Below are 144,179 nucleotides of genomic sequence, written 5' to 3'. Positions count from 1 at the left end.
CAGCTAGATCTACTGTCTCTATTATATTATGACAGACCAGCTAGATCTACTGTCTCTATTATATTATGACAGACCAGCTAGATCTACTGTCTCTATTTATTATGACAGACCAGCTAGATCTACTGTCTCTATTATATTATGACAGACCAGCTAGATCTACTGTCTCTATTATATTATGACAGACCAGAGATCTACTGTCTCTATTATATTATGACAGACCAGCTAGATCTACTGTCTCTATTTATTTATGACAGACCAGCTAGATCTACTGTCTCTATTATATTATGACAGACCAGCTAGATCTACTGTCTCTATTATATATGACAGACCAGCTAGATCTACTGTCTCTATCTATTATATTTGACAGACCAGCTAGATCTACTGTCTCTATTATATTATGACAGACCAGCTAGATCTACTGTCTCTATTATATTATGACAGACCAGCTAGATCTACTGTCTCTATTATATTATGACAGACCAGCTAGATCTACTGTCTCTATTATATTATGACAGACCAGCTAGATCTACTGTCTCTATATATTATGACAGACCAGCTAGATCTACTGTCTCTATTATATGACAGACCAGCTAGATCTACTGTCTATTATATTATGACAGACCAGCTAGATCTACTGTCTCTATTATATTATGACAGACCAGCTAGATCTACTGTCTCTATTATATTATGACAGACCAGCTAGATCTACTGTCTCTATATATTATGACAGACCAGCTAGATCTACTGTCTCTATTATATTATGACAGACCAGCTAGATCTACTGTCTCTATTATATTATGACAGACCAGCTAGATCTACTGTCTATTATATTATGACAGACCAGCTAGATCTACTGTCTCTATTATATATGACAGACCAGCTAGATCTACTGTCTCTATTATATTATGACAGACCAGCTAGATCTACTGTCTCTATTATATTATGACAGACCAGCTAGATCTACTTCTCTGTCTCTATTATATTATGACAGACCAGCTAGATCTACTGTCTCTATTATATTATGACAGACCAGCTAGATCTACTGTCTATATATTTATGACAGACCAGCTAGATCTACTGTCTCTATATATTATGACAGACCCATCTACTCTCTCTATTATATTATGAAAGCTAGATCTACTGTCTATTTATTATGACAGACCAGCTAGATCTACTGTCTCTATTATATTATGACAGACCAGCTAGATCTACTGTCTCTATTATTATGATATGAAGACCAGCTAGATAGACACTGTCTCTATTATATTATGACAGACAGCTAGATCTACTGTCTCTATTATATTATGACAGACCAGCTAGATCTACTGTCTCTATTATTATTATGACAGACCAGCTAGATCTACTGTCTCTATTATATATGACAGACCAGCTAGATCTACTGTCTCTATATATTATGACAGACCAGCTAGATCTACTGTCTCTATTATATTTGACAGACCAGCTAGATCTACTGTCTCTATTATATATGACAGACCAGCTAGATCTACTGTCTCTATTATATGACAGACCAGCTAGATCTACTGTCTATTATATTATGACAGACCAGCTAGATCTACTGTCTCTATTATATTATGACAGACCAGCTAGATCTACTGTCTCTATTATTATGACAGACCAGCTAGATCTACTGTCTCTATTATATTATGACAGACCAGCTAGATCTACTGTCTCTATTATATTATGACAGACCAGCTAGATCTACTGTCTCTATTATATTATGACAGACCAGCTAGATCTACTGTCTCTATTATATTATGACAGACCAGCTAGATCTACTGTCTATTATATTATGACAGACCAGCTAGATCTACTGTCTCTATTATATTATGACAGACCAGCTAGATCTACTGTCTCTATTATATTTGACAGACCAGCTAGATCTACTGTCTCTATTATATTATGACAGACCAGCTAGATCTACTGTCTCTATTAATTATGACAGACCAGCTAGATCTACTGTCTCTATATATTATGACAGACCAGCTAGATCTACTGTCTCTATTATATTATGACAGACCAGCTAGATCTACTGTCTCTATTATATTATGACAGACCAGCTAGATCTACTGTCTCTATTATATTATGACAGACCAGCTAGATCTACTGTCTCTATTATATTATGACAGACCAGCTAGATCTACTGTCTCTATTATAATATGACAGACCAGCTAGATCTACTGTCTCTATTATATTATGACAGACCAGCTAGATCTACTGTCTCTATTATATTATGACAGACCAGCTAGATCTACTGTCTCTATTCTTATTATATAACTCTGACTAGCTATATAGCTACCACTAGATCTATTCTCTTATATTATGACAGACCAGCTAGATCTACTGTCTCTATTATATTATGACAGACCAGCTAGATCTACTGTCTCTATTATATTATGACAGACCAGCTAGATCTACTGTCTCTATAATTATGACAGACCAGCTAGATCTACTGTCTCTATTATATTATGACAGACCAGCTAGATCTACTGTCTCTATTATATTATGACAGACCAGCTAGATCTACTGTCTCTATTATATTATGACAGACCAGCTAGATCTACTGTCTCTATTATTATGACAGACCAGCTAGATCTACTGTCTCTATTATATATTATGACAGACCAGCTAGATCTACTGTCTCTAATATATATGACAGACCAGCTAGATCTACTGTCTCTATTATATTATGACAGACCAGCTAGATCTACTGTCTCTATTATATTATGACAGACCAGCTAGATCTACTGTCTCTATTATATTATGACAGACCAGCTAGATCTACTGTCTCTATTATATTATGACAGACCAGCTAGATCTACTGTCTCTATTATATTATGACAGACCAGCTAGATCTAGTCTCTATTATATATGACAGACCAGCTAGATCTACTGTCTCTATTATATGACAGACCAGCTAGATCTACTGTCTCTATTATATTATGACAGACCAGCTAGATCTACTGTCTCTATTATATTATGACAGACCAGCTAGATCTACTGTCTCTATTATATTATGACAGACCAGCTAGATCTACTGTCTCTATTATATTATGACAGACCAGCTAGATCTACTGTCTCTATTATATTATGACAGACCAGCTAGATCTACTGTCTCTATTATATTATGACAGACCAGCTAGATCTACTGTCTCTATTATATTATGACAGACCAGCTAGATCTACTGTCTCTATTATATTATGACAGACCAGCTAGATCTACTGTCTCTATTTATTATGACAGACCAGCTAGATCTACTGTCTCTATTATATTATGACAGACCAGCTAGATCTACTGTCTCTATTATATTATGACAGACCAGCTAGATCTACTGTCTCTATTATATTTGACAGACCAGCTAGATCTACTGTCTCTATTATATTATGACAGACCAGCTAGATCTACTGTCTCTATTATATTATGACAGACCAGCTAGATCTACTGTCTCTATTATATTATGACAGACCAGCTAGATCTACTGTCTATTATATTATGACAGACCAGCTAGATCTACTGTCTCTATTATATTATGACAGACCAGCTAGATCTACTGTCTCTATTATATTATGACAGACCAGCTAGATCTACTGTCTCTATTATATTATGACAGACCAGCTAGCTAGATCTACTGTCTCTATTATATTATGACAGACCAGCTAGATCTACTGTCTCTATTATATTGACAGACCAGCTAGATCTACTGTCTCTATTATATTATGACAGACCAGCTAGATCTACTGTCTATTAATTATGACAGACCAGCTAGATCTACTGTCTCTATTATATTATGACAGACCAGCTAGATCTACTGTCTCTTATTATATTATGACAGACCAGCTAGATCTACTGTCTCTATTATATTATGACAGACCAGCTAGATCTACTGTCTCTATTATATTATGACAGACCAGCTAGATCCTGTCTCTTATACACATCTAGATGTTTATGACAGACCAGCTAGATCTACTGTCTCTATTATATTATGACAGACCAGCTAGATCTACTGTCTCTATTATATATGACAGACCAGCTAGATCTACTGTCTCTATTATATTATGACAGACCAGCTAGATCTACTGTCTCTACTATTATTATGACAGACCAGCTAGATCTACTGTCTCTATTATATTATGACAGACCAGCTAGATCTACTGTCTCTATTATATATGACAGACCAGCTAGATCTACTGTCTCTATTATATTATGACAGACCAGCTAGATCTACTGTCTCTATTATTATGACAGACAGCTAGATCTACTGTCTCTATTATATTATGACAGACCAGCTAGATCTACTGTCTCTATTATATTACAGACCAGCTAGATCTACTGTCTCTATTATATTATGACAGACCAGCTAGATCTACTGTCTCTATTATATTATGACAGACCAGCTAGATCTACTGTCTCTATTATATTATGACAGACCAGCTAGATCTACTGTCTCTATTATATATGACAGACCAGCTAGATCTACTGTCTCTATTATATTATGACAGACCAGCTAGATCTACTGTCTCTATTATATATGACAGACCAGCTAGATCTACTGTCTCTATTATATTATGACAGACCAGCTAGATCTACTGTCTCTATTATATTATGACAGACCAGCTAGATCTACTGTCTCTATTATATTATGACAGACCAGCTAGATCTACTGTCTCTATTATATTATGACAGACCAGCTAGATCTACTGTCTCTATTATATTAATGCAGACCAGCTAGATCTACTGTCTCTATTATATTATGACAGACCAGCTAGATCTACTGTCTCTATTATATTATGACAGACCAGCTAGATCTACTGTCTCTATTATATTATGACAGACCAGCTAGATCTACTGTCTCTATTATATTATGACAGACCAGCTAGATCTACTGTCTCTATTATATTATGACAGACCAGCTAGATCTACTGTCTCTATTATATTATGACAGACCAGCTAGATCTACTGTCTCTATTATATTATGACAGACCAGCTAGATCTACTGTCTCTATTTTATGACAGACCAGCTAGATCTACTGTCTCTATTATATTATGACAGACCAGCTAGATCTACTGTCTCTATTATATTATGACAGACCAGCTAGATCTACTGTCTCTATTATATTATGACAGACCAGCTAGATCTACTGTCTCTATTATATTATGACAGACCAGCTAGATCTACTGTCTCTATATATTATGACAGACCAGCTAGATCTACTGTCTCTATTATATTATGACAGACCAGCTAGATCTACTGTCTCTATTATATTATGACAGACCAGCTAGATCTACTGTCTCTATTATATTATGACAGACCAGCTAGATCTACTGTCTCTATTATATTATGACAGACCAGCTAGATCTACTGTCTCTATTATATATGACAGACCAGCTAGATCTACTGTCTCTATTATATTATGACAGACCAGCTAGATCTACTGTCTCTATTATATTATGACAGACCAGCTAGATCTACTGTCTCTATTATATTATGACAGACCAGCTAGATCTACTGTCTCTATTATATTATGACAGACCAGCTAGATCTACTGTCTCTATTATATTATGACAGACCAGCTAGATCTACTGTCTCTATTATATTATGACAGACCAGCTAGATCTACTGTCTCTATTATATTATGACAGACCAGCTAGATCTACTGTCTCTATTATATATGACAGACCAGCTAGATCTACGTCTCTATTATATATGACAGACCAGCTAGATCTACTGTCTCTATTATATTATGACAGACCAGCTAGATCTACTGTCTCTATTATATTATGACAGACCAGCTAGATCTACTGTCTCTATTATATTATGACAGACCAGCTAGATCTACTGTCTCTATTATATTATGACAGACCAGCTAGATCTACTGTCTCTATTATATTATGACAGACCAGCTAGATCTACTGTCTCTATTATATTATGACAGACCAGCTAGATCTACTGTCTCTATTATATTATGACAGACCAGCTAGATCTACTGTCTCTATTATAATGACAGACCAGCTAGATCTACTGTCTCTATTATTATGACAGACCAGCTAGATCTACTGTCTCTATTATATTATGACAGACCAGCTAGATCTACTGTCTCTATTATATGACAGACCAGCTAGCTAGATCTACTGTCTCTATTATATATGACAGACCAGCTAGATCTACTGTCTCTATTATATTATGACAGACCAGCTAGATCTACTGTCTCTATTATATTATGACAGACCAGCTAGATCTACTGTCTCTATTATATTATGACAGACCAGCTAGATCTACTGTCTCTAATATATATGACAGACCAGCTAGATCTACTGTCTCTAATATATATGACAGACCAGCTAGATCTACTGTCTCTAATATATATGACAGACCAGCTAGATCTACTGTCTCTATATATTATGACAGACCAGCTAGATCTACTGTCTCTAATATAAATGACAGACCAGCTAGATCTACTGTCTCTAATATATATGACAGACCAGCTAGATCTACTGTCTCTATTATATGACAGACCAGCTAGATCTACTGTCTCTATTATATTATGACAGACCAGCTAGATCTACTGTCTCTATTATATTATGACAGACCAGCTAGATCTACTGTCTCTATTATATTATGACAGACCAGCTAGATCTACTGTCTCTATTATATTATGACAGACCAGCTAGATCTACTGTCTCTATTATATTATGACAGACCAGCTAGATCTACTGTCTCTATTATATTATGACAGACCAGCTAGATCTACTGTCTCTATTATATATGACAGACCAGCTAGATCTACTGTCTCTATTATATATGACAGACCAGCTAGATCTACTGTCTCTATTATATTATGACAGACCAGCTAGATCTACTGTCTCTATTATATATCATGACAGACCAGCTAGATCTACTGTCTCTATTATATTATGACAGACCAGCTAGATCTACTGTCTCTATTATATTATGACAGACCAGCTAGATCTACTGTCTCTATTATATTATGACAGACCAGCTAGATCTACTGTCTCTATTATATTATGACAGACCAGCTAGATCTACTGTCTCTATTATATTATGACAGACCAGCTAGATCTACTGTCTCTTTATATTATGACAGACCAGCTAGATCTACTGTCTCTATTATATTATGACAGACCAGCTAGATCTACTGTCTCTATTATATTATGACAGACCAGCTAGATCTACTGTCTCTATTATATTATGACAGACCAGCTAGATCTACTGTCTCTATTATATTATGACAGACCAGCTAGATCTACTGTCTCTATTATATTATGACAGACCAGCTAGATCTACTGTCTCTAATATAATGACAGACCAGCTAGATCTACTGTCTCTATTATATTATGACAGACCAGCTAGATCTACTGTCTCTATTATATATGACAGACCAGTCTAGATCTACTGTCTCTATTATATATATGACAGACCCTAGATCTACGTCTTATTGACAGACGCAGCTGGATCTACTGTCTCTATTATATTATGACAGACCAGCTAGATCTACTGTCTATATTATATTATGACAGACCAGCTAGATCTACTGTCTCTAATGTATATGACAGACCAGCTAGATCTACTGTCTCTATTATATATGACAGACCAACTAGATCTACTCTCCTCTTATGATTATGACAGACCAGCTAGATCTACTGTCTCGTACTTATATTATGACCAGACCAGCTAGATCTACGGTCTCTATTATATTATGACAGACCAGCTAGAATCTTACGGTGTCCTCTATATTATAGGACAGACCAGCTAGAGATCTACTGTCTCTAATTATATATGACAGACCCAGCTAGATCTACTGTCTCTAACCTATATATATGACAGACCAGCTAGATCTACTGTCTCTCAATATAAATGACCAGACCAGGTAGATCTACTGTCTCTAATATATATGAAGACCTGCTGAGATCTACTGTCCTCCTATTGTATCATGACAGACCAGCTAGATCTACTGTCTCTTTATATTATGACAGACCAGCTAGATCTACTGTCTCTATTATAATATGTCAGACCAGGTAGATCTACTGTCCTCTAATATATATGACAGACCTGCTAGATCTACTGTCTCTATTGTATTATGACAGACCAGCTAGATCTACTGTCTCTATTATATTATGACAGACCAGCTAGATCTACTGTCTCTATTATAATATGTCAGACTAGCTATATCTACTGTCTCTATTATATCATGACAGCCCAGCTAGATATGCTGTCTCTATTATATTATCATAGACCAGCTAGATCTACTGTCCTCTATTATATTACGACAGACCAGGGCATATTTTGGACCTTTTTCTACTGGCTCTATTATATTACGAAAGACCGGCTGATCTATTGTCTCTATTATATTATGACAGACCAGCTAGATCTACTGTCTCTAATATATTATGACAGACCAGCTAGATCTACTGTCTCTAATATATGATGACAGACCAGATAGATCTACTGTCTCTAATATATATGACAGACCATCTAGATCTACTGTCTCTATTATATTATGACAGACCAGCTCGATTTACTGTCTCTAATAAATTATGACAGACCAGGTGTCACGCCCTGACCTTAAGAGCCTTTTCATGTCTCATTTTGGTTTGGGTCAGGGTCTGATTTGGGAGGCTATTAAACAGCTAGAGAGTACAGCCTCTCTCTGCTGTGTTTCAGCATCTCAGTTAGAATAAAAAGCATTGTCTCCAGATCTCAGGATAGTATCCTCCCCTCATCACCAGGTTAAACAGCTAGAGAATAGCCTTGTCTCAGGATAGTATCCTCCCTTCATCCTCCCCTCATCACCAGGTTAAACAGCTAGAGAATAGCCTCTCTGCTGTGTTTCAGCATCTCTGTTAGAATATAAAGCCTTGTCTCAGGATAGTATCCTCCCCTCATCACGAGGTTAAACAGCTAGAGAATAGCCTCTCTGCTGTGTTTCAGTATCTCTGTTAGAATGTAAAGCCTTGTCTCCAGATCTCAGGATAGTATCCTCCCCTCATCACGAGGTTAAACAGCTAGAGAATAGACTCTCTCTGCTGTGTTTCACTATCTCTGTTAGAATGTAAAGCCTTGTCTCCAGATCTCAGGATAGTATCCTACCTTCATCACCAGGTTAAACAGCCAGAGAATAGCCTCTCTGCTGTGTTTCACTATCTCTGTTAGAATATAAAGCCTTGTCTCCAGATCTCAGGATAGTATCCTACCTTCATCACCAGGTTAAACAGATAGAGAATAGCCTCTCTGTTAGAATATTTTATAATTTACTTCGACAATGCAACTTCCTCTCTCTCTCTCTCTCTCTCTCTCTCCCTCTCTCTCTCTATCTCTCTTTCTCTCTTTCTCAGATTTCTCTCTTCCAGCCTCTCTGATTGTCAGCCCTGACAGATCTCAGTTCTTTGAATATGAGTCTGTCTCTCTGAGCTGTGAGGTTCAGGGGAACTCTGCTGGATGGAGAGTGGTGAGGAACACATTGAGAGGATATCTTTCAGAGTGTAATACTGACTGGGGAAAACAACAAGGGTCTTCATGCATCGTGTATCTAATACCATCAGACAGTGGAGTGTACTGGTGTGAGTCTGGATCTGGAGAACACAGCAATGCTGTCAAGATCACAGTACATGGTATGTCCACAAACACCATCTACTGACATTATAGTGTTTAGTGGTTCATCTAGTTTCAGATAGCTGATCTTATGTTTATAAAGTGGGGAGAACAAGTATTTGACACACTGCTGATTTTTCAGGTTTTCCTACTTACAAAGCATGTAGAGGTCTCTAATTTTTAATCATAGGTACACTTCAACTGTGAGAGACGAAATCTACAACAAAAATCCATAAATCACATTGTATGATTTTTAAGTAATTAAGGAGCTTAATTAAGGATTAATTAAGATTAATTAAGGAGCTGTGATCCTGGAGAGACCTGTTTGTATATGATGTTTATATATTATATACAGCTGGTGCTGTGATCCTGGAGAGACCTGTTTATATATTATACACATCCTGGGGATCCATAATCTGAATCTGGTGTAGGCTGGTAGAACAAATCAAATTTTAACTCAGACTGTAATATATTACAAGAGAACAGATATCAGACTGACCCTCTCATGTATCTCTCTCTCTCTCTCTCTCTCTCTCTCTCTCCCCCCCCCTCTCTCTCTCTCCCTCTTTTTCTCAATTATATTTAATCCAGCATTTCTGAGTGTCAGTCCTGACAGATCTCAGTTCTTTAAATATGAGTCTGTCTCTCTGAGCTGTGAGGTTCAGGGGAACTCTGCTGGATGGATACTGAAGAGATACACAGTCTCTGGGGAGCGTTCAGATTGTGGAGGAAACTGGGGAAAGCAACAAGGGTCTTCATGCAACGTGTCACTAACACCATCACACAGTGGAAAGTACTGGTGTGAGTCTGGGTCTGGAGAACACAGCAATGCTGTCAACATCACAGTACATGGTATGTCCACAAACACCATCTACTAACATTATAGTGTTTAGTGGTTCATCTGGTTTCAGAGAGCTGATGTTATGTTTATATATGATGTTTATATATTATATACAGCTGGAGCTGTGATCCTGGAGAGACCTGTTTATATATTATATACAGCTGGAGCTGTGATCCTGGAGAGCCCTGCCCTTCCTGTCACTGAGGGAGATTCTGTGACTCTGCGCTGCAGACATCAGGGAACTCCCTCTGACCTCACAGCTGTTTTCTACAAAGATGGATCCCTCATCAGGGCTGAGTCTTCAGGAGAGATGACCATCCCTGCAGTATCCAAGTCAGATGAAGGATTCTACAAGTGTTCCAGCTCGAAAGGAGAATCACCAGAGAGCTGGATGACTGTGACAGGTGAGAATATGACAAACCATAAGAAAAGCCCTTAGCCATGGTGTATTTGCCATATACCACACCCCCTGAGAATATGACAAACCATAAGAAAATACCTTAGCCGTGGTATATTGTCCATATACCACACCCCCTCAGGGTTATTACTTAGATGGTTACTGACGTGGTAGTTACTTGTATTTACAATGTAGTTGCTGTAACTAACCATGAAAATATCAAATCAAATTGTATTAGTCACATGCGCTGAATACAACAGGTGTTGACCTTTCAGTGAAATGCTGACTTACAAGCCCCTAACCAACATTTTCAAAAAATGTGGATAAGAATAAGAGATAAAAGTAACAAGTAATTAAAGAGCAGAAGTCAAAAATAACAATATATATACACAGGGGGGTGCCGGTACAGAGTCAATGTTGAGGTAGTATGTACCTGTAGGTAGAGTTAACTAAAGTGACTATGTATAGATAACAACAGAGAGTGGCAGTGGTGTGGAGAGGGGAGGGGGGTCAATGTGAAAAGTCTGGGGAGCCATTTGACTAGATGTTCAGGAGTCTTATGGCTTGGGGGTAAAAACTGTTGAGAAGCCTTTTTGTCCTAGACTTGGCACTCCGGTACCGCTTGCCATGCGGTAGTAGAGAGAACAGTCTATGACTGGAGTGGCTGGAGTCTTTGACAATTTTTAGGGCCTTCCTCTGACACCGCCTGGTATAGAGGTCCTGGATGGCAGGAAGCTTGGTCCCAGCAATGTACTGGGCCATACGTACTACCCTCTGTAGTGTCTTGCGGTCGGAGGCCGTGCAGTTGTCATACCAGGCAGTGATGCAATGTTGAACCTTTGAGGATTTGAGGACCCATGCCAAATCTTTTCAGTCTCCATTATAAATATACTGCACATTTACATTTATGAACATAATTATCAATCTGTGTGTGTTGTGTGTATGTGTGTGTGTATATTTGTGTGTTTCTGTGTATATGGGTGTGTATTTGCATGTCTCTAACCAGCACCATCTCCAGTGTTGTCCATGTCTCTCTCCAGCACCATCTCCAGTGTTGTCCATGTCTCTCTCCATCACCATCTCCAGTGTTGTCCATGTCTCTACCCAGCACCATCTCCAGTGTTGTCCATGTCTCTACCCAGCACCATCTCCAGTGTTGTCCATGTCTCTCTCCAGCACCATCTCCAGTGTTGTCCATGTCTCTACCCATCACCATCTCCAGTGATGTCCATGTCTCTCTCCAGCACCATCTCCAGTGTTGTCCATGTCTCTACCCAGGTTGCTGTGTAGTTTCCTGGTGGGGTCTCCTGGTGGGGTCTCCCTACCTACTGGTGGGGTCTCCCTACCTACTGGTGGGGTCTCCCTACCTACTGGTGGGGTCTCCCTGCCTACTGGTGGGGTCTCTCTACCTACTGGTGGGGTCTCTCTACCTACTGGTGGGGTCTCTCTACCTACTGGTGGGGTCTCCCTACCTACTGGTGGGGTCTCCCTACCTACTGGTGGGGTCTCTCTACCTACTGGTGGGGTCTCCTTACCTACTGGTGGGGTCTCTCTACCTACTGGTGGGGTCTCCTTACCTACTGGTGGGGTCTCTCTACCTACTGGTGGGGTCTCCCTACCTACTGGTGGGGTCTCCCTACCTACTGGTGGGGTCTCTCTATCTACTGGTGGGGTCTCCCTACCTACTGGTGGGGTCTCTCTACCTACTGGTGGGGTCTCCCTACCTACTGGTGGGGTCTCCTTACCTACTGGTGGGGTCTCCTTACCTACTGGTGGGGTCTCTCTATCTACTGGTGGGGTCTCCTTACCTACTGGTGGGGTCTCTCTATCTACTGGTGGGGTCTCCTTACCTACTGGTGGGGTCTCTCTACCTACTGGTGGGGTCTCCTTACCTACTGGTGGGGTCTCCTTACCTACTGGTGGGGTCTCCTTACCTACTGGTGGGGTCTCTCTATCTACTGGTGGGGTCTCCTTACCTACTGGTGGGGTCTCCTTACCTACTGGTGGGGTCTCCTTACCTACTGGTGGGGTCTCTCTACCTACTGGTGGGGTCTCCTTACCTACTGGTGGGGTCTCCTTACCTACTGGTGGGGTCTCCTTACCTACTGGTGGGGTCTCTCTATCTACTGGTGGGGTCTCCTTACCTACTGGTGGGGTCTCTCTACCTACTGGTGGGGTCTCTCTACCTACTGGTGGGTCTCTCTACCTACTGGTGGGGTCTCTCTACCTACTGGTGGGGTCTCTCTACCTACTGGTGGGGTCTCTACCGACTGGTGGGGTCTCCCTACCTACTGGTGGGGTCTCCCTACCTACTGGTGGGGTCTCTCTACCTACTGGTGGGGTCTCTCTACCTACTGGTGGGGTCTCTCTACCTACTGGTGGGGTCTCCCTACCTACTGGTGGGGTCTCCCTACCCATAAATGTGTTGATAATACAGGTCTCATTCTTTCTCCAGATGCAGGTCCATCTCCCATTCCATCTCCAGTAGTCCCAGTGTTGTCCATGTCTCTACCCAGGCTGCTGTGTAGTCTACTGGTGGGGTCTCCTTACCTACTGGTGGGGTCTCCCTATCTACTGGTGGGGTCTCCTTACCTACTGGTGGGGTCTCTCTATCTACTGGTGGGGTCTCCTTACCTACTGGTGGGGTCTCTCTATCTACTGGTGGGGTCTCCTTACCTACTGGTGGGGTCTCCTTACCTACTGGTGGGGTCTCCTTACCTACTGGTGGGGTCTCCTTACCTACTGGTGGGGTCTCTCTATCTACTGGTGGGGTCTCCCTATCTACTGGTGGGGTCTCCTTACCTACTGGTGGGGTCTCCTTACCTACTGGTGGGGTCTCTCTATCTACTGGTGGGGTCTCCTTACCTACTGGTGGGGTCTCTCTATCTACTGGTGGGGTCTCCTTACCTACTGGTGGGTTCTCTCTACCTACTGGTGGGGTCTCCTTACCTACTGGTGGGGTCTCTCTACCTACTGGTGGGGTCTCTCTAACCTACTGGTGGGGTCTCTCTACCTACTGGTGGGGTCTCTCTACCTACTGGTGGGGTCTCTCTACCTACTGGTGGGGTCTCCCTATCTACTGGTGGGATCTCCCTACCTACTGGTGGGGTCTCTCTACCTACTGGTGGGGTCTCTCTACCTACTGGTGGGGTCTCTCTACCTACTGGTGGGGTCTCCCTATCTACTGGTGGGGTCTCCCTACCTACTGGTGGGGTCTCTCTACCTACTGGTGGGGTCTCTCTACCTACTGGTGGGGTCTCTCTATCTACTGGTGGGGTCTCCTTACCTACTGGTGGGGTCTCTCTATCTACTGGTGGGGTCTCCTTACCTACTGGTGGGTTCTCTCTACCTACTGGTGGGGTCTCCTTACCTACTGGTGGGGTCTCTCTACCTACTGGTGGGGTCTCTCTACCTACTGGTGGGGTCTCTCTACCTACTGGTGGGGTCTCTCTACCTACTGGTGGGGTCTCTCTACCTACTGGTGGGGTCTCTCTACCTACTGGTGGGGTCTCCCTATCTACTGGTGGGATCTCCCTACCTACTGGTGGGGTCTCTCTACCTACTGGTGGGGTCTCTCTACCTACTGGTGGGGTCTCTCTACCTACTGGTGGGGTCTCCCTATCTACTGGTGGGGTCTCCCTACCTACTGGTGGGGTCTCTACCTACTGGTGGGGTCTCTCTACCTACTGGTGGGGTCTCTCTACCTACTGGTGGGGTCTCTCTACCTACTGGTGGGGTCTCTCTACCTACTGGTGGGGTCTCCCTACCTACTGGTGGGGTCTCCCTACCTACTGGTGGGGTCTCTACCTACTGGTGGGGTCTCTCTACCTACTGGTGGGGTCTCTCTACCTACTGGTGGGGTCTCTCTACCTACTGGTGGGGTCTCCCTACCTACTGGTGGGGTCTCTCTACCTACTGGTGGGGTCTCCTTACCTACTGGTGGGGTCTCTCTATCTACTGGTGGGGTCTCCTTACCTACTGGTGGGGTCTCCTTACCTACTGGTGGGGTCTCCTTACCTACTGGTGGGGTCTCCTTACCTACTGGTGGGGTCTCTCTATCTACTGGTGGGGTCTCCCTATCTACTGGTGGGGTCTCCTTACCTACTGGTGGGGTCTCTCTATCTACTGGTGGAGTCTCCTTACCTACTGGTGGGGTCTCTCTATCTACTGGTGGGGTCTCTCTATCTACTGGTGGGGTCTCCTTACCTACTGGTGGGGTCTCTCTACCTACTGGTGGGGTCTCTCTACCTACTGGTGGGGTCTCTCTACCTACTGGTGGGGTCTCTCTACCTACTGGTGGGGTCTCTCTACCTACTGGTGGGGTCTCCCTATCTACTGGTGGGGTCTCTCTACCTACTGGTGGGGTCTCTCTACCTACTGGTGGGGTCTCTCTACCTACTGGTGGGGTCTCCCTATCTACTGGTGGGGTCTCCCTACCTACTGGTGGGGTCTCTCTACCTACTGGTGGGGTCTCTCTACCTACTGGTGGGGTCTCTCTACCTACTGGTGGGGTCTCTCTACCTACTGGTGGGGTCTCCCTACCTACTGGTGGGGTCTCCCTACCTACTGGTGGGGTCTCTACCTACTGGTGGGGTCTCTCTACCTACTGGTGGGGTCTCCCTACCTACTGGTGGGGTCTCTCTACCTACTGGTGGGGTCTCCCTACCTACTGGTGGGGTCTCTACCTACTGGTGGGGTCTCTCTACCTACTGGTGGGGTCTCTCTACCTACTGGTGGGGTCTCTACCTACTGGTGGGGTCTCTCTACCTACTGGTGGGGTCTCCCTACCTACTGGTGGGGTCTCTCTACCTACTGGTGGGGTCTCTCTACCTACTGGTGGGGTCTCTCTACCTACTGGTGGGGTCTCTCTACCTACTGGTGGGGTCTCTCTACCTACTGGTGGGGTCTCCCTACCTACTGGTGGGGTCTCTCTACCTACTGGTGGGGTCTCTCTACCTACTGGTGGGGTCTCTCTACCTACTGGTGGGGTCTCTCTACCTACTGGTGGGGTCTCTCTACCTACTGGTGGGGTCTCTCTACCTACTGGTGGGGTCTCCCTACCTACTGGTGGGGTCTCTCTACCTACTGGTGGGGTCTCTCTCTACCTACTGGTGGGGTCTCTCTACCTACTGGTGGGGTCTCTCTACCTACTGGTGGGGTCTCTCTACCTACTGGTGGGGTCTCTCTACCTACTGGTGGGGTCTCCCTACCCATAAATGTGTTGATAATACAGGTCTCATTCTTTCTCCAGATGCAGGTCCATCTCCCATTCCATCTCCATCAGTCCCAGTGTTGTCCATGTCTCTACCCAGGCTGCTGTGTAGTCTACTGGTGGGGTCTCCCTACCTGCTGGTGACCATCATACTGCTGGTGAAAGGCTGCAGGAGCAGGACTCAAGGTGAGAACCTGAGTTTATACAGGATTGTCTCATTCCAACAGAATACCTGTTGTAAATCAGAATAATATAAAAATGACTCACAATTCTGCATTAGTTCTGACTGAGTTATGTTGTAAAGTGCTGATAACTATCTCTGACTGAGTCAGGTTGTAAAGTGTTGATAACTAGCTCTAATTGAACCATGTTTTAACTTCCACAGGGATGGTTGATCTAACATGCGCTAATGTGATTAGCATGACGTTTTAAGTAATTGCAACAATTTCCAGGACATAGACATGTCTTTTATGGGCTACTTTGTGCAATTTCTGACTGAAGACAAAGTTTCAGAATGATAACTTCCAAAATGAGTGTGCTACATGACATTTATCATGAAGTCACCCAGGTGTCCCACACAAGTAGCCCAAATGTACCCAAGTGGCAAATTGATGAAGGTATAAATTTTGAAAGAAATAACTATATACAATATAGGAGAATGGTATTCTAACACCCCCCCCCCCCAAACAAACAAAAAATTTAGAAAAAAATGGGGGGAAAAAATAGAAAAAATAATTATTATTAATTAAAAAATATATTTATATACATTCACAAAATAACATGGGTAACTATTTACACACTTTCAATATTTGGAAGACCCTCAGTCCTCTATCAAATAATATCTATTTAAGCAATGCAGGTTTAGAAGCACGGTGGCTAGGAAAAACTCCCTAGAAAGGCAAAACCTAGGAAGAAACCTAGAGAGGAACCAGGCTATGAGGGGTAGCCAGTCTTCTGGCTGTGCCAGGTGGAGATCACAGTGGTTGTAATGGGTACAACAGGACAGCACCTCAAGAGTAAAAATGAACAGTTTAGGGTTCCATAGCCGCAGGCAGAACAGTTGAAACTGGAACAGCGGCAAGGCCAGGTGGACTGGGGACAGCAAGGAGTCATCATGACAGGTAGTCCTGACGCATGGTCCTAGGGCTCAGGTCCTCCTCTGAGAGAAAGAGAGAATTAGAGAGAGCATACTTAAATTCACACAGGACACCGGATAAGACTTCCATTCAGAGTCAGTGTCACTGTGAAAGAAAATGTTCAGTTAGAATAGTTTCACATATGAGCCCTGTTACGAATCCCTTTTGTCCCGACAGTCTAGGGGGATGGTAATGAGACCCGTAACATATCTCATGCAAATTATTATTGTGACAAAGTAAAAGTGTGAACGAAATAACCACGACAAAAGAAATCTACCGTAAACACACGGTAATGGGGGGGGGGGGGGGAGCAGGAAAAGAAACAATAAATATACACAAACACCCCTAAGCTAGACTAGCCTACTTTAACAACAGCTAACTAACTAACCAAAAATACAGTGGGTGGTCCACCCAGTTCTAACTAGTGTATTTAACAAAGTTCACCTACGGGTAGTGTATGCCCATGGGTGACTTGTCTTGGTTTCCCCCTTTTCCCACCAGCAACAAACAAACACCATAACCAAAACAATACTCACAGGTGATGACAAAGTGCTATGGAGGTGCTCAAACAAAAGAGAGGTTTAAGACAAAGAGAGAGTGAAACACAGAGATTACATACATGGCATTTACAGAGAGATTGAGCTAGCTCTAAAGCAAACAAATGATGGGGTTTTTAAACCATGGGGAAGGAACTGTGATAGGGTAGGAAATAAGAGGAGGTGTGTCTTCTGATTGATGATTGATTGTTGACTGATTGGGGAGTGATGATTTTCACCTGTGAGGGGAGAAGGAGAGAAAAGAAACACACACACAGGATACACACACACAGGATAACTGTATCCGTAACAGCCCTATATCAACAGGTATAATAAACAGATATACAGTGGGGCAAAAAAGTATTTAGTCAGCCACCAATTGTGCAAGTTCTCCCACTTAAAAAGATGAGGGAGGCCTGTAATTTTCATCATAGGTACACTTCAACTATGACAGACAAAATGAGAAAAAAAATCCAGAAAATCACATTGTAGGATTTTTAAAGAATTTATTTGCAAATTATGGTGGAAAATAAGTATTTGGTCACCTACAAACAAGCAATATTTCTGTCTCTCACAGACCTGTAACTTCTTGTTTAAGAGGCTCCTCTGTCCTCCACTCGTTACCTGTATTAATGGTAACTGTTTGAACTTGCTATCAGTATAAAAGACACCTGTCCACAAACTCAAACAGTCACACTCCAAACTCCACTATGGCCAAGACCAAAGAGCTGTCAAAGGACACCAGAAACAAAATTGTAGACATCAGTGGTCATTGGTTTAAAAGACAGTCAATCATTGAAACAGCGGGTAAATCATTGGTGCACAATGATGTCATGACTTGCTGTCTTCAAATCGATTTCTTTCAGTCAATACGTCCCACGAAATGGCCCAACATGTTTGATTGTGTTACAAACAAACCAGTTGATTGTAGTGAAACCAAACATGACTGGAAAAATCACGATCTGTGTGGGTTATTTACCTGGAATGTGTCGTCGAAAATGGAATGAGACGGAATTCACGACAATGCACTGCATTGTTTGGTAAACGCACAGATTCAGCTGTATGGCTGAATCAATCAGCTGTATGGCTGAAAATAATCAGCTGTATCAATCACTATGGCGACTAAGTCAGTGAAAGCTAAATCTAAGTCTAGATATACAGATGTACACACCATTTTAGAATAAATTGATTTGGAAAGTGAAACAGATTGTTGTAGGATGATTCATTTAGCGATTGTGGAGGGATATTTTTTGAACGGGAGAGGACATAGTTTTGGACTGGTAAGTTCTTATCATGCTAATGCCCTTGTTTGAAATTAATAATATAAAATATTATTTGTGATTTTTATTTTATTTTAGAAGCAATATATAAACATGTAATGTCATGAAATGTGAGATGCGTGTGTCTGCCGCCCAACCCCACCCCCAAATGAAATAGCCTATTTGAGGGTGTTGAGGGGAGGGCAGGCCCACAACAATGGCCAAAGTGAAATGGAGACAGTAGATACAGCTGGTCTGTTGTAATATAATAAAAACAGTTGATCTAGCTTATCTGTATATACTGTATATATATATAGAGAGTACAGGGAACATAAAGTTTAATATATTATTATGACCTGCTAGATCTACTGTCTCTTTTATATTATGACATTTCAGCTAGATCTACTGTCTCTATTATATTATGACAGGCCAGCTAGATATACTGTCTCTCTTATGTTATGACAGACAAGCTAGATCTACTGTCTCTATTATATTATGACAGACCAGCTAGATCTACTGTCTCTTTTATATTATGACAGACCAGCTAGATCAACTGTCTCTATTATATTATGACAGACCAGCTAGATCAACTGTCTCTATTATATTATGACAGACCAGCTAGATCTACTGTCTCTATTATATTATGACAGACCAGCTAGATCTACTGTCTCTATTATATTATGACAGACCAGCTAGATCTACTGTCTCTATTATATTATGACAAACCTGCTAGATCTACTGTCTCTATTATATTATGACAGACCAGCTAGATCTACTGTCTCTATTATATTATGACAAACCTGCTAGATCTACTGTCTCTATTATATTATGACAGACCAGCTAGATCTACTGTCTCTATTATATTATGACAAACCTGCTAGATCTACTGTCTCTATTATATTATGACAGACCAGCTAGATCTACTGTCTCTATTATATTATGACAAACCTGCTAGATCTACTGTCTCTATTATATTATGACAGACCAGCTAGATCTACTGTCTCTATTATATTATGACAGACCAGCTACATCTACTGTCTCTATTATAATATGACAGACCAGCTAGATCTACTGTCTCTATTATATTATGAGAGACCAGCTAGATCAACTGTCTCTATTATATTATGACAGACCAGCTAGATCAACTGTCTCTATTATATTATGACAGACCAGCTAGATCAACTGTCTCTATTATATTATGACAGACCAGCTAGATCAACTGTCTCTATTATATTATGACAGACCAGCTAGATCTACTGTCTCTATTATATTATGACAGACCAGCTAGATCAACTGTCTCTATTATATTATGACAGACCAGCTAGATCAACTGTCTCTATTATATTATGACAGACCAGCTAGATCTACTGTCTCTATTATATTATGACAGACCAGCTAGATCAACTGTCTCTATTATATTATGACAGACCAGCTAGATCAACTGTCTCTATTATATTATGACAGACCAGCTAGATCTACTGTCTCTATTATATTATGACAGACCAGCTAGATCAACTGTCTCTATTATATTATGACAGACCAGCTAGATCTACTGTCTCTATTATATTATGACAGACCAGCTAGATCAACTGTCTCTATTATATTATGACAGACCAGCTAGATCTACTGTCTCTATTATATTATGACAGACCAGCTAGATCAACTGTCTCTATTATATTATGACAGACCAGCTAGATCTACTGTCTCTATTATATTATGACAGACCAGCTAGATCAACTGTCTCTATTATATTATGACAGACCAGCTAGATCTACTGTCTCTATTATATTATGACAGACCAGCTAGATCAACTGTCTCTATTATATTATGACAGACCAGCTAGATCTACTGTCTCTATTATATTATGACAGACCAGCTAGATCAACTGTCTCTATTATATTATGACAGACCAGCTAGATCAACTGTCTCTATTATATTATGACAGACCAGCTAGATCTACTGTCTCTATTATATTATGACAGACCAGCTAGATCAACTGTCTCTATTATATTATGACAGACCAGCTAGATCTACTGTCTCTATTATATTATGACAGACCAGCTAGATCAACTGTCTCTATTATATTATGACAGACCAGCTAGATCTACTGTCTCTATTATATTATGACAGACCAGCTAGATCAACTGTCTCTATTATATTATGACAGACCAGCTAGAGCTACTGTCTCTATTATATTATGACAGACCAGCTAGAGCTACTGTCTCTATTATATTATGACAGACCAGATAGATCAACTGTCTCTATTATATTATGACAGACCAGCTAGATCTACTGTCTCTATTATATTATGACAGACCAGCTAGAGCTACTGTCTCTATTATATTATGACAGACCAGCTAGAGCTACTGTCTCTATTATATTATGACAGACCAGCTAGATCTACTGTCTCTATTATATTATGACAGACCAGCTAGATCAACTGATCAATACCATTTTATATATATATATATATATGTGTTTATTATACCTGTTGATACAGGGCTCATATGTGAAACTATTCTAAGTGAACATTTTCTTTCACAGTGACACTGACACTTGGAGCCCCTAGGGCCAAGGTCTCCATCCCCCACTGAAGCTGGTTCATCCAGCTCCTGCCACAAGTGGTGTTCATCTGCCCAAATTGATTTATGCAGAAATGGATGTGCCTCAGGGCCAAAAGGGCACAGCATGGAGGCATCACTGTGTTCTTTGCAAAATGAAGTCCCCCATCAACTGCGCCACATGCTTGGTGACCCTCTGCTTTACAGCAGAAAGAGACTGCTATGGCACCTGGCATCAGCAGCACAATATTGTGTAGGGCTTTGGCAAAGTAGGTGGGGTTATATCCTTTCTGTTTGGCCCTGTCCAGGGCTCTCATCGGATGGGGCCACAGTGTCTCCTGACCCCTCCTGTCTCAGCCTCCAGTATTTATGCTGCAGTAGTTTATGTGTCGGGGGGCTAGGGTCAGTTTGTTATATCTGGAGTACTTCTCCTGTCTTATCCGGTGTCCTGTGTGAATGTAAGCAAACTCTCTCTAATTCTCTCTTTCTCTCTCTCGGAGGACCTGAGCCCTAGGACCATGCGTCAGGACTACCTGGCATGATGACACCTTGCTGTCCCCAGTCCACCTGGCCTTGCTGCTGTTCCAGTTTCAACTGTTCTGCCTGCGGTTATGGAACCCTAAACTGTTCATATTTACTCTTGAGGTGCTGTCCTGTTGTACCCATTACAACCACTGTGATTATTATTATTTGATTATTATGAACGTCTGAAAATCTCGGCCATGTTCTGTTATAATCTCCACCCGGCACAGCCAGAAGAGGACTGGCCACTCCTCATAGCCTGGTTCCTCTCTACGTTTCTTTCTAGGTACTGGCCTTTCTAGGGAGTTTTTCCTAGCCAACGTGCTTCTACACCTGCATTGCTTTCTGTTTGGGGTTTTAGGCTGAGTTTCTGTACAGCACTTTGAGATATTAGCTGATGTACTAAGAGCTATATAAATACATTTGATTTTATTTGATTTATACAGTATTACAGTACATTTGATTTGATAGAGGACTGAGGGTCTTCCAAATATTGAAAGTGTCTAAATAGTTACCCATGTTATTTTGTAAATGTACATATTTTTTTCTCCATTTTTGGGGGGGGATGTGTTAGAATGCCATTTTCCTATATTGTATATAGTTATTTGTTTCAAAATGTATACCTTCACCGATTAGGCCACTTGGGTACATTTGGGCTACTTGTGTGGGACACCTGGGTGACTTCATGATAAATATCATGTAGCACACTCATTTTGGAAGTTATCATTCGGAAAACACGAACTTCAGTGTTTTCTTTCAAATGGTACCACGAATATCTATATATATAATATATATATTTCCTTGGTTCTGTGCCTGAGCTACAGGCTGTTAGATTTGGGTATGTCTTCAGGCGGAAATTGAAAAAAGTTTTAAAGTCCTGCCCAGAAGCTGTCCTGTCCTTTTCCGTTATTCATCTGATTGAACCATGTTGTAAAGTGTTGATAACTGTATCTCTGATTGAACCATGTTGTAATGTGCTGATAACTGTATCTCTGATTGAACCATGTTTAAAGTGTTGATAACTGTATCTCTGATTGAACCATGTTGTAAAGTGTTGATAACTGTATCTCTGATTGAACCATGTTGTAAAGTGTTGATAACTGTAGCTCTGATTGAACCATGTTGTAAAGTGTTGATAACTGTATCTCTGATTGAACCATGTTGTAAAGTGTTGATAACTGTAGCTCTGATTGAACCATGTTGTAATGTGTTGATAACTGTATCTCTGATTGAACCATGTTGTAAAGTGTTGATAACTGTATCTCTGATTGAACCATGTTGTAAAGTGTTGATAACTGTATCTCTGATTGAACCATGTTTAAAGTGTTGATAACTGTAGCTCTGATTGAACCATGTTGTAAAGTGTTGATAACTGTAGCTCTGATTGAACCATGTTGTAAAGTGTTGAACTGTCTGTTTAGGGTAAACCAGAGTACCCAGGAAGACACACCAAGACCAATTAGGTGAGTTTCTACCTTACAACACAACAGCTGCAGGGTCACAATATGGTATTCTGTCCACAGTGTGTACTATATTATGTTACCTCTTAGTAGAAGTAGAAAGTAGGATGGATTAGAGTCAACTACCACAATATGGTATTCTGAACACAGTGTGAACTATATTATATTACCTCTTAGTAGAAGGTAGGATGGTTTAGAGTCAACTACCACAATATGGTATTCTGAACACAGTGTGAACTATATTATATTACCTCTTAGTAGAAGTAGAAAGTAGGATGGATTAGAGTCAACTACCACCATATGGTATTCTGAACACAGTGTGAACTATATTATATTACCTCTTAGTAGAAGTAGAAAGTAGGATGGATTAGAGTCAACTACCACCATATGGTATTCTGAAAACAGGGTGTATTGTATTATGTTACCTCTTTGTAGAAGTAAGAGGAGAAAATAGCCCAGGTATTGCTAAGTAGTAAATATCCTGGGTATTGATAAGGAGTAAATAGACCTGGTATTGATAAATAGCAAATAGCCTGGGTATTGATAAGGAGTAGATATCCCTGGTATTGATAAATAGTAAATAACCCTGGTATTGATAAGGAGTAAATATCCCAGGAATTGATGAGGAGTCAATATCCTGGATATTTATGAGGATTAAATATCCCAGGTATTGATAAGGAGTAAATATCCTGTGTATTGATGAGGAGTAAATATCCTGGATATTGATGAGCAGTAAATAGCCCAGGTATTGATAATTAGCAAATATTGGTGGTACTGGTACTGTAGCCCAGGTACTGATATTTCGTAAATAGACCTGGTATTGATAAATGGTAAATAACCCTGGTATTGGTAAGGAGTAAATAGCCCTGGTATTGATAAGGGAGAGCTGGACATAAACTGGAGCATCATTGGAAATCATTTGATATGATTCTAAGTAGCACAGTACTGACTAGTAAATCATCTGATATGATTTACATTTCTAAGTGGTTCTATATTGGATAAGTAAATACATGGCCACACTGATGAACTACTTCTGTGTTGAACAGGTGATCGTGTTGAAGAAGAGTGAGGATGAGAACACCTGATCACCATAACAACCATCAGAATGGAACTCATGGAATTCTAATATAGAACTGTGAGTCACAATGCTGTATGTTGTTACATTGTAGCTCCACCTGCTGGAACAATAGTGGCATTTGATCAAATGTGATCTATTAACTGATACATGTATTATTCTGATTGGAATGTGTTTTAATATAATGTGTGTTGTATTATTCATTCAGCAGCTGTCCTTTAACATCAGTCATATACTGGTCATATACTGTATAGCATTATGGTTGATACATTGTAAATGCCTTCACTTTTCATGTCTATACAGATCAACTGTGAGGCTTAGTGAGGCTTTATTAGTCAGCCGGCCCGCCTGGTTCTTTGTGCGGGATTATTGTAACCCTGGTGTTTGCTATAGATGTACGTGTTCGTGTATGCTAGACTGTTTTCATTCCCTGTGTCTGGGGCATTTGGTTTAAGAACCCGAAAGTGGGGTGGTGTGTGTGCATTAAAGGAGCACTTTATTGAACTCTCTGCTTTCACCCTCACGACACCCAGGACCTTACACTTGTTTTGTGCAAAACCATTATTTTAAAATTAATGATCTAGGTAAGATTTTGCTTTTGTCTTCGTAGAATTATGTAGAATTATGTATGTATGTAGAATTAAATAAATTACTTTCCTCAATCATGTATCCTGTTTTTGAATTTGTTCTGAATACTCCATTCCAGGTTCCCCCTACAGCCTCCAGGGCCTTGAGTATCTTCTAAATGATCCATTCCAGGTTCCCCTACAGCCTCCAGGGCCTTGAGTACCTTCTAAATGATCCATTCCAGGTTCCCCCTACACCCCCCAGGGCCTTGAGTATCTTCTAAATGCTCCTTTCCAGGTTCCCCCTACATCCCCCAGGGCCTTGAGTATCTTCTAAATGTTCCATTCCAGGTTCCCCCTACAGCCCCTAGGGCCTTGAGCATCTTCTAAATGCTCCATTTCAGGTTCCCTCTACTACTTTTATGTTGCTGCATGATACTGATCAAAAGATTCAGGAATAATTCAATAGTGCCTAATCCTTATTGTGGCTTCCTCTACAACACATAACCCGGTCCGGTCGAGCTTCATGAAGCTAGCTGGCTGCTTATAACGTTAGCTTTGGACAACAGGCTTATTTAGCTGGCTAGCAATTTATTTTCATTAACTGAAGTTCATTTCCAAACGGCGAACAACAAGTGGCTACCTAGCTAATACTCACGAGGATTAGGATTAGGGTGAGGCACATGTCAAATTGTGTTATTTGACGTGTATGAAGGAGAAAGGGACCAAATTATTAGGGTGAGGCACATGGGCTACTAGACAACATACCCTTAGTATTACTTTCTTAGCTACAGCTACATATCTACCTGGCATATTACATCATTATGCAGCAGCATACAATACATTTTTGGAGGTGGCGCGGCGGTTCTTGTTCTTGTTTCTTCTTCTCTGGATTTACGGTGCTTTCTAGGAACTAAGAAAAATCCTGATTAAATAGAAACGTCGTTTTACTTGTTTGTACGAAGTTTAGCGGTAGCGTTTTGGATTCCTTTGTCTGCATGTTGAACGAGTGGATTACTGAAATCGATGGCACCAACTAAACTGACTTTTTTGGATATAAAGAAGGATTTTATCTAACAAATAGCTGGGACCCAGTGTTCATAGCTGGGACCCAGTGTTCATAGCTGGAACCCAGTGTTCATAGCTGGGACCCTAGCAGCTGTCTATCGTTGTCTCTGATTGAGAACCATACTTAGGAAGCCTATTCCCACCTGTGTTTTGTGAATAATTATTTTCCGTGTGTGTTTGTGTGCACCTCTGCTGTTTACCTGTTTGTTTCTTGGTAGTTTTGGTTTCACTTTCATTAAAAGATGTGGAACTACATGCACGCCTTGGTCGATGTGTGACAGGGAGTTTGAGGATAGCGAGCGTGAGAGATGTGGGGCGCTGTCCTCAGACAATCATGGTATGCTTTTGCTGTAAAGCCTACTGTAAATCTGACAACACAATTAGATTAACAAGAATTTAAGCTTTTAAATGATATAAGATACTTGTATGTTCATGAATGTTTAATATTACGATTATTCATTTGAATTGTTCGCCCTCCAATTTCACCGGATATTGTCAACTTTGATCTCACTAGCGGGACACCTAGCCTTAATTAACAACTTCTTATGGACGAGGTCCCTGTGGCGGGATCAAATCAGCGGAAATTTTAGAGCGCCACCGAAAGTTTTCGATAAAACTCAAACTTTCATTAAAACACACATACAAGGTACTGAATTAAAGCTACACTCTTTGTGAATCTAGCCACCAAGTCAGATTTGTAAAATGCTTTTCGGCGAAAGCATGAGAAGCTATTATCTGATAGCATGCAACACCCCGAACACCAGACCGTCAACAAAACAACAGATTTTGTGGTAGCCGGCGCTACCCAAAACGCAGAAATAAAATATAAAACATTCATTACCTTTGACGAGCTTCTTTCTTGGCACTCCTATATGTCACATAAACATCACAATTGGGTCTTTTTCCCGATTAAATCCATCATTGTATACCCAAAATGTGATTTGCTGAAGACCGGTCTGATCCAGAAAAATGCCCCTTTACAAGACGCAACGTCACTTTTTAAAATTACAAAAGTTGCCTATATACTTTTACAAATCACTTCAAATTACTTTTCTAAACCATCTTTAGGTATTAATAAACGTTAATAATCTATTACATTGATCACGGGGCGATCTGTATTCGATAGCAGCAAGTCTTGAAATCATACTCCATGTTTTCACTTTCATAACATCCTGTGGTGAGCCCCAAGAAAGGAAGTGCCTACACGTCACCAAACCAAGGATAAAGCAGCCCCAAAATGCCAGCACTGGCGATATCGTGTGGAAGCTGTAGGCGTTTACAGGGGATCCCCATGTATTTTCTTCAGCCTTAGACAATACATTGACTGGCGGATGGATATTATTATTAACAGTTTTTCGAAGGATTTTGACTCCTAAACACGTTATGTTATAGCCACAGACACGATTTAACCAGTTTTAGAGACTTCAGAGTGTTTTCTATACACACACACTTATCATATGCATATACTATATTCCTGGCATGAGTAGCAGGACGCTGAAATGTTGCGCGATTTTTAACAAAAAGCTGCGAAAATTCGCAGCCTCTTTAAGAGGTTTTAAGAAGTTTTAATTAATGAATTAATTATTATTCAGTGTCGTCTGAACGCTGTAAAATTCTTGGTTATCTTCACGAACCCTGGCTAACAAGTTGATTCAGCATTGCAAAGATTGGCTTAATTATTTATTTACTAAATACCAAAATAATGACACAGAATTACATATACACAGGATGGATCATACATCGATTACTAATCATTTCATAAAAGAAAAAGTCCCTAGCGGACGAAAGGGGGTTTGAATGAAAGAGCGGGAAGACTGAAGGACAAAGGAATTGGGTCTCTATCGGACCTTAAGAAGCTATGCTATCATAAATACAGAATCTTATGCATTATAATACCTGCCCATTCGGAAAAGGAAAATGCAAGATATATATTTACACTGAGTTGCACTTCGATAGATAGGTCGAAGACTGAAGACTGGTTTGCCCAGTAGAGATCGCCCTGTACTTTGAAGAATATTTATGGCCGTTGTAGGGCGAATACGTTGTACCCTTTTGTTCTGAAGAGATTGTCTTTCCTCTCCTAGGCCACGGATGTTTACAGCTGCAGCTGATATCTAGACTTCTAGGATGTATCACTTCGTCTTAAGTGAATAAGAGTTCAAAGTTCATACCATTTTGCCATAATCAACTAGCGCTGAATTCTGGCTGGTCTAGTAGAAATTCATCCTTCCTGCGTGGTGATCATCACCTCCACATTGAAATTAGCCCTTTTAAACGTATGGACACCAGTCCTCACGTCGTCGGGAACGGAGGTTGACTTCCGGCAACAGGCTTTTGTACTGGGGGAAAGAAGAGCATGTTTCATAGTTCTCAACCAATGTCTATTCACTTGGGCGTGGCCACTGAGTGAGCACTGAGTTTACTTATGAAAACAAATCTCTCATTTAGAAGCTAAAATTACATTTAATCTTTTCACAAATAGTTTCATATTTAAATATTTAAATTGCACAACAATTCCATGTGAATCTGACATCAAATTATTTTAGTACCGACGGATACGTTCAACTGGTTGTATTGCAGAAATATTGTACCTGTCCCCAACCTTTTGATGTTACCATACTCTCTCTATGTTATCAAAGGGATTTCCATGAGTCCATTCTGTAGAGTGTAGAGAAAAGGGGGAAAGGTATTTATTGGGGGTCATAAACCTCAACGTCATGACAGACCCTTTGCCTTGATGACAGCTTTGCACATTCTTGGCATTCTTTCAACCAGCTTCATGAGGTAGTCACCTGAAATGCATTTAAATTAACAGGTGTGCCTTGTTAAAAGTTAATTTGTGGAATTTATTTGCTTATTAATGCGTTTTAGCGAATCAGTTGAGTTGTGACAATGTAGGGGTGGAATACAGAATATGGCCCTATTTGGTAAAATACCAAGTCCATACTATCCTCTACGGTGTCGGCGTCCCCCCAACGGGCAGTTGAGCTAATGTGCGCTAATATGATTAGCATGAGGTAACAAGAACATTATCCAGGACAAAGACAACTGCACTGTCCAATTTACAGTAGCTATTGCAGTGAAAACATACAATGCTATTGAGAGTGCACAGTTATGTACTTGGAAATGTATATATTGAGTAATTAGGCACATTTGGGCAGACTTGAAACAAAATTTTGAACGTAAATGCAACGGTTCATTTGATCAGTCTTAAACGTTGCACATACACTGCTGCCATCTAGTGGCCAAAACCTGAATTGTTTCTTTAGTCCTAAGTCATATAATGGCCTTTATCTTGCCATTATGAAACTAAAAAAACAGATCTAATGTGTTATTTTCTCCTTCACATTTCCACAAACTTCAAAGGGTTTCCTTTCAAATGGTATCAATAATATGCATGTCCTTGCTTCAGGGCCTGAGATACAGGCAGTAAGATTTGGGTATGTCATTTTAGGAGAAATTGAAAAAATAAAGTCCAAGGCAGCTCAAATAAGCAAAGAGAAAGTAAGATATGAAGGTCCGTCAATCTGTACAATTTCAAGAAATTGGCTCTCTACAGCTGAAGAGGACACATTAATTAGAGTCAACTGCACCTCAGATTGCGGCCCAAATAAATGCTTCACAGAGTTCAAATAACAGACACATCTGAACATCAACCTTTCAGAGGAGATTGTGTGAATCAGGCCTCATGATCGCATTGCTGCATTATAACATGCCCATAAATTACCTGGTCTAACCTGTACTACTGTTTATTATCTATGCATAGTCACTTTACCCCTACCTACAGTATAAATTACCTGGTCTAACCTGTACTACTGTTTATTATCTATATATCATAGTCTCTTTATCCCTACCTACAGTATAAATGACCTGGTCTAACCTGTACTACTGTTTACTATCTATACATCATAGTCTCTTTACCCCTACCTACAGTATAAATGACCTGGTCTAACCTGTACTACTGTTTATTATCTATATATCATAGTCTCTTTATCCCTACCTACAGTATAAATGACCTGGTCTAACCTGTATCCCCACACATTGACTTGGTACCGGCACCCACTTATATAGCCTCCTTATTGTTATGTCATTTTTTGTTTTAAATTTTATATATTTTTTTACTTTAGTTTATTTAATAAATATTACCGCTGGACTATAAGCTGCTATTTTATTCTTTGAACCTCGCGGTTTATACAATGACGCGGCTAATTTATGGATTTTTCCCACTTTCACAAGATTCATGCCGCCAAAAAACTGAGCACCGTCACATAATGTAAAATGACGTAAAATCTAGCGCGCTCAAACTTCCCATCATTCTGATTACGGTAGTAATTTTGTCACCCTCATCATGGCAAAGACACAGAGAAATGCATATGATGCAGCTTTCAAGTTGAAGGCGATCGATCTGGCTGTTGGAAAAGGAAAGCGAGCTGCTGCACAGGTGCTTGGCCTTAATGAGTCGATGATAAGACGTTGGAAACAGCAGCGTGAGGAACTGACTCAGTGCAAAAAGACAACAAAAGCTTTCAGAGGGAAGAAAAGCAGTTGGCCCAAAGTATTTGCAGCCACTCGACATCAGTGTAAATCGTGCATTTAAGGTGGAGCTCCTTGTTCAGTGGGAGGCTTGGATGACAAGTGGGGAGAAATCCTTCACTAAAAAGGGCTGCATGCGAAGAGCAACTTATGGTCAAGTCCGCCAGTGGGTCCTGACAGCGTGGAGCATTGTCAAAAAATCCACCATCATCAACGGGTTTCGAAAGGCTGGACTGCTGCGTGTTGAAGGGGTATTTGCCTCTGGATGAAAGTGACGAGAGCGACAATGGAAACGATCCTACATCGGATGAAGCAATTCTGAGGCTATTCATCTCCGACACCGAAGGAGATGATTTCAGTGGTTTCAGTGCACAGGAGGAGGAAGATAGTGACCAAGTTAATTTGTTTCAATGTACCGGTGGCTTATAGACATGTGCGGCGTATTTATGTACAAAGATATCTTTTTTAATAATTCAGTGGGTTTATATTCAGGTGCGCTTAATAGTCCAGCAATTACGGTATCTCAACATTGTTGGTTAGGGGCTTGTAAGTAAGCATTTCACGGTAAAGGTCTACACCTGTTTTAATCGGCACATATGACCAATACAATTTGATTTGATAGCCTGGCGTCAGATTGTTGGTAGAGTAATCTGATCCTAGATCTGTGGTTAGGGACAACTTCTATTTAAATTATCATCCATGTCTGCAGCCAGGGAATGTAATAGATGTATCACAGTGTTCAGCATTACACCATTACATTACAACACATGGAGCACTACCATCTAGTGGACGGATCAGGATACAAATCATGGAGCACTGCCATCTAATGGACAAACTAGGATACAACACATGGAGTACTGCCATCTAGTGGACATATGGAGCACTGCCATCTAGTGGACAAACCAGGATACAACACATGGAGCACTGCCATCTAGTGAACAGGTCAGGATACAACACGTATAACCACGAGGTCCAGGAAGCTTTATTCGGTATGTTGGCAACCATACACTGGTGTTGCTCAAGATAAAAACACACAATTACATTACAGAAATATCCAATTGGACATAAACAATTACAATATAAAACACATTGAAGCCTTTACATCATTCATCATGGACAAAACACTACAACTTTCCTTCCTAGTAGTAATGAACCTTTACAACTGATACTGTCAGCTGGTTCCAGTCAGTGGTGTCTGTATGTTCTCATGATAAACTAACTCTTGTTGTTGATTGTTCCAGTTAGTGGTTTATGTATGTTCTCATGATAAACTAACTCTAACTCTGTTGATGGAGGTCAAGGCTGCAGCGTCTAAAGAGAAGTACATGATAAACTGACTAACTGTGTTGTGTAAACTTCACACCTCTCTGTTGCTGATGCTGTTGATGGAGGTCAACGCTGCAGAGTCTAAAGATAAGTCCGTTGGTGAGAAAAGGGGAGGATTAAGAGAGAAGATAAGAGAAAGGAGAAGTAAAGAGATGGACTGACAGGGTTGTGGTTATTCACCGCTGCTGAAGAAAGTATCTTTTTCTATCCACCATGACGTTCTGATGAACAGGGTCACTAGGTAAAGAGAGAGGAGAGAGAGATGAGTGAGGGACAGAGGAGTTGATCCAGTCTAATACAGTGAAGACCTCCAACACCACAGGAACAGTTATAGACCCCTACAGGTCTCAGTGTTTAATGTGTAGTTAGATACAGTTATACACCCCAACAGGTCTCAGTGTTTAACCTCTTCCGACTCTAGGGGCACTATTTTCATTTTTGGGAAAAAAATGTTCCCGTTTTAAACGGGATATTTTGTCAGGACAAGATGCTAGATATGCATATAATTGACAGCTTTGGATAGAAAACACTCCAACGTTTCCAAAGCTGTAAAGATATTGTCTGTGAGTATAACAGAACTGATGTTGCAGGCGAAAGCCTGAGAAAAATCCATTCCGGAAGTGCCCCATATTTTAAAAGCGCTGCGTGCCATGAGTCCCTATAGAGCTGTGAATCTGCTACGAACAAGCTTACGCTTTCTACGTATTCCCCAAGGTGTCTACAGCATTGTGACATAGTTTTATGCATTTATGTTGAAGAATAGCCGTAGTGGGCTACATTGCGCAAGTGGTCACATGATGCTCCCGGAGAAAATCTTGTGTAAAGTACAGAGGTAGCCATTATTCCAATCGCTTCTACTGAGAAACCAATTGTCCCAGTGGATATATTATCGAATAGATATTTGAAAAACACCTTGAGGGCTGATTCGAAACAACGTTTGCCGTGTTTCTGTCGATATTATGGTGCTAATTTGGAGAGAAAAAAATCAGCGTTGTCGTGACCGCAATTTCCGGTCGATTTCTCAGCCAAACGTGAAGAACAAACGGAGCTATTTCGCCTACAAAAATGATCTTTTGGGAAAAAACTTTAGCTATCTACGTGGGAGTCTCGTGAGTGAAAACATCCGAAGTTCATCAAAGGTAAACGATTGAATTTGATTGCTTTTCTGATTTTCGTGACAAGGTTGCCTGCTGCTGCCAGGGTCATAATGCTATGCTAGGCATTGATAAACTTACACAAATGCTTGTCTATCTTTGGCTGTAAAGCATATTTTGAAAATCTGAGAAGACAGGGTGATTAACAAAAGGCTAAGCTGTGTCTCAATATATTTCATTTGTGATTTTCATGAATAGGAATATTTTCTAGGGATATTTATGTCCGATACGTTATGCTAATTAGTGTCAGGCGATGATTACGCTCCCGCATGCGGGGTGGGGAGTCAGTTGAGGTTAATGTGTAGTTAGATACATTTATACACCCCAACAGGTCTCAGTGTTTAATGTGTAGTTCGATACATTTATACACCCCAACAGGTCTCAGTGTTTAATGTTTTAGATACATTTATACACCCCAACAGGTCTCAGTTTTTAATGTGTAATTAGATACATGTATGCACCCCAACAGGTATCAGTGTTTAATGTGTAGCTAGATACATTTATACACGCCAACAGGTCTCAGTGTTTAATGTGTAGTTAGATACATTATACAGCCCAACATACAGTCCAATTATAATGACTGATTCAACCATGTGTTTGACTGGTGTTTTAAGTGTTTAGAACTCTGAATGCACATCAATCAGAATGTGTAGGTTCCCATGGAGACTAAAATAGACCCTGTTGCTGCAGCAACATAGAGGAGGAGGGGGAGGCAGACGGACAGAACAGGAAGGTACATGTGCATCTTTTTGTGTTTGTGTGTGTCTGTGTGTCTGTGTGGGTGTCTGTGGGTCTGTGTGGGTCTCTGTGTGTGTGTTTGTGTGTGTTTTTGTTTCTCTGCATGTGTGTCTGTGTGTGTGGCTCAGTTTGTGTGTCTGTGTCCTCTGTGGCTCAGTTGGTGCTTGGAAAAATACAAAAATATAGCCGCTCTCGACTGTAAGTCTCACTGGACTAGAGAGTCTGTTAAATGACTCACAACTTCTAGAGAAGAGAGTCTGTTAAATGACTCACTACTATAAGAGAAGAGTCTGTTAAATGACTCTCTACTGTAAGAGAAGAGTCTGTTAAATGACTCCCTACTGTAAGAGAAGAGTCTGTTAAATGACTCCCTACTGTAAGATAAGAGAGTCTGTTAAATGACTCACTACTGTAAGAGAATAGTCTGTTTAATGACTCTCTACTGTAAGTCTCTCTGGACTAGAGAGTCTGTTAAATGACTCCCTACTGTAAGAGAAGAGAGTCTGCTACATGACTCACTACTGTAAGAGAAGAGTCTGTTAAATGACTCCCTACTGTAAGAGAAGAGAGTCTGTTAAATGACTCACTACTGTAAGAGAAGAGTCTGTTAAATGACTCTCTACTGTAAGAGAAGAGAGTCTGTTAAATGACTCTCTACTGTAAGAGAAGAGTCTGTTAAATTTCTCTCTACTGTAAGTCTCTCTGGATTAGAGAGTCTGTTAAATGACTCACTACTTCAAGAGAAGAGAGTCTGCTGCAAATGTATTTGGATAAGGTATATGTAAACTTCCGACTTCAACTGTACCTCTCTCTCTATCTCTCTTATGCAGACATGTAACACACAATACAACATCACAATGCTAAATGCTACCAGCTAGGCCTCTGGGTGTAGTGGCTTGTGTGTTTGACTCTCAGATACACATCCTCTGGGTGTGAAAGTGAGACAGACAGACAAGTTCAGAAGAGATGGTACAACATGCTACATTATTAACAAACACAACATGCTACATCATTCATAACACAACATGCTACATTCTTCATAACACAACATGCTACATCATTAACAAACACAACATGCTACATCATTCATAACAAACACAACATGCTACATCATTCATAACACAACATGCTACATCATTCATAACAAACACAACATGCTACATCATTCATAACACAACATGCTACATCATTCATAACAAACACAACATGCTACATCATTCATAACAAACACAACATGCTACATCATTCATAACACAACATGCTACATCATTCATAACACAAATGATACATCATTCATAACAAACACAAATGATACATCATTCATAACACAACATGCTACATCATTCATAACACAACATGCTACATCATTCATAACACAACATGCTACATCATTCATAACACAACATGCTACATCATTCATAACAAACACAAATGATACATCATTCATAACACAACACGCTACATCATTCATAACAAAAACAACATGATACATATTAAACACTTCATTTTGAAGTTAAGGTTGAAGTTGGGGTTAGATTTGAAGTTGGGGTTAGATTTGAAGTTGGGGTTAGATCTGAAGTTACGGTTAGGGTTGAAGTTACGGTTAGGGTTGAAGTTACGGTTAGGGTTGAAGTTAGGTAGTAATACAGTGATCGGGACCTACCTCAGTCTGTACATTAGGGTTAGTGATACAGTGATCTGGACCTACCTCAGTCTTTACATTAGGGTTAGTGATACAGTGATCTGGACCTACCTCAGTCTTTACATTAGGGTTAGTGATACAGTGATCTGGACCTACCTCAGTCTGTACGTTACGTCCCTGTATCCAGATACAGCTCTACCTAAAGTTCACACAGATTACATTTGTTAAACCAGTTATGCATTAGGGGGCGCTATTACATTTTTGGGATGAAAAACGTTCCCGTTTTAAACAAGATATTTTGTCACGAAAAGATGCTTGACTATGCATATAATTGACAGCTTTGGAAAGAAAACACTCTTAGGTTTCCAAAACTGCAACGATATTGTCTGTGAGTGCCACAGAACTGATGCTACAGGCAAAACCAAGATGAAATTTCAAACAGGAAATGCCCCAGATTTTGGAGGCGCTTTGTTCCAATTCCTCCAATGCGCAAGGAATGGGCCTACACTTTCTGTCGTTTCCCCAAGGTGTCTGCAGCATTGTGACGTATTTGTAGGCATATCATTGGAAGATTGACCATAAGAGACTACATTTACCAGGTGTCTGCTTGGTGTCCTCCTTCGAAATTATTGCGTAATCTCCAGCTGCATGCATTTTCCCATGTGGTTTAGAGGAGAAACCAAACTGCCATGAATGACTTATCATCGAATAGATATGTGAAAAACACCTTGAGGATTGATTCTAAACAACATTTGCCATGTTTCTGTCGATATTATGGAGTTAATTTGGAAAAAAGTTTGGCGTTTTGATGACTGAATTTTCGTTTTTTTTTCTCAGCCAAACGTGATGAACAAAACGGAGCAATTTCTCCTACACAAATAATCTTTTGGAAAAACTGAACATTTGCTATCTAACTGAGAGTCCCCTCATTGAAAACATCCGAAGTTCTTCAAAGGTAAATGATTTTATTTGAATGCTTTTCTTGTTTTTGTGAAAATGTTGCCTGCTGAATGCTAGGCTTAATGCTATGCTAGCTATCAATACTCTTACACAAATGCTTGTGTAGCTTTGGTTAAAGCATATTTTGAAAATCTGAGATGACAGTGTTGTTAACAAAAGGCTAAGCTTGAGAGCCAATATATTTATTTCATTTCATTTGCGATTTTCATGAATAGTTAACGTTGCGTTATGCTAATGAGCTTGAGGCTATACTTAAGATCCCGGATACGGGATTGCTCGTTGCAACAGGTTAAACTGGCAATATGTAACTTTTTGAGCGACCCAACAAAATCCACATAGAAATGTGTTATAGATCTGTCATACTACTTTAAAGCAAATTTAAGTCGCGGTAGATCTGTTCTTTGTGAGCTATTTCTATGTTTCCCGTTCTTAAGTTTTATTTTTGCGTATTTAGAGCTAAAACAACTATATTTTTGGTTCTAGAAAACACAGCTGTTTATATGATACAATGATTATCTACACTATACACAGTGCTTCATTTGTAAATTCAGACCAACAAGTAAGGTACACATGCACACAAAAAAGTAGACATGGTCTGGAACGTCCTTCTGACCTGTATCTCTGTCTGTCTGTCTTCACTGCTGAGTAGACAGGGTCTGGAACAACGTTCTCTGAAAGAAACACATAAACAGGACACAACTATTGTTAAAAACACAGTAAATACATATGATTTACTTCAGAAAGATGAGGGGAGTGTTGTTGGTCTCTCCCTTCTTCCTACCTCTCCTCCTGTTGTGTTGTCTCTTCTCTGTGTGGTTGATGTCAGCATAGGTCACATCACCTGGACCAGATCCACCTGGAACAAAACACAGGAGAGAGAGAGGATATTAACACAGACTGGACCAGATCTACCTGGAACTAAACACAGGAGAGAGAGAGGATATTAATACAGACTGGACCAGATCCACCTGGTACTAAAGACAGGAGAGAGAGAGGGTATTAACACTGACTTGACCAGATCCACCTGGAACTAAACACAGGAGAGAGAGAGGATATTAACACAGACTGGACCAGATCCACCTGGAACTAAACACAGGAGAGAGAGAGGATATTAACACAGACTGGACCAGATCCACCTGGAACAAAACACAGGAGAGAGAGAGGATATTAACACAGACTGGACCAGATCCACCTGGAACTAAACACAGGAGAGAGAGAGGAAATTAACACAGACTGGACCAGATCCACCTGGAACTAAACACAGGAGAGAGAGAGAGGATATTAACACAGACTGGACCAGATCCACCTGGAACTAAACACAGGAGAGAGAGAGGAAATTAACACAGACTGGACCAGATCCACCTGGAACTAAACACAGGAGAGAGAGAGAGGATATTAACACAGACTGGACCAGATCCACCTGGAACTAAACACAGGAGAGAGAGAGGAAATTAACACAGACTGGACCAGATCCACCTGGAACTAAACACAGGAGAGACAGAGGATATTAACAGACTGGACCAGCTGTATGTTGGAGTGTTATACAGTATTACAAGTACCTGTGGTGTTATAGTGTTACACAGTATTACAGTACCTGTGGTGTTATGGTGCTGTACAGTATTACAGTACCTGTGGTGTTATACAGTATTACAGTACCTGTGGTGTTATAGAGTTTACAGTATTACAGTACCTGTGTTGTTATAGTGTTATACAGTATTACAGTGCCTGTGGTGTTATAGTGTTATACAGTATTACAGTACCTGTGATGTTATAGTGTTATACAGTACTAAAGTACCTGTGGTGTTATACAGTATTACAGTACCTGTGGTGTTATACAGTATTACAGTACCTGTGGTGTTTTACAGTATTACAGTACCTGTGGTGTTATAGTGTTATACAGTATTACAGTACCTGTGGTGTTATAGTGTTATACAGTACTACAGTACCTGTGGTGTTATACAGTATTACAGTACCTGTGGTGTTATACAGTATTACAGTACCTGTGGTGTTATAGTGTTATGCAGTATTACAGTACCTGTGGTGTTATAGTGTTATACAGTACTACAGTACCTGTGGTGTTATACAGTATTACAGTACCTGTGGTGTTATACAGTATTACAGTACCTGTGGTGTTATAGTGTTATGCAGTATTACAGTAACTTTGGTGTTATAGTGTTATACAGTATTACAGTACCTGTGGTGTTATAGTGTTATTCAGTATTACAGTACCTGTGGTTTTATACAGTATTACAGTACCTTTGGTGTTATAGTGTTATACAGTATTACAGTACCTGTGGTGTTATAGTGTTATTCAGTATTACAGTACCTGTGGTGTTATAGTGTTATACAGTAATACAGTACCTGTGGTATTGTACGGTAGTACAGTACCTGTGGTGTTATACAGTATTACAGTACCTTTGGTGTTATAGTGTTATACAGTATTACAGTACCTTTGGTGTTATAGTGTTATTCAGTATTACAGTACCTGTGGTGTTATAGTGTTATACAGTAATACAGTACCTGTGGTATTGTACGGTATTACAGTACCTGTGGTGTTATATTGTTATTCAGTACTACAGTACCTGTGGTGTTATAGTGTTATACAGTACTACAGTACCTGTGGTGTTATAGTGTTATACAGTATTACAGTACCTGTGGTGTTATAGTGTTATTCAGTACTACAATACCTGTGGTGTTATAATGTTATACAGTACTACAGTACCTGTGGTGGTATAGTGTTATACAGTATTACAGTACCTGTGGTGTTGTACGGTATTACAGTACCTGTGGCGTTATAGTTTTATACAGTACTACAGTACCTGTGGTTTTATACAGTATTACAGTACCTGTGGTGTTATAGTGTTATACAGTACTACAGTACCTGTGGTTTTATACAGTATTACAGTACCTGTGGTGTTATACAGTATTACAGTACCTGTGGTGGTATAGTGGTATACAGTATTACAGTACCTGTGGTGTTATAATGTTGTACGGTATTACAGTACCTGTGGTGTTATAGTGTTATACAGTACTACAGTACCTGTGGTGTTATACAGTATTACAGTACCTGTGGTGTTATACAGTATTACAGTACCTGTGGTGTTATAGTGTTATACAGTACTACAGTACCTGTGGTGTTATACAGTATTACAGTACCTGTGGTGTTATACAGATTTACAGTACCTTTGGTGTTATAGTGTTATACAGTATTACAGTACCTGTGGTGTTATAGTGTTATTCAGTATTACAGTACCTGTGGTGTTATACAGTATTACAGTACCTTTGGTGTTATAGTGTTATACAGTATTACAGTACCTGTGGTGTTATAGTGTTATTCAGTATTACAGTACCTGTGGTGTTATAGTGTTATACAGTAATACAGTACCTGTGGTATTGTACGGTATTACAGTACCTGTGGTGTTATACAGTATTACAGTACCTTTGGTGTTATAGTGTTATACAGTATTACAGTACCTGTGGTGTTATAGTGTTATTCAGTATTACAGTACCTGTGGTGTTATAGTGTTATACAGTAATACAGTACCTGTGGTATTGTACGGTATTACAGTACCTGTGGTGTTATAGTGTTATACAGTACTACAGTACCTGTGGTGTTATAGTGTTATACAGTATTACAGTACCTGTGGTGTTATAGTGTTATTCAGTACTACAATACCTGTGGTGTTATAATGTTATAAAGTACTACAGTACCTGTGGTGGTATAGTGTTATACAGTATTACAGTACCTGTGGTGTTGTACGGTATTACAGTACCTGTGGTGTTATAGTTTTATACAGTACTACAGTACCTGTGGTTTTATACAGTATTACAGTACCTGTGGTGTTATAGTGTTATACAGTACTACAGTACCTGTGGTTTTATACAGTATTACAGTACCTGTGGTGTTATAGTGTTATACAGTATTACAGTACCTGTGGTGTTATAGTGTTGTACGGTATTACAGTACCTGTGGTGTTATAGTGTTATACAGTTCTACAGTACCTGTGGTTTTATACAGTATTACAGTACCTGTGGTGTTATAGTGTTATTAAGTACTACAGTACCTGTGGTGTTATAGTGTTATACAGTACTACAGTACATGTGGTGTTATACAGTATTACAGTACCTGTGGTGGTATAGTGTTATACAGTATTACAGTACCTGTGGTGTTATAGTGTTGTACGGTATTACAGTACCTGTGGTGTTATAGTGTTATACAGTACTACAGTACCTGTGGTTTTATACAGTATTACAGTACCTGTGGTGTTAGTGTTATTAAGTACTACAGTACCTGTGGTGTTATAGTGTTATACAGTACTACAGTAACTGTGGTTTTATAGTGTTATACAGTACTACAGTACCTGTGGTTTTATACAGTATTACAGTACCTGTGGTATTATAGTGTTATACAGCATTACAGTACCTGTGGTTTTATACAGTACTACAGTACCTGTGGTGTTATACAGTACTACAGTACCTGTGGTGTTATAGTGTTATACAGTATTACAGTGCCTGTGGTGTTATAGTGTTATACAGTATTATAGTACCTGTGGTGTTATAGTGTTATACAGTATTACAGTACCTGTGGTGTTATAATGTTATACAGTATTACAGTACCTGTGGTGTTATAGTGTTATACAGTACTACAGTACTTGTGGTGTTATAGTGTTATACAGTATTACAGTACCTGTGGTGTTATAATGTTATACAGTATTACAGTACCTGTGGTGTTATAGTGTTATACAGTACTACAGTACCTGTGGTTTTATACAGTATTACAGTACCTGTGGTATTATAGTGTTATACAGCATTACAGTACCTGTGGTGTTATACAGTTCTACAGTACCTGTGGTTTTATAGTGTTATACAGTATTACAGTACCTGTGGTGTTATAGTGTTATACAGTATTACAGTGCCTGTGGTGTTATAGTGTTATACAGTATTACAGTACCTGTGGTGTTATAGTGTTATACAGTACGACAGTACCTGTGGTGTTGGAGGTCTTCACTGCAGAGTAGACTGCATCAGCTCCTGGAGACTTCTCTGGAGGAGACAATGGGTTAAAGACATGAAGACATTGTACTGTGTGTGTGTGTGCATGTGTGTGTTTGTGTGTGTGTGTGTGCATGTGTGTGTGTGTGTGTGTGTGTGTGTGTGTGTGTGTGTGTGTGTGTGTGTGTGTGTGTGTGTGTGTGTGTGTGTGTGTGTGTGTGTGTGTGTGTGTGTGTGTGTGTGTGTGTGTGTGTGTGTACCTCTCCTTCTCCTGGGTTCTGGGTCCTGTATGATTCTAACGTCAGCATACGTAACATCTCTGGGTTCAGCTGCTACATCTTTGTTCCTCTTGCAGAACAGGACCAGTAGAATGATCAGAGAGATGGAGAGAGCAGCCACCAACCCAGAGACAGACAGAGAGAGGAGGAGAGAGGGGGGGGGGGGAGGAGGAGGGAGGAGAGGAGGAGGGAGGGGAGGAGGATGGGGTAGAGCCCCTAGCTTGAAAAACACAATAGAAAACAACATAGTAAATAGTTATAAACAAGCTGTTTAAAAGAACAAGAGACAATTATTATAATTATATTATAATATAATTATAATATATAATATAATATATTATATAATATGTAATAATATGCCATATTGTAATTATATTATCTTAGACATTATTATATTGTATTACTTCTAGAGATTACAATGTCTCACCTGTCACAGTCATCAAGCTCTCTGGTGATTCTCCTTCAGAGTTGGTACACTTGTAGAGTCCTTCATCTGACTTGGATACTGCAGGGATGGTCATCTCTCCTGTAGTCACAGCCCTGATGAGGGATCCATCTTTGTAGAAAACAGCTGTGAGGTCAGAGGGAGTTCCCTGATATCTGCAGCGCAGAGTCACAGAATCTCCCTCAGTCACAGGAAGGGCAGGGCTCTCCAGGATCACAGCACCAGCTGTATATAATATATAAACATCATATATAAACAGGTCTTTCCAGGATCACAAGGAGTCTCCGCCACGGCACAACCCAAGGGGGGGCGCCAACCCAGACAGGATGACCACATGAGTGACTCAACCCACTCAGGTGACGCACCCCCTCCCAGGGACGGTATGAGAGAGCCCCAGTAAGCCAGTGACTCAGCCCCTGTAATAGGGTTAGAGGCAGAGAATCCCAGTGGAAAGAGGGGAACCAGCCAGGCAGAGACAGCAAGGGTGGTTCGTTGCTCCAGAGCCTTTCCGTTCACCCTCCCACTCCTGGGCCAGACTACACTCAATCATATGACCCACATCATATGACCCACTGAAGAGATGAGTCTTCAGTAAAGACTTAAAGGTTGAGACCGAGTTTGCGTCTCTGACATGGGTAGGCAGACCGTTCCATAAAAATGGAGCTCTATAGGAGAAAGCCCTGCCTCCAGCTGTTTGCTTAGAAATTCTAGGGACAATTAGGAGGCCTGCGTCTTGTGACCGTAGCGTACGTGTAGGTATGTACGGCAGGACCAAATCAGAGAGATAGGTAGGAGCAAGCCCATGTAATGCTTTGTAGGTTAGCAGTAAAACCTTGAAATCAGCCCTTACATAGGGGTTTAACCTAGAGTCTAAATAGGGGTTTAACCTAGAGTCTACATAGGGGTTTAACCTAAAATGTTTAGGATAAAACCTAGTCTACGTAGGGGTTTACTGCCCTAAATGAGACAGGAGGGGTCAGGAGACACTGTGGCCCCATCCGATGATACCCCTGGACAGGGCCAAACAGGCAGGATATAACCCCACCCACTTTGCCAAAGCACAGCCCCCACACCACTGGAGGGATATCTTCAATCACCAACTTACCATCCTGAGAAAAGACAGAGTATAGCCCACAAAGATCTCTGCCATGGCACAACCCAAGGGGGGCGCCAACCCAGACAGGAAGACCACGGCAGGGACAATTAGGAGGCCTGCGTCCTGTGACCGTAGCGTACGTGTAGGTATGTACAGCAGGACCAAATCGGAAAGATGGGTAGGAGCAAGCCCATGTAATGCTTTGTAGGTTAGCATTAAAACCTTGAAATCAGCCCTTGCCTTGACAGGAAGCCAGTGTAGGGAGGCTAGCACTGGAGTAATATGATCAAATTTTTTGGTTCTAGTCAAGATTCTAGCAGCCGTGTTTAGCACTAACTGAAGTTTATTTAGTGCTTTATATGGGTAGCCGGAAAGTAGAGCATTGCAGTAGTCTAACCTAGACGTGACAAAAGCATGGATGAATTTTTCTGCATCATTTTTGGACAGAAAGTTTCTGATTTTTGCAATGTTACGTAGATGGAAAAAAGCTGTCCTTGAAATGGTCTTGATATGTTCTTCAAAAGAGAGATCAGGGTCCAGAGTAACGCCGAGGTCCTTCACGGTTTTATTTGAGACGACTGTACAACCATTAAGATTAATTGTCAGATTCAACAGAAGATCTCTTTGTTTCTTGGGACCTAGAACAAGCATCTCTGTTTTGTCCGAGTTTAAAAGTAGAAAGTTTGCAGCCATCCACTTCCTTATGTCTGAAATACATGCTTCTAGCGAGGGCAATTTTGGGGCTTCACCATGTTTCATTGAAATGTACAGCTGTGTGTCATCCGCATAGCAGTGAAAGTTAACATTATGTTTTCGAATGACATCCCCAAGAGGTAAAATATATAGTGAAAACAATAATGGGCCTGAAACGGAACCTTGAGGAACACCGAAATTTACAGTTGATTTGTCAGAGGACAAACCATTCACAGAGACAAACTGATATCTTTCCGACAGATAAGATCTAAACCAGGCCAGAACTTGTCCTTGTAGACCAATTTGGGTTTCCAATCTCTCCAAAAGAATGTGGTGATCAATGGAATCAAAAGCAGCACTAAGGTCTAGGAGCACAAGGACAGATGCAGAGCCTCGGTCTGATGCCATTAAAAGGTCATTTACCACCTTCACAAGTGCAGTCTCAGTGCTATGATGGGGTCTAAAACCAGACTGAAGCATTTCGTATACATTGTTTGTCTTCAGGAAGGCAGTGAGTTGCTGCGCAACAGCCTTCTCTAAAATTTTTGAGAGGAATGGAAGATTCGATATAGGCCGATAGTTTTTTATATTTTCTGGGTCAAGGTTTGGCTTTCTCAAGAGAGGCTTTATTACTGCCAATTTTAGTGAGTTTGGTACACATCCGGTGGATAGAGAGCCGTTTATTATGTTCAACATAAGAGGGCCAAGCACAGGAAGCAGCTCTTTCAGTAGTTTAGTTGGAATAGGGTCCAGTATGCAGCTTGAACGTTTAGAGGCCATGATTATTTTCATCATTGTGTCAAGAGATATAGTACTAAAACACTTGAGCGTCTCTCTTGATCCTAGGTCCTGGCAGAGTTGTGCAGACAACTGGACAACCAGGACAACTGAGCTTTGAAGGAATACGCAGATTTAAAGAAGAGTCCGTAATTTGCTTTCTAATAATCAAAAAATAGGATGATCGAGCAGCAGTAAGGGCTCTTCGATACTGCACGGTACTGTCTTTCCAAGCTAGTCGGAAGACTTCCAGTTTGGTGGGGCGCCATTTCCGTTCCAATTTTCTGGAAGCTTGCTTCAGGGCTCGGGTATTTTCTGTGTACCAGGGATCTAGTTTCTTATGAGAAATGCTTTTAGTTTTTAGGGGTGCAACTGCATCTAGGGTATTGCGCAAGGTTAAATTGAGTTCCTCAGTTAGGTGGTTAACTGATTTTTGTCCTCTGGCGTCCTTGGGTAGACATAGGGAATCTGGAAGGACATCAAGGAATCAAAAAAACATTAAGATCCACAACATTTATTCCATGGGACAAAACTAGGTCCAGAGTATGAGAGTATGAGTATACATACCATGTACTGTGATGTTGACAGCATTGCTGTGTTCTCCAGACCCAGACTCACACCAGTACACTCCACTGTGTGATGGTATTAGTGACACGATGCATGAAGAACCTTGTGGTTTTCCCCAGTTTCCTCCACAATCTGAACGCTCCCCAGAGACTGTGTATCTCTTCAGTCTCCATCCAGCAGAATTCCCAAGAACCTCACAGCTTAGAGAGACAGACTCATATTTAAAGAACTGAGATGTGTCAGGACTGACAATCAGAGACGCTTGATTAGAGAGAACTGAGAAAGAGAGATAGAGAGACACACAGAGAGAGAAAAGAGAGAGATAGGGAGAGGGAGAGAGAGAGAGACACATAGAAAGAGAGAGAGAGAAGAGAGAGACAGAGAGAGGGTCAGTCTGATTATAGTCATTGCAAAATGATTCAGCTCTCTGAGCCCATATTACAAACACATTTGGCAGTAATAATAAACTGTGAGTCTTCTTGGGTATGTCTCTCAGGATTGTGCAATATTTTCCTATTATTATTTTCAAAACTCTTCAAGCTCTGTCTACTGTATTTGCAGGTCTTTAAGTATGAACCAATCAAGTATCAAGTAGTATTTCAGAGCTGTAACTTGTTAATTGGCCTTGTGTTGTACAGTTGAAGTCCGAAGTTACACTTAGGTTATAGTCATTAAAACGAATTGTAATATATTCCAGAGTCTGTATGTCAAAGCGGTGGGTGGAGCTGGCACAGGAGAGCAGAGATGAGTGGACAAAGCACTTTACTGAGGCAATTCATTTGAACGGAACGAGTTGCGAAAACAAATGCACCAAAGAACAAGTGAGGCAGCACACAAAGCAGGGGTTTGTACAAAATACCTGCAACCACAGAGCAGGGGTTAAAAAACAAAACCTGGCGCAAACCAGCCGGAAGCGTGCCACCCTGACATTAATCTATTTCACACACAGACATGGGGTTAACAGAGAGTTATATACAAGACAAGTAATGAGGGAATGTAAACCAGATGTGTGGGAAAACAAGACAAAACAAATGGAAGATGAAAGGTGGATCGACGATGGCTAGAAGATCGGTGACGTCGACCACAGAACACCGCCCGAACTAGGAGAGGAACCGACGGAGGGCGTGACAGTATCACATCTGAGTTAAACTTTGTTCTACACCAGATTCAATTAGACCCTTTCTACCCTTTGTCAGATCTCTCCAGGATCACAGCATCAGCTGTACATAATATATAAACATCATATATAAACAGGTCTCTCCAGGATCACAGCTCCAGCTGTATATAATATATAAACATCATATATAAACAGGTCTCTCCAGGATCACAGCACCAGCTGTATATAATATATAAACAGGTCTCTCCAGGATCACAGCTCCTTCTGTTTATAATATATAAACAGGTCTCTCCAGGATCACAGCTCCAGCTGTATATAATATATAAACATCATATATAAACAGGTCTCTCCAGGATCACAGCTCCAGCTGTATATAATATATAAACAGGCCTCTCCAGGATCACAGCTCCAGCTGTATATAATATATAAACATCATATATAAACAGGTCTCTCCAGGATCACAGCTCCAGCTGTATATAACATATAAACAGGTCACTCCAGGATCACAGCTCCAGCTGTATATAATATATAAATAGGTCTCTCCAGGACCACAGCTCCAGCTGTATATAATATATAAACATCATATATAAACAGGACTCTCCAGGATCACAGCTTCAGCTGTATATAATATATAAATAGGTCTCTCCAGGATCACAGCTCCAGCTGTATATAATATATAAACAGGTCTCTCCAGGATCACAGCTCCAGCTGTATATAATATATAAACATCATGTATAAACAGGTCTCTCCAGGATCACAGCTCCAGCTGTATATAATATATAAACATCATATATAACCAGGTCTCTCCAGGATCACAGCTCCAGCTGTATATAATATATAAACATCATATATAAACAGGTCTCTCCAGGATCACAGCTCCAGCTGTATATAATATATAAACATCATATATAAACAGGTCTCTCCAGGATCACAGCTCCAGCTGTATATAATATATAAACATCATGTATAAACAGGTCTCTCCAGGATCACAGCACCAGCTGTATATAATATATAAACATCATATATAAACAGGTCTCTCCAGGATCACAGCTCCAGCTGTATTTAATGTATAAACAGGTCTCTCCAGGATCACAGCTCCAGCTGTATATAATATATAAACAGGTCTCTCCAGGATCACAGCTCCAGCTGTATATAATATATAAACATCATATATAAACAGGTCTCTCCATGATCACAGCTCCAGCTGTATATAATATATAAACAGGTCTCTCCAGGATCACAGCTCCAGCTGTATATCATATATAAACATCATATATAAACAGGTCTCTCCAGGATCACAGCTCCAGCTGTATATAATATATAATCACAATATATAAACAGGACTATCCAGGATCACAGCTCCAGCTGTATATAATATAGAAACATCATATATAAACAGGTCTCTCCAGGATCACAGCTCCAGCTGTATATAATATATAAACATCATATATAAACAGGTCTCTCCAGGATCACAGCTCCAGCTGTATTTAATGTATAAACAGGTCTCTCCAGGATCACAGCACCAGCTGTATATAATATATAAACATCATATAAAAACAGGTCTCTCCAGGATCACAGCTCCAGCTGTATTTAATGTATAAACAGGTCTCTCCAGGATCACAGCTCCAGCTGTATATAATATATAAACAGGTCTCTCCAGGATCACAGCTCCAGCTGTATATAATATATAAACATCATATATAAACAGGTCTCTCCAGGATCACAGCTCCAGCTGTATATAATATATAAACAGGTCTCTCCAGGATCACAGCTCCAGCTGTATATAATATATAAACATCATATATAAACAGGTCTCTCCAGGATCACAGCTCCAGCTGTATATAATATATAAACAGGTCTCTCCAGGATCACAGCTCCAGCTGTATATAATATATAAACATCATATATAAACAGGCCTCTCCAGGATCACAGCTCCAGCTGTATATAATATATAAACATCATATATAAACAGGTCTCTCCAGGATCACAGCTCCAGCTGTATATAATATATAAACATCATATATAAACAGGTCTCTCCAGGATCACAGCTCCAGCTGTATTTAATGTATAAACAGGTCTCTCCAGGATCACAGCTCCAGCTGTATATAATATATAAACAGGTCTCTCCAGGATCACAGCTCCAGCTGTGTATAATATATAAACATCATATATAAACAGGTCTCTCCAGGATCACAGCACTAGCTGTATATAATATATAAACAGGTCTCTCCAGGATCACAGCTCCAGCTGTATATAATATATAAACATCATATATAAACAGGTCTCTCCAGGACACAGCTCCAGCTGTATATAATATATAAACAGGTCTCTCCAGGATCACAGCTCCAGCTGTATATAATATATTAACATTTCTCTCCTGGATCACAGCTCCAGCTGTATATAACAAATAAACAGTCCTCTCCAGGATCACAGCTCCAGCTGTATATAATATATAAACATCATATATAAACAGGTCTCTCCAGGATCACAGCTCCAGCTGTATATAATGTATAAACATCAAATATAAACATGTCTCTCCAGGATCACAGCTCCAGCTATATATAATATATAACCAGGTCTATCCAGGATCACAGCTCCAGCTGTATATAATATATAAACATCATATATAAACAGGACTCTCCAGGATCACAGCTCCAGCTCTATATAATATATAAACAGGTCTCTCCAGGATCACAGCTCCAGCTGTATGTAATATATAAACATCATATATAAACAGGTCTCTCCAGGATCACAGCTCCTTCTGTTTATAATATATAAACAGGTCTCTCCAGGATCACAGCTCCAGCTGTATATAATATATAAACATCATATATAAACAGGTCTCTCCAGGATCACAGCTCCAGCTGTATATAATATATAAACAGGCCTCTCCAGGATCACAGCTCCAGCTGTATATAATATATAAACATCATATATAAACAGGTCTCTCCAGGATCACAGCTCCAGCTGTATATAACATATAAACAGGTCACTCCAGGATCACAGCTCCAGCTGTATATAATATATAAATAGGTCTCTCCAGGACCACAGCTCCAGCTGTATATAATATATAAACATCATATATAAACAGGACTCTCCAGGATCACAGCTTCAGCTGTATATAATATATAAATAGGTCTCTCCAGGATCACAGCTCCAGCTGTATATAATATATAAACAGGTCTCTCCAGGATCACAGCTCCAGCTGTATATAATATATAAACATCATGTATAAACAGGTCTCTCCAGGATCACAGCTCCAGCTGTATATAATATATAAACATCATATATAACCAGGTCTCTCCAGGATCACAGCTCCAGCTGTATATAATATATAAACATCATATATAAACAGGTCTCTCCAGGATCACAGCTCCAGCTGTATATAATATATAAACATCATATATAAACAGGTCTCTCCAGGATCACAGCTCCAGCTGTATATAATATATAGACATCATGTATAAACAGGTCTCTCCAGGATCACAGCACCAGCTGTATATAATATATAAACATCATATATAAACAGGTCTCTCCAGGATCACAGCTCCAGCTGTATTTAATGTATAAACAGGTCTCTCCAGGATCACAGCTCCAGCTGTATATAATATATAAACAGGTCTCTCCAGGATCACAGCTCCAGCTGTATATAATATATAAACATCATATATAAACAGGTCTCTCCATGATCACAGCTCCAGCTGTATATAATATATAAACAGGTCTCTCCAGGATCACAGCTCCAGCTGTATATCATATATAAACATCATATATAAACAGGTCTCTCCAGGATCACAGCTCCAGCTGTATATAATATATAATCACAATATATAAACAGGACTATCCAGGATCACAGCTCCAGCTGTATATAATATAGAAACATCATATATAAACAGGTCTCTCCAGGATCACAGCTCCAGCTGTATATAATATATAAACATCATATATAAACAGGTCTCTCCAGGATCACAGCTCCAGCTGTATTTAATGTATAAACAGGTCTCTCCAGGATCACAGCACCAGCTGTATATAATATATAAACATCATATAAAAACAGGTCTCTCCAGGATCACAGCTCCAGCTGTATTTAATGTATAAACAGGTCTCTCCAGGATCACAGCTCCAGCTGTATATAATATATAAACAGGTCTCTCCAGGATCACAGCTCCAGCTGTATATAATATATAAACATCATATATAAACAGGTCTCTCCAGGATCACAGCTCCAGCTGTATATAATATATAAACAGGTTTCTCCAGGATCACAGCTCCAGCTGTATATAATATATAAACATCATATATAAACAGGTCTCTCCAGGATCACAGCTCCAGCTGTATATAATATATAAACAGGTCTCTCCAGGATCACAGCTCCAGCTGTATATAATATATAAACATCATATATAAACAGGCCTCTCCAGGATCACAGCTCCAGCTGTATATAATATATAAACATCATATATAAACAGGTCTCTCCAGGATCACAGCTCCAGCTGTATATAATATATAAACATCATATATAAACAGGTCTCTCCAGGATCACAGCTCCAGCTGTATTTAATGTATAAACAGGTCTCTCCAGGATCACAGCTCCAGCTGTATATAATATATAAACAGGTCTCTCCAGGATCACAGCTCCAGCTGTGTATAATATATAAACATCATATATAAACAGGTCTCTCCAGGATCACAGCACTAGCTGTATATAATATATAAACAGGTCTCTCCAGGATCACAGCTCCAGCTGTATATAATATATAAACATCATATATAAACAGGTCTCTCCAGGATCACAGCTCCAGCTGTATATAATATATAAACAGGTCTCTCCAGGATCACAGCTCCAGCTGTATATAATATATTAACATTTCTCTCCTGGATCACAGCTCCAGCTGTATATAACAAATAAACAGTCCTCTCCAGGATCACAGCTCCAGCTGTATATAATATATAAACATCATATATAAACAGGTCTCTCCAGGATCACAGCTCCAGCTGTATATAATGTATAAACATCAAATATAAACATGTCTCTCCAGGATCACAGCTCCAGCTATATATAATATATAACCAGGTCTCTCCAGGATCACAGCTCCAGCTGTATATAATATATAAACATCATATATAAACAGGACTCTCCAGGATCACAGCTCCAGCTGTATATAATATATAAACAGGTCTCTCCAGGATCACAGCTCCAGCTGTATGTAATATATAAACATCATATATAAACAGGTCTCTCCAGGATCACAGCTCCAGCTGTATATAATATATAAACAGGTCTCTCCAGGATCACAGCTCCAGCTGTATATAATATATAAACATCATATATAAACAGGTCTCTCCAGGATCACAGCTCCAGCTGTATTTAATGTATAAACAGGTCTCTCCAGGATCACAGCTCCAGCTGTATATAATATATAAACAGGTCTCTCCAGGATCACAGCTCCAGCTGTGTATAATATATAAACATCATATATAAACAGGTCTCTCCAGGATCACAGCACTAGCTGTATATAATATATAAACAGGTCTCTCCAGGATCACAGCTCCAGCTGTATATAATATATAAACATCATATATAAACAGGTCTCTCCAGGACACAGCTCCAGCTGTATATAATATATAAACAGGTCTCTCCAGGATCACAGCTCCAGCTGTATATAATATATTAACATTTCTCTCCTGGATCACAGCTCCAGCTGTATATAACAAATAAACAGTCCTCTCCAGGATCACAGCTCCAGCTGTATATAATATATAAACATCATATATAAACAGGTCTCTCCAGGATCACAGCTCCAGCTGTATATAATGTATAAACATCAAATATAAACATGTCTCTCCAGGATCACAGCTCCAGCTATATATAATATATAACCAGGTCTCTCCAGGATCACAGCTCCAGCTGTATATAATATATAAACATCATATATAAACAGGACTCTCCAGGATCACAGCTCCAGCTGTATATAATATATAAACAGGTCTCTCCAGGATCACAGCTCCAGCTGTATGTAATATATAAACATCATATATAAACAGGTCTCTCCAGGATCACAGCTCCAGCTGTATATAATATATAAACAGGTCTCTCCAGGATCACAGCTCCAGCTGTATATAATATATAAACATCATATATAAACAGGTCTCTCCAGGATCACAGCTCCAGCTGTATATCATATATAAACAGGTCTCTCCAGGATCACAGCTCCAGCTGTATATAATATATTAACATTTCTCTCCTGGATCACAGCTCCAGCTGTATATAACAAATAAACAGTCCTCTCCAGGATCACAGCTCCAGCTATATATAATATATAACCAGGTCTCTCCAGGATCACAGCTCCAGCTGTATATAATATATAAACATCATATATAAACAGGCCTCTCCAGGATCACAGCTCCAGCTGTATATAATATATAAACATCATATATAAACAGGTCTCTCCAGGATCACAGCACCAGCTGTATATAATATATAAACATCATATATAAACAGGTCTCTCCAGGATCACAGCTCCAGCTGTATATAATATATAAACAGGTCTCTCCAGGATCACAGCTCCAGCTGTATATAATATTTAAACATCATATATAAACAGGCCTCTCCAGGATCACAGCACCAGCTGTATATAATATATAAACATCATATATAAACAGGTCTTTCCAGGATCACAGCTCCAGCTGTATTTAATGTATAAACAGGTCTCTCCAGGATCACAGCTCCAGCTGTATATAATATATAAACAGGCCTCTCCAGGATCACAGCTCCAGCTGTATATAATATATAAACATCATATATAAACAGGTCTCTCCAGGATCACAGCACTAGCTGTATATAATATATAAACAGGTCTCTCCAGGATCACAGCTCCAGCTGTATATAATATATAAACATCATATAAAAACAGGTCTCTCCAGGATCACAGCTCCAGCTGTATTTAATGTATAAACAGGTCTCTCCAGGATCACAGCTCCAGCTGTATATACTATATAAACAGGTCTCTCCAGGATCACAGCTCCAGCTGTATATAATATATAAACATCATATATAAACAGGTCTCTCCAGGATCACAGCTCCAGCTGTATATAATATATAAACATCATATATAAACAGGTCTCTCCAGGATCACAGCTCCAGCTGTATATAATATATAAACAGGTCTCTCCAGGATCACAGCTCCAGCTGTATATAATATATAAACATCATATATAAACAGGCCTCTCCAGGATCACAGCTCCAGCTGTATATAATATATAAACATCATATATAAACAGGTCTCTCCAGGATCACAGCTCCAGCTGTATATAATATATAAACATCATATATAAACAGGTCTCTCCAGGATCACAGCTCCAGCTGTATTTAATGTATAAACAGGTCTCTCCAGGATCACAGCTCCAGCTGTATATAATATATAAACAGGTCTCTCCAGGATCACAGCTCCAGCTGTGTATAATATATAAACATCATATATAAACAGGTCTCTCCAGGATCACAGCACTAGCTGTATATAATATATAAACAGGTCTCTCCAGGATCACAGCTCCAGCTGTATATAATATATAAACATCATATATAAACAGGTCTCTCCAGGATCACAGCTCCAGCTGTATATAATATATAAACAGGTCTCTCCAGGATCACAGCTCCAGCTGTATATAATATATTAACATTTCTCTCCTGGATCACAGCTCCAGCTGTATATAACAAATAAACAGTCCTCTCCAGGATCACAGCTCCAGCTGTATATAATATATAAACATCATATATAAACAGGTCTCTCCAGGATCACAGCTCCAGCTGTATATAATGTATAAACATCAAATATAAACATGTCTCTCCAGGATCACAGCTCCAGCTATATATAATATATAACCAGGTCTCTCCAGGATCACAGCTCCAGCTGTATATAATCTATAAACATCATATATAAACAGGACTCTCCAGGATCACAGCTCCAGCTGTATATAATATATAAACAGGTCTCTCCAGGATCACAGCTCCAGCTGTATGTAATATATAAACATCATATATAAACAGGTCTCTCCAGGATCACAGCTCCAGCTGTATATAATATATAAACAGGTCTCTCCAGGATCACAGCTCCAGCTGTATATAATATATAAACATCATATATAAACAGGTCTCTCCAGGATCACAGCTCCAGCTGTATATAATATATAAACAGGTCTCTCCAGGATCACAGCTCCAGCTGTATATAATATATTAACATTTCTCTCCTGGATCACAGCTCCAGCTGTATATAACAAATAAACAGTCCTCTCCAGGATCACAGCTCCAGCTATATATAATATATAACCAGGTCTCTCCAGGATCACAGCTCCAGCTGTATATAATATATAAACATCATATATAAACAGGCCTCTCCAGGATCACAGCTCCAGCTGTATATAATATATAAACATCATATATAAACAGGTCTCTCCAGGATCACAGCACCAGCTGTATATAATATATAAACATCATATATAAACAGGTCTCTCCAGGATCACAGCTCCAGCTGTATATAATATATAAACAGGTCTCTCCAGGATCACAGCTCCAGCTGTATATAATATTTAAACATCATATATAAACAGGCCTCTCCAGGATCACAGCACCAGCTGTATATAATATATAAACATCATATATAAACAGGTCTTTCCAGGATCACAGCTCCAGCTGTATTTAATGTATAAACAGGTCTCTCCAGGATCACAGCTCCAGCTGTATATAATATTTAAACATCATATATAAACAGGCCTCTCCAGGATCACAGCACCAGCTGTATATAATTTATAAACATCATATATAAACAGGTCTTTCCAGGATCACAGCTCCAGCTGTATTTAATGTATAAACAGGTCTCTCCAGGATCACAGCTCCAGCTGTATATAATATATAAACAGGCCTCTCCAGGATCACAGCTCCAGCTGTATATAATATATAAACATCATATATAAACAGGTCTCTCCAGGATCACAGCACTAGCTGTATATAATATATAAACAGGTCTCTCCAGGATCACAGCTCCAGCTGTATATAATATATAAACATCATATATAAACAGGTCTCTCCAGGATCACAGCTCCAGCTGTATATCATATATAAACAGGTCTCTCCAGGATCACAGCTCCAGCTGTATATAATATATTAACATTTCTCTCCTGGATCACAGCTCCAGCTGTATATAATATATAAACATCATATATAAACAGGTCTCTCCAGGATCACAGCACCAGCTGTATATAATATATAAACATCATATATAAACAGGTCTCTCCAGGATCACAGCACCAGCTGTATATAATATATAAACAGGTCTCTCCAGGATCACAGCACCAGCTGTATATAATATATAAACATCATATATAAACAGGTCTCTCCAGGATCACAGCTCCAGCTGTATTTAATGTATAAACAGGTCTCTCCAGGATCACAGCTCCAGCTGTATATAATATATAAACAGGTCTCTCCAGGATCACAGCTCCAGCTGTGTATAATATATAAACATCATATATAAACAGGTCTCTCCAGGATCACAGCACTAGCTGTATATAATATATAAACAGGTCTCTCCAGGATCACAGCTCCAGCTGTATATAATATATAAACATCATATATAAACAGGTCTCTCCAGGATCACAGCTCCAGCTGTATATAATATATAAACAGGTCTCTCCAGGATCACAGCTCCAGCTGTATATAATATATTAACATTTCTCTCCTGGATCACAGCTCCAGCTGTATATAACAAATAAACAGTCCTCTCCAGGATCACAGCTCCAGCTGTATATAATATATAAACATCATATATAAACAGGTCTCTCCAGGATCACAGCTCCAGCTGTATATAATGTATAAACATCAAATATAAACATGTCTCTCCAGGATCACAGCTCCAGCTATATATATTATATATAGCTGGAGCTGTGATCCTGGAGAGACATGTTTATATTTGATGTTTATACATTATATACAGCTGGAGCTGTGATCCTGGAGAGACCTGTTTATATATGATGTTTATATATTATATACAGCTGGAGCTGTGATCCTGGAGAGGACTGTTCATATATAACCAGGTCTCTCCAGGATCACAGCTCCAGCTGTATATAATATATAAACAGGTCTCTCCAGGATCACAGCTCCAGCTGTATATAATATATAAACAGGTCTCTCCAGGATCACAGCACCAGCTGTATATAATATTTAAACATCATATATAAACAGGCCTCTCCAGGATCACAGCACCAGCTGTATATAATATATAAACATCATATATAAACAGGTCTTTCCAGGATCACAGCTCCAGCTGTATTTAATGTATAAACAGGTCTCTCCAGGATCACAGCTCCAGCTGTATATAATATTTAAACATCATATATAAACAGGCCTCTCCAGGATCACAGCACCAGCTGTATATAATTTATAAACATCATATATAAACAGGTCTTTCCAGGATCACAGCTCCAGCTGTATTTAATGTATAAACAGGTCTCTCCAGGATCACAGCTCCAGCTGTATATAATATATAAACAGGCCTCTCCAGGATCACAGCTCCAGCTGTATATAATATATAAACATCATATATAAACAGGTCTCTCCAGGATCACAGCACTAGCTGTATATAATATATAAACAGGTCTCTCCAGGATCACAGCTCCAGCTGTATATAATATATAAACATCATATATAAACAGGTCTCTCCAGGATCACAGCTCCAGCTGTATATCATATATAAACAGGTCTCTCCAGGATCACAGCTCCAGCTGTATATAATATATTAACATTTCTCTCCTGGATCACAGCTCCAGCTGTATATAATATATAAACATCATATATAAACAGGTCTCTCCAGGATCACAGCACCAGCTGTATATAATATATAAACATCATATATAAACAGGTCTCTCCAGGATCACAGCACCAGCTGTATATAATATATAAACAGGTCTCTCCAGGATCACAGCACCAGCTGTATATAATATATAAACATCATATATAAACAGGTCTCTCCAGGATCACAGCTCCAGCTGTATTTAATGTATAAACAGGTCTCTCCAGGATCACAGCTCCAGCTGTATATAATATATAAACAGGTCTCTCCAGGATCACAGCTCCAGCTGTGTATAATATATAAACATCATATATAAACAGGTCTCTCCAGGATCACAGCACTAGCTGTATATAATATATAAACAGGTCTCTCCAGGATCACAGCTCCAGCTGTATATAATATATAAACATCATATATAAACAGGTCTCTCCAGGATCACAGCTCCAGCTGTATATAATATATAAACAGGTCTCTCCAGGATCACAGCTCCAGCTGTATATAATATATTAACATTTCTCTCCTGGATCACAGCTCCAGCTGTATATAACAAATAAACAGTCCTCTCCAGGATCACAGCTCCAGCTGTATATAATATATAAACATCATATATAAACAGGTCTCTCCAGGATCACAGCTCCAGCTGTATATAATGTATAAACATCAAATATAAACATGTCTCTCCAGGATCACAGCTCCAGCTATATATATTATATATAGCTGGAGCTGTGATCCTGGAGAGACATGTTTATATTTGATGTTTATACATTATATACAGCTGGAGCTGTGATCCTGGAGAGACCTGTTTATATATGATGTTTATATATTATATACAGCTGGAGCTGTGATCCTGGAGAGGACTGTTCATATATAACCAGGTCTCTCCAGGATCACAGCTCCAGCTGTATATAATATATAAACAGGTCTCTCCAGGATCACAGCTCCAGCTGTATATAATATATAAACAGGTCTCTCCAGGATCACAGCACCAGCTGTATATAATATATAAACAGGTCTCTCCAGGATCACAGCTCCAGCTGTATATAATATATAAACAGGTCTCTCCAGGATCACAGCTCCAGCTGTATATAATATATAAACATCATATATAAACATAACATCAGCTATCTGAAACCAGATGAACCACTAAACACTATAATGTTAGTAGATTTGTGGAAATTACAGGTAATGTGACGGTCTGTCACACCCTGATCTAACCCGCCTCCAGTGTTCTCTGTTTGTTCATTTCCAGTTTGTCTTGTTTGTCAAGTCAACCAGTTACCTTCCGTCCGGTTCTGGTTTACTGACGCCTGCCTTGACTTGTCTTTTGCCTATTAAACTATTGTTTATTCAACGTGCAGGTCTTACCTTCATACCTGATATGATGACAGCATTGCTGTGTTCTCCAGACCCAGACTCACACCAGTACACTCCACTGTGTGATGGTATTAGTGACACGATGCATGAAGAACCTTGTGGTTTTCCCCAGTCGGTATTACACTCTGAAAGGATTCCTCTCGATGTGTTCCTCACCACTCTCCATCCAGTAGAGTTCCCCTGAACCTCACAGCTCAGAGAGACAGACTCATATTTAAAGAACTGAGATCTGTCAGGACTGATGCTAAGAGACGCTGGAGGAGAGAGATCTAAGAGAGAGAGAGAGAAAGGGAGAGATAAAGAAATAGAGAGAGTTGCATTGTCTAATGTACACTTTAAAATACAGGCCCTTAAGAGTGATGAAGCCTGGAACAGTGATGCTGAAACACAGCAGAGAGAGACTATTCTCTATCTGTTTAACCTTGTGATGAGGGGAGGATACTATCCTGAGATCTGGAGACAAGGCTTTTTATTCTAACAGAGATGCTGAAACACAGCAGAGAGGCTATTCTCTAGCTGTTTAACCTCGTGATGAGGGTAGGATACTATCCTGAGACAAGGCTTTATTTTCTAACAGAGATACTGAAACACAGCAGAGAGAGGCTGTTCTCTATCTGTTTAACCTGGTGATGAGGGGAGGATATTATCCTGAGACAAGGCTTTATATTCTAACAGAGATGCTGAAACACAGCAGAGAGGCTATTCTCTAGCTGTATCCTGAGACCTGGAGACAAGGCTTTATATTCTAACAGAGATACTGAAACACAGCAGAGATAGTCTATTCTCTAGCTGTATCCTGAGACCTGGAGACAAGGCTTTATATTCTAACAGAGATACTGAAACACAGCAGAGATAGTCTATTCTCTAGCTGTATCCTGAGACCTGGAGACAAGGCTTTATATTCTAACAGAGATACTGAAACACAGCAGAGATAGTCTATTCTCTAGCTGTATCCTGAGACCTGGAGACAAGGCTTTATATTCTAACAGAGATACTGAAACACAGCAGAGAGGCTATTCTCTAGCTGTATCCTGAGACCTGGAGACAAGGCTTTATATTCTAACAGAGATACTGAAACACAGCAGAGATAGTCTATTCTCTAGCTGTATCCTGAGACCTGGAGACAAGGCTTTATATTCTAACAGAGATACTGAAACACAGCAGAGATAGTCTATTCTCTAGCTGTATCCTGAGACCTGGAGACAAGGCTTTATATTCTAACAGAGATACTGAAACACAGCAGAGATAGTCTATTCTCTAGCTGTATCCTGAGACCTGGAGACAAGGCTTTATATTCTAACAGAGATACTGAAACACAGCAGAGATAGTCTATTCTCTAGCTGTATCCTGAGACCTGGAGACAAGGCTTTATATTCTAACAGAGATACTGAAACACAGCAGAGATAGTCTATTCTCTAGCTGTATCCTGAGACCTGGAGACAAGGCTTTATATTCTAACAGAGATACTGAAACACAGCAGAGATAGTCTATTCTCTAGCTGTATCCTGAGACCTGGAGACAAGGCTTTATATTCTAACAGAGATACTGAAACACAGCAGAGATAGTCTATTCTCTAGCTGTATCCTGAGACCTGGAGACAAGGCTTTATATTCTAACAGAGATACTGAAACACAGCAGAGATAGTCTATTCTCTAGCTGTATCCTGAGACCTGGAGACAAGGCTTTATATTCTAACAGAGATACTGAAACACAGCAGAGATAGTCTATTCTCTAGCTGTATCCTGAGACCTGGAGACAAGGCTTTATATTCTAACAGAGATACTGAAACACAGCAGAGATAGTCTATTCTCTAGCTGTATCCTGAGACCTGGAGACAAGGCTTTATATTCTAACAGAGATACTGAAACACAGCAGAGATAGTCTATTCTCTAGCTGTATCCTGAGACCTGGAGACAAGGCTTTATATTCTAACAGAGATACTGAAACACAGCAGAGATAGTCTATTCTCTAGCTGTATCCTGAGACCTGGAGACAAGGCTTTATATTCTAACAGAGATACTGAAACACAGCAGAGAGGCTATTCTCTAGCTGTATCCTGAGACCTGGAGACAAGGCTTTATATTCTAACAGAGATACTGAAACACAGCAGAGATAGTCTATTCTCTAGCTGTATCCTGAGACCTGGAGACAAGGCTTTATATTCTAACAGAGATACTGAAACACAGCAGAGATAGTCTATTCTCTAGCTGTATCCTGAGACCTGGAGACAAGGCTTTATATTCTAACAGAGATACTGAAACACAGCAGAGATAGTCTATTCTCTAGCTGTATCCTGAGACCTGGAGACAAGGCTTTATATTCTAACAGAGATACTGAAACACAGCAGAGATAGTCTATTCTCTAGCTGTATCCTGAGACCTGGAGACAAGGCTTTATATTCTAACAGAGATACTGAAACACAGCAGAGATAGTCTATTCTCTAGCTGTATCCTGAGACCTGGAGACAAGGCTTTATATTCTAACAGAGATACTGAAACACAGCAGAGATAGTCTATTCTCTAGCTGTATCCTGAGACCTGGAGACAAGGCTTTATATTCTAACAGAGATACTGAAACACAGCAGAGATAGTCTATTCTCTAGCTGTATCCTGAGACCTGGAGACAAGGCTTTATATTCTAACAGAGATACTGAAACACAGCAGAGATAGTCTATTCTCTAGCTGTATCCTGAGACCTGGAGACAAGGCTTTATATTCTAACAGAGATACTGAAACACAGCAGAGATAGTCTATTCTCTAGCTGTATCCTGAGACCTGGAGACAAGGCTTTATATTCTAACAGAGATACTGAAACACAGCAGAGATAGTCTATTCTCTAGCTGTATCCTGAGACCTGGAGACAAGGCTTTATATTCTAACAGAGATACTGAAACACAGCAGAGATAGTCTATTCTCTAGCTGTATCCTGAGACCTGGAGACAAGGCTTTATATTCTAACAGAGATACTGAAACACAGCAGAGATAGTCTATTCTCTAGCTGTATCCTGAGACCTGGAGACAAGGCTTTATATTCTAACAGAGATACTGAAACACAGCAGAGATAGTCTATTCTCTAGCTGTATCCTGAGACCTGGAGACAAGGCTTTATATTCTAACAGAGATACTGAAACACAGCAGAGATAGTCTATTCTCTAGCTGTATCCTGAGACCTGGAGACAAGGCTTTATATTCTAACAGAGATACTGAAACACAGCAGAGATAGTCTATTCTCTAGCTGTATCCTGAGACCTGGAGACAAGGCTTTATATTCTAACAGAGATACTGAAACACAGCAGAGAGGCTATTCTCTAGCTGTATCCTGAGACCTGGAGACAAGGCTTTATATTCTAACAGAGATACTGAAACACAGCAGAGATAGTCTATTCTCTAGCTGTATCCTGAGACCTGGAGACAAGGCTTTATATTCTAACAGAGATACTGAAACACAGCAGAGATAGTCTATTCTCTAGCTGTATCCTGAGACCTGGAGACAAGGCTTTATATTCTAACAGAGATACTGAAACACAGCAGAGATAGTCTATTCTCTAGCTGTATCCTGAGACCTGGAGACAAGGCTTTATATTCTAACAGAGATACTGAAACACAGCAGAGATAGTCTATTCTCTAGCTGTATCCTGAGACCTGGAGACAAGGCTTTATATTCTAACAGAGATACTGAAACACAGCAGAGATAGTCTATTCTCTAGCTGTATCCTGAGACCTGGAGACAAGGCTTTATATTCTAACAGAGATACTGAAACACAGCAGAGATAGTCTATTCTCTAGCTGTATCCTGAGACCTGGAGACAAGGCTTTATATTCTAACAGAGATACTGAAACACAGCAGAGATAGTCTATTCTCTAGCTGTATCCTGAGACCTGGAGACAAGGCTTTATATTCTAACAGAGATACTGAAACACAGCAGAGAGGCTATTCTCTAGCTGTATCCTGAGACCTGGAGACAAGGCTTTATATTCTAACAGAGATACTGAAACACAGCAGAGATAGTCTATTCTCTAGCTGTATCCTGAGACCTGGAGACAAGGCTTTATATTCTAACAGAGATACTGAAACACAGCAGAGATAGTCTATTCTCTAGCTGTATCCTGAGACCTGGAGACAAGGCTTTATATTCTAACAGAGATACTGAAACACAGCAGAGATAGTCTATTCTCTAGCTGTATCCTGAGACCTGGAGACAAGGCTTTATATTCTAACAGAGATACTGAAACACAGCAGAGATAGTCTATTCTCTAGCTGTATCCTGAGACCTGGAGACAAGGCTTTATATTCTAACAGAGATACTGAAACACAGCAGAGATAGTCTATTCTCTAGCTGTATCCTGAGACCTGGAGACAAGGCTTTATATTCTAACAGAGATACTGAAACACAGCAGAGATAGTCTATTCTCTAGCTGTATCCTGAGACCTGGAGACAAGGCTTTATATTCTAACAGAGATACTGAAACACAGCAGAGATAGTCTATTCTCTAGCTGTATCCTGAGACCTGGAGACAAGGCTTTATATTCTAACAGAGATACTGAAACACAGCAGAGATAGTCTATTCTCTAGCTGTATCCTGAGACCTGGAGACAAGGCTTTATATTCTAACAGAGATACTGAAACACAGCAGAGATAGTCTATTCTCTAGCTGTATCCTGAGACCTGGAGACAAGGCTTTATATTCTAACAGAGATACTGAAACACAGCAGAGATAGTCTATTCTCTAGCTGTATCCTGAGACCTGGAGACAAGGCTTTATATTCTAACAGAGATACTGAAACACAGCAGAGAGGCTATTCTCTAGCTGTATCCTGAGACCTGGAGACAAGGCTTTATATTCTAACAGAGATACTGAAACACAGCAGAGAGGCTATTCTCTAGCTGTATCCTGAGACCTGGAGACAAGGCTTTATAAAACCTAGACACAAAAAATAGCGACAAGTTTGATATATATATTTATTTTATTTCACTTTATTTATTAGCCATTAGGGTTTACCATAAAACGACACAGAGTTACACATGGAGTAAAAACAAACATACAGTCAATAATGCAGTATAAACAAGTCTATATACAATGTGAGCAAATGAGGTGAGAAGGGAGGTAAAGGCAAAAAAGGCCAAGATGGCAAAGTAAATACAATATAGCAAGTAAAATACTGGAATGGTAGTTTTGCAATGGAAGAATGTGCAAAGTAGAAATAAAAAAATAATGGGGTGCAAAGGAGCAAAATAAATAAATAAATTAAAATTAAATACAGTTGGGAAAGAGGTAGTTGTTTGGGCTAAATTATAGGTGGGCTATGTACAGGTGCAGTAATCTGTGAGCTGCTCTGACAGTTGGTGCTTAAAGCTAGTGAGGGAGATAAGTGTTTCCAGTTTCAGAGATTTTTGTAGTTCGTTCCAGTCATTGGCAGCAGAGAACTGGAAGGAGAGGCGGCCAAAGAAAGAATTGGTTTTGGGGGTGACTAGAGAGATATACCTGCTGGAGCGTGTGCTACAGGTGGGAGATGCTATGGTGACCAGCGAGCTGAGATAAGGGGGGACTTTACCTAGCAGGGTCTTGTAGATGACATGGAGCCAGTGGGTTTGGCAACGAGTATGAAGCGAGGGCCAGCCAACGAGAGCGTACAGGTCGCAGTGGTGGGTAGCATATGGGGCTTTGGTGATAAAACGGATGGCACTGTGATAGAATGCATCCAATTTGTTGAGTAGACTGTTGGAGGCTACTTTTGTAAATTACATCGCCAAAGTATGGGTATGTTTGGCAGCATGAGTGAAGGATGCTATTTTGTGAAATAGTAAGCCAATTCTAGATTTAATTTTGGATTGAGGATGTTTGATGTGAGTCTGGAAGGAGAGTTTACAGTCTAGTTGTACACATATTCTAAGTCAGAACCGTCCAGAGTAGTGAAGCTGGACGCACGGCCAGGAACGGGCAGCGATCGGTTGAAGAGCATGCATTTAGTTTTACTTGCATTTAAGAGCAGTTGGAGGCCACGGAAGGAGAGTTGTATGGCATTGAAGCTCGTCTGGAGGGTTGTTAACACAGTGTCCAAAGAAGGGCCGGAAGTATACAGAATGGTGTCGTCTGCGTAGAGGTGGATCAGAGAATCACCAGCAGTGAGAGCAACATCAAGAGAGTCGGCCCGAGAATTGAATCCTGTGGCACCCCCATAGAGACTACCAGAGGTCCGGACAACAGGCCCTCCGATTTGACACCCTGAACTCTATCAGCAAAGTAGTTTGTGAACCAGGCAAGGCAATCGAGAAAGCCTTGGCCAGATCAATGAATACGGCTGCACAGTATTGTCTCTTATCGATGGCAGTTATGATATCGTTTAGGACCTTGAGCGTGGCTGAGGTGCACCCGTGACCAGCTCGGAAGCCAGATTGCATAGCGTAGAAGGTACAGTGGGATTCAAAATGGTCGGTGATCTGTTTGGTAACTTGGCTTTTGAAGACCTTAGAAAGGCAGGGTAGGATAGATATATATCTGTAACAGTTTGGGTATTGAGTGTCTCCCCATTTGAAGAGGGGGATGACCGCGGCAGCATTCCAATCTTTGGGAATCTCAGATGATACAAAAGAGAGGTTGAACATGCAAGTAATGGTGGTTGCAACACCTGTGTTAGTAGTAACTTAGGAAAGGTTTTCTGAAATGAATGAGACATCTCTGTAAGCAGTATTTTAGGAAAGGTTTTCTGTAACGTAATGAATGAGAATGTAACATAAAGGGTAATGAAGTATAAGTGTAGGGTAGGTAGGGTTAGTGTAGGGTAGGTAGGGTTAGTGTAGGTGAAGGTAGGGTTAGTGTAGTGTAGGTAGGGTTAGTGTAGGGTAGGTAGGGTTAGTGTAGGTGTAGGTAGGGTTAGTGTAGGGTAGGTAGGGTTAGTGTAGGTGAAGGTAGGGTTAGTGTAGTGTAGGTAGGGTTAGTGTAGGTGAAGGTAGGGTTAGTGTAGTGTAGGTAGGGTTAGTGTAGGGTAGGTAGGGTTAGTGTAGGGTAGGTAGGGTTAGTGTAGGTGTAGGTAGGGTTAGTGTAGGGTAGGTAGGGTTAGTGTAGGTGTAGGTAGGGTTAGTGTAGGGTAGGTAGGTAGGGTTAGTGTAGGGTTAGGTAGGGTAGTTTAGGGTAGGTTGGGTTAGTGTAGGGGTAGGTAGGGTTAGTGTAGGGTAGGTAGGTAGGGTAAGTGTAGGGTAGGTAGGGTAAGTGTAGGGTAGGTAGGGTTAGTGTAGGGGTAGGTAGTGTTAGAGTAGGGTAGGTAGGGTTAGTGTAGGGTAGGTAGGGTTAGTGTAGGGTAGGTAGGGTTAGTGTGGGTAGGTAGGGTTGGTGTAGGGGTAGGTAGGGTTAGTGTAGGGGTAGGTAGGGTTAGTGTAGGGGTAGGTAGGGTTAATGTCGGGTAGGCAGTGTCAGAAAATCTAGCTCCACATTATGTCCTGGTCTACCTGGTCTGTCATAATATAATAGAGACAGTAGATCTAGCTGGACTGTCATAATATAATAGAGACAGTAGATCTAGCTGGTCTGTCATAATATAATAGAGACATTAGATCTAGCTGGTCTGTCATAATATAATAGAGACAGTAGATCTCGCTGGTCTGACATACTATAATAGTGACAGTACATCTAGCTGGTCTGTCATAATATAATAGAGACAGTAGATCTCGCTGGTCTGACATAATATAATAGAGACATTAGATCTAGCTGGTCTGTCATAATATAATAGAGACAGTAGATCTCGCTGGTCTGACATAATATAATAGAGACAGTAGATCTAGCTGGTCTGTCATGATATATTGGAGACAGTAGATCTAGCTGGTCTGTCATAATATAATAGTGACAGTAGATCTAGCTACAGATTATGTCCTGGTCTGTCACAACATAATATAGACAGCAGAGCTAGCTGGTCTGTCATTAAATATAGTACAGAATTTATTTCTAGCTCAAAATTATGTCCTAGTCCGTCATAATATAATAGAGACAGTGTATCTAGCACAAGATTATGTCCTGGTCTGTAAAAATGTAAAAGAGACAGTAGATTTATCTCCAGACAGAGAGACAGGGAGGGAGACAGTGAGGGAGACAGTGAGGGAGACAGTGAGGGAGGGAGGGAGACAGGGAGACAGGGACGGAGACAGGGAGACAGGGAGGGAGACAGGGAGACAGGGAGGGAGACAGGGAGACAGGGAGGGAGACAGGGAGACAGGGAGGGAGGGAGGGAGGGAGGGAGGGAGACAGGGAGGGAGACAGGGAGGGAGGGAGACAGGGAGGGAGGGAGGGAGGGAGGGAGGGAGGGAGGGAGGGAGGGAGGGAGGGAGGGAGGGAGGGAGGGAGGGAGGGAGGGAGGGAGGGAGGGAGTGGGGGAGGGAGACAGTCAGGGAGGGAGACAGTGAGGGAGGGAGACAGTGAGGGAGGGAGTGAGATAGTGAGGGAGGGAGACAGTGAGGGAGGGAGTGAGATAGTGAGGGAGGGAGACAGTGAGGGAGGGAGACAGTGAGGGAGGGAGTGAGATAGTGAGGGAGGGAGACAGTGAGGGAGGGAGACAGTGAGGGAGGGAGACAGAGAGGGAGGGAGACAGAGAGGGAGGGAGACAGGAAGGGAGGGAGACAGGGGGGAGGGAGACAGAGAGGGAGGGAGACAGAAAGGGAGGGAGACAGGGAGGGAGGGAGACAGAGAGGGAGGGAGACAGGGAGGGAGGGAGACAGGGAGGGAGGGAGACAGAGAGGGAGGGAGACAGAGAGGGAGGTAGACAGAGAGGGAGGGAGACAGAGAGGGAGGGAGATAGGGAGGGAGGGAGACAGAGAGGGAGGGAGACAGAGAGGGAGGGAGACAGGGAGGGAGGGAGACAGAGAGGGAGGGAGACAGGGAGGGAGAGAGACAGAGAGGGAGGGAGACAGAGAGGGAGGGAGACAGGGAGGGAGGGAGACAGAGAGGCAGGGAGAGAGGGAGGGAGGGAGACAGGGAGGGAGGGAGACAGGGAGGGAGGGAGGTGCAGAACAGTTGGAGATCCTTTATGGAACCTTCGTTACTAAGAGAATAAGGACTGGAGACTGACATGAAGTCACAACCAATGAAGAGACAGGAAGACATGTTACTATTATAGAACAGGTGATGAATATAGAGAAATGTTACTATTATAGAACAGGTGATGAATATAGAGAAATGTTACTATTATAGAACAGGTGATGCATATAGAGAAATGTTACTATTATAGAACAGGTGATGAATATAGAGAAATGTACTCACCTCCACCTTGTCCGAGGCTACAGTATACCAGAGTACTCAACAGCACTGAAACACACAGAGAGAACTATCACTATGGTACATGATGTAAACACTGAAACACACAGAGAGAACTATCACTATGGTACATGATGTAAACACTGAAACACACAGAGAGAACTATCACTATGGTACATGATGTAAACACTGAAACACACATAGAGAACTATCACTGTGGTACATGATGTAAACACTGAAACACACAGAGAGAACTATCACAATGGTACATGATCAGCAATCTACGTTCGTCGTCACCGTCCTACTAACCGCACCGATCCCTTTTTCGTTTGTCTGTTTGTTTTGTCTTATTAGTTTCACCTGTGTTTCTGTTGTTTGGTTTAATGAGCTTCCCTATTTTTAGTAGAAGGAACCGCCCTTGTTTTGGGCGGGATTGTTTTTATGTTACGTGTGTGCGTTTTAGGTGGACTTATTTTCTTAACTTGGCACCCTGTGTTATTTGGTCGTTGTTGTCTGCGCCCTGTATTGTTGGGCATATCATTTTGTGTGCCGAAGTAGCACTTTTCCCCAGTGGAACTCTCTGTGTCTGATTCCTTCACCCACCTAGTCCCGCGTGACAGACTTAAGGATATTGACCCATTTCTGTGCCTATCTAACAGACATAAAACAAACATCCCAATCAAAGTCCTTCAGTTTAAGAGATATCAACCCATATTGGATTTCCACATCTGCAGTGGAAAGTGCATTTTGCTCTACGACCCCCAAAGTATCAAGGGATTTGTCTGAAGTCAGTCAGCTGTCTGTTCCGTCAGATCTGATTGGTCTACAAACTAATATGACCCCACTATGGAAAGGGGAGACTCTCAGCTACAAACTAATATGACCCCACTATGGAAAGAGGAGAATCTCAGATACAAACTAATATGACCCCACTATGGAAACAGGAGACTCTCAGCTACAAAATAATATGACCCCACTATGGAAAGGGGAGACTCTCACCTTCAAACTAATTTGACCCCACTATGGAAAGAGGAGACTCCACGACCACCACAAGTGTCAAGGGACTCGTCTGAAGGTAACCCATACAAATTAATGGAATGTACAAATATATTTCCTTATTTTTCTTATATCTCGTAGATATAGGAGAGACTATCCAAAACCATATGGATATTAAACTATATTGATAATATACATATTGACATTAAAATATATAGATATTAAACCATATAGATATTAAACTATATAGATATTAAACCATATAGATATTAAACTATATAGATATTAAACTATATAGATATTAAACTATATAGATATTAAACCATATAGATATTAAACTATATAGATATTAAACCAAATAGATATTAAACGATATAGATATTAAACCATATAGATATTAAACTATATAGATATTAAACCAAATAGATATTAAACGATATAGATATTAAACTATATAGATATTAAACTATAAAGATATTAAACTATATAGATATTAAACTATATAGATATTAAACCATATAGATATTAAACCATATAGATATTAAACTATATAGATATTAAACTATATAGATATTAAACTATATAGATATTAAACTATATAGATATTAAACTATATAGATATTAAACCATATAGATATTACACTATATAGATATTAAACTATATAGATATTAAACTATATAGATATTAAACTATATAGATATTAAACTATATAGATATTAAACTATATAGATATTCAAATATATAGATATTAAACTATATTATTAAACCAGACTCATATCAAACATCTCCAATCGAAAATCAAATCAAGAGTCGGCTTTCTATTCCGCAACAAAGCCTCCTTCACTCAAGCCGCCAAGCTTACCCTAGTAAAACTGACTATCCTACCGATCCTCGACTTCGGCGATGTCATCTACAAAATGGCTTCCAACACTCTACTCAGCAAACTGGATGCAGTCTATCACAGTGCCATCCGTTTTGTCACTAAAGCACCTTATACCACCCACCACTGCGACTTGTATGCTCTAGTCGGCTGGCCCTCGCTACATATTCGTCGCCAGACCCACTGGCTCCAGGTCATCTACAAGTCTATGCTAGGTAAAGCTCCGCCTTATCTCAGCTCACTGGTCACGATGGCAACACCCATCCGTAGCACGCGCTCCAGCAGGTGTATCTCACTGATCATCCCTAAAGCCAACACCTCATTTGGCCGCCTTTCGTTCCAGTACTCTGCTGCCTGTGACTGGAACGAATTGCAAAAATCGCTGAAGTTGGAGACTTTTATCTCCCTCACCAACTTCAAACATCAGCTATCTGAGCAGCTAACCGATCGCTGCAGCTGTACATAGTCTATTGGTAAATAGCCCACCCTTTTCACCTACCTCATCCCCATACTGTTTTTATTTATTTACTTTTCTGCTCTTCTGCACACCAATATCTCTACCTGTACATGACCATCTGATCTTTTATCACTCCAGTGTTAATCTGCAAAATTTTAATTATTTGCCTACCTCCTCATGCCTTTTGCACACATTGTATATAGACCCCCCCTTTGTTTTCTACTGTGTTATTGACTTGTTAATTGTTTACTCCATGTGTAACTCTTTGTTGTATGCTCACACTGCTATGCTTTATCTTGGCCAGGTCGCAGTTGCAAATGAGAACTTGTTCTCAACTAGCCTACCTGGTTAAATAAAGGTGTTCTCAACTAGCCTACCTGGTTAAATAAAGGTGTTCTCAACTAGCCTACCTGGTTAAATAAAGGTGTTCTCAACTAGCCTACCTGGTTAAATAAAGGTGTTCTCAACTAGCCTACCTGGTTAAATAAAGGTGTTCTCAACTAGCCTACCTGGTTAAATAAAGGTGAAATTAAAAAAATTAAAAATAAATAAATATAGATATTAAACCAAATAGATATTAAACTATAGAGCTATTAAACCATACAGATATTAAACTATATAGATATTATTAAACCATACAGATATTAAACTATATAGATATTAAACTATATAGATATTAAACCAAATCGATATTAAACTATATAGATATTAAACTATATAGATATTAAACTATATAGATATTAAACTATATAGATATTCAAATATATAGATATTAAACTATATAGATATTAAACCATATAGATATTAAACTATATAGATATTAAACTATATAGATATTAAACCAAATCGATATTAAACTATATAGATATTAAACTATATAGATATTAAACTATATAGATATTAAACTATATAGATATTAAACTATATAGATATTAAACTATATAGATATTAAACCAAATCGATATTAAACTATATAGATATTAAACTATATAGATATTAAACTATATAGATATTAAACTATATAGATATTAAACTATATAGATATTAAACTATATAGATATTAAACTATATAGATATTAAACTATATAGATATTAAACTATATAGATATTAAACCATATAGATATTACACTATATAGATATTAAACTATATAGATATTCAAATATATAGATATTAAACCATATAGATATTAAACCATTTAGATATTACACTATATAGATATTAAACTATATAGATATTAAACTATACAGATGTTAAACATTATAGATATTACACCATACAGATATAAAAATTATACCTAGACATTGAACCATATATATTATAAACCATTTAGATAATATTAAACTCACAGTGTAGAAGACAGGTGTGTTCCATCTCAACGTGTCGATCACTAACTCTCTAAACTCTAGTGACTTGTAGCCTGTCCATCCCTCCACCCACCTCTCCTCTCTACCCATCTATACTTCCTCTTGAGAAGGACTGAGAGGTGTGAAAGATGTGTGTGACAGAATGAGGGGGCCTAGAGAGAAGAGAGACACAGAGAGAGGGAGAGAGAGAGAGAGAGAGAGAGAGAGAGAGAGAGAGAAAGAGAGAGAGAGAAAGAGAGAGAGAGAAAGAGAGAGAGATAGGAATAGAAAGAGATAGAGAGACACACAGTGAGAGGTGGAGAGAGAGAAATGTAGAAAAGGGGATATATAGAAGAGAGGGACAGAGAGAAGAGAGACAGACAGAGATGCACACGCTGTCTTGATCGCTGAATGCTCGGCTATGAAAAGCCAACTGACATTTACTCCTAAGGTGCTGACGGGTTCCACCCTCTACAACCACTGTTTATATTATTTGACCCTGCTGGTCATCTATGAATGTTTGAACAGCTTGAAAAATAAATCTGGCCTTCATGGCCATGTACTCTTATAATCTCCAACCAGTTCGGATATAAGAAGCTCCTCTGTCATCCACTCGTTACCTGTATTAATGGCACCTGTTTGAACTTGTTATCAGTATAAAAGACACCTGTCCACAACCTCAAACAGTCACACTCCAAACTCCACTATGGCCAAGACCAAAGAGCTGTCAAAGGACACCAGAAACAAAATTGTAGACATGCACCAGGCTTGGAAGACTGAATCTGCAATTGCTAAGCAGCTTGGTTTGAAGAAATCAACTGTGGAAGCAATTATTAGGAAATTGAAGACATACAAGACCACTGATAATCTCCCTCGATCTGGGGCTCCACGCAAGATCTCACCCCGTGGAGTCAAAATGATCACAAGAACAGTGAGCAAAAATCCCATTTTTTGCCCCACTGTAAATATGCATATTATCGACCAAAGCATAAATGTATTGTGTAACATGATGTCATATGATTGTCATCTGATGAAGATTATCAAAGGTTAGTGATTCATTTCATCTCTAATTCTGCGTTTCTGACTATCTTTGGCTGGGAAAAATGGCTGTGTTTTTTTAATTTTTTTTTGGTGGTGGTGGTGATCTAACATAAATATATTTTGTGTTTTCCCTGTAAAACATTTAAAAAATCGGACACGATGGGTAGATTAACAAGATGCTTATGTTTCATTTGCTGTAATGGACTTGTTAATGTGTGAAAGTTAAATATTTCTCAAAAATATTTTTGAATTTCCTGTGCTGCTAGCGACATAAGAAGTTAAGCATCAAATACATGGCAAGTAGCCCATTTGGCCTGTAGGCTACACTTGACAATAGGGCAAGTATATTATTGAATTAGATTTAAAAAATGGTGCGCCACCCTATGGGACTCCCATTTACGTCCGGTTGTGATACAGCCTGGAATTGAACCAGGATGTCTGTAGTGACGCCTCAAGCACTGATATGCAGAGCCACAGCTGCACCAAATTTTGCTTAATTAATTTGATTAATATTATGGTGTTTCTTTTCCAAGAAAAATCTAAAACAAAACCCTCTGTTAGGAAAATATGGCGCTGTACAACATTTCTGGTCGGGAGTAGGATACCTTACTAAGAGCAAAATAATTATTCTGCATTTTGAAAGAGTATTTTTATAATTATTTTATTAACAAAAGCAAAAAGATGTTGATGAAGAAATACTGTACAGTATATGCTTTATCCAACATTTAGTGGTTGCATGAGGTCACCCAAATGCACCTTAAACATTGTGATAATAAAGCATTTAAATCATATTGAAGATAGAAGCCTCCTGCATACAGTATGTTTATTGAGCTACTGTGCAGTCTGACATGTAAACATAGCCTACAGTACGTAGTAAACATGGTAACGTGCCTAATTCCTTACATAAGGGAGAGCAGGTCATGTCCAGACTTTATCTGTGATCTCATGTACTCATTAACTCTGTCTTCAATTATTTTTCTGGGTTGCATGGACAGAAACTTCTGAGACACAGTATTAATGATGAACATCCAGAGGTTCACTGGTAAGCCACATTTGCCTCAGGATCCATCTCAGTTGGTATTCTGTGCTCGTGGTCTCTCTCTTCGGTTACACATCCATGGAAGAGCAGAACAGCATAACAGTCCGGGCGGCCATTTCTGTGCCTGGTGAGCAGTTCGACAAGTTCTGTTGTCTGAAGAGGAATGGAAATGTCAGGGTGAACCAGCGACCTGACGATCTCGCCACATATGAGCAGAATGGTACTGCCCTGAGCCACCATTGATTACAGTGGCCTATGATAGAAATGGTAGATCAATTAATTAACTTCTTAAAGGATAGGGTGCATTATTTCTACTTTTTGATAAAAAGCGTGCAAAATGTCATCTTCCTGCTACTCATGCCAGGAATATAGTATATGCATATGATTAGTATGTGTGGATTGAAAACACTCTGAAGTTTCTAAAACTGGTTCAATCATGTCTGTGACTATAACATAACTTATGTAGCAGGCAAAACCCCAAGGAAAAACTGTTCAGAAAAAGAAAATAAATCCCTCTGGCAGTTCCCTGAATTATCTTTGTCAAGGGAAATTAGATAGCGCCCAGTTTACAGTTCCTACAACTTCCACAGGATGTCACCAGTCTTTGGAATTGGGTTGAAGTTTATCTTTGGTGAAACGAAGGAGAGGCACTTCCTGGCAGAGGTTACACTGTTCATAAGGTATGAAAGAGAGAAAATCGTGCATGTTTTGTTGACTTGCTGTTATTGAATACAGATCGCCCCGTCTTCAATTTGATCGATTATTAACATTTAAAAATACCTAAAGTTGGATTAAAAAAGTAGTTTGAAATATTTTGGCAAAGTTAATAGGCAACATTTGAAATGTTTTGTAATGACGTTGCGTTTTGGAAAGCTGTTTTTTTCCGGATCCAACCTGCTTTATAAATGGACATTTTGGGTATACATGGACGGAATTAAACGAAAAAAAGGACCAATTGTGATGTTTATGGGACATATTGGAGTGCCAACAAAGAAGCTTGTCAAAGGTAATGCATGTTTATTATTTTATTTCAACGTTTTGTGTAGTGCCTGCTACGCTAATTCTTTTGTTTACAACTGGATCAGCTGGTTCAGGGGGGTGCATGCTATCAGATAATAGCTTCTCATGCTTTTGTCGAAAAGCATTTTTAAAATCTGACATGTTGGCTGGATTCACAACGAGTGTAGCTTTAATTGAGTACCCTGCATGTGTGATTTAATGAAAGTTTGAGTTTTATCGCGTATTATTTGAATTTGGCGCTATGCATTTCCCGAGGCTATTGGCCACATGAGACGCTAGCGTCTCCATATCCCTAAGAGGCATTAAAAGTGACTCCAACACACAAATGCTGCGTACAGAAAGAATCTAGCAAAACTAACCGCTTTTCTTTGGGAACCATACATTATTTCGGTGCGGCCCATTGTCCAGCCCTTTGTCCACTGATCTCCACGGATGGTTGTCCGCATGGTTGTTTGCTCTGCAAAAACACATTCATGTTTTTAGCACACAATTATCGATTTATTACACAGTGTGCCTACACGTTGATAGGCTATATACATTTTTTAAAGAGTACAAGGACAGAGAGCTGTTTGGCATCAGAGAGCTGTTTGGCATCTGTGTTGGCTCTAAGACCATTTAACCCTTTAACTAAGGCGGTTTCTGTGCTGTGGTGATGCTATGGTCTGGTGGCTGACATTTAAACAGTATAACAATGATGTGCTGGTCTGGTGGCTGACATTTAAACAGTATAAATCAAATCAAATCAAATTTATTTATATAGCCCTTCGTACATCAGCTGATATCTAAAAGTGCTGTACAGAAACCCAGCCTAAAACCCCAAACAGCAAGCAATGCAGGTGTAGAAGCACATGATACTAAAAAGAGCCAAAGTCACCAAATGAAACTTCCTTACAACTGACAGCATTAGTAAAAATAGAGGCTGTTCAGAGCAGGAGATCTGTGGCTGTTTGAGGTTAGAGCTATTTGTGAACCACATCACCCCCCCACCCCTCCCCTTTGTTGACTGCTGCAGTACGGTCTATTTCAGTCTCTATGGGAACCTACGTATTCTGTATGATGTACATTCAGAGTTCTAAACACTTAAAACACCAGTCAAACACATGGTTGAATCAGTCATTATAAATGGACTGTATGTTGGGGTGTATAAATGTATCTAACAACACATTAACCTCTCTAGGGTAGGGGCAGCATTTGGAATTTTGGATGAAAAGCATGCCCAAATGAAACGGCCTGCTACTCGGGCCCAGAAGATATGATATGCATATAACTGGTAGATTGGATAGAAAACATTCTAAAGTTTCCAAAACTGTTAAAATACTGTGAGTATAACAGAACTGATTTAGCAGGCGAAAACCTGAGAAAAATCCATTCAGGAAGTAGTTTTTTTTGGTTTTGTAGTTTTCTATTCAATGCCATTACAGTATCCATTAACAAAGGACTCGCCTTCCACTAGAGGTCAACAGTCTTTAGAAATCATTTCAGGCTTGTATTCTTATAAATGAGGGAGTAAGACCAGTCTGAACGAGTGGACCCTAATGTGTCGAGTTTTTTCAGGCGCATGTTTACCTTTTATATTGACGACATTATTGTGTAGTTGAAATATTATAGATCATTTAGGCTAAAAAACATCCTGAGGATAAACATCATGGTGTTGGAGGTCTTCACTGTAGTAGACTGGATCAGCTCCTCTGTCCCTCACTCATCTCTCTCTCCTCTCTCTTTACCTAGTGACCCTGTTCATCAGAACGTCATGGTGGATGGAAAAAGATGCTCTCTTCAGCTGCGGTGAATAACCACAACCCTGTCAGTCCATCTCTTTCCTTCTGCTTTCTCTTATCTTCTCTCTCCCTCCTTCCGTTTTCACACCAACGGACATATCTTTAGACACTACAGCCTTGACCTCCATCAACAGCATCAGCAACAGAGAGGTGTGAAGTTTCAACGACAGAGTTAGAGTCAGTTTATCGTGTACTTCTCTTTAGATGCTGCAGCCTTGACCTCCAACAGTTAAACCACTGACTGGAACTATCGACAACAAGAGTTAGTTTATCATGAGAACGTACAGACACCACTGACTGGAACCAGCTGACAGTATCAGTTGTAAAGGCTTCATTACTATTAAGAAGGAAAGTTGTAGTGTTTTGTCCATGATGAATGATGTAAAGACTTCATTACTACTATCAGAAGGAAAGTTGTAGTGTTAAGCCCATTATTAATTATTTGTAAAGGCTTCAATGTGTTTTATATTGTAATTGTTTATGTCCAATTGGATATTTCTATTATTATTATTATCTATACTATAATATTTATTTATATATTTATATAATGTAATTGTGTGTGTTTATCTTGAGCAACACCAGTGTATGGTTTCCAACTTACCAAATTAAGCTTCCTTGACCCAGCGATTCTATGTGTTGTATCCTGATTTAACCACTAGATGGCAGTGCTCCGGTTTGTTGTATCCTGATTTAACCACTAGATGGCAGTGCTCCATGCGTTGTATCCTGATTTAACCACTAGATGGCAGTGCTCCATGTGTTGTATCTTGATTTAACCACTAGATGGCAGTGCTCCGTGTGTTGTATCCTGATCTGTCCACTAGATGGCAGTGCTCCATGTGTTTTATCCTGATCTGTCCACTATATGGCAGTGCTCCATGTGTTATATCCTGATCTGTCCAGTAGATGGCAGTGTTCCATGTGTTGTAATGGTGTAATACTGAACACTGTGATACATCTATTACATTCCCTGGCTGCAGACATGAATGAAACTTTAAAAAGAAGTTCTCCCTAACCACAGATCTAGGATCAGATTACTCTACCTACAATTTGGACGCCATGCTATCAAATCAAATTGTATTGGTCATATGTGCCGATTAAAACAGGTGTTGACCTTCACCGGGAAATGCTTACCTACAAGCCCCTAACCAACAATGTTAAGATAATATTTATGAAATAAACTAAAGTAAAAAATGTAATAAAATGTAACACAAAAAATTACATAACAATAAGGAGGCTATATAGCGTAAGGGAACTCCCCCTCAAATGTACAAAAATGAATGGGAAGTCATTGGCACCGTACGAAACATATACACGGTGTCCAATACCACTCAATTTGGCGTCGTTTCATTCAAAGTTGATTGCAAATGCCATATGGCAAATGCCAAGTGTAACACTCCAAAAATCCAACAGTGCGCTCTACCGTGATTTTTTGGGGGGGAAATTGTTTCGATTTTTTGGGGTCAATTACACATGTGTAAGTACTGTATGAATATACTTTTGTCAAAATGTATTATAATTTTTTTTCTTTTTTTACTTGTGCATAAGGCATATGTTTTGTCCATTTGCAATGTGATTTCATAGGAAGTCAAAAGTCACTTTTTTTTGGCCAAATGCCAAAAGTAATGTCCAAATGCAATATGAAAGATTTGAAAGTGCCAAATCAGGATTTTATGTCGTTTTGCCATGTACCATCAAGAATTTGACATGCTCAAAAATACTGCAGAAATGCTCAATTGAATGGCCTGATGAACTGGGGATGGTTGGGCAGTGATAGTGGTTCCTCTTCATCGCTCGTTGTGTTGACTTCATCATGTCCATTTGGTGATGCTTTTTCACTGTTGAATCATATTGCAAATGCACATGCATTTGCAATATGTTTCAATGGGCATTTACCATCAGGAATTTGTCATGCTCAAAAAATACTGCAGGAATACGAAATTGACTGGCCGGATGAACTCAGGATGGCCGGGCAGTGATTCTGGTTCCTCTCCATCGCTCGTTGGGGTTGATTTCAGAGTGTCACTTTGGTGATAGTACCTCACTGTTTAATTAATTAAACATGTTGCAAATGGACAAAAGTCAACCAGCAAGTCACCGTCCATCAGTCAATTACATTACCAAACTGATACACAAATTGACACCACACCCACTTTTTCCAACTCTTTTAGAAGCCAACTATCACATATTTCAGAGCTGTCCCAAAATTCACAACGCCTCCTGTTCAAACCATAATACAAACGTAAAACACATATTTACATTCTAGCTGCGGGTCCAGTTCTGACATTAAATGCAGGCCAAGCTGAGGCGACCCTGAATCCCAAGTTTCGGCTCGATTGGTCATTCGGTGCCCGAGCAAGACCTTAATTGGTGCTGAAAATCCACTTTTTTCCATGCCTTGCTACGGCTTCCTTGAATGAGTTATCAGACAGAAATGTTGGGGTCCGTCTCTGTGGGCCAAGGTAACGGTTTTCTAGGTGTGAAGGAGAGTCGGACCAAAATGCGGCGTGTAGATTACGATTTATGTTTAATGACAAACACACTAAACACAAACACTACAAAGTAATGAACGTAACGAAAACCGTAACAGCCTATACTTGTGTAAACTAACACAGAACAAGGACATCAGGACACTAAGGACAATCACCCACGAAACACTCAAAGAATATGGCTGCCTAAATATGGTTCCCAATCAGAGACAACGATAAACACCTGCCTCTGATTGAGAACCACTTCAGACAGCCATAGACTTAACTAGAACACCCCACTAAGCTACAATCCCAATACTAACACACCACATACAAAAACCCATGCCACACCCTGGCCTGACCAAATAAATGAAGATAAACACAAAATACTTCGACCAGGGCGTGACAGAACCGGTTGCAATGCACCTATTCTTGCGACTCTGGGACTTTTCTAAATGTCGTCATTTTTTGTGATGTAAAAATGAATTGAAGTTATTGCAAATGTACGAGGCTGTTTCTCAGTCTGAGAACCTTTTAGAACCACATAACTCGCCACACACTATCGACGTGAGGTCTAGAACAGGTTTATACAGTTGCAGAACTCTAGGTCTGACGGTTCTTTAATAGTTCGAACAAAGGTAACTATTGCAGGCACTGTCTGTCACTTCGCACCACACTATGTCCCTCCGACCAAGCTGTGTTTGTGTGTGAGTTTTTCTTAGAAATTTTATGGGAGACTGATTTACATTCATGAGCCTAATCACACATATGAAGTTTTAGAAAGATCAGACTTTTTTTTAACCCTTCGAAACAGCCCCTATGACACAATTTAAGGCACTTCTGGTTGACACAGGAAGCTGAAAGCTGAAAGTTAACATATATCCTCCTTTGGACTTATAGAATATTGAGTTTGAAGTATTTACGTTATTAAGAACTGACTTATTATTTCAGAAAATCACAGAAAATCACAGAAATTTCACAGAGCTCTTTTAAAAGATTCGTATGCAACTGGATCAGTAACTTTTTTTTTAAAACGCCTTTTTTGAACAATTTGACATTTTTTGTACTTTGATTTCTCTTAAATTACGGTAGATAAATGGATTGTTCTTTTTTTATTGACACCGTAGGTTCCTTTACTTTCACATGAAGCGGAATAATTATTGCTATATTTTCATTTATTTTACTTTTAATCCCAGAAAAATGGCCATAACTCAAAAACCGTTGAGGCCATCTTGTTCGGGGCCAACTGCCCATTATGCCAAACCTATACTCACCAAAGTTTCATCTTCAAAGTCTTTTCCGTTCAGGAGAAAAGGCCCTGTCGCGATTGGTTTTGTACATTTGCAATATATGCAATATTCCATTCACCCTCTTGTGGGATTTACCGGGACAGCGGAAAAATGACCAAAATTTGAATATTTTATAAAACGGAAACCGAAAGTCAGAGAGATTTCGTTTGATGACTTCCTGGAAGATCCGGCCCTACGCCGTCCGTGAATTTTAGAAACGTTGTTGGAAGTCTAGTAAGGGACCGTACATTTGCAATATGGACTTTCTCACTAACCATAAATGTCAAAAGTCAAAATGAAAGTCAAAATGTCCCCTTAAGGTATGGGGGTGCTGGTACCGAGTCAATATGTGGGGATACAGGTTAGACCAGGTCATTTATACTGTAGGTAGGGGTAAAGTGACTATGATATATAGATAATAAACAGTAGTACAGGTTAGACCAGGTGATTTATACTGTAGGTAGGGGTAAAGAGACTATGATATATAGATAATAAACAGTAGTACAGGTTAGACCAGGTCATTTATACTGTAGGTAGGGGTAAAGAGACTATGCATAGATAATAAACAGTAGTACAGGTTAGACCAGGTCATTTATACTGTAGGTAGGGGTAAAGAGACTATGATATATAGATAATAAACAGTAGTACAGGTTAGACCAGGTCATTTATACTGTAGGTAGGGATAAAGAGACTATGATATATAGATAATAAACAGTAGTACAGGTTAGACCAGGTCATTTATACTGTAGGTAGGGATAAAGAGACTATGATATAGATAATAAACAGTAGTACAGGTTAGACCAGGTCATTTATGGGCATGTTATAATGCAGCATTTTAAATGTCCAGGATAATATACAGTGGTACAGGTTAGACCAGGTCATTTATGGGCATGTTATAATGCAGCATTTTAAATGTCCAGGATAATATACAGTGGTACAGGTTAGACCAGGTCATTTATGGGCATGTTATAATGCAGCAATGCGATCATGAGGCCTGATTCACACAATCTCCTCTGAAAGGTTGATGTTCAGATGTGTCTGTTATTTGAACTCTGTGAAGCATTTATTTGGGCCGCAATCTGAGGTGCAGTTGACTCTAATTAATGTGTCCTCTTCAGCTGTAGAGAGCCAATTTCTTGAAATTGTACAGATTGACGGACCTTCATATCTTACTTTCTCTTTGCTTATTTGAGCTGCCTTGGACTTTATTTTTTCAATTTCTCCTAAAATGACATACCCAAATCTTACTGCCTGTATCTCAGGCCCTGAAGCAAGGACATGCATATTATTGATACCATTTGAATGGAAACCCTTTGAAGTTTGTGGAAATGTGAAGGAGAAAATAACACATTAGATCTGTTTTTTTAGTTTCATAATGGCAAGATAAAGGCCATTATATGACTTAGGACTAAAGAAACAATTCAGGTTTTGGCCACTAGATGGCAGCAGTGTATGTGCAACGTTTAAGACTGATCAAATGAACCGTTGCATTTACGTTCAAAATTTTGTTTCAAGTCTGCCCAAATGTGCCTAATTACTCAATATATACATTTCCAAGTACATAACTGTGCACTCTCAATAGCATTGTATGTTTTCACTGCAATAGCTACTGTAAATTGGACAGTGCAGTTGTCTTTGTCCTGGATAATGTTCTTGTTACCTCATGCTAATCATATTAGCGCACATTAGCTCAACTGCCCGTTGGGGGGACGCCGACACCGTAGAGGATAGTATGGACTTGGTATTTTACCAAATAGGGCCATATTCTGTATTCCACCCCTACATTGTCACAACTCAACTGATTCGCTAAAACGCATTAATAAGCAAATAAATTCCACAAATTAACTTTTAACAAGGCATACCTGTTAATTTAAATGCATTTCAGGTGACTACCTCATGAAGCTGGTTGAAAGAATGCCAAGAATGTGCAAAGCTGTCATCAAGGCAAAGGGTCTGTCATGACGTTGAGGTTTATGACCCCCAATAAATACCTTTCCCCCTTTTCTCTACACTCTACAGAATGGACTCATGGAAATCCCTTTGATAACATAGAGAGAGTATGGTAACATCAAAAGGTTGGGGACAGGTACAATATTTCTGCAATACAACCAGTTGAACGTATCCGTCGGTACTAAAATAATTTGATGTCAGATTCACATGGAATTGTTGTGCAATTTAAATATTTAAATATGAAACTATTTGTGAAAAGATTAAACGTAATTTTAGCTTCTAAATGAGAGATTTGTTTTCATAAGTAAACTCAGTGCTCACTCAGTGGCCACGCCCAAGTGAATAGACATTGGTTGAGAACTATGAAACATGCTCTTCTTTCCCCCAGTACAAAAGCCTGTTGCCGGAAGTCAACCTCCGTTCCCGACGACGTGAGGACTGGTGTCCATACGTTTAAAAGGGCTAATTTCAATGTGGAGGTGATGATCACCACGCAGGAAGGATGAATTTCTACTAGACCAGCCAGAATTCAGCGCTAGTTGATTATGGCAAAATGGTATGAACTTTGAACTCTTATTCACTTAAGACGAAGTGATACATCCTAGAAGTCTAGATATCAGCTGCAGCTGTAAACATCCGTGGCCTAGGAGAGGAAAGACAATCTCTTCAGAACAAAAGGGTACAACGTATTCGCCCTACAACGGCCATAAATATTCTTCAAAGTACAGGGCGATCTCTACTGGGCAAACCAGTCTTCAGTCTTCGACCTATCTATCGAAGTGCAACTCAGTGTAAATATATATCTTGCATTTTCCTTTTCCGAATGGGCAGGTATTATAATGCATAAGATTCTGTATTTATGATAGCATAGCTTCTTAAGGTCCGATAGAGACCCAATTCCTTTGTCCTTCAGTCTTCCCGCTCTTTCATTCAAACCCCCTTTCGTCCGCTAGGGACTTTTTCTTTTATGAAATGATTAGTAATCGATGTATGATCCATCCTGTGTATATGTAATTCTGTGTCATTATTTTGGTATTTAGTAAATAAATAATTAAGCCAATCTTTGCAATGCTGAATCAACTTGTTAGCCAGGGTTCGTGAAGATAACCAAGAATTTTACAGCGTTCAGACGACACTGAATAATAATTAATTCATTAATTAAAACTTCTTAAAACCTCTTAAAGAGGCTGCGAATTTTCGCAGCTTTTTGTTAAAAATCGCGCAACATTTCAGCGTCCTGCTACTCATGCCAGGAATATAGTATATGCATATGATAAGTGTGTGTGTATAGAAAACACTCTGAAGTCTCTAAAACTGGTTAAATCGTGTCTGTGGCTATAACATAACGTGTTTAGGAGTCAAAATCCTTCGAAAAACTGTTAATAATAATATCCATCCGCCAGTCAATGTATTGTCTAAGGCTGAAGAAAATACATGGGGATCCCCTGTAAATGCCTACAGCTTCCACACGATATCGCCAGTGCTGGCATTTTGGGGCTGCTTTATCCTTGGTTTGGTGACGTGTAGGCACTTCCTTTCTTGGGGCTCACCACAGGATGTTATGAAAGTGAAAACATGGAGTATGATTTCAAGACTTGCTGCTATCGAATACAGATCGCCCCGTGATCAATGTAATAGATTATTAACGTTTATTAATACCTAAAGATGGTTTAGAAAAGTAATTTGAAGTGATTTGTAAAAGTATATAGGCAACTTTTGTAATTTTAAAAAGTGACGTTGCGTCTTGTAAAGGGGCATTTTTCTGGATCAGACCGGTCTTCAGCAAATCACATTTTGGGTATACAATGATGGATTTAATCGGGAAAAAGACCCAATTGTGATGTTTATGTGACATATAGGAGTGCCAAGAAAGAAGCTCGTCAAAGGTAATGAATGTTTTATATTTTATTTCTGCGTTTTGGGTAGCGCCGGCTACCACAAAATCTGTTGTTTTGTTGACGGTCTGGTGTTCGGGGTGTTGCATGCTATCAGATAATAGCTTCTCATGCTTTCGCCGAAAAGCATTTTACAAATCTGACTTGGTGGCTAGATTCACAACGAGTGTAGCTTTAATTCAGTACCTTGTATGTGTGTTTTAATGAAAGTTTGAGTTTTATCGAAAACTTTCGGTGGCGCTCTAAAATTTCCGCTGATTTGATCCCGCCACAGGGACCTCGTCCATAAGAAGTTGTTAATTAAGGCTAGGTGTCCCGCTAGTGAGATCAAAGTTGACAATATCCGGTGAAATTGGAGGGCGAACAATTCAAATGAATAATCGTAATATTAAACATTCATGAACATACAAGTATCTTATATCATTTAAAAGCTTAAATTCTTGTTAATCTAATTGTGTTGTCAGATTTACAGTAGGCTTTACAGCAAAAGCATACCATGATTGTCTGAGGACAGCGCCCCACATCTCTCACGCTCGCTATCCTCAAACTCCCTGTCACACATCGACCAAGGCGTGCATGTAGTTCCACATCTTTTAATGAAAGTGAAACCGAAACTACCAAGAAACAAACAGGTAAACAGCAGAGGTGCACACAAACACACACGGAAAATAATTATTCACAAAACACAGGTGGGAATAGGCTTCCTAAGTATGGTTCTCAATCAGAGACAACGATAGACAGCTGCCTCTGATTGAGAACCACACCCGGCCAAACACATAGAAATAGAAAATCATAGAACATAGAACAGACTGCCCACCCAAATCACACCCTGACCAAACCAAAATAGAGACATAAAACGCTCTCCACAGTCAGGGCGTGACAACATCACCATATTTTTCAAACAGCACAGGTGTCACCAAATCAAAAATAGCGGTTAAATAAATTACTTATTTTTGAAAATCTTCCTCTTTTTTTTTTCCTAGGGTCCCAGCTATGAACACTGGGTTCCAGCTATGAACACTGGGTCCCAGCTATGAACACTGGGTCCCAGCTATTTGTTAGATAAAATCCTTCTTTATATCCAAAAAAGTCAGTTTAGTTGGTGCCATCGATTTCAGTAATCCACTCGTTCAACATGCAGACAAAGGAATCCAAAACGCTACCGCTAAACTTCGTACAAACAAGTAAAACGACGTTTCTATTTAATCAGGATTTTTCTTAGTTCCTAGAAAGCACCGTAAATCCAGAGAAGAAGAAACAAGAACAAGAACCGCCGCGCCACCTCCAAAAATGTATTGTATGCTGCTGCATAATGATGTAATATGCCAGGTAGATATGTAGCTGTAGCTAAGAAAGTAATACTAAGGGTATGTTGTCTAGTAGCCCATGTGCCTCACCCTAATAATTTGGTCCCTTTCTCCTTCATACACGTCAAATAACACAATTTGACATGTGCCTCACCCTAATCCTAATCCTCGTGAGTATTAGCTAGGTAGCCACTTGTTGTTCGCCGTTTGGAAATGAACTTCAGTTAATGAAAATAAATTGCTAGCCAGCTAAATAAGCCTGTTGTCCAAAGCTAACGTTATAAGCAGCCAGCTAGCTTCATGAAGCTCGACCGGACCGGGTTATGTGTTGTAGAGGAAGCCACAATAAGGATTAGGCACTATTGAATTATTCCTGAATCTTTTGATCAGTATCATGCAGCAACATAAAAGTAGTAGAGGGAACCTGAAATGGAGCATTTAGAAGATGCTCAAGGCCCTAGGGGCTGTAGGGGGAACCTGGAATGGAACATTTAGAAGATACTCAAGGCCCTGGGGGATGTAGGGGGAACCTGGAAAGGAGCATTTAGAAGATACTCAAGGCCCTGGGGGGTGTAGGGGGAACCTGGAATGGATCATTTAGAAGGTACTCAAGGCCCTGGAGGCTGTAGGGGAACCTGGAATGGATCATTTAGAAGATACTCAAGGCCCTGGAGGCTGTAGGGGGAACCTGGAATGGAGTATTCAGAACAAATTCAAAAACAGGATACATGATTGAGGAAAGTAATTTATTTAATTCTACATACATACATAATTCTACATAATTCTACGAAGACAAAAGCAAAATCTTACCTAGATCATTAATTTTAAAATAATGGTTTTGCACAAAACAAGTGTAAGGTCCTGGGTGTCGTGAGGGTGAAAGCAGAGAGTTCAATAAAGTGTTCCTTTAATGCACACACACCACCCCACTTTCGGGTTCTTAAACCAAATGCCCCAGACACAGGGAATGAAAACAGTCTAGCATAACTACACGAACACGTACATCTATAGCAAACACCAGGGTTACAATAATCCCGCACAAAGAACCAGGCGGGCCGGCTGACTAATAAAGCCTCACTAAGCCTCACAGTTGATCTGTATAGACATGAAAAGTGAAGGCATTTACAATGTATCAACCATAATGCTATACAGTATATGACCAGTATATGACTGATGTTAAAGGACAGCTGCTGAATGAATAATACAACACACATTATATTGAAACACATTCCAATCAGAATAATACATGTATCAGTTAATAGATCACATTTGATCAAATGCCACTATTGTTCCAGCAGGTGGAGCTACAATGTAACAGCATACAGCATTGTGACTCACAGTTCTATATTAGAATTCCATGAGTTCCATTCTGATGGTTGTTATGGTGATCAGGTGTTCTCATCCTCACTCTTCTTCAACACGATCACCTGTTCAACACAGAAGTAGTTCATCAGTGTGGCCATGTATTTACTTATCCAATATAGAACCACTTAGAAATGTAAATCATATCAGATGATTTACTAGTCAGTACTGTGCTACTTAGAATCATATCAAATGATTTCCAATGATGCTCCAGTTTATGTCCAGCTCTCCCTTATCAATACCAGGGCTATTTACTCCTTATCAATACCAGGGTTATTTACCATTTATCAATACCAGGTCTATTTACGAAATATCAGTACCTGGGCTACAGTACCAGTACCACCAATATTAGCTAATTATCAATACCTGGGCTATTTACTGCTCATCAATATCCAGGATATTTACTCCTCATCAATACACAGGATATTTACTCCTCATCAATACACAGGATATTTACTCCTTATCAATACCTGGGCTATTTAATCCTCATAAATATCCAGGATATTGACTCCTCATCAATTCCTGGGATATTTACTCCTTATCAATACCAGGGTTATTTACTATTTATCAATACCAGGGATATCTACTCCTTATCAATACCCAGGCTATTTGCTATTTATCAATACCAGGTCTATTTACTCCTTATCAATACCCAGGATATTTACTACTTAGCAATACCTGGGCTATTTTCTCCTCTTACTTCTACAAAGAGGTAACATAATACAATACACCCTGTTTTCAGAATACCATATGGTGGTAGTTGACTCTAATCCATCCTACTTTCTACTTCTACTAAGAGGTAATATAATATAGTTCACACTGTGTTCAGAATACCATATGGTGGTAGTTGACTCTAATCCATCCTACTTTCTACTTCTACTAAGAGGTAATATAATATAGTTCACACTGTGTTCAGAATACCATATTGTGGTAGTTGACTCTAAACCATCCTACCTTCTACTAAGAGGTAATATAATATAGTTCACACTGTGTTCAGAATACCATATTGTGGTAGTTGACTCTAATCCATCCTACTTTCTACTTCTACTAAGAGGTAACATAATATAGTACACACTGTGGACAGAATACCATATTGTGACCCTGCAGCTGTTGTGTTGTAAGGTAGAAACTCACCTAATTGGTCTTGGTGTGTCTTCCTGGGTACTCTGGTTTACCCTAAACAGACAGTTCAACACTTTACAACATGGTTCAATCAGAGCTACAGTTATCAACACTTTACAACATGGTTCAATCAGAGCTACAGTTATCAACACTTTAAACATGGTTCAATCAGAGCTACAGTTATCAACACTTTAAACATGGTTCAATCAGAGATACAGTTATCAACACATTACAACATGGTTCAATCAGAGATACAGTTATCAACACTTTACAACATGGTTCAATCAGAGATACAGTTATCAACACTTTAAACATGGTTCAATCAGAGATACAGTTATCAACACATTACAACATGGTTCAATCAGAGATACAGTTATCAACACTTTACAACATGGTTCAATCAGAGATACAGTTATCAACACTTTACAACATGGTTCAATCAGAGATACAGTTATCAACACTTTACAACATGGTTCAATCAGAGATACAGTTAGCAACACTTTACAACATGGTTCAATCAGAGCTACAGTTATCAACACATTACAACATGGCTCAATCAGAGATACAGTTATCAACACATTACAACATGGTTCAATCAGAGCTACAGTTATCAACACATTACAACATGGTTCAATCAGAGATACAGTTATCAGCACTTTACAACATGGTTCAATCAGAGATACAGTTATCAACACTTTACAACATCAGACATTTAGAAAATCAGAGCTATCACTGTCAACAGTTTACATTAATTATCAACAGACAGTATTGGCAATTTTTGGGGAATGAATACAGTTATCAACACTTTACAACATGGTTCAATCTGTAAGGATGAGAAGCAGGTACAGGGAGTGAACATTTAATGAATAACGGAAAAGGACAGGACAGCTTCCGGGCAGGATGACTTTAAAACCTCTTAGAGCTCCCCCCCTACTTTTTTCAATTTCCGCCTGAAGACATACCCAAATCTAACAGCCTGTAGCTCAGGCACAGAACCAAGGATATGCATATTCTTGGTACCATTTGAAAGAAAACACTGACGTTCGTGTAAATGTGAATTGAATGTAGGAGAATATAACACAATAGATCTGGTTTAGATAAAACAATGGAAAAAATAAAATAATTAATTTTTATTTTTGTATCATCATTGTTAAAATGAACAAGATAAAACAAACATTGAGATAGGATGATGGAGACAATTTCAGTGAAAAACATAAGAGGGCAACAGTACTTGTGCAAAGTTTCAGAATGATAACTTCCAAAATGAGTGTGCTACATGATATTTATCATGAAGTCACCCAGGTGTCCCACACAAGTAGCCCAAATGTACCCAAGTGGCCTAATTGGTGAAGGTATACATTTTAAAACAAATAACTATATACAAAATAGGAAAATGGCATTCTAACACACCCCCCCCAAAAATGGAGAAAAAAATATGTACATTTACAAAATAACATGGGTAACTATTTAGACACTTTCAATATTTGGAAGACCCTCAGTCCTCTATCAAATCAAATGTACTGTAATACTGTATAAATCAAATAAAATCAAATTTATTTATATAGCTCTTAGTACATCAGCTAATATCTCAAAGTGCTGTACAGAAACTCAGCCTAAAACCCCAAACAGAAAGCAATGCAGGTGTAGAAGCACGTTGGCTAGGAAAAACTCCCTAGAAAGGCCAGTACCTAGAAAGAAACGTAGAGAGGAACCAGGCTATGAGGAGTGGCCAGTCCTCTTCTGGCTGTGCCGGGTGGAGATTATAACAGAACATGGCCGAGATTTTCAGACGTTCATAATAATCAAATAATAATAATCACAGTGGTTGTAATGGGTACAACAGGACAGCACCTCAAGAGTAAATATGAACAGTTTAGGGTTCCATAACCGCAGGCAGAACAGTTGAAACTGGAACAGCAGCAAGGCCAGGTGGACTGGGGACAGCAAGGTGTCATCATGCCAGGTAGTCCTGACGCATGGTCCTAGGGCTCAGGTCCTCCGAGAGAGAGAAAGAGAGAATTAGAGAGAGTTTGCTTACATTCACACAGGACACCGGATAAGACAGGAGAAGTACTCCAGATATAACAAACTGACCCTAGCCCCCCGACACATAAACTACTGCAGCATAAATACTGGAGGCTGAGACAGGAGGGGTCAGGAGACACTGTGGCCCCATCCGATGAGAGCCCTGGACAGGGCCAAACAGAAAGGATATAACCCCACCTACTTTGCCAAAGCCCTACACAATATTGTGCTGCTGATGCCAGGTGCCATAGCAGTCTCTTTCTGCTGTAAAGCAGAGGGTCACCAAGCATGTGGCGCAGTTGATGGGGGACTTCATTTTGCAAAGAACACAGTGATGCCTCCATGCTGTGCCCTTTTGGCCCTGAGGCACATCCATTTCTGCATAAATCAATTTGGGCAGATGAACACCACTTGTGGCAGGAGCTGGATGAACCAGCTTCAGTGGGGGATGGAGACCTTGGCCCTAGGGGCTCCAAGTGTCAGTGTCACTGTGAAAGAAAATGTTCACTTAGAATAGTTTCACATATGAGCCCTGTATCAACAGGTATAATAAACACATATATATATATATATATAAAATGGTATTGATCAGTTGATAGTAGATCTAGCTGGTCTGTCATAATATAATAGAGACAGTAGATCTAGCTGGTCTGTCATAATATTATAGAGACAGTAGATCTAGCTGGTCTGTCATAATATAATAGAGACAGTAGATCTAGCTGGTCTGTCATTATATAATAGAGACAGTAGATCTAGCTGGTCTGTCATAATATAATAGAGACAGTAGATCTAGCTGGTCTGTCATAATATAATAGAGACAGTAGATCTAGCTGGTCTGTCATTATATAATAGAGACAGTAGATCTAGCTGGTCTGTCATAATATAATAGAGACAGTAGATCTAGCTGGTCTGTCATTATATAATAGAGACAGTAGATCTAGCTGGTCTGTCATAATATAATAGAGACAGTAGATCTAGCTGGTCTGTCATAATATAATAGAGACAGTAGATCTAGCTGGTCTGTCATAATATAATAGAGACAGTAGATCTAGCTGGTCTGTCATAATATAATAGAGACAGTAGATCTAGCTGGTCTGTCATAATATAATAGAGACAGTAGATCTAGCTGGTCTGTCATAATATAATAGAGACAGTAGATCTAGCTGGTCTGTCATAATATAATAGAGACAGTAGATCTAGCTGGTCTGTCATAATATAATAGAGACAGTAGATCTAGCTGGTCTGTCATTATATAATAGAGACAGTAGATCTAGCTGGTCTGTCATAATATAATAGAGACAGTAGATCTAGCTGGTCTGTCATAATATAATAGAGACAGTAGATCTAGCTGGTCTGTCATAATATAATAGAGACAGTAGATCTAGCTGGTCTGTCATAATATAATAGAGACAGTATATCTAGCTGGTCTGTCATTATATAATAGAGACAGTAGATCTAGCTGGTCTGTCATAATATAATAGAGACAGTAGATCTAGCTGGTCTGTCATTATATAATAGAGACAGTAGATCTAGCTGGTCTGTCATAATATAATAGAGACAGTATATCTAGCTGGGCTGTCATGATATAATAGAGACAGTATATCTAGCTGGGCTGTCATGATATAATAGAGACAGTAGATATAGCTAGTCTGACATATTATAATAGAGACAGTAGATCTAGCTGGTCTGTCATAATATAATAGAGACAGTAGATCTTGCTGGTCTGTCATAATACAATAGAGACAGTAGATCTAGCAGGTCTGTCATATATATTAGAGACAGTAGATCTATCTGGTCTGTCATAATATAATAGAGACAGTAGATCTATCTGGTCTGTCATAATATAATAGAGACAGTAGATCTATCTGGTCTGTCATAATATAATAGAGACAGTAGATCTAGCTGGTCTGTCATTATATAATAGAGACAGTAGATCTACCTGGTCTGTCATTATATAATAGAGACAGTAGATCTACCTGGTCTGTCATAATATAATAGAGACAGTAGATCTAGCTGGTCTGTCATTATATAATAGAGACAGTAGATCTAGCTGGTCTGTCATAATATAATAGAGACAGTAGATCTAGCTGGTCTGTCATAATATAATAGAGACAGTAGATCTATCTGGTCTGTCATAATATAATAGAGACAGTAGATCTAGCTGGTCTGTCATAATATAATAGAGACAGTAGATCTATCTGGTCTGTCATAATATAATAGAGACAGTAGATCTAGCTGGTCTGTCATAATATAATAGAGACAGTAGATCTAGCTGGTCTGTCATAATATAATAGAGACAGTAGATCTATCTGGTCTGTCATAATATAATAGAGACAGTAGATCTATCTGGTCTGTCATAATATAATAGAGACAGTAGATCTAGCTGGTCTGTCATAATATATAGAGACAGTAGATCTATCTGGTCTGTCATAATATAATAGAGACAGTAGATCTATCTGGTCTGTCATAATATAATAGAGACAGTAGATCTATCTGGTCTGTCATAATATAATAGAGACAGTAGATCTATCTGGTCTGTCATAATATAATAGAGACAGTAGATCTATCTGGTCTGTCATAATATAATAGAGACAGTAGATCTATCTGGTCTGTCATAATATAATAGAGACAGTAGATCTATCTGGTCTGTCATTAATATAATAGAGACAGTAGATCTACCTGGTCTGTCCATATATAATAGAGACAGTAGATCTAGCTGGTCTGTCATATATAATAGAGACAGTTGATCTAGCTGGTCTGTCATATATAATAGAGACAGTTGATCTAGCTGGTCTGTCATAATATAATAGAGACAGCTTGATCTAGCTGGTCTGTCATATTATATAGAGACAGTTGATCTAGCTGGTCTGTCATAATATATAGAGACAGTGATCTAGCTGGTCTGTCATATTATAATAGAGACAGTTGATCTAGCTGGTCTGTCATAATATAATAGAGACAGTAGATCTAGCTGGTCTGTCATATTATAATAGAGACAGTTGATCTAGCTGGTCTGTCATATTATAATAGAGACAGTTGATCTAGCTGGTCTGTCATAATATAATAGAGACAGTTGATCTAGCTGGTCTGTCATATTATAATAGAGACAGTTGATCTAGCTGGTCTGTCATAATATAATAGAGACAGTTGATCTAGCTGGTCTGTCATATTATAATAGAGACAGTTGATCTAGCTGGTCTGTCATATTATAATAGAGACAGTTGATCTAGCTGGTCTGTCATATATAATAGAGACAGTTGATCTAGCTGGTCTGTCATATTATAATAGAGACAGTTGATCTAGCTGGTCTGTCATATTATAATAGAGACAGTTGATCTAGCTGGTCTGTCATAATATAATAGAGACAGTTGATCTAGCTGGTCTGTCATATTATAATAGAGACAGTTGATCTAGCTGGTCTGTCATATTATAATAGAGACAGTTGATCTAGCTGGTCTGTCATATTATAATAGAGACAGTTGATCTAGCTGGTCTGTCATAATATAATAGAGACAGTTGATCTAGCTGGTCTGTCATATTATAATAGAGACAGTTGATCTAGCTGGTCTGTCATAATATAATAGAGACAGTTGATCTAGCTGGTCTGTCATATTATAATAGAGACAGTTGATCTAGCTGGTCTGTCATATTATAATAGAGACAGTAGATCTAGCTGGTCTGTCATATTATAATAGAGACAGTTGATCTAGCTGGTCTGTCATATTATAATAGAGACAGTTGATCTAGCTGGTCTGTCATATTATAATAGAGACAGTAGATCTAGCTGGTCTGTCATATATAGAGACAGTTTATCTAGCGGTCTGTCATATTATAATAGAGACAGTTGATCTAGCTGGTCTGTCATATTATAATAGAGACAGTTGATCTAGCTGGTCTGTCATAATATAATAGAGACAGTTGATCTAGCTGGTCTGTCATATTATAATAGAGACAGTTGATCTAGCTGGTCTGTCATATTATAATAGAGACAGTTGATCTAGCTGGTCTGTCATATTATAATAGAGACAGTTGATCTAGCTGGTCTGTTATAATATAATAGAGACAGTTGATCTAGCTGGTCTGTTATAATATAATAGAGACAGTAGATCTAGCTGGTCTGTCATAATATAATAGAGACAGTTGATCTAGCTGGTCTGTCATAATATAATAGAGACAGTTGATCTAGCTGGTCTGTCATAATATAATAGAGACAGTAGATCTAGCTGGTCTGTCATAATATAATAGAGACAGTTGATCTAGCTGGTCTGTCATAATATATTAGAGACAGTAGATCTAGCTGGTCTGTCATATTATAATAGAGACAGTTGATCTAGCTGGTCTGTTATAATATAATAGAGACAGTAGATCTAGCTGGTCTGTCATAATATAATAGAGACAGTTGATCTAGCTGGTCTGTCATATTATAATAGAGACAGTTGATCTAGCTGGTCTGTCATATTATAATAGAGACAGTTGATCTAGCTGGTCTGTCATAATATAATAGAGACAGTTGATCTAGCTGGTCTGTCATAATATAAAAGAGACAGTAGATCTAGCTGGTCTGTCATAATATAATAGAGACAGTTGATCTAGCTGGTCTGTCATATTATAATAGAGACAGTTGATCTAGCTGGTCTGTCATATTATAATAGAGACAGTTGATCTAGCTGGTCTGTCATATTATAATAGAGACAGTTGATCTAGCTGGTCTGTCATAATATAAAAGAGACAGTAGATCTAGCTGGTCTGTCATAATATAATAGAGACAGTAGATCTAGCTGGTCTGTCATATTATAATAGAGACAGTTGATCTAGCTGGTCTGTCATAATATAAAAGAGACAGTAGATCTAGCTGGTCTGTCATAATATAATAGAGACAGTAGATCTAGCTTGTCTGTCATAACATAAGAGAGACAGTATATCTAGCTGGTCTGTCATAATATAAAAGAGACAGTAGATCTAGCTGGTCTGTCATAATATAATAGAGACAGTAGATCTAGCTTGTCTGTCATAACATAAGAGAGACAGTATATCTAGCTGGCCTGTCATAATATAATAGAGACAGTAGATCTAGCTGAAATGTCATAATATAAAAGAGACAGTAGATCTAGCAGGTCATAATAATATATTAAACTTTATGTTCCCTGTACTCTCTATATATATATACAGTATATACAGATAAGCTAGATCAACTGTTTTTATTATATTACAACAGACCAGCTGTATCTACTGTCTCCATTTCACTTTGGCCATTGTTGTGGGCCTGCCCTCCCCTCAACACCCTCAAATAGGCTATTTCATTTGGGGGTGGGGTTGGGCGGCAGACACACGCATCTCACATTTCATGACATTACATGTTTATATATTGCTTCTAAAATAAAATAAAAATCACAAATAATATTTTATATTATTAATTTCAAACAAGGGCATTAGCATGATAAGAACTTACCAGTCCAAAACGATGTCCTCTCCCGTTCAAAAAATATCCCTCCACAATCGCTAAATGAATCATCCTACAACAATCTGTCTCACTTTCCAAATCAATTTATTCTAAAAGGGTGTGTACATCTGTATATCTAGACTTAGATTTAGCTTTCACTGACTTAGTCGCCATAATGATTGATACAGCTGATTATTTTCAGCCATACAGCTGATTGATTCAGCCATACAGCTGAATCTGTGCGTTTACCAAACAATGCAGTGCATTGTCGTGAATTCCGTCTCATTCCATTTTCGACGACACATTCCAGGTAAATAACCCACACAGATCGTGATTTTTCCAGTCATGTTTGGTTTCACTACAATCAACTGGTTTGTTTGTAACACAATCAAACATGTTGGGCCATTTCGTGGGACGTATTGACTGAAAGAAATCGATTTGAAGACAGCAAGTCATGACATCATTGTGCACCAATGATTTACCCGCTGTTTCAATGATTGACTGTCTTTTAACCCAATGACCACTGATGTCTACAATTTTGTTTCTGGTGTCCTTTGACAGCTCTTTGGTCTTGGCCATAGTGGAGTTTGGAGTGTGACTGTTTGAGTTTGTGGACAGGTGTCTTTTATACTGATAGCAAGTTCAAACAGTTACCATTAATACAGGTAACGAGTGGAGGACAGAGGAGCCTCTTAAACAAGAAGTTACAGGTCTGTGAGAGACAGAAATATTGCTTGTTTGTAGGTGACCAAATACTTATTTTCCACCATAATTTGCAAATAAATTCTTAAAAAATCCTACAATGTGATTTTCTGGATTTTTTTTCTCATTTTGTCTGTCATAGTTGAAGTGTACCTATGATGAAAATTACAGGCCTCCCTCATCTTTTTAAGTGGGAGAACTTGCACAATTGGTGGCTGACTAAATACTTTTTTGCCCCACTGTATATCTGTTTATTATACCTGTTGATATAGGGCTGTTACGGATACAGTTATCCTGTGTGTGTGTATCCTGTGTGTGTGTTTCTTTTCTCTCCTTCTCCCCTCACAGGTGAAAATCATCACTCCCCAATCAGTCAACAATCAATCATCAATCAGAAGACACACCTCCTCTTATTTCCTACCCTATCACAGTTCCTTCCCCATGGTTTAAAAACCCCATCATTTGTTTGCTCTAGAGCTAGCTCAATCTCTCTGTAAATGCCATGTATGTAATCTCTGTGTTTCACTCTCTCTTTGTCTTAAACCTCTCTTTTGTTTGAGCACCTCCATAGCACTTTGTCATCACCTGTGAGTATTGTTTTGGTTATGGTGTTTGTTTGTTGCTGGTGGGAAAAGGGGGAAACCAAGACAAGTCACCCATGGGCATACACTACCCGTAGGTGAACTTTGTTAAATACACTAGTTAGAACTGGGTGGACCACCCACTGTATTTTTGGTTAGTTAGTTAGCGGTTGTTAAAGTAGGCTAGTCTAGCTTAGGGGTGTTTTTGGTTAGTTAGTTAGCTGTTGTTAAAGTAGGCTAGTCTAGCTTAGGGGTGTTTTTGGTTAGTTAGTTAGCTGTTGTTAAAGTAGGCTAGTCTAGCTTAGGGGTGTTTGTGTATATTTATTGTTTCTTTCCTTGGGTCCAGCTCAGCCCCTTTTCCTGCTCCCCCCCCCCCCCCCCCCCATTACCGTGTGTTTACGGTATATTTCTTTTGTCGTGGTTATTTCGTTCACACTTTTACTTTGTCACAATAATAATTTGCATGAGATATGTTACGGGTCTCATTACCATCCCCCCTAGACTGTCGGGACAAAAGGGATTCGTAACAGGGCTCATATGTGAAACTATTCTAACTGAACATTTTCTTTCACAGTGACACTGACTCTGAATGGAAGTCTTATCCGGTGTCCTGTGTGAATTTAAGTATGCTCTCTCTAATTCTCTCTTTCTCTCAGAGGAGGACCTGAGCCCTAGGACCATGCGTCAGGACTACCTGTCATGATGACTCCTTGCTGTCCCCAGTCCACCTGGCCTTGCCGCTGTTCCAGTTTCAACTGTTCTGCCTGCGGCTATGGAACCCTAAACTGTTCATTTTTACTCTTGAGGTGCTGTCCTGTTGTACCCATTACAACCACTGTGATCTCCACCTGGCACAGCCAGAAGACTGGCTACCCCTCATAGCCTGGTTCCTCTCTAGGTTTCTTCCTAGGTTTTGCCTTTCTAGGGAGTTTTTCCTAGCCACCGTGCTTCTAAACCTGCATTGCTTAAATAGATATTATTTGATAGAGGACTGAGGGTCTTCCAAATATTGAAAGTGTGTAAATAGTTACCCATGTTATTTTGTGAATGTATATAAATATATTGATTAATTAATAATAATTATTTTTTCTATTTTTTTCCCCCCATTTTTTTCTCAATTTTTTGTTTGTTGGGGGGGGGGGTGTGTGTTAGAATACCATTCTCCTATATTGTATATAGTTATTTGTTTCAAAATATATACCTTCACCAATTTGGCCACTTGGGTACATTTGGGCTACTTGTGTGGGACACCTGGGTGACTTCATGATAAATGTCATGTAGCACACTCATTTTGGAAGTTATCATTCTGAAACTTTGTCTTCAGTCAGAAATTGCACAAAGTAGCCCATAAAAGACATGTCTATGTCCTGGAAATTGTTGCAATTACTTACAACGTCATGCTAATCACATTAGCGCATGTTAGATCAACCATCCCTGTGGAAGTTAAAACATGGTTCAATTAGAGCTAGTTATCAACACTTTACAACCTGACTCAGTCAGAGATAGTTATCAGCACTTTACAACATAATCAGTCAGAACTAATGCAGAATTGTGAGTCATTTTTATATTATTCTGATTTACAACAGGTATTCTGTTGGAATGAGACAATCCTGTATAAACTCAGGTTCTCTGGAGATGGAATGGGAGATGGACCTGCATCTGGAGAAAGAATGAGACCTGTATTATGAGCACATTTATGGGTAGGGAGACCCCACCAGTAGGTAGAGAGACCCCACCAGTAGGTAGAGACCCCACCAGTAGGTAGAGAGACCCCACCAGTAGGTAGAGAGACCCCACCAGTAGGTAGAGAGACCCCACCAGTAGGTAGCGAGACCCCACCAGTAGGTAGAGAGACCCCACCAGTAGGTAGGGAGACCCCACCAGTAGGTAGAGAGACCCCACCAGTAGGTAGGGAGACCCCACCAGTAGACTACACAGCAGCCTGGGTAGAGACATGGACAACACTGGGACTACTGGAGATGGAATGGGTGGAGACATGGACAACACTGGGACTACTGGAGATGGAATGGGTGGAGACATGGACAACACTGGGACTACTGGAGATGGAATGGGAGATGGAACTGCATCTGGAGAAAGAATGAGACCTGTATTATCAACACATTTATGGGTAGGGAGACCCCACCAGTAGGTAGAGAGACCCCACCAGTAGGTAGAGAGACCCCACCAGTAGGTAGGGAGACCCCACCAGTAGGTAGGGAGACCCCACCAGTAGGTAGAGAGACACCACCAGTAGGTAGAGAGACCCCACCAGTAGGTAGGGAGACCCCACCAGTAGGTAGAGAGACCCCACCAGTAGGTAGAGAGACCCCACCAGTAGGTAGGGAGACCCCACCAGTAGGTAGGGAGACCCCACCAGTAGGTAGAGAGACCCCACCAGTAGGTAGGGAGACCCCACCAGTAGGTAGAGAGACCCCACCAGTAGGTAGGGAGACCCCACCAGTAGGTAGGGAGACCCCACCAGTAGGTAGAGAGACCCCACCAGTAGGTAGGGAGACCCCACCAGTAGGTAGGGAGACCCCACCAGTAGGTAGGGAGACCCCACCAGTAGGTAGGGAGACCCCACCAGTAGGTAGAGAGACCCCACCAGTAGGTAGGGAGACCCCACCAGTAGGTAGGGAGACCCCACCAGTAGGTAGGGAGACCCCACCAGTAGGTAGGGAGACCCCACCAGTAGGTAGAGAGACCCCACCAGTAGGTAGAGAGACCCCACCAGTAGGTAGAGAGACCCCACCAGTAGGTAGAGAGACCCCACCAGTAGGTAGAGAGACCCCACCAGTAGGTAGAGAGACCCCACCAGTTGGTAGAGAGACCCCACCAGTAGGTAGGGAGACCCCACCAGTAGGTAGGGAGACCCCACCAGTAGGTAGAGAGACCCCACCAGTAGGTAGGGAGACCCCACCAGTAGGTAGAGAGACCCCACCAGTAGGTAGAGAGACCCCACCAGTAGGTAGGGAGACCCCACCAGTAGGTAGGGAGACCCCACCAGTAGGTAGAGAGACCCCACCAGTAGGTAGAGAGACCCCACCAGTAGGTAGGGAGACCCCACCAGTAGGTAGAGAGACCCCACCAGTAGGTAGAGAGACCCCACCAGTAGGTAGGGAGACCCCACCAGTAGGTAGAGAGACCCCACCAGTAGGTAGAGAGACCCCACCAGTAGGTAGGGAGACCCCACCAGTAGGTAGAGAGACCCCACCAGTAGGTAGAGAGACCCCACCAGTAGGTAGGGAGACCCCACCAGTAGGTAGAGAGACCCCACCAGTAGGTAGGGAGACCCCACCAGTAGGTAGGGAGACCCCACCAGTAGGTAGAGAGACCCCACCAGTAGGTAGAGAGACCCCACCAGTAGGTAGGGAGACCCCACCAGTAGGTAGAGAGACCCCACCAGTAGGTAGGGAGACCCCACCAGTAGGTAGGGAGACCCCACCAGTAGGTAGAGAGACCCCACCAGTAGGTAGGGAGACCCCACCAGTAGGTAGAGAGACCCCACCAGTAGGTAGAGAGACCCCACCAGTAGGTAGGGAGACCCCACCAGTAGGTAGAGAGACCCCACCAGTAGGTAGAGAGACCCCACCAGTAGGTAGAGAGACCCCACCAGTAGGTAAAGAGACCCCACCAGTAGGTAGGGAGACCCCACCAGTAGGTAGGGAGACCCCACCAGTAGGTAAAGAGACCCCACCAGTAGACTACACAACAGTAGGTAGGGAGACCCCACCAGTAGGTAAAGAGACCCCACCAGTAGACTACACAACAGTAGGTAGGGAGACCCCACCAGTAGGTAAAGAGACCCCACCAGTAGACTACACAACAGTAGGTAGGGAGACCCCACCAGTAGGTAAAGAGACCCCACCAGTAGACTACACAACAGTAGGTAGGGAGACCCCACCAGTAGGTAAAGAGACCCCACCAGTAGACTACACAACAGTAGGTAGGGAGACCCCACCAGTAGGTAAAGAGACCCCACCAGTAGACTACACAACAGTAGGTAGGGAGACCCCACCAGTAGGTAAAGAGACCCCACCAGTAGACTACACAACAGTAGGTAGGGAGACCCCACCAGTAGGTAAAGAGACCCCACCAGTAGACTACACAACAGTAGGTAGGGAGACCCCACCAGTAGGTAAAGAGACCCCACCAGTAGACTACACAACAGTAGGTAGGGAGACCCCACCAGTAGGTAAAGAGACCCCACCAGTAGACTACACAACAGTAGGTAGGGAGACCCCACCAGTAGGTAAGGAGACCCCACCAGTAGGTAGGGAGACCCCACCAGTAGGTAAGGAGAGCCCACCAGTAGGTAAGGAGACCCAACCAGGAGACTACACACCAGTAGGTAGGGAGACCCCACCAGTAGGTAGAGAGACCCCACCAGTAGACTACACACCAGTAGGTAGGGAGACCCCACCAGTAGGTAGAGAGACCCCACCAGTAGACTACACACCAGTAGGTAGGGAGACCCCACCAGTAGGTAAGGAGACCCCACCAGTAGGTAAGGAGAGCCCACCAGTAGGTAAGGAGAGCCCACCAGTAGGTAAGGAGACCCAACCAGTAGGTAGGTTAGAGCCCACCAGTAGGTAGAGAGACCCCACCAGTAGGTAGAGAGACCCCACCAGTAGGTAAGGAGACCCCACCAGTAGGTAGGGAGACCCCATCAGTAGGTAAGGAGACCCCACCAGTAGGTAGGGAGCCCCCACCAGTAGATAGATAGACCCCACCAATAGATATAGAGACCCCACCAGTAGGTAGAGGCACCCCCAGTAGGTAGGGTGAGCCCACCAGTAGGTAGGGAGACCCCACCAGTAGGTAAGGAGAGCCCACCAGTAGGTAGGGAGACCCCACCAGTAGGTAGGGAGACCCCACCAGTAGACTAGACGGCAGCCTGGGTAGAGACATGGACAACACTGGAGATGGAGCTGGAGAGAGACATGCAAATACATATACCCAGAAACACACAAATATACACACACACACATACACACAACACACACAGATTGATAATTGTGTTCATAAATGTAAAATGTGCAGTATATTTATACTGGAGACTAAAAAGATTTTGCATGGGTCCTCAGAATCTCAAAAGGTTCTACAGCGGCACCATTGAGAGCATTCTGACTGGTTGCATAACTTTAAACATTTATTTAACTAGGCAAGTCATTTAAGAACAAATCCTTACTTTCAATGCCTGTTCAGGGGCAGAACAACAGATTTGTACCTTGTCAGATCAGGGATTTGAACTTGCAACCTTCTGGTTACTAGTCCAACGCTCTAACCACTAGCCTACCCTGCCTGGTATGACAACTGCTCGGCCTCCGAACACAAGGCACTACAGAGGTTAGTGTGTACGGCCCAGTACATCGCTGGGGCCAAGCTTCCTGCCATCCAGGACCTCTGTACTAGGCGGTGTCAGAGGAAGGCCCTAAAAATTGTCAAAGAGTCCAGCCACTCCAGTCATAGGCAGTTCTCTCTACTTCCGCAAGGCAAGCGGTACCGGAGCGCCAAGTCTAGGTCCAAGAGGCTTCTAAACAGCTTCTACCCCCAAGCCATAAGACTCCCAAACATCTAGTCAAATGGCTACCCAGACTATCCCCCCTCCCCTCTCCACACCACTGCCACTCTCTGTTGTCATCTAGGCATAGTCACTTTAGTTAACTTAACTCTACCTACATGTACATACAACCTCAACTAACCGGTACCCCCTGTATATAGCCTCCACATTGACTCTGTATCATAATACACTGTATATAGCCTCCACATTGACTCTGTACCGTAACACCCTGTATATAGCCTCCACATTGACTCTGTACCGTAACACCCTGTATATAGCCTCCACATTGACTCTGTACCGTAATACCCTGTATATAGCCTCCACATTGACCTCCACATTGACTCTGTACCGTAATACCCTGTATATAGCCTGTATATAGCCTCCACATTGACTCTGTACATTGACTCTGTACCGTAACACCCTGTATATAGCCTCCACATTGACTCTGTTTATAGGATCTCGTGAGTCAGCCTTTCACTGAAAGGTCTACAACACCTGTTGTATTCAGCGCAATTGTAACTAATACAATTTGATTTGATTTTATATTTTCATGGTTAGTTACAGCAACTACATTGTAAATACATGTAACTACCAAGTAACCATCTAAGTAATACGCCCTGAGGGGGTGTGGTATATGGCCAATATACCACGGCTAAGGGCTTTTCTTATGGTTTGTCATATTCTCAGGGGGTGTGGTATATGGCAAATACACCATGGCTAAGGGCTTTTCTTATGGTTTGTCATATTCTCAGGGGGTGTGGTATATGGCCAATATACCACGGCTAAGGGCTTTTCTTATGGTTTGTCATATTCTCAGGGGGTGTGGTATATGGCCAATATACCACGGCTAAGGGCTTTTCTTATGGTTTGTCATATTCTCAGGGGGTGTGCTATATGGCAAATACACCATGGCTAAGGGCTTTTCTTATGGTTTGTCATATTCTCAGGGGGTGTGGTATATGGCCAATATACCATGGCTAAGGGCTTTTCTTATGGTTTGTCATATTCTCAGGGGGTGTGGTATATGGCCAATATACAACGGCTAAGGGCTTTTCTTATGGTTTCTCATATTCTCAGGGGGTGTGGTATATGGCCAATATACCACGGCTAAGGGCTTTTCTTATGGTTTCTCATATTCTCAGGGGGTGTGGTATATGGCCAATATACCACGGCTAAGGGCTTTTCTTATGGTTTGTCATATTCTCAGGGGGTGTGGTATATGGCCAATATACCACGGCTAAGGGCTTTTCTTATGGTTTGTCATATTCTCAGGGGGTGTGGTATATGGCCAATATACCACGGCTAAGGGCTTTTCTTATGGTTTGTCATATTCTCAGAGGGTGTGGTATATGGCAAATATACCACGGCTAAGGGCTTTCTTATGGTTTGTCATATTCTTACCTGTCACTGTAATCCAGCTCTCTGGTGATTCTCCTTTAGAGCTGGAACACTTGTAGAGTCCTTCATCTGACTTGGATACTGCAGGGATGGTCATCTCTCCTGAAGACACAGCCCTGATGAGGGATCGATCTTTGTAGAAAACAGCTGTGAGGTCAGAGGGAGTTCCCTGATATCTGCAGCGCAGAGTCACAGAATCTCCCTCAGTCACAGGAAGGGCAGGGCTCTCCAGGATCACAGCACCAGCTGTATATAATATATAAACATCATATATAAACCGGTCTCTCCAGGATCACAGCTCCAGCTGTATATAATATATAAACAGGTCTCTCCAGGATCACAGCTCCAGCTGTATATAATATATAAACATCATATATAAACAGGTCTCTCCAGGATCACAGCACCAGCTGTATATAATATATAAACAGGTCTCTCCAGGATCACAGCTCCAGCTGTATATCATCTATAAACAGGTCTCTCCAGGATCACAGCTCCAGCTGTATATAATATATATATACAGTGCCTTGCGAAAGTATTCGGCCCCCTTGAACTTTGCGAACTTTTTGCCACATTTCAGGCTTCAAACATAAAGATATAAAACTGTTTTTTTGTGAAGAATCAACAACAAGTGGGACACAATCATGAAGTGGAACGACATTTATTGGATATTTCAAACTTTTTTAACAAATCAAAAACTGAAAAATTGGGCGTGCAAAATTATTCAGCCCCCTTAAGTTAATACTTGGACAGAGTCTCCCACCTCAGCTGTAGATCTCTGCAGTTCATCCAGAGTGATCATGGGCCTCTTGGCTGCATCTCTGATCAGTCTTCTCCTTGTATGAGCTGAAAGTTTAGAGGGACGGCCAGGTCTTGGTAGATTTGCAGTGGTCTGATACTCCTTCCATTTCAATATTATCGCTTGCACAGTGCTCCTTGGGATGTTTAAAGCTTGGGAAATCTTTTTGTATCCAAATCCGGCTTTAAACTTCTTCACAACAGTATCTCGGACCTGCCTGGTGAGTTCCTTGTTCTTCATGATGCTCTCTGCGCTTTTAACGGACCTCTGAGACTATCACAGTGCAGGTGCATTTATACGGAGACTTGATTACACACAGGTGGATTGTATTTATCATCATTAGTCATTTAGGTCAACATTGGATCATTCAGAAATCCTCACTGAACTTCTGGAGAGAGTTTGCTGCACTGAAAGTAAAGGGGCTGACTAATTTTGCACGCCCAATTTTTCAGTTTTTGATTTGTTAAAAAAGTTTGAAATATCCAATAAATGTCGTTCCACTTCATGATTGTGTCCCACTTGTTGTTGATTCTTCACAAAAAAATACAGTTTTATATCTTTATGTTTGAAGCCTGAAATGTGGCAAAAGGTCGCAAAGTTCAAAGGGGCCAAATACTTCCGCAAGGCACTGTAGTATATCCGGTTACTAGTCCAACACTCAATATATAAACATAATGTATGAACAGGTTTCTCCAGGATTCCAGCACCATCTGTATATAATATATAAACATCATATATAAACAGGTCTCTCCAGGGTCACAGCTCCAGCTGTATAAAATATATAAACATCATATATAAACAGGTCTCTCCAGGATCACAGCTCCAGCTGTATATAATATATAAACAGGTCTCTCCAGGATCACAGCTCCAGCTGTATATAATATATAAACATCATATATAAACAGGTCTCTCCAGGATCACAGCTCCAGCTGTATATAATATATAAACAGGTCTCTCCAGGATCACAGTTCCAGCTGTATATGATATATCTGCTGCCTGTGACTGGAACGAATTGCAAAAATCGCTGAAGTTGGAGACTTTTATCTCCCTCACCAACTTCAAACATCAGCTATCTGAGCAGCTAACCGATCGCTGCAGCTGTACATAGTCTATTGGTAAATAGCCCACCCTTTTTCACCTACCTCATCCCCATACTGTTTTTATTTATTTACTTTTCTGCTCTTTTGCACACCAATATCTCTACCTGTACATGACCATCTGATCATTCATCACTCCAGTGTTAATCTGCAAAATTGTAATTATTTGCCTACATCCTCATGCCTTTTGCACACATTGTATATAGACTCCCCCTTTGTTTTCTACTGTGTTATTGACTTGTTAATTGTTTACTCCATGTGTAACTCTTTGTTGTCTGCTCACACTGCTATGCTTTATCTTGGCCAGGTCGCAGTTGCAAATGAGAACTTGTTCTCAACTAGCCTACCTGGTTAAATAAAGGTGTTCTCAACTAGCCTACCTGGTTAAATAAAGGTGTTCTCAACTAGCCTACCTGGTTAAATAAAGGTGTTCTCAACTAGCCTACCTGGTTAAATAAAGGTGTTCTCAACTAGCCTACCTGGTTAAATAAAGGTGTTCTCAACTAGCCTACCTGGTTAAATAAAGGTGTTCTCAACTAGCCTACCTGGTTAAATAAAGGTGTTCTCAACTAGCCTACCTGGTTAAATAAAGGTGTTCTCAACTAGCCTACCTGGTTAAATAAAGGTGTTCTCAACTAGCCTACCTGGTTAAATAAAGGTGTTCTCAACTAGCCTCCCTGGTTAAATAAAGGTGTTCTCAACTAGCCTCCCTGGTTAAATAAAGGTGTTCTCAACTAGCCTCCCTGGTTAAATAAAGGTGTTCTCAACTAGCCTCCCTGGTTAAATAAAGGTGTTCTCAACTAGCCTCCCTGGTTAAATAAAGGTGTTCTCAACTAGCCTACCTGGTTAAATAAAGGTGTTCTCAACTAGCCTACCTGGTTAAATAAAGGTGTTCTCAACTAGCCTACCTGGTTAAATAAAGGTGTTCTCAACTAGCCTACCTGGTTAAATAAAGGTGTTCTCAACTAGCCTACCTGGTTAAATAAAGGTGTTCTCAACTAGCCTCCCTGGTTAAATAAAGGTGTTCTCAACTAGCCTACCTGGTTAAATAAAGGTGTTCTCAACTAGCCTACCTGGTTAAATAAAGGTGTTCTCAACTAGCCTACCTGGTTAAATAAAGGTGTTCTCAACTAGCCTACCTGGTTAAATAAAGGTGTTCTCAACTAGCCTACCTGGTTAAATAAAGGTGTTCTCAACTGGCCTACCTGGTTAAATAAAGGTGTTCTCAACTAGCCTCCCTGGTTAAATAAAGGTGTTCTCAACTAGCCTACCTGGTTAAATAAAGGTGTTCTCAACTAGCCTCCCTGGTTAAATAAAGGTGTTCTCAACTAGCCTACCTGGTTAAATAAAGGTGAAATAAAATAAAATAAATAAAATAAAAAATAAACAGGTCTCTCCAGGATCAAATCAAATCAAATCTAATTTTATTTGTCACATACACATGGTTAGCTGATGTTAATGCGAGTGTAGCGAAATGCTTGTGCTTCTAGTTCCGACAATGCAGTAATAACGAACAAGTAATCTAACTAACAATTCAAAAAAAAAACTACTGTCTTATACACAGTGTAAGGGGATAAAGAATATGTACATAAGGATATATGAATGAGTGATGGTACAGAGCAGCATAGGCAAGATACAGTAGATGATATCGAGTACAGTATATATATATGAGATGAGTATGTAAACCAAGTGGCATAGTTAAAGTGGCTAGTGATACATGTATTACATAAGGATGCCGTCAATGTATTACATAAGGATGCAGTCGATGATATAGAGTACAGTATCTACGTATGCCTATGAGATGAATAATGTAGGGTAAGTAACATTATATAAGGTAGCATTGTTTAAAGTGGCTAGTGATATATTTACATCATTTCCCATCAATTCCCATGATTAAAGTGGCTGGAGTAGAGTCAGTGTCATTGACAGTGTGTTGGCAGTAGCCACTCAATGTTAGTGGTGGCTGTTTAACAGTCTGATGGCCTTGAGATAGAAGCTGTTTTTCAGTCTCTCGGTCCCAGCTTTGATGCACCTGTACTGACCTCGCCTTCTGGATGACAGCGGGGTGAACAGGCAGTGGCTCGGGTGGTTGATGTCCTTGATGATCTTTATGGCCTTCCTGTAGCATCGGGTGGTGTAGGTGTCCTGGAGGGCAGGTAGTTTGCCACCGGTGATGCGTTGTGCAGACCTCACTACCCTCTGGAGAGCCTTACGGTTGAGGGCGGTGCAGTTGCCATACCAGGCGGTGATACAGCCCGCCAGGATGCTCTCGATTGTGCATCCGTAGAAGTTTGTGAGTGCTTTTGGTGACAAGCCAAATTTCTTCAGCCTCCTGAGGTTGAAGAGGCGCTGCTGCGCCTTCCTCACGATGCTGTCTGTGTGAGTGGACCAATTCAGTTTGTCTGTGATGTGTATGCCGAGGAACTTAAAACTTGCTACCCTCTCCACTACACAACTCCAGCTGTATTTAATATATAAACAGGTCTCTCCAGGATCACAGCTCCAGCTGTATATAATATATGAACATCATATATAAACAGGTCTCTCCAGGATCTAGCTGGTCTGTCATAATATAATAGAGGCAGTAGATCTAGCTGGTCTGTCATAATATAATAGAGGCAGTAGATCTAGCTGGTCTGTCGTAATATAATAGAGGCAGTAGATCTAGCTGGTCTGTCGTAATATAATGGAGACAGTAGATCTAGCTGGTCTGTCATAATATAACTGACACAATAGATCTAGCTGGTCTGTCATAATACAATAGAAACAATAGATCTAACTGGTCTGTCATAATATAATAGAGATGGTAGATCTAGCTGGTCTGTCATAATATAATAGAGACAGTAGTTCTAGCTGGTCTGTCATAATATAATAGAGACAGTAGATCTAGCTGGTCTGTCATAATATAATAGAGACAGTAGATCTACCTGGTCTGTCATAATATAATAGAGATGGCAGATCTAGCTGATCTGTCATAATATAATAGAGACAGTAGATCTAGCTGGTCTGTCATAATATAATAGAGACAATAGATCTAGCTGGTCTGTCATAATATAATAGAGACAATAGATCTAGCTGGTCTGTCATAATATAACTGAGACAATAGATCTAGCTGGTCTGTCGTAATATATTAGAGACGGTAGATCTAGCTGGTCTGTCATAATGTAACTGAGACAATAGATCTAGCTGGTCTGTCATAATATAATAGAGACGGTAGATCTAGCTGGTCTGTCATAATATAATAGAGACAATAGATCAAGCTGTTATGTCATAATACAATAGAGACAATAGATCTTGCTTGTCTGTCATAATATTATAGAGACAGTAGATCTAGCTGGTCTGTCATAATATAATAGAGACAGTAGGTCTAGCTGGTCTGTAATAATATAATAGAGACAATAGATATAGCTGGTCTGTCATAATATAATGGAGACAGTAGATATAGCTGGTCTGTCATAATATAACTGAGACAAAAGATCTTGCTGGTCTGTCATAATATAATGGAGACGGTAGATCTTGCTGGTCAATCATAATATAATAGAGACAGTAGATCTAGCTGGTCTGTCACAATATAATAGAGACAGTAGATCTAGCTGGTCTGTCACAATATAATAGAGACAGTAGATCTAGCTGGTCTGTCATAATATATTAGAGACAGTAGATCGAGCTGGTTCGTCATAATATAATAGAGACAGTAGATCTAGCTGGTCTGTCATAATATAATAGAGACAGTAGAACTAGATGGTCTGTCATAATATAATAGAGACAGTAGATCTAGCTTGTCTGCCATAATACAATAGAGACAGTAGATCTAGCTGGTCTGTCATAATACAATAGAGACAGTAGATCTAGCTGGTCTGTCATAATATAATAGAGACAGTAGATCTAGCTGGTCTGTCATAATACAATAGAGACAGTAGATCTAGCTGGTCTGTCATAATATAATAGAGACAGTAGATCTAGCTGATCTGTCATAATACAATAGAGACAGTAGATCTAGCTGGTCTGTCATAATATAATAGAGACAGTAGATCTAGCTGGTCTGTCACATATATTAGAGACAGTAGATCTAGCTGGTCTGTCATAATTTAAAAGAGACATTAGATCTAGCTGGTCTGTCATAATATATTAGAGACAGTAGATCGAGCTGGTTCGTCATAATATAATAGAGACAGTAGATCTAGGTGGTCTGTCATAATATAATAGAGACAGTAGATCTAGCTGGTCTATCATAATTTAATAGAGACAGTAGATCTAGCTGGTCTGACATAATATAATAGAGACAGTAGATCAAGCTGGTCTTTCATAATGTAATAGAGACAGTAGATCTAGCTGGGCTGTCATAATATAATAGAGACAGTAGATCTAGCTGTTCTGTCATAATATAATAGAGACAGTAGATCTTGCTGGTCTTGAATTGTCGGCGGTAGTTGTCATGCATGCCGATGCAATAGTTTTACAACTCCAGGGGTCAATGCCGTCATCTTTGATTACCTCTTCTCTGAATCTGAGGCATCCTTCACACAGGTTAACCACGTCATTGTCACAATATAATTCCATCTCTTCATGGAAATCAAAGGTGCTATGACGTACTGTCTCATTCCATGTCATGAATCTCTCTCGCTCTTTTGTAGACATTTGTACATTTTGGGGCTGGGCATAAGATCCTATATAATGTTGATTCTCCTCAGATTTGAAGAAATGAGGAAATCAACCTTTCAGTGTTTTCAAAACCCAAGGCCTCAGGCATTTGAGCCAATCTTATGGATAAGAAACTTAAACTGTCAATATATCTCTGGTTGAAGGCGGGGTCTACAAAACACAAGATTTTACTACCTTGGCCTATGACCCTGGGTGCAATGCCTTGTTGTATCAAGGGGTTCAAAAGAAGATAAGAATCATAGGCACTAGAATTGTGAGCTATGAAAAAGCAAAGGTTTTGTACTGAGGTTTACGGAAATGTTTGAGAAAGTGTAGTGCACAATTTAGGCCCTCTGCCGACCACTTTTCCCCCTTGAAAGTCATGGTATATACACAAAAATAGGCAAATGAACCCCTGATTCCTGATCAATGTAATAAAACACATATTTCTCTGAATGTTCATCTTCAGCCAAAGGGCTGAATATAACACTCATGTGCCTCATCTTGAACCAGAACAGTGTCTCTGCTTTTCAAGCCCCTTCACAGATCATCAGTGTAGGATACCACATACCTTTACAGATCACCAGTGTAGGATACCACATACCTTTACAGATCACCAGTGTAGTATACCACATACCTTTACAGATCATCAGTGTAGTATACCACATACCTTTACAGACAGGGCAGTGTAGGAAACCACATACCTTTACAGATCACCAGTGTAGGAAACCACATACCTTTACAGATCACCAGTGTAGGAAACCACATACCTTTACAGATCACCAGTGTAGGATACCACATACCTTTACAGATCATCAGTGTAGGATACCACATACCTTTACAGACAGGGCAGTGTAGGAAACCACATACCTTTACAGACAGGGCAGTGTAGGAAACCACATACCTTTCAGATCATCAGTGTAGTATACCACATACCATTACAGATCACCAGTGTAGGATACCACATACCTTTACAGATCATCAGTGTAGTATACCACATACCATTACAGACAGGACAGTGTAGGAAACCACATACCTTTACAGACAGGGCAGTGTAGGATCCCACATATGTGAGGTTGGGGGTGGTCTATTTGAAGGTTGGGGGTTGTCCATTTAAGGTTATAATTGGCATTTTGGACATTTCTTGTTAATGTCACAACTGCTTACAGATTTACAAGCCTTGGGATACCATGTTTCAATGTTGTGTTTTCCGTACACGTAGAAGGATCGACATGTACGATAACAATCCTCACATGGTGTTAGATGTAAGGGCAGCATTGGACATGATCATCCTGACATATTGAACAGTTATGCTGACCAGAGTGCCCCCCCCTGTCTGGTGTACCCTGACATATTGAACAGTTATGCTGACCAGAGTCCCCACCCCTGTCTGGTGTATCCTGACATATTGAACAGTTATACTCACCAGAGTGCCACCCCCTCCCCCCTGTCTGATGTAGCCTGACATACTGAACAGTTATACTGACCAGAGTGCCCCTCCCCCTGTCTGGGGTAGCCTTAGCATCATTGACATTAACTGCATTGAATGTATCAATCTGTTTAGATGTTTGACTCTATGTCATCAGCGTCCTGTTCCTCCTCTTCCTTTATGTTTGTATAGGCCTGGGAGGAGTCTGAAAGAAGAATAAATACAAAATAGTGAATTAAAAATAAAATATATATAATATATTAAATAGCCAACAATATTAAAAAAGAGAAAAAGATATTTTTTTTTAACTGTACATTTCAAATCTATTAATATATTAACACAGTTCTCACTGTTTTTAGTTAAATTACCTTTGGTTGTTCGATGTGTTTCCTATCCCGTTGTCCTCTTGATGTATAGACTCTGCATGATTCGTTAAGGAGCCAAAAAAAATACCAAAAATAAAACATTAATTGAAATTGTTTTAACACTATCTCTCAATAAAATTATAACGGTAATAAAAAGTGTTCATACCGTAGCCGTAGAGAGCTAGAACTGTGTTCATACCGTAGCTGTAGAGAGCTATAACTGTGTTCATACCGTAGCCGTAGAGAGCTATAACTGTGTTCATACCGTAGTCGTAGAGAGCTATAACTGTGTTCATACCGTAGCCGTAGAGAGCTATAACTGTGTTCATACCGTAGCCGTAGAGAGCTATAACTGTGTTCATACCGTAGCCGTAGAGAGCTATAACTGTGTTCATACCGTAGCCGTAGAGAGCTATAACTGTGTTCATACTGTAGCCGTAGAGAGCTATAACTGTGTTCATGCCGTAGTCGTAGAGAGCTAGAACTGTGTTCATACCGTAGCCGTAGAGAGCTATAACTGTGTTCATGCCGTAGTCGTAGAGAGCTAGAACTGTGTTCATACCATAGCCGTAGAGAGCTATACCTGTGTTCATACCGTAGCCGTAGAGAGCTATAACTGTGTTCATACCGTAGTCGTAGAGAGCTATAACTGTGTTCATACCGTAGTCATAGAGAGCTATAACTGTGTTCATACCGTAGCCGTAGAGAGCTATAACTGTGTTCATACCGTAGCCGTAGAGAGCTATAACTGTGTTCATACCGTAGAGAGCTATAACTGTGTTCATACCGTAGAGAGCTATAACTGTGTTCATACCGTAGCTGTAGAGAGCTATAACTGTGTTCATACCGTAGCCGTAGAGAGCTATAACTGTGTTCATACTGTAGCCGTAGAGAGCTATAACTGTGTTCATACCGTAGCCGTAGAGAGCTATAACTGTGTTCATACCGTAGCCGTAGAGAGCTATAACTGTGTTCATACCGTAGCCGTAGAGAGCTATAACTGTGTTCATACCGTTGCCGTAGAGAGCTATAACTGTGTTCATACTGTAGCCGTAGAGAGCTATAACTGTGTTCATACCGTAGCCGTAGAGAGCTATAACTGTGTTCATACCGTTGCCGTAGAGAGCTATAACTGTGTTCGTACCGTAGCCGTAGAGATCTATAACTGTGTTCGTACCGTAGCCGTAGAGAGCTATAACTGTGTTCGTACCGTAGCCGTAGAGAGCTATAACTGTGTTCGTACCGTAGCCGTAGAGAGCTATAACTGTGTTCGTACCGTAGCCGTAGAGAGCTATAACTGTGTTCGTACCGTAGCCGTAGAGAGCTATAACTGTGTTCATACTGTAGCCGTAGAGAGCTATAACTGTGTTCATACCGTAGCCGTAGAGAGCTATAACTGTGTTCATACCGTAGCCGTAGAGAGCTATAACTGTGTTCATACCGTAGCCGTAGAGAGCTATAACTGTGTTCATACCGTTGCCGTAGAGAGCTATAACTGTGTTCATACTGTAGCCGTAGAGAGCCATAACTGTGTTCATACCGTAGCCGTAGAGAGCTATAACTGTGTTCGTACCGTAGCCGTAGAGAGCTATAACTGTGTTCATACCGTAGCCGTAGAGAGCTATAACTGTGTTCATACCGTAGCCGTAGAGAGCTATAACTGTGTTCATACCGTAGCCGTAGAGAGCTATAACTGTGTTCATACCGTAGCCGTAGAGAGCTATAACTGTGTTCATACCGTAGCCGTAGAGAGCTATAACTGTGTTCATACCGTAGCCGTAGAGAGCTATAACTGTGTTCATACCGTAGCCGTAGAGAGCTATAACTGTGTTCATACCGTTGCCGTAGAGAGCTATAACTGTGTTCATACCGTAGCCGTAGAGAGCTATAACTGTGTTCATACCGTAGCCGTAGAGAGCTATAACTGTGTTCATACCGTAGCCGTAGAGAGCTATAACTGTGTTCATACCGTAGCCGTAGAGAGCTATAACTGTGTTCATACCGTAGAGAGCTATAACTGTGTTCATACCGTAGAGAGCTATAACTGTGTTCATACCGTAGCCGTAGAGAGCTATAACTGTGTTCATACCGTAGCCGTAGAGAGCTATAACTGTGTTCATACCGTAGCCGTAGAGAGCTATAACTGTGTTCATACCGTAGCCGTAGAGAGCTATAACTGTGTTCATACCATTGCCGTAGAGAGCTATAACTGCGTTCATACCGTAGCCGTAGAGAGCTATAACTGTGTTCATACCGTAGCCGTAGAGAGCTATAACTGTGTTCATACCGTAGCCGTAGAGAGCTATAACTGTGTTCATACCGTAGCCGTAGAGAGCTATAACTGTGTTCATACCGTAGTCGTAGAGAGCTATAACTGTGTTCATACCGTAGCCGTAGAGAGCTATAACTGTGTTCATACCGTAGCCGTAGAGAGCTATAACTGTGTTCATACCGTAGCCGTAGAGAGCTATAACTGTGTTCATACCGTAGCCGTAGAGAGCTATAACTGTGTTCATACCGTAGAGAGCTATAACTGTTTTCATACCGTAGCCGTAGAGAGCTATAACTGTGTTCATACCGTAGCCGTAGAGAGCTATAACTGTGTTCATACCGTAGCTCTTGAATCCGTTTTCAGACCAGTCTGTCTTCTCGGGCAGTGGTGAAGCCGTTCGGTGTATTTGAGCTACAGTTCTGTGGAGCCTTGCTGGATAGGGTGCAGGTGCAGGAATATTCAACGAATAGCAGGGGCTGCTTGCTGGTGTGTAGATGTATGACAAAGAGTCAATTCATGGGTTGTTTTGGGTTATGTCAAAGCTGGCCGTACAGAACGGTAGAATATCGTCGTTTTCATTACCCTCGAAGTCATCCAATGGTAGAGCCCATAATGCCTCGGGTATATAGACGACCAATTCTTATTGCTTTTAGCCGCACCCTTATTCTACTCCTCCTATGTTCCTCTGGCGATGTAGAGGTGAATCCAGGCCCTGCAGTGCCTAGCTCCACTCCTATTCCCCAGGCGCTCTCTTTTGACGACTTCTGTAACCGTAATAGCCTTGGTTTCATGCATGTTAAAATTAGAAGCCTCCTCCCTAAGTTTGTTCTATTCACTGCTTTAGCACACTCTGCCAACCCGGACGTTCTAGCTGTGTCTGAATCCTGGCTTAGGAAGACCACCAAAAATTCTGAAATTTTAATTCCAAACTACAACATTTTCAGACAAGATAGAACTGCCAAAGGGGGCGGTGTTGCAATCTACTGGAAAGATAGCCTGCAGAGTTCTGTCCTACTATCCAGGCCTGTCCCCAAACAATTTGAACTTCTACTTTTAAAAATCCACCTCTCTAAAAACAAGTCTCTCAACGTTGCCGCCTGCTATAGACCTGCTATAGACCACCCTCTGCCCCCAGCTGTGCTCTGGACACCATATGTGAACTGATTGCCCCCCATCTATCTTCAGAGCTCGTGCTGCTAGGTGACCTAAATTGGAACATGCTTAACACCCCAGCCATCCTACAATCTAAACTTGATGCCCTCAATCTCACACAAATTATCAATGAACCTACCAGGTACCTCCCCAAAGCCTTAAACACGGGCACCCTCATAGATATCATCCTAACCAACTTGCCCTCTAAATACATCTCTGCTGTCTTCAACCAAGATCTCAGCGATCACTGCCTCATTGCCTGCATCCGTAGTGGGTCAGCGGTCAAACGACCTCCACTCATCACTGTAAAATGCTCCCTGAAACACTTCAGCGAGCAGGCTTTTCTAATCGACCTGGCCGGGGTATCCTGGAAGGATATTGATCTCATCCCGTCAGTAGAGGATGCCTGGATATTTTTTTTAAATGCCTTCCTAACCATCTTAAATAAACATGCCCCATTCAAGAAATTTAGAACCAGAAACAGATATAGCCCTTGGTTCTGTCCAGACCTGACTGCCCTTAACCAACACAAAAACATCCTATGGCGTTCTGCATTAGCATCGAACAGCCCCCGTGATATGCAGCTGATCAGGGAAGCATGAAACCATTATACACAGGCAGTTAGAAAAGCCAAGGCTAGCTTTTTCAAGCAGAAATTTGCTTCCTGCAACACTAACTCTGGGACACTGTAAAGTCCATGGAGAATAAGAACACCTCCCAGCTGCCCACTGCACTGAAGATAGGAAACACTGTCACCACTGATAAATCCACCATAATTGAGAATTTCAATAAGCATTTTTCTACGGCTGGCCATGCTTTCCACCTGGCTACTCCTACCCCGGTCAACAGCACTGCACCCCCAACAGCAACTCGCCCAAGCCTTCCCCATTTCTCCTTCTCCCAAATCCGTTCAGCTGATGTTCTGAAAGAGCTGCAAAATCTGGACCCCTACAAATCAGCCGGGCTAGACAATCTGGACCCTTTCTTTCTAAAATTATCTGCCGAAATTGTTGCCACCCCTATTACTAGCCTGTTCAACCTCTCGTGTCGTCTGAGATTCCCAAAGATTGGAAAGCAGCTGCGGTCATCCCCCTCTTCAAAGGGGGGGACACTTGACCCAAACTGCTACAGACCAAAATCTATCCTACCATGCCTTTCTAAGGTCTTCGAAAGCCAAGTCAACAAACAGATTACCGACCATTTCGAATCTCACCATACCTTCTCTGCTATGCAATCTGGTTTCAGAGCTGGTCATGGGTGCACCTCAGCCACGCTCAAGGTCCTAAACGATATCTTAACCGCCATCGATAAGAAACATTACTGTGCAGCCGTATTCATTGATCTGGCCAAGGCTTTCGACTCTGTCAATCACCACATCCTCATCGGCAGACTCGACAGCCTTGGTTTCTCAAATGATTGCCTCGCCTGGTTAACCAACTACTTCTCTGATAGAGTTCAGTATGTCAAATCAGAGGGTCTGCTGTCCGGACCTCTGGCAGTCTCTATGGGGGTGCCACAGGGTTCAATTCTTGGACCGACTCTCTTCTCTGTATACATCAATGAGGTCGCTCTTGCTGCTGGTGAGTCTCTGATCCACCTCTACGCAGACGACACCATTCTGTATACTTCCGGCCCTTCTTTGGACACTGTGTTAACAACCCTCCAGGCAAGCTTCAATGCCATACAACTCTCCTTCCGTGGCCTCCAATTGCTCTTAAATACAAGTAAAACTAAATGCATGCTCTTCAACCGATCGCTACCTGCACCCACCCGCCTGTCCAACATCACTACTCTGGACGGCTCTGACTTAGAATACGTGGACAACTACAAATACTTAGGTATCTGGTTAGACTGTAAACTCTCCTTCCAGACCCATATCAAACATCTCCAATCCAAAGTTAAATCTAGAATTGGCTTCCTATTTCGCAACAAAGCATCCTTCACTCATGCTGCCAAATACACCCTTGTAAAACTGACCATCCTACCAATCCTCGACTTTGGTGATGTCATTTACAAAATAGCCTCCAATACCCTACTCAACAAATTGGATGCAGTCTATCACAGTGCAATCCGTTTTGTCACCAAAGCCCCATATACTACCCACCATTGCGACCTGTACGCTCTCGTTGGCTGGCCCTCGCTTCATACTCGTCGCCAAACCCACTGGCTCCATGTCATCTACAAGACCCTGCTAGGTAAAGTCCCCCCTTATCTCAGCTCGCTGGTCACCATAGAATCTCCCACCTGTAGCACACGCTCCAGCAGGTATATCTCTCTAGTCACCCCCAAAACCAATTCTTTCTTTGGCCGCCTCTCCTTCCAGTTCTCTGCTGCCAATGCCTGGAACGAACTACAAAAATCTCTGAAACTGGAAACACTTATCTCCCTCACTAGCTTTAAGCACCAACTGTCAGAGCAGCTCACAGATTACTGCACCTGTACATAGCCCACCTATAATTCAGCCCAAACAACTACCTCTTTCCCTACTGTATTTAATAAATTTATTTATTTTGCTCCTTTGCACCCCATTATTTTTATTTTCTACTTTGCACATTCTTCCATTGCAAAACTACCATTCCAGTGTTTTACTTGCTATATTGTATTTACTTTGCCACCATGGCCTTTTTTGCCTTTACCTCCCTTCTCACCTCATTTGCTCACATTGTATATAGACTTGTTTATACTGTATTATTGACTGTATGTTTGTTTTACTCCATGTGTAACTCTGTGTCGTTGTATCTGTCGAACTGCTTTGCTTTATCTTGGCCAAGTCGCAATTGTAAATGATAACTTGTTCTCAACTTGCCTACCTGGTTAAATAAAGGTGAAATATATAAAATAAAATAAATATTATTGTCTGGGGGCTGTCCGCTGTAAACACAAGATTAGGTTTTTAAAATAGTGTGCACACTTTGTTTAATGCTTAATGAGATTATTACGTATTTTATTTTTGGACTGACCTGAAATATCTTGAGGGACTGAGTTAAGATTCACTGGCGTTCAGTTGTTCTTCAAAATTGTCATCTTCCATAGTTATAACTTCTGATGGTTGATGATCCAAATCAATTATTGCAGGTAACAGCTGTGTAAATGCCGGGTATCCTAATGTTGCTACAAGCTCCTCCCTGGCGTCTCGATTGCTTTCGCTGTTCCTGTTCCCTCCGGGCTCCCTCCTGTAGGTCAACAAGCAATTTTAAATGAAAAAGTCATGTAATGTTTGGTTATGTAACTGAACAACCAGTAGGGGGTGCCATTGCTCCATTGTTTTGCACCAGCCTCTCTGAGTTAGTGATTGGTATTTAACCGCCTAATAAATGTGTTTATCCAAAATATTTAGGGCAGTAAACCCCTACGTAGACTAGGTTTTATCCTAAACATTTTAGGTTAAACCCCTATGTAGACTCTAGGTTAAACCCCTATGTAGACTCTAGGTTAAACCCCTATGTAAGGGCTGATTTCAAGGTTTTACTGCTAACCTACAAAGCATTACATGGGCTTGCTCCTACCTATCTCTCTGATTTGGTCCTGCCGTACATACCTGCACGTACGCTACGGTCACAAGACGCAGGTCTCCTAATTGTCCCTAGAATTTCTAAGCAAACAGCTGGAGGCAGGGCTTTCTCCTATAGAGCTCCATTTTTATGGAACGGTCTGCCTACCCATGTCAGAGACGCAAACTCGGTCTCAACCTTTAAGTCTTTACTGAAGACTCATCTCTTCAGTGGGTCATATGATTGAGTGTAGTCTGGCCCAGGAGTGGGAAGGTGAACGGAAAGGCTCTGGAGCAACGAACCGCCCTTGCTGTCTCTGCCTGGCCGGCTCCCCTCTTTCCACTGGGATTCTCTGCCTCTAACCCTATTACGGGGGCTGAGTCACTGGCTTGCTGGGGCTCTCTCATGCCGTCCCTGGAGGGGGTGCGTCACCTGAGTGGGTTGATTCACTGTTGTGGTCATCCTGTCTGGGTTGGCGCCCCCCCCTTGGGTTGTGCCGTGGCGGAGATCTTTGTGGGCTATACTCGGCCTTGTCTGGTGGTTGAAGATATCCCTCTAGTGGTGTGGGGGCTGTGCTTTGGCAAAGTGGGTGGGGTTATATCCTTCCTTTTTGGCCCTGTCCGGGGGTGTCCTCGGATGGGGCCACAGTGTCTCCTGACCCCTCCTGTCTCAGCCTCCAGTATTTATGCTGCAGTAGTTTGTGTCGGGGGGCTGGGGTCAATTTGTTATATCTGGAGTACTTCTCCTGTCCTATTCGGTGTCCTGTGTGAATCTAAGTGTGCGTTCTCTAATTCTCTCCTTCTCTCTTTCTTTCTCTCTCTCGGAGGACCAGAGCCCTAGGACCATGCTCCAGGACTACCTGACATGATGACTCCTTGCTGTCCCCAGTCCACCTGGCCATGCTGCTGTTCCAGTTTCAACTGACCTGAGCCCTAGGACCATGCCCCAGGACTACCTGACATGATGACTCCTTGCTGTCCCCAGTCCACCTGGCCATGCTGCTGCTCCAGTTTCAACTTCCACCTGACTGTGCTGCTGCTCCAGTTTCAACTGTTCTGCCTTATTATTATTCGACCATGCTGGTCATTTATGAACATCTTGGCCATGTTCTGTTATAATCTCCACCCGGCACAGCCAGAAGAGGACTGGCCACCCCACATAGCCTGGTTCCTCTCTAGGTTTCTTCCTAGGTTTTGGCCTTTCTAGGTAGTTTTTCCTAGCCACCGTGCTTCTACACCTGCATTGCTTGCTGTTTGGGGTTTTAGCCTGGGTTTCTGTACAGCACTTTGAGATATCAGCTGATGTACGAAGGGCTATATAAATACATTTGATTTGATTTGATTTGAATAAATTTGATTTGAAATTTGATTTGATGTAGACTCTAGGTTAAACCCCTATGTAGACTCTAGGTTAAACCCCTATGTAGACTCTAGGTTAAACCCCTATGTAGACTCTAGGTTAAACCCCTATATAGGCTCTAGGTTAAACCCCTATGTAGGCTCTAGGTTAAACCCCTATGTAGGCTCTAGGTTAAACCCCTATGTAGGCTCTAGGTTAAACCCCTATGTAGGCTCTAGGTTAAACCCCTATGTAGGCTCTAGGTTAAACCCCTATGTAGGCTCTAGGTTAAACCCCTATGTAGGCTCTAGGTTAAACCCCTATGTAGACTCTAGGTTAAACCCCTATGTAGGCTCTAGGTTAAACCCCTATGTAGGCTCTAGGTTAAACCCCTATGTAGACTCTAGGTTAAACCCCTATGTAGACTCTAGGTTAAACCCCTATGTAGACTCTAGGTTAAACCCCTATGTAGGCTCTAGGTTAAACCCCTATGTAGACTCTAGGTTAAACCCCTATGTAGACTCTAGGTTAAACCCCTATGTAGACTCTAGGTTAAACCCCTATGTAGGCTCTAGGTTAAACCCCTATGTAGGCTCTAGGTTAAACCCCTATGTAGGCTCTAGGTTAAACCCCTATGTAGGCTCTAGGTTAAACCCCTATGTAGACTCTAGGTTAAACCCCTATGTAGGCTCTAGGTTAAACCCCTATGTAGGCTCTAGGTTAAACCCCTATGTAGGCTCTAGGTTAAACCCCTATGTAGACTCTAGGTTAAACCCCTATGTAGACTCTAGGTTAAACCCCTATGTAGACTCTAGGTTAAACCCCTATGTAGACTCTAGGTTAAACCCCTATGTAGACTCTAGGTTAAACCCCTATGTAGACTCTAGGTTAAACCCCTATGTAGGCTCTAGGTTAAACCCCTATGTAGGCTCTAGGTTAAACCCCTATGTAGGCTCTAGGTTAAACCCCTATGTAGACTCTAGGTTAAACCCCTATGTAGGCTCTAGGTTAAACCCCTATGTAGACTCTAGGTTAAACCCCTATGTAGACTCTAGGTTAAACCCCTATGTAGACTCTAGGTTAAACCCCTATGTAGGCTCTAGGTTAAACCCCTATGTAGGCTCTAGGTTAAACCCCTATGTAGACTCTAGGTTAAACCCCTATGTAGACTCTAGGTTAAACCCCTATGTAGACTCTAGGTTAAACCCCTATGTAGACTCTAGGTTAAACCCCTATGTAGGCTCTAGGTTAAACCCCTATGTAGACTCTAGGTTAAACCCCTATGTAGACTCTAGGTTAAACCCCTATGTAGGCTCTAGGTTAAACCCCTATGTAGGCTCTAGGTTAAACCCCTATGTAGACTCTAGGTTAAACCCCTATGTAGACTCTAGGTTAAACCCCTATGTAGACTCTAGGTTAAACCCCTATGTAGACTCTAGGTTAAACCCCTATGTAGACTCTAGGTTAAACCCCTATGTAGACTCTAGGTTAAACCCCTATGTAGACTCTAGGTTAAACCCCTATGTAGACTCTAGGTTAAACCCCTATGTAGACTCTAGGTTAAACCCCTATGTAGACTCTAGGTTAAACCCCTATGTAGACTCTAGGTTAAACCCCTATGTAGACTCTAGGTTAAACCCCTATGTAGACTCTAGGTTACACCCCTATGTAGACTCTAGGTTACACCCCTATGTAGACTCTAGGTTAAACCCCTATGTAGACTCTAGGTTACACCCCTATGTAGACTCTAGGTTAAACCCCTATGTAGGCTCTAGGTTAAACCACTATGTAGGCTCTAGGTTAAACCCCTATGTAGGCTCTAGGTTAAACCCCTATGTAGGCTCTAGGTTAAACCCCTATGTAGGCTCTAGGTTAAACCCCTATGTAGGCTCTAGGTTAAACCCCTATGTAGGCTCTAGGTTAAACCCCTATGTAGGCTCTAGGTTAAACCCCTATGTAGGCTCTAGGTTAAACCCCTATGTAGGCTCTAGGTTAAACCCCTATGTAGGCTCTAGGTTAAACCCCTATGTAGGCTCTAGGTTAAACCCCTATGTAGGCTCTAGGTTAAACCCCTATGTAGACTCTAGGTTAAACCCCTATGTAGGCTCTAGGTTAAACCCCTATGTAGGCTCTAGGTTAAACCCCTATGTAGGCTCTAGGTTAAACCCCTATGTAGACTCTAGGTTAAACCCCTATGTAGACTCTAGGTTAAACCCCTATGTAGACTCTAGGTTAAACCCCTATGTAGACTCTAGGTTAAACCCCTATGTAGGCTCTAGGTTAAACCCCTATGTAGACTCTAGGTTAAACCCCTATGTAGGCTCTAGGTTAAACCCCTATGTAGGCTCTAGGTTAAACCCCTATGTAGGCTCTAGGTTAAACCCCTATGTAGGCTCTAGGTTAAACCCTATGTAGACTCTAGGTTAAACCCCTATGTAGACTCTAGGTTAAACCCCTATGTAGACTCTAGGTTAAACCCCTATGTAGACTCTAGGTTAAACCCCTATGTAGACTCTAGGTTAAACCCCTATGTAGACTCTAGGTTAAACCCCTATGTAGACTCTAGGTTAAACCCCTATGTAGATTCTAGGTTAAACCCCTATATAGACTCTAGGTTAAACCCCTATGTAGGCTCTAGGTTAAACCCCTATGTAGGCTCTACTCTAGGTTAAACCCCTATGTAGGCTCTAGGTTAAACCCCTATGTAGGCTCTAGGTTAAACCCCTATGTAGACTCTAGGTTAAACCCCTATGTAGACTCTAGGTTAAACCCCTATGTAGGCTCTAGTTAAACCCTATGTAGGCTCTAGGTTAAACCCTATGTAGGCTCTAGGTTAAACCCCTATGTAGGCTCTAGGTTAAACCCCTATGTAGACTCTAGGTTAAACCCCTATGTAGGCTCTAGGTTAAACCCCTATGTAGGCTCTAGGTTAAACCCCTATGTAGGCTCTAGGTTTAAACCCCTATGTAGGCTCTAGGTTAAACCCCTATGTAGGCTCTAGGTTAAACCCCTATGTAGACTCTAGGTTAAACCCCTATGTAGGCTCTAGGTTAAACCCCTATGTAGGCTCTAGGTTAACCCCTATGTAGGCTCTAGGTTAAACCCCTATGTAGGCTCTAGGTTAAACCCCTATGTAGGCTCTAGGTTAAACCCCTATGTCGAGCTCTAGGTTAAACCCTATGTAGACTCCAGGTTAAACCCCTAGTAGACTCTAGGTTAAACCCCTATGTAGACTCTAGGTTAAACCCCTATGTAGACTCTAGGTTAAACCCCTATGTAGGCTCTAGGTTAAACCCCTATGTAGACTCTAGGTTAAACCCCTATGTAGACTCTAGGTTAAACCCCTATGTAGACTCTAGGTTAAACCCCTATGTAGGCTCTAGGTTAAACCCCTATGTAGACTCTAGGTTAAACCCCTATGTAGGCTCTAGGTTAAACCCCTATGTAGGCTCTAGGTTAAACCCCTATGTAGACTCTAGGTTAAACCCCTATGTAGGACTCTAGGTTAACCCCTATGTAGACTCTAGGTTAAACCCCTATGTAGACTCTAGGTTAAACCCTATGTAGACTCTAGGGTTAAACCCCTATGTAGACTCTAGGTTAAACCCCTATGTAGACTCTAGGTTAAACCCCTATGTAGACTCTAGGTTAAACCCCTATGTAGACTCTAGGTTAAACCCCTATGTAGACTCTAGGTTAAACCCCTATGTAGGCTCTAGGTTAAACCCCTATGTAGACTCTAGGTTAAACCCCTATGTAGACTCTAGGTTAAACCCCTATGTAGGCTCTAGGTTAAACCCCTATGTAGGCTCTAGGTTAAACCCCTATGTAGGCTCTAGGTTAAACCCCTATGTAGACTCTAGGTTAAACCCCTATGTAGGCTCTAGGTTAAACCCCTATGTAGACTCTAGGTTAAACCCCTATGTAGGCTCTAGGTTAAACCCCTATGTAGGCTCTAGGTTAAACCCCTATGTAGGCTCTAGGTTAAACCCCTATGTAGACTCTAGGTTAAACCCCTATGTAGGCTCTAGGTTAAACCCTATGTAGGCTCTAGGTTAAACCCCTATGTAGGCTCTAGGTTAAACCCCTATGTAGGCTCTAGGTTAAAGCCCTATGTAGACTCTAGGTTAAAGCCCTATGTAGACTCTAGGTTAAACCCCTATGTAGGCTCTAGGTTAAACCCCTATGTAGACTCTAGGTTAAACCCCTATGTAGACTCTAGGTTAAACCCCTATGTAGGCTCTAGGTTAAACCCCTATGTAGGCTCTAGGTTAAACCCCTATGTAGGCTCTAGGTTAAACCCCTATGTAGACTCTAGGTTAAACCCCTATGTAGGCTCTAGGTTAAACCCCTATGTAGACTCTAGGTTAAACCCCTATGTAGGCTCTAGGTTAAACCCCTATGTAGGCTCTAGGTTAAACCCCTATGTAGGCTCTAGGTTAAACCCCTATGTAGACTCTAGGTTAAACCCCTATGTAGGCTCTAGGTTAAACCCCTATGTAGGCTCTAGGTTAAACCCCTATGTAGGCTCTAGGTTAAACCCCTATGTAGGCTCTAGGTTAAAGCCCTATGTAGACTCTAGGTTAAAGCCCTATGTAGACTCTAGGTTAAAGCCCTATGTAGGCTCTAGGTTAAACCCCTATGTAGACTCTAGGTTAAACCCCTATGTAGACTCTAGGTTAAACCCCTATGTAGGCTCTAGGTTAAACCCCTATGTAGGCTCTAGGTTAAACCCCTATGTAGACTCTAGGTTAAACCCCTATGTAGGCTCTAGGTTAAACCCCTATGTAGGCTCTAGGTTAAACCCCTATGTAGGCTCTAGGTTAAAGCCCTATGTAGACTCTAGGTTAAAGCCCTATGTAGACTCTAGGTTAAAGCCCTATGTAGGCTCTAGGTTAAACCCCTATGTAGACTCTAGGTTAAACCCCTATGTAGACTCTAGGTTAAACCCCTATGTAGGCTCTAGGTTAAACCCCTATGTAGGCTCTAGGTTAAACCCCTATGTAGGCTCTAGGTTAAACCCCTATGTAGGCTCTAGGTTAAACCCCTATGTAGGCTCTAGGTTAAACCCCTATGTAGGCTCTAGGTTAAACCCCTATGTAGACTCTAGGTTAAACCCCTATGTAGGCTCTAGGTTAAACCCCTATGTAGACTCTAGGTTAAACCCCTATGTAGACTCTAGGTTAAACCCCTATGTAGACTCTAGGTTAAACCCCTATGTAGACTCTAGGTTAAACCCCTATGTAGACTCTAGGTTAAACCCCTATGTAGGCTCTAGGTTAAACCCCTATGTAGACTCTAGGTTAAACCCCTATGTAGACTCTAGGTTAAACCCCTATGTAGGCTCTAGGTTAAACCCCTATGTAGGCTCTAGGTTAAACCCCTATGTAGGCTCTAGGTTAAACCCCTATGTAGGCTCTAGGTTAAACCCCTATGTAGGCTCTAGGTTAAACCCCTATGTAGACTCTAGGTTAAACCCCTATGTAGGCTCTAGGTTAACCCCTATGTAGGCTCTAGGTTAAACCCCTATGTAGGCTCTAGGTTAAACCCCTATGTAGGCTCTAGGTTAAACCCCTATGTAGACTCTAGGTTAAACCCCTATGTAGACTCTAGGTTAAACCCCTATGTAGACTCTAGGTTAAACCCCTATGTAGGCTCTAGGTTAAACCCCTATGTAGACTCTAGGTTAAACCCCTATGTAGACTCTAGGTTAAACCCCTATGTAGGCTCTAGGTTAAACCCCTATGTAGACTCTAGGTTAAACCCCTATGTAGGCTCTAGGTTAAACCCCTATGTAGACTCTAGGTTAAACCCCTATGTAGACTCTAGGTTAAACCCCTATGTAGACTCTAGGTTAAACCCCTATGTAGACTCTAGGTTAAACCCCTATGTAGACTCTAGGTTAAACCCCTATGTAGACTCTAGGTTAAACCCCTATGTAGACTCTAGGTTAAACCCCTATGTAGGCTCTAGGTTAAACCCCTATGTAGGCTCTAGGTTAAACCCCTATGTAGGCTCTAGGTTAAACCCCTATGTAGGCTCTAGGTTAAACCCCTATGTAGACTCTAGGTTAAACCCCTATGTAGACTCTAGGTTAAACCCCTATGTAGACTCTAGGTTAACCCCTATGTAGACTCTAGGTTAAACCCCTATGTAGACTCTAGGTTAAACCCCTATGTAGACTCTAGGTTAAACCCCTATGTAGACTCTAGGTTAACCCCTATGTAGGACTCTAGGTTAAACCCCTATGTAGACTCTAGGTTAAACCCCTATGTAGACTCTAGGTTAAACCCCTATGTAGGCTCTAGGTTAAACCCCTATGTAGGCTCTAGGTTAAACCCCTATGTAGAGCTCTAGGTTAAACCCCTATGTAGGCTCTAGGTTAAACCCCTATGTAGGCTCTAGGTTAAACCCCTATGTAGACTCTAGGTTAAACCCCTATGTAGGCTCTAGTTAAACCCCTATGTAGGCTCTAGGTTAAACCCCTATGTAGGCTCTAGGTTAAACCCCTATGTAGACTCTAGGTTAAACCCCTATGTTAGACTCTAGGTTAACCCCTATGTAGACTCTAGGTTAAACCCCTATGTAGGCTCTAGGTTAAACCCCTATGTCCTAGGTAACCCTTTAGGCTCTAGGTTAAACCCTATGTAGGCTCTAGGTTAAACCCCTATGTAGCTCTAGGTTAAACCCCTATGTAGGCTCTAGTTAACCCCTATGTAGGCTCTAGGTTAAACCCCTATGTAGGCTCTAGGTTAAACCCCTATGTAGGCTCTAGGTTAAACCCCTATGTAGGCTCTAGGTTAAAACCCCTATGTAGACTCTAGGTTAAACCCCTATGTAGACTCTAGGTTAAACCCCTATGTAGACTCTAGGTTAACCCCTATGTAGACTCTAGGTTTAAACCCCTATGTAGACTCTAGGTTAAACCCCTATGTAGACTCTAGGTTAAACCCCTATGTAGGCTCTAGGTTAAACCCCTATGTAGGCTCTAGGTTAAACCCCTATGTAGGCTCTAGGTTAAACCCCTATGTAGACTCTAGGTTAAACCCCTATGTAGGCTCTAGGTTAAACCCCTATGTAGACTCTAGGTTTAAACCCCTATGTAGACTCTAGGTTAAACCCCTATGTAGACTCTAGGTTAAACCCCTATGTAGGCTCTAGGTTAAACCCCTATGTAGGCTCTAGGTTAAACCCCTATGTAGGCTCTAGGTTAAACCCTATGTAGGACTCTAGGTTAAACCCCTATGTAGACTCTAGGTTAAACCCCTATGTAGACTCTAGGTTAAACCCCTATGTAGGGCTCTAGGTTAAACCCCTATGTAGGCTCTAGGTTAAACCCCTATGTAGACTCTAGGTTAAACCCCTATGTAGGCTCTAGGTTAAACCCCTATGTAGACTCTAGGTTAAACCCCTATGTAGACTCTAGGTTAAACCCCTATGTAGACTCTAGGTTAAACCCCTATGTAGACTCTAGGTTAAACCCCTATGTAGACTCTAGGTTAAACCCCTATGTAGACTCTAGGTTAAACCCCTATGTAGACTCTAGGTTTAAACCCCCTATGTAGACTCTAGGTTAAACCCCTATGTAGACTCTAGGGTTAAACCCCTATGTAGACTCTAGGTTAAACCCCTATGTAGACTCTAGGTTAAACCCCTATGTAGACTCTAGGTTAAACCCCTATGTAGACTCTAGGTTAAACCCCTATGTAGACTCTAGGTTAAACCCCTATGTAGACTCTAGGTTAAACCCCTATGTAGACTCTAGGTTAAACCCCTATGTAGACTCTAGGTTAACCCCTATGTAGACTCTAGGTTAAACCCTATGTAGACTCTAGGTTAAACCCCTATGTAGACTCTAGGTTAAACCCCTATGTAGACTCTAGGGTTAAACCCCTATGTAGACTCTAGGTTAAACCCCTATGTAGACTCTAGGTTAAACCCCTATGTAGGCTCTAGGTTAAAACCACTATGTAGGCCTCTAGGTTAAACCCCTATGTAGGCTCTAGGTTAACCCCTATGTAGGCTCTAGGTTAAACCCCTATGTAGGCTCTAGGTTAAACCCTATGTAGGCTCTAGGTTAAACCCCTATGTAGACTCTAGGTTAAACCCCTATGTAGGCTCTAGGTTAAACCCCTATGTAGGCTCTAGGTTAAACCCCTATGTAGACTCTAGGTTAAACCCCTATGTAGGCTCTAGGTTAAACCCCTATGTAGGCTCTAGGTTAAACCCCTATGTAGGCTCTAGGTTAAACCCCTATGTAGACTCTAGGTTAAACCCCTATGTGACTCTAGGTTAAACCCCTATGTAGGCTCTGGTTAAACCCCTATGTAGGCTCTAGGTTAAAACCCCTATGTAGACTCTAGGTTAAACCCCTATGTAGACTCTAGGTTAAACCCCTATGTAGACTCTAGGTTAAACCCCTATGTAGACTCTAGGTTAAACCCCTATGTAGGCTCTAGGTTAAACCCCTATGTAGACTCTAGGTTAAACCCCTATGTAGGCTCTAGGTTGAACCCCTATGTAGGCTCTAGGTTAACCCCTATGTAGGCTCTAGGTTAAGCCCCTATGTAGGCTCTAGGTTAACCCCTATGTAGGCTCTAGGTTAACCCCTATGTAGACTCTAGGTTAAACCCCTATGTAGACTCTAGGTTAAACCCCTATGTAGGCTCTAGGTTAAACCCCTATGTAGGCTCTAGGTTAAACCCCTATGTAGACTCTAGGTTAAACCCCTATGTAGGCTCTAGGTTAAACCCCTATGTAGGCTCTAGGTTAACCCCTATGTAGACTCCAGGTTAAACCCCTATGTAGACTCTAGGTTAAACCCCTATGTAGACTCTAGGTTAAACCCCTATGTAGACTCTAGGTTAAACCCCTATGTAGGCTCTAGGTTAAACCCCTATGTAGACTCTAGGTTAAACCCCTATGTAGACTCTAGGTTAAACCCCTATGTAGACTCTAGGTTAAACCCCTATGTAGGCTCTAGGTTAAACCCCTATGTAGACTCTAGGTTAAACCCCTATGTAGACTCTAGGTTAAACCCCTATGTAGGCTCTAGGTTAAACCCCTATGTAGGCTCTAGGTTAAACCCCTATGTAGGCTCTAGGTTAAACCCCTATGTAGGCTCTAGGTTAGGTTAAACCCCTATGTAGACTCTAGGTTAAACCCCTATGTAGACTCTAGGTTAAACCCCTATGTAGACTCTAGGTTAAACCCCTATGTAGACTCTAGGTTAAACCCCTATGTAGACTCTAGGTTAAACCCCTATGTAGACTCTAGGTTAAACCCCTATGTAGACTCTAGGTTAAACCCCTATGTAGGCTCTAGGTTAAACCCCTATGTAGACTCTAGGTTAAACCCCTATGTAGACTCTAGGTTAAACCCCTATGTAGGCTCTAGGTTAAACCCCTATGTAGGCTCTAGGTTAAACCCCTATGTAGGCTCTAGGTTAAACCCCTATGTAGACTCTAGGTTAAACCCCTATGTAGGCTCTAGGTTAAACCCCTATGTAGACTCTAGTTAAACCCCTATGTAGGCTCTAGGTTAAACCCCTATGTAGGCTCTAGGTTAAACCCCTATGTAGGCTCTAGGTTAAACCCCTATGTAGACTCTAGGTTAAACCCCTATGTAGGCTCTAGGTTAAACCCCTATGTAGGCTCTAGGTTAAACCCCTATGTAGGCTCTAGGTTAAGCCCTATGTAGGCTCTAGGTTAAAGCCCTATGTAGACTCTAGGTTAAAGCCCTATGTAGGCTCTAGGTTAAACCCCTATGTAGACTCTAGGTTAAACCCCTATGTAGACTCTAGGTTAACCCCTATGTAGGCTCTAGGTTAAACCCCTATGTAGGCTCTAGGTTAAACCCCTATGTAGGCTCTAGGTTAAACCCCTATGTAGGCTCTAGGTTAAACCCCTATGTAGACTCTAGGTTAAACCCCTATGTAGACTCTAGGTTAAACCCCTATGTAGACTCTAGGTTAAACCACTATGTAGACTCTAGGTTAAACCCCTATGTAGACTCTAGGTTAAACCCCTATGTAGACTCTAGGTTAAACCCCTATGTAGACTCTAGGTTAAACCCCTATGTAGACTCTAGGTTAAACCCCTATGTAGATTCTAGGTTAAACCCCTATGTAGACTCTAGGTTAAACCCCTATGTAGGCTCTAGGTTAAACCCCTATGTAGGCTCTAGGTTAAACCCCTATGTAGGCTCTAGGTTAAACCCCTATGTAGGCTCTAGGTTAAACCCCTATGTAGACTCTAGGTTAAACCCCTATGTAGGCTCTAGGTTAAACCCCTATGTAGACTCTAGGTTAAACCCCTATGTAGACTCTAGGTTAAACCCCTATGTAGGCTCTAGGTTAAACCCCTATGTAGGCTCTAGGTTAAACCCCTATGTAGACTCTAGGTTAAACCCCTATGTAGGCTCTAGGTTAAACCCCTATGTAGACTCTAGGTTAAACCCCTATGTAGACTCTAGGTTAAACCCCTATGTAGACTCTAGGTTAAACCCCTATGTAGACTCTAGGTTAAACCCCTATGTAGACTCTAGGTTAAACCCCTATGTAGACTCTAGGTTAAACCCCTATGTAGACTCTAGGTTAAACCCCTATGTAGACTCTAGGTTAAACCCCTATGTAGGCTCTAGGTTAAACCCCTATGTAGACTCTAGGTTAAACCCCTATGTAGACTCTAGGTTAAACCCCTATGTAGGCTCTAGGTTAAACCCCTATGTAGGCTCTAGGTTAAACCCCTATGTAGACTCTAGGTTAAACCCCTATGTAGACTCTAGGTTAAACCCCTATGTAGGCTCTAGGTTAAACCCCTATGTAGACTCTAGGTTAACCCCTATGTAGGCTCTAGGTTTAAACCCCTATGTAGGCTCTAGGTTAAACCCCTATGTAGGCTCTAGGTTAAACCCCTATGTAGGCTCTAGGTTAAACCCCTATGTAGGCTCTAGGTTAACCCCTATGTAGGCTCTAGGTTAAACCCCTATGTAGGCTCTAGGTTAAAGCCCTATGTAGACTCTAGGTTAAAGCCCTATGTAGACTCTAGGTTAAAGCCCTATGTAGGCTCTAGGTTAAACCCCTATGTAGACTCTAGGTTAAACCCCTATGTAGACTCTAGGTTAAACCCCTATGTAGGCTCTAGGTTAAACCCCTATGTAGGCTCTAGGTTAAACCCCTATGTAGGCTCTAGGTTAAACCCCTATGTAGGCTCTAGGTTAAACCCCTATGTAGACTCTAGGTTAAACCCCTATGTAGACTCTAGTTAAACCCCTATGTAGACTCTAGGTTAAACCACTATGTAGACTCTAGGTTAAACCCCTATGTAGACTCTAGTTAAACCCCTATGTAGACTCTAGGTTAAACCCCTATGTAGACTCTAGGTTAAACCCCTATGTAGACTCTAGGTTAAACCCCTATGTAGACTCTAGGTTAAACCCCTATGTAGACTCTAGGTTAAACCCCTATGTAGACTCTAGGTTAAACCCCTATGTAGACTCTAGGTTAAACCCTATGTAGACTCTAGGTTAAACCCCTATGTAGACTCTAGGTTAAACCCCTATGTAGACTCTAGTTAAACCCCTATGTAGACTCTAGGTTAAACCCCTATGTAGGCTCTAGGTACCTAGTTAACCCCTATGTAGACTCTAGGTTAAACCCCTATGTAGGCTCTAGGTTAAACCCCTATGTAGGCTCTAGGTCAAACCCCTATGTAGACTCTAGGTTAAACCCCTATGTAGGCTCTAGGTTAAACCCCTATGTAGGCTCTAGGTTAAACCCCTATGTAGCTCTAGGTTAAACCCCCTATGTAGGCTCTAGGTTAAACCCTATGTAGGCTCTAGGTTAAACCCCTATGTAGGCTCTAGGTTAAACCCTATGTAGACTCTAGGTTAAACCCCTATGTAGACTCTAGGTTAAACCCCTATGTAGGACTCTAGGTTAACCCCTATGTAGACTCTAGGTTAAACCCCTATGTAGCTCTAGGTTAAACCCCTATGTAGGCTCTAGGTTAAACCCCTATGTAGGCTCTAGGTTAAACCCCTATGTAGCTCTAGGTTAAACCCCTATGTAGGCTCTAGGTTAAACCCCTATGTAGGCTCTAGGTTAAACCCCTATGTAGGCTCTAGGTTAAACCCCTATGTAGGCTCTAGGTTAAACCCCTATGTAGGCTCTAGGTTAAACCCCTATGTAGGCTCTAGGTTAAACCCCTATGTAGGCTCTAGGTTAAACCCCTATGTAGACTCTAGGTTAAACCCCTATGTAGACTCTAGGTTAAACCCCTATGTAGACTCTAGGTTAAACCCCTATGTAGACTTAGGTTAAACCCCTATGTAGACTCTAGGTTAACCCCTATGTAGCTCTAGGTTAAACCCCTATGTAGCTCTAGGTTAAACCCCTATGTAGACTCTAGGTTAAACCCCTATGTAGGCTCTAGGTTAAACCCCTATGTAGGCTCTAGGTTAAACCCCTATGTAGACTCTAGGTTAAACCCCTATGTAGGCTCTAGTTAAACCCCTATGTAGGCTCTAGGTTAAACCCTATGTAGGCTCTAGTTAAACCCCTATGTAGGCTCTAGTTAAACCCCTATGTAGACTCTAGGTTAACCCTAATGTAGACTCTAGGTTAAACCCCTATGTAGACTCTAGGTTAAAACCCCTATGTAGACTCTAGGTTAAACCCCTATGTAGACTCTAGGTTAAACCCCTATGTAGACTCTAGGTTAAACCCCTATGTAGGCTCTAGGTTTAAACCCCTATGTAGGCTCTAGGTTAAACCCCCTATGTAGGCTCTAGGTTAAACCCCTATGTAGGCTCTAGGTTAAACCCCTATGTAGACTCTAGGTTAAACCCCTATGTAGGCTCTAGGTTAAACCCCTATGTAGGCTCTAGGTTAAACCCCTATGTAGACTCTAGGTTAAACCCCTATGTAGGCTCTAGGTTAAACCCCTATGTAGACTCTAGGTTAAACCCCTATGTAGACTCTAGGTTAAACCCCTATGTAGACTCTAGGTTAAACCCCTATGTAGACTCTAGGTTAAACCCCTATGTAGACTCTAGGTTAAACCCCTATGTAGACTCTAGGTTAAACCCCTATGTAGACTCTAGGTTAAACCCCTATGTAGGCTCTAGGTTAAACCCCTATGTAGGCTCTAGGTTAAACCCCTATGTTAGGCTCTAGGTTAAACCCCTATGTAGGCTCTAGGTTAAACCCTATGTAGGCTCTAGGTTAAACCCCTATGTAGACTCTAGGTTAAACCCCTATGTAGACTCTAGGTTAAACCCCTATGTAGACTCTAGGTTAAACCCCTATGTAGACTCTAGGTTAAACCCCTATGTAGGCTCTAGGTTAAACCCCTATGTAGGCTCTAGGTTAAACCCCTATGTAGGCTCTAGGTTAAACCCCTATGTAGGCTCTAGGTTAAACCCCTATGTAGACTCTAGGTTAAACCCCTATGTAGGCTCTAGGTTAAAACCCCTATGTAGACTCTAGGTTAAACCCCTATGTAGACTCTAGGTTAAACCCCTATGTAGGCTCTAGGTTAAACCCTATGTAGACTCTAGGTTAAACCCCTATGTAGACTCTAGGTTAAACCCCGTATGTAGACTCTAGGTTAAACCCCTATGTAGACTCTAGGTTAAACCCCTATGTAGGCTCTAGGTTAAACCCCTATGTAGACTCTAGGTTAAACCCCTATGTAGACTCTAGGTTAAACCCCTATGTAGACTCTAGGTTAAACCCCTATGTAGGCTCTAGGTTAAACCCCTATGTAGGCTCTAGGTTAAACCCCTATTTAGACTCTAGGTTAAACCCCTATGTAGACTCTAGGTTAAACCCCTATGTAGACTCTAGGTTAAACCCCTATGTAGACTCTAGGTTAAACCCCTATGTAGACTCTAGGTTAAACCCCTATGTAGGCTCTAGGTTAAACCCCTATGTAGGCTCTAGGTTAAACCCCTATGTAGGCTCTAGGTTAAACCCCTATGTAGACTCTAGGTTAAACCCCTATGTAGACTCTAGGTTAAACCCCTATGTAGGCTCTGGGTTAAACCCCTATGTAGACTCTGGGTTAAACCCCTATGTAGACTCTAGGTTAAACCCCTATGTAGGCTCTAGGTTAAACCCCTATGTAGACTCTAGGTTAAACCCCTATGTAGGCTCTAGGTTAAACCCCTATGTAGACTCTAGGTTAAACCCCTATGTAGACTCTAGGTTAAACCCCTATGTAGGCTCTAGGTTAAACCCCTATGTAGGCTCTAGGTTAAACCCCTATGTAGGCTCTAGGTTAAACCCCTATGTAGGCTCTAGGTTAAACCCCTATGTAGACTCTAGGTTAAACCCCTATGTAGGCTCTAGGTTAAACCCCTATGTAGGCTCTAGGTTAAACCCCTATGTAGACTCTAGGTTAAACCCCTATGTAGGCTCTAGGTTAAACCCCTATGTAGACTCTAGGTTAAACCCCTATGTAGGCTCTAGGTTAAACCCCTATGTAGACTCTAGGTTAAACCCCTATGTAGGCTCTAGGTTAAACCACTATGTAGGCTCTAGGTTAAACCCCTATGTAGACTCTAGGTTAAACCCCTATGTAGGCTCTAGGTTAAACCCCTATGTAGACTCTAGGTTAAACCCCTATGTAGACTCTAGGTTAAACCCCTATGTAGACTCTAGGTTAAACCCCTATGTAGGCTCTAGGTTAAACCCCTATGTAGGCTCTAGGTTAAACCCCTATGTAGACTCTAGGTTAAACCCCTATGTAGACTCTAGGTTAAACCCCTATGTAGACTCTAGGTTAAACCCCTATGTAGGCTCTAGGTTAAACCCCTATGTAGACTCTAGGTTAAACCCCTATGTAGACTCTAGGTTAAACCCCTATGTAGACTCTAGGTTAAACCCCTATGTAGACTCTAGGTTAAACCCCTATGTAGACTCTAGGTTAAACCCCTATGTAGGCTCTAGGTTAAACCCCTATGTAGGCTCTAGGTTAAACCCCTATGTAGGCTCTAGGTTAAACCCCTATGTAGACTCTAGGTTAAACCCCTATGTAGACTCTAGGTTAAACCCCTATGTAGGCTCTAGGTTAAACCCCTATGTAGGCCCAAGTCCATTCTCGTTTAGCAAATAAAAAAACATGTATCAATAACCCCTCCTCTCATTCAATATATAAATATGAACAGGTTATTGTTAGACGAGGTAAGATGGCATGAGCAGCCGCTCTTGGCTTAACTCTAGGTTCTTCTCGCCGGCTCAGCTGTTGTTGCAGGAGTTCTATGGTTGTCTGCTGTGCCGTGATCAATTGTTGTAGTAGGGCGTTATCCATCGTTCTTGAATGGTTCCTCCGGGTCTACTGGAAGAATCTTGATGTACTCACTTATCCTTGTGTCATTCGTCCACCTAATGCCCGCATTCTCCACCAATGTGAGCGGACCAAGTAATTGGGCGTCACTCTAAAGCGGGAAGGTGGAATAAACGAGTCAGGAGTAGGTTTTCTTGATTGAACACAGTTCTCTATTGAGGGCATTTGGTCAACACAAACACTCCAACATAATCAATGAAAATCTCCCAAGGACAAAACATACATCTTCTTCTCCAGATAAAACAGGAACACAATACGATTATCTTCAAACGACAACAAAAAAGTCACGAGATTGTCACCGTCTTAGTGGTTCTCCATGGATAGCTCCTCTGTCTCCATCTTTCAGAGATATCCCCCCCCCCCTTCTGCTGGTTCCATACTCTCTCTTATAGGGGAAGGAGACTATGTCATTAGTACCGTCAGCTGTACTTAATTGCCTCTGGTTACCTTGTCTCCTCCGCCTTGTTGGGCTACTATCCGTGAGCCCAGCCTGCCCTCTGGTGGTCCTTCCACATTATATAATACCGTATTAAAAATCATTCCTTTTATAATATACAATATATTCATATTTATAAACAGGCATCTTTAGATATTAAAAGCATTCATTATAATGTAATTTAACTCACCTTCTACATTCTCCATGGGGGGATAAAGGATTCCCTGATTATCTTTTAGCTGTTATGTCTTCAGTGCTGCAAAGATACTGTGTCCTAAATGAGATAATGTAATGACTCTCTGCTTATAGGGTAGTAGGGAGACAGGTATCGTCTTTGTTTAAGAGGATGGCCTGATTGATTACGACAACCACATCATGACACATCCTGCGATTAAAAACAGTTCTGACATTATTATTTTCTTGCTGACTCTACATAGGGTTATGCTGAGAAGTCTTTTGGCGGTTCAGAGGTCCTGAGGTCCTTGAACTCCACAACAGTCTACTATTTCCACAGTTGTTTCAAAGACCTTCGACACACGCACACACATGCACACAGAGAGAGAGAGAGACATAGGGTCATAGGAAGAGCGGTCGTTCATTGAAGCACTTTAGTTTTTTAAACCGTTTATTTTCTTCTAAAATGTTAATACATAAATGCCATTTATATCCTTTAAATGTTTACATGTATAATTATTCCTTAATTCCTTTCTTAGAAAATAAGCTTGTCAGCATTTTTGTCTGCTTGTAACCAACCGACCTCCTCCCCAAAACCAAATGTTGGGGGTGACAGAGCAGAGGTCATTAGCTCACCCCGGACACTACTAATCCTTGTCAACACACACACACACACACACACACACACACACACACACACACACACACACACACACACACACACACACACACACACACACACACACACACACACAGAGAGAGAGAGAGAGAGAGAGACAAAGATAGCCTGATATTTCCTTCAATGTAAATTCCATTTTTAAATCTTTAGTACCTAAATGCGTACATATGACACGTTAATATTACACACACACACACACACACACACACACACACACACACACACACACACACACACACACACACACACACACACACACACACACACACACACACACAAAGAGACTAATATTTGCATGGTATCTGGATTAATTTTTCTCATTTTGTCTATCATAGTTGAAGTGTACCTACGATGAACATTACAGGCCTCTCTCATCTTTTTAAATGGGAGAACTTGCACAATTGGTGGCTGACTAAATACTTTTTTGCCCCACTGTATATACCAGGCGTTGTCAGAGGAAGGCCCAAAAAATGGTCAGAGACTCCAGTCATCAAGTCATAGACTGTTCTCCCTGTTACCACATGGCAAGCGGTACCAGAGCGCCAAGTCTGGGTCCAAAAGGCTCCTTACCAGCTTTTACCCCCAAGCTATAAGACTGCTGAAAAAATGTATTAAATGGCCACCCGGACAATTACATTTATTTTTGCACTGCTGCTATTCACTGTTTATTACGTATGCATAGTCACTTTACCCCTACCTACAGTATAAATTACCTGGTCTAACCTGTACTACTGTTTATAATCTATATATCATAGTCTCTTTACCCCTACCTACAGTATAAATGACCTGGTCTAACCTGTACTACTGTTTATTATCTATATATCATAGTCTCTTTATCCCTACCTACAGTATAAATTACCTGATCCAACCTTTACTACTGTTTATTATCTATGCATAGTCACTTTACCCCTACCTACAGTATAAATTACCTGGTCTAACCTTTACTACTGTTTATTATCTATGCATAGTCACTTTACCCCTACCTACAGTATAAATTACCTGGTCTAACCTTTACTACTGTTTATTATCTATGCATAGTCACTTTACCCCTACCTACAGTATAAATTACCTGGTCTAACCTGTACTACTGTTTATTATCTATGCATAGTCACTTTACCCCTACCTACAGTATAAATGACCTGGTCTAACCTGTACTACTGTTTATTATCTATATATCATAGTCTCTTTATCCCTACCTACAGTATAAATTACCTGGTCTAACCTGTACTACTGTTTATTATCTATATATCATAGTCTCTTTATCCCTACCTACATGAAAAAATGACCTGGTCTAACCTGTATCCCCACATATTGACTCAGTACCGGCACCCCATGTATTTAGCCTCCTTATTGTTATGTCACTTTATTGTGTTACTTTTTATTTTCTTTTTACTTTAGTTTATTAAGTAAATATTTTCTTATCTTCTCTAGGGTAGGGGGCACTATTTTCACCTCCGGTTGACAAGCATGCCCAAAGTAAACTGCCTGCTACTCAGGCCCAGAAGCTAGGAAATGCATATAATTGGTGGATTTGGATTGAAAACACTCTAAAGTTGCCAGAACTGTTCAACTAATGTCTGTGAGTATAACAGAACTGATTTGGCAGGCGAAAACCTGAGAAAAATACATCCAGGAAGTAGGATATTTTTATTTTATTTTTGTTGTTTTCTATTGAATGCCTTTGCGGTATTCATTGACTTAAGACTCAAATTACACTTCCTATGACACTAGATGTCAACAGTTTTTAGAAATTGTTTCAGGCTTGTATTGTGAAAAATGAGGGAGTAAGACCAGTCTGAATGAGTGGACACCGCAGAGATTTTTCTTGCGTGAGAGGTCTACACCTGTTGTATTAAGCACGTGATAAGTACAATTTTATTTTATTTGACAGCATGGTGACAGAATTGTAGGTAGAGTAATCTGATCCTAGATCTGTGGTTAGGGACAACTTCTATTTAAATTTTCATCCATGTCTGCATCCAGGGAATGTAATAGATGTATCAGTGTTCAGCATTACACTATTACAACACATGGACCACTGCCATCTAGTGGACACATGGAACACTGCAATCTACTGGTACTGGACAGATCAGGATGCAACACATGTAGCACTGCCATGTAGTGGACACATGGAGCACTGCCATCTAGTGGACAGATCAGGATACAACACATGGAGAACTGCCATCTAGTGGACAGATCAGGATACAAGTCATGGAGCACTGCCATCTAGTGGACAGATCAGGATACAACACATGGAGCACTGCCATCTAGTGGACACATGGAGCACTGCAATCTACTGGTACTGGACAGATCAGGATGCAACACATGTAGCACTGCCATGTAGTGGACACATGGAGCACTGCCATCTAGTGGACAGATCAGGATACAACACATGGAGCACTGCCATCCAGTGGACACATGGAGCACTGCCATCCAGTGGACACATGGAACACTGCCATCCAGTGGACAGATCAGGACACAACACATGGAACAATCTCCAGGTCTTGGAAGCTTTATTTGTCAAGTTGGCACCATAAACTGGTGTTGCACAAGATAAACACACCAAATGGAATTATTGTAAAATGCAATTTCCAATTTTACATTAACAATTAGAATATAAAACACATTGAAGCCTTTCCAACAATCATCGTGGACATAACACTACAACTTTCCTTCTGTTAGTAGGAATGAAGTCTTTACATCATTCATCATGGACATAACACTACAACTTTCCTTCTGTTAGTAGTAATGAAGCCTTTACATCAATCATCATGGACATAACACTACAACTTTCCTTCTGTTAGTAGGAATGAAGTATTTACATCATTCATCATGGACAAAACACTACAACTTTCCTTCTGTTAGTAGGAATGAAGCCTTTACAACTGATACTGTCAGCTGGTTCCAGTCAGTGGTGTCTGTACGTTCTCATGATAAACTGACTAACTATGTGGTTGATAGTTCCAGTTAGTGGTTTAACTGTTGCAGGTCAAGACTGCAACGTCTAAGGATAAGTACACGATAAACTGACTCTAACTGTTGTGGAAACTTCACACCTCTCTGTTGCTGTTGATGGAGGTCAAGGCTGCAGCGTCTAAAGATAAGTCCATTGGTGTGAAAAGGGAAGGAGGGAGAGAGAAGATAAGAGAAATGAGAAGTAAAGAGATGGACTGACAGGGTTGTGGTTATTCACCGCTGCTGAAGAGAGCATCTTTTTCCATCCACCATGACATTCGGATTAACAGGGTCACTAGGTAAAGAGAGAGGAGAGAGAGATGAGTGAGGGACAGAGGAGCTGATCCAGTCTACTACAGTGAAGACCTCCAACACCATGATGTTCTGAGAAACAGGGTCACTAGGTAAAGAGAGAGGAGAGAGATGGGTGAGGGACAGAGGAGCTGATCCAGTCTACTACAGTGAAGACCTCCAACACCATGACGTTCTGATGAACAGGGTCACGAGGTAAAGAGAGAGAGATGAGTGAGGGACAGAGGAGCTGATCCAGTCTACTACAGTGAAGACCTCCAACACCACAGGAACAGTTATAGACCCCAACATGTCTCAGTATTTAATGTGTAGTTAGATACAGTTATACACCCCAACATACAGCCCAATTATAATGACTGATACAACCATGTGTTTGACTGGTGTTTTAAGTGTTTAGAACTCTGAATGTACATCATACAGTATGCGAAGGTTCCCATGGAGACTAAAATAGACCGTGCTGCAGCAGTCAACAAAGGGGAGGGGGTGTGGGTGATGTTGTTCACAAAGAGCTCTAACCTCAAACAGCCACAGATCTCCTGCTCTGAACAGCCTCTATTTTTACTAATGCTGTCAGTTGTAAGGAAGTTTCATTTGGTGACTTTGGGTCTTTTGAGTATCATCCTATACTGTTTAAATGTCAGCCACCAGACCAGAGCATCATGTTATACTGTTTAATTGTCAGCCACCAGACCAGCACATCATTGTTATACTGTTTAAATGTCAGCCACCAGAGCATCATGTTATACTGTTTAAATGTCAGCCACCAGACAGAGCATCATGTTATACTGTTTAAATGTCAGCCACCAGACCAGAGCATCATGTTATACTGTTTAAATGTCAGACCAGAGCATCACATTATACTGTTTAAATGTCAGCCACCAGACCAGAGCATCATGTTATACTGTTTAAATGTCAGCCACCAGACCAGAGCATCATGTTATACTGTTTAAATGTCAGCCACCAGACCAGAGCATCATGTTATACTGTTTAAATGTCAGACCAGAGCATCACATTATACTGTTTAAATGTCAGCCACCAGACCAGAGCATCATGTTATACTGTTTAAATGTCAGCCACCAGAGCATCACATTATACCGTTTAAATGTCAGCCACCAGACCAGAGCATCATGTTATACTGTTTAAATGTCAGCAACCAGACCAGAGCATCATGATATACTGTTTAAATGTCAGCCACCAGACCAGAGCATCATGTTATACTGTTTAAATATCAGCCACCAGACCAGAGCATCATGTTATACTGTTTACATTTCAGTCACCAGACCAGAGCATCATGTTATACTGTTTAAATGTCAGCCACCAGACCAGAGCATCATGTTATACTGTTTAAATGTCAGCCACCAGACCAGAGCATCATGTTATACTGTTTAAATGTCAGCCACCAGAGCCTAATGTTATGCTGTTTAAATGTCAGCCACCAGACATGAGCATCACATTATACTGTTTAAATGTCAGCCACCAGAGCATCATGTTATACTGTTTAAATGTCAGCCACCAGACCAGAGCATCATGTTATACTGTTTAAATGTCAGACCAGAGCATCACATTATACTGTTTAAATGTCAGCCACCAGACCAGAGCATCATGTTATACTGTTTAAATGTCAGCCACCAGACCAGAGCATCATGTTATACTGTTTAAATGTCAGCCACCAGACCAGAGCATCATGTTATACTGTTTAAATGTCAAACCAGAGCATCACATTATACTGTTTAAATGTCAGCCACCAGACCAGTGCATCGTGTTATACTGTTTAAATGTCAGCCACATGACCAGAGCATCATGTTATACTGTTTAAATGTCAGCCACCAGACCAGAGCATCACGTTATACTGTTTAAATGTCAGCCACCAGAGCATCACATTATACTGTTTAAATGTCAGCCACCAGACCAGAGCATCATGTTATACTGTTTAAATGTCAGCCACCAGAGCATCACATTATACCGTTTAAATGTTAGCCACCAGACCAGAGCATCATGTTATACTGTTTAAATGTCAGACCAGAGCATCACATTATACTGTTTAAATGTCAGCCACCAGACCAGAGCATCATGTTATACTGTTTAAATGTCAGCAACCAGACCAGAGCATCATGTTATACTGTTTAAATATCAGCCACCAGACCAGAGCATCATGTTATACTGTTTACATTTCATTCACCAGACCAGAGCATCATGTTATACTGTTTAAATGTCAGCCACCAGACCAGAGCATCATGTTATACTGTTTAAATGTCAGCCACCAGACCAGAGCATCATGTTATACTGTTTAAATGTCAGCCACCAGAGCCTAATGTTATACTGTTTAAATGTCAGCCACCAGAGCATCATGTTATACTGTTTAATTGTCAGCCACCAGACCAGCACATCATTGTTATACTGTTTAAATGTCAGCCACCAGAGCATCATGTTATACTGTTTAAATGTCAGCCACCAGACAGAGCATCATGTTATACTGTTTAAATGTCAGCCACCAGACCAGAGCATCATGTTATACTGTTTAAATGTCAGACCAGAGCATCACATTATACTGTTTAAATGTCAGCCACCAGACCAGAGCATCATGTTATACTGTTTAAATGTCAGCCACCAGACCAGAGCATCATGTTATACTGTTTAAATGTCAGACCAGAGCATCACATTATACTGTTTAAATGTCAGCCACCAGACCAGAGCATCATGTTATACTGTTTAAATGTCAGCCACCAGAGCATCACATTATACCGTTTAAATGTCAGCCACCAGACCAGAGCATCATGTTATACTGTTTAAATGTCAGCAACCAGACCAGAGCATCATGATATACTGTTTAAATGTCAGCCACCAGACCAGAGCATCATGTTATACTGTTTAAATATCAGCCACCAGACCAGAGCATCATGTTATACTGTTTACATTTCAGTCACCAGACCAGAGCATCATGTTATACTGTTTAAATGTCAGCCACCAGACCAGAGCATCATGTTATACTGTTTAAATGTCAGCCACCAGACCAGAGCATCATGTTATACTGTTTAAATGTCAGCCACCAGAGCCTAATGTTATGCTGTTTAAATGTCAGCCACCAGACATGAGCATCACATTATACTGTTTAAATGTCAGCCACCAGAGCATCATGTTATACTGTTTAAATGTCAGCCACCAGACCAGAGCATCATGTTATACTGTTTAAATGTCAGACCAGAGCATCACATTATACTGTTTAAATGTCAGCCACCAGACCAGAGCATCATGTTATACTGTTTAAATGTCAGCCACCAGACCAGAGCATCATGTTATACTGTTTAAATGTCAGCCACCAGACCAGAGCATCATGTTATACTGTTTAAATGTCAAACCAGAGCATCACATTATACTGTTTAAATGTCAGCCACCAGACCAGTGCATCGTGTTATACTGTTTAAATGTCAGCCACATGACCAGAGCATCATGTTATACTGTTTAAATGTCAGCCACCAGACCAGAGCATCATGTTATACTGTTTAAATGTCAGCCACCAGAGCATCACATTATACTGTTTAAATGTCAGCCACCAGACCAGAGCATCATGTTATACTGTTTAAATGTCAGCCACCAGAGCATCACATTATACCGTTTAAATGTTAGCCACCAGACCAGAGCATCATGTTATACTGTTTAAATGTCAGACCAGAGCATCACATTATACTGTTTAAATGTCAGCCACCAGACCAGAGCATCATGTTATACTGTTTAAATGTCAGCAACCAGACCAGAGCATCATGTTATACTGTTTAAATATCAGCCACCAGACCAGAGCATCATGTTATACTGTTTACATTTCATTCACCAGACCAGAGCATCATGTTATACTGTTTAAATGTCAGCCACCAGACCAGAGCATCATGTTATACTGTTTAAATGTCAGCCACCAGACCAGAGCATCATGTTATACTGTTTAAATGTCAGCCACCAGAGCCTAATGTTATACTGTTTAAATGTCAGCCACCAGAGCATCATGTT

The 144,179-nt window shown here is 40.9% G+C and overlaps 2 protein-coding genes and 1 long non-coding RNA gene across 7 annotated transcripts in view; 1 reads left to right on the top strand and 2 right to left on the bottom strand.

Moving 5' to 3' along the window:
* Nucleotides 1-25,287, top strand: part of LOC116353897 (Fc receptor-like protein 5) — a 238,553-nt gene extending 213,266 nt beyond the window's left edge. Inside the window, exons 3-7 of one of the 3 annotated variants that reach the window (XM_031791560.1) lie at nt 9,371-9,646; nt 10,218-10,478; nt 10,584-10,871; nt 16,116-16,262; nt 24,597-25,287. In XM_031791560.1, the coding sequence (XP_031647420.1) occupies nt 9,371-9,646; nt 10,218-10,478; nt 10,584-10,871; nt 16,116-16,262; nt 24,597-24,619 (995 nt within the window). In that variant the 3' untranslated portion in view covers nt 24,620-25,287. Of the gene's footprint in view, nt 1-9,370; nt 9,647-10,217; nt 10,479-10,583; nt 10,872-16,115; nt 16,561-24,596 lie in introns of those variants that run through there. The other 2 variants (XM_031791558.1, XM_031791561.1) reach the window with 2 other exon arrangements.
* A 6,463-nt stretch (nt 25,288-31,750) lies between these two features.
* LOC116353896 (Fc receptor-like protein 5) lies at nt 31,751-71,878 on the bottom strand. 3 transcript variants are annotated; one of them, XM_031791554.1, is made up of 11 exons: nt 71,717-71,878; nt 68,041-68,085; nt 58,795-59,064; nt 45,461-45,736; nt 42,310-42,552; nt 41,865-42,098; nt 41,599-41,655; nt 37,394-37,468; nt 37,226-37,283; nt 35,809-35,851; nt 31,751-32,355 (listed from the first exon to the last, which is right to left on the bottom strand). In XM_031791554.1, the coding sequence occupies exons 1-10, from the start codon at nt 71,739-71,741 to the stop codon at nt 35,848-35,850; spliced, it is 1,287 nt and encodes a 428-aa protein (XP_031647414.1). In that variant the 5' UTR covers nt 71,742-71,878; the 3' UTR covers nt 31,751-32,355; nt 35,809-35,847. The 3 variants fall into 3 exon arrangements, 2 of the variants coding, with proteins under 2 accessions (XP_031647414.1, XP_031647415.1); XM_031791555.1 differs by having other exon boundaries at nt 45,461-45,562; nt 58,891-59,064; XR_004203260.1 differs by lacking the exons at nt 31,751-32,355; nt 35,809-35,851; nt 37,226-37,283; nt 37,394-37,468 and having other exon boundaries at nt 41,865-42,102.
* A 14,354-nt stretch (nt 71,879-86,232) lies between these two features.
* Nucleotides 86,233-88,148, bottom strand: LOC109877092 (uncharacterized). Its single transcript, XR_002253126.2, has 2 exons — nt 87,997-88,148; nt 86,233-86,927 (listed from the first exon to the last, which is right to left on the bottom strand). It is a non-coding gene; the product is annotated as an uncharacterized LOC109877092 (long non-coding RNA).
* Between the last annotated feature and the right edge of the window lie 56,031 nt (nt 88,149-144,179).

Source organism: Oncorhynchus kisutch, linkage group LG16 (genome assembly GCF_002021735.2).
Source record: "Oncorhynchus kisutch isolate 150728-3 linkage group LG16, Okis_V2, whole genome shotgun sequence".
NCBI lineage: Eukaryota > Metazoa > Chordata > Actinopteri > Salmoniformes > Salmonidae > Oncorhynchus > Oncorhynchus kisutch.
The sequence above is the reverse complement of the archived record's forward strand: the minus strand, read 5'-3'. Positions and strand labels throughout refer to the sequence as shown.

Bases quoted from the DNA above. Each gene is read 5' to 3' on its own strand.
- LOC116353896 (XM_031791554.1), bottom strand. From the start codon at position 71,741: ATGGAACACACCTGTCTTCTACACT. The intron at 42,553-45,460 runs GTATGTATACTC...TATTATATACAG, and splicing joins TGTCAACATCACAGTACATG to CTGGTGCTGTGATCCTGGAG. The intron at 41,656-41,864 runs GTACACACACAC...TGTCTCCTCCAG, and splicing joins AGAACCCAGGAGAAGGAGAG to AGAAGTCTCCAGGAGCTGAT.